This window comes from Lepisma saccharinum, chromosome 8, assembly GCF_977018435.1.
Source record: "Lepisma saccharinum chromosome 8, izLepSacc3.1, whole genome shotgun sequence".
Taxonomy (NCBI): domain Eukaryota; kingdom Metazoa; phylum Arthropoda; class Insecta; order Zygentoma; family Lepismatidae; genus Lepisma; species Lepisma saccharinum.
In genome coordinates, this window is record NC_139236.1 from 18,259,243 (window position 1) to 18,403,421 (window position 144,179).

The 144,179-nt window shown below is 38.2% G+C and overlaps 3 protein-coding genes across 3 annotated transcripts in view; 1 reads left to right on the top strand and 2 right to left on the bottom strand.

Annotated features, from left to right (window-relative positions):
* Positions 1-24,307: 24,307 nt before the first annotated feature.
* On the bottom strand, positions 24,308-28,993 carry LOC145991384 (galactoside alpha-(1,2)-fucosyltransferase 2-like). The gene is made up of 2 exons (XM_083127376.1): positions 28,937-28,993; positions 24,308-25,787 (listed from the first exon to the last, which is right to left on the bottom strand). The coding sequence occupies exon 2, from the start codon at positions 25,763-25,765 to the stop codon at positions 24,677-24,679; it is 1,089 nt and encodes a 362-aa protein (XP_082983502.1). The 5' UTR covers positions 25,766-25,787; positions 28,937-28,993; the 3' UTR covers positions 24,308-24,676.
* A 13,771-nt stretch (positions 28,994-42,764) lies between these two features.
* LOC145991385 (uncharacterized) lies at positions 42,765-119,897 on the top strand. The gene is made up of 3 exons (XM_083127377.1): positions 42,765-42,879; positions 98,085-98,374; positions 119,488-119,897. The coding sequence occupies exons 2-3, from the start codon at positions 98,111-98,113 to the stop codon at positions 119,743-119,745; spliced, it is 522 nt and encodes a 173-aa protein (XP_082983503.1). The 5' UTR covers positions 42,765-42,879; positions 98,085-98,110; the 3' UTR covers positions 119,746-119,897.
* A 20,531-nt stretch (positions 119,898-140,428) lies between these two features.
* The window catches only part of Nxt1 (NTF2-related export protein 1), a 58,672-nt gene continuing 54,921 nt past the window's right edge, over positions 140,429-144,179 (bottom strand). Inside the window, exons 4-5 of the mRNA XM_083126322.1 lie at positions 143,453-143,615; positions 140,429-140,714 (exon numbers count right to left, since the gene is read on the bottom strand). Coding sequence (XP_082982448.1) covers positions 140,708-140,714; positions 143,453-143,615 — 170 coding nt within the window. The 3' untranslated portion in view covers positions 140,429-140,707. The remainder of the gene's footprint in view (positions 140,715-143,452; positions 143,616-144,179) is intronic.

The following is a 144,179-nucleotide window of genomic DNA, read 5'->3' on the forward strand; positions in this document are numbered from 1 at the left end:
ATAAACTGTTCAGGCAGAGGGAAATATTTCACTCTGATTTTTCCACGACGGGGATAGTAATTCTATAATATTTAGTTACTTGAAATTTAGATGAATATGAATCCTAACTTACTTCAGCAGTGGTGGAAAAAGGGGGGCTATTACCCCCAACTTTTGTCCCAGCAGTAGAGGTGTGCGGGATCTCGAAAAGTTGTAATCGGGAAAAAAATGACTTCCCGATTTTTCGGGATCCCAAGCAGTCGGGAAAATGCCGAATGGTCATTTTAAAAAGTCGTCAATTCTCGATGTTTTCTGCATTGTAAATGTCTGGAACTTATCGGAAATTGTTAGTATTTGTACCAGAGAATTTTCCCCGTCCCGAATGTCTGGATTTAAAGAATTTCCCGTCCAGACTCAAAAAATTCTGTCCCGCACACCCCTACCCTGCAGTATGGTAAACCTTATCTCAAAAGGGAAATAAACTGTCCTTGCCGCCACTGTACTCATAAAAATGAGTATTTTATCTTTAACGACTTTAACTATAATTTACTGGGAAAAGGTTGACTTTATTTTGTTTAAAACATGTTTTTTAACTCATGTTTAAAACTGTTTAAAACAAAAAAAAAACATGTTTTAAACAACAAAAAAAGTTTGTTTTGTTCTTTTTTTTTTTAAAAAAAAAAAACAAATCTTGCCAACCCTGATGCACAAGGTAGCAAAACTGTTGTGCGACAAGAAAGACCCGTGCTTTACTGTAGAAATCGAAACTTCTCAGTTCTTTGTTTCGTACCGTCCTGTAAGTTTGAGACTGGTGGAAGCTGGAAACCAATATCTGAATATACAATCTCTGACAATAAAGTTCGGTGAATGATCCTGAATATCGAAAGTAGACGAATTCTTAATGAAACCTACCTTACTTTCCTTCGAAGTAGTCCCCTCCCATGGCTACCCACCGTTGAGAACGGCTGTACATGTCCTGGAAACTTTTAGAAAAGTCTTCTTTCGGGATGGTGTTCAAGACCCTCGTCACGTTCCGTTGGATGTCCGGAATATCCTCAAATCTCTGACCTTTCAAAGCGATTTTGAGGTGTGGGAAGAGATGCGCGAATTGCGCCCAGCAGCATTATGCAAGTTATAGAGGCTGCCCTCTATTCAAGAAAATCAAAGCAGAGAGGCAAACCCCATCTGACCGCAAACGCCGAGCTCCCACCCGGCCCATCAGACAGGAAGTACCAGTGACGTCACCCGCCACGGCTCCACGACCATCACCTCAGCAAAGACCGGCCAATCACCAGCCACTACCTAGCACGATAGGCCCTCGCACTCAGGCGCCTCGACCGGCTACCCGCCCAGCGGCACCATCACATTCGACCAGTCCACAAGCGACCCTCTTGGAATTAATTCAGCAACTTACGCAACCAGACATCCTTTCAAGGCTCATCACCCTACTTCAAGGAAAACAGCAGATCCTTCAGGCGCCGGACCGTTCTTCACGACAATGGGTCATTACCCATCTCGCCGACGCACTGGTGCCGTAAGGTACCCTGTATCGTTCTGTGTTGTACTTTTGTGTTTTTCATGTTTGGTTACTTTTCGGGGACACTGTCAAACTCCTCCTCTTGCGACAGTGGCAGAGGAGCCATGTAAATGTAGATGTATAAATATTAAGTATTGTTAATAAAAACTGTAAAATATGATACCTGTTAATGAAGACACACAAGGTGCAGGTTTAAAAAATGATGACGTCGTGACCGACTTAGGTCAATAAAAAAAAAGTCCGGAGCTCAGTTGGCTCCCTGATGTCAACAGGCAAACATCCAGGGTTAACTGGCCTCCCAGAAGGAAGGAAGGAGAAAGAAGAAGAAGAGCCTAGCAGCAACCTACCTACCTGGTCCGCTCGCTTCGGCTGATAGGTGCTCAGGTTCTACCTGCCATGCTTGTTTGGGAGCACCCGGACCTTCCTTCCTAACCTGCAGTCCCTGCATAGGAGATACCGGTTGGCTCGCCAATTCCCCGCTAACGCAGGGGGGTGTCGCGGCATCCTTTAATCCTTTTACCCAGCGCTCGCTATTCGGAGGTACCGATTGGTTTCGGCCAATTCCCGGCTGTGGTTGGGGGTACTACGCGCAAACTACCCTCTGTTACAGGGAACCCGTGACGTCAGCGGCAAACCAAGGCCCTAAATAAAATTAGGTCCCCATGTGCTAACGTACATCCTTGTGTCGTGATTATAATAAACATTATAGATATATACAAACCTGGTATAACCATTCTTTACACCCAGCAAGCCCTGAGATAATTCTGAGTCCTTGTTGTACGGCTGATAAGTAGTTAGCACCTATGGGTAGAGTTTTGCCACCCTCCTAATTGCAGGGTTTAGTGTGTTCAACGCAGCCAGTGCCTGTACTCCTGCGCTGTGTTGTTGTGGTTACGTTAGTGCTGTGGGCGTGGGTGAGCACCGTTGCATATTCAAGATTAACGTTCAATGTAGGAACGGTTCCAAAGGAGTTCCGACACCGTCATTTGCGACACTAAGGCAAAAACTGTTTTTTCCCGTCATAAGCGACACTGCTTGGATTTTCCCCTACGATTTCTAATTTGTTTACCAGAATTAGCGACATTTGCGTACGTGCAGCAGCAATAGCGTCTCTGAATAAAGTATTTCCCGAGGCTCAGATCAGTGGTTGTAATTATCACTTTAACCAATGTTTGTGGCGAAAGATGCAGGAGTTGGGACTGACAAACGATTACAAAACAGATCCAGACGTGCGGCTGTGTATAAGAATGTGTTCAGCTCTGGTTTACCTCCCTGTGGCTGAGGTCGATGATGGATGGCTATGTGTAATGGAAGATGCCCCAAACCACGACATATTGAGAAAATTTTTGGATTATTTCGTCAAACAGTGGATGAACAAATCTGTTTTTGACATTTCCATTGCTCCCAACAGCGGCACAGGACTAACAATGCAGTCGAGGGATGGAACCATACAGTTAATGTATTGACGGAAAGTCAAGTCCAATTAGTGAATTGTACCAATTAGTGAATTTGATTTGATTTGATTTAGTTTATTTTACTTCGCGTTTTGTGCCTCTTGGCTAATTTGCAAAGATGGGGATGAGTGATGAAATGATGAAATTGATGAATGGACATTCACAAACAACCAAGCCCGACCGGGATTCGAACCCAGGACCCTTGGCGTCGCAGCGCGATGTGCTAACCACTCGGCCACAGGGTCGGGCACCAATTAGTGAAGACTTAAAGATTAGAAGCTGTGTGCAACGACTACTTATGTGGGAGGAAGGCCTTGAATCTTAACCTTTTGGCGCCCAAGGCCATTTTCACACGTAAGGCTCTCGGTACCGAGCCGATTTTGAGCAAAATGCAGAGTTTCAATTAAATGAGTGTAGATCGGAGACTAATTGCCCTAGAGAGATGAGTGATATACCGTTGTACGCGGAATGAACCAGCGATTCAGACTATATGAAATTTATGCAAATTCGGGGTATATGTGGCCGGGGGGGAGGGGGCTAACTCTCAAAATTCCAAAATTTCGGAAAAAATATTTGGTTCCCCCACCCTCCCCCCAAGAAAAAAGTACATGACAGTGTCGACATGCACATGGAATGATCGCTGACATACACTATGTGGCCATTCGTCACCGGACACCCCATACCAGTACGTTAACCCGGTCTCAGCACCACATCAGTATCATGTAGGGCCACCTTTCGCCGCAATGACGTCCGCAACCCTTCGAGGAAGACTTTCCACCAATTTCCGATACGTGTCGACGGGAATCTTGCCCCATTCCTTCTGCAAAGCGGCAAACAGCTCAGTGGTGTTTTTTGGGCGGGATGGCCTGGCTCTCAAGCGGCGCTCCAACTCGTCCCAAAGGTGTTCAATGGGGTTGATATCTGGATTTTGGTGTGCCCAATCAAGTTTTTGCACACCCATGTCCTCGAACCACGTGTTGATAATGCCTACCGTATGACATGGAGCATTGTCGTGCTGAAACAGGTATGGGTCAATGTCGAATTGTTCCCACAATGTCGGTAGCGCAGAATTGTCCAGAACTTTTTGGTACGCATCCGCATTCATGTTTCCCAAAACTAAAACAAGAGGACCAAGACCATACCACGAAAAGAAGGAGCACACCATGATGCCACCTCCGCCGAATTGCACTGTGGGTACGATACAGTCCTGTAAACAGCGTTCACCAGGCATACGCCACACCCACACACTTCCATCGGATCGCCACATCTGGTAGCGAGATTCATCACTCCAAAGGACGGATTTCCATTGTTCGAGAGTCCAATGGCGGCGTTCCTTGCACCACCGTAACCGACGGGTCGCATTGCGGGCTGTGATATGCGGCTTGTGAACTGCTGCGCGACCATGAAAACCAAGTGCGACGATCTCCCGGCGGACAGTACGATCACTTGCAGCACTACTGGAAGCTGATTGAAACTCCTGTGCCACCATCTGTAACGACGCCTTCCGGTTTGACTTCACCACACGTTTCAAGCATCTACGGTCACAATCTGTTAATATTTTCGGTTTACTGGGTCTGGGTCGGCATGCCATGATCCCCTCTCGCTTTCACTTCACGATAACATCACTCACTATCGACCGGGGTATCTGAAATTTGTTGGAAATCTCATGGGTCGAATGCCCACATCTGTGGGCTCCAATGATTATCCCTCTTTCTGCCTCACTCAGTTCGCGTCGTCTGTCCATATTGACTGCTGTAGCTGGTATGAGTGTATTCTCAACCGGCAACGCCTTTTATAGGTTGTATGATGTGTACAGACGATCCCGAGCACTTTTTGAGAGGTGTCCGGTGACGAATGGCAACATAGTGTATAAGGAACACAAAAATATTTGCATTATTATCATATGACCAATGTAACTTGAGTTGTACCACCAAAAGGAATGGTCGGCAAGCCACTGATTCAAGCTTCAAAATGCAGCGGTACCTTGAAATGACTTTATCTCAGAGACTATTTGCCCTGGAGATATGAACGATATACCGTTGTACGCAGAATGAATCACAGATTCAGACGATATATAATTTATGCACATTCGGCGTATATATGGAGGGGAAAGGGGGGAAATCCCCTGAAAATACTTTTTCTTTTAAAAAATGGGGTTTCTCCCCCCCCCCCCGAAAAAAATGATATGAAAAGTTCAAAATGCACATAGAAATTATCGCTGGAATGTAAGAAACAGAAAAATATTTGCATCATTGTCGTATGACCAATGTAACTTGAGTTGTAACCTCCAAAAGGAATGGTGGGCACGCCACTGATTCAAGATTCAAAATGCAGCGGTACCTTGAAATGACTATAGCTCAGAAACTAAATACCCCAGAAATATGAAAGATATACCGTTGTTCGCAGAATGAATCACAGATTCAGACGATATATAATTTATGCACATTCGGCGTACATATGAAGGTGGAAAGGGAGGAAATCCCCTCAAAATACTTTTCTTTAAAAAAATGGTGTTTCCCCCCCCCCGAAAAAAGGTCAAAATGCACAAAATGCAAATTTATGCAAATTTGGCGTATATATGGAGGGGGAAGGGAGAAAACCCCCAAAAATTATTTTAAAAAATTGTCACTTCACCCAAAAAATGTCCTCGCACTTGGGCACAAAACGACACCTACGCACAACATTCACGGACGAAAAGCTAGAACGCAGTGAAAAATGAGCGGCGATTCTTGCAGCTGCTTGAAATTCTATTTTTAGACAATGCAGGGTAACCCCTGTCGCAACTTGTGGACACTTGTGCTAAAAAAAAAAAAGGTTTCCTTCAGCGTGCTTCGAAATTCCATTCTCGCAACGCAGATTCAACAACCAGTCTTCCCCCTCCCCCCATCCCGCACCCCCTGCATGCACCCTCACGGAAAACTTTCATTTTGACATCGGATACTGATAAACAAGTTTCCTTCGAATGCAGTTAACAGACGGGAGTGAAAAGCATTGCTTTAGAACAACAAAGCCGGTCTTCCTTTATCGGCAAAAATTTGACGTTGAAAAGAGCCGCAAGAGAGAAGTACCTTTTCCCGCCTTTTCCCCTCCATTTTCATGAAGACAAAAGAATGCAAAAAAACATTTCTGTTAAATACATGTGTTAGGAACAATATAAAAAAATAAAATCGAAATTCTATCCAAAAATAGAAAAGTTATAACGTAAAAACTACGACCTTGACACAGCGTCTCGATCGAGACGCTTGGGACAGTGAGGGTTACATTCGGGTATCTCGTTCGAGACGCTTGGGCGGCAAAAGGGGAAACGTAGACGACATCAGTACATTACATTATATGAGAGAATACCAAGAGCTTTTGGTGACTATGAAATGCATAGAGATCTTAAGCAATTTTTGAGAAGAATGGCGTACATTCAGAAATTAGAATGAAAATAGTAAGATGTTGGTTCAACTACAAGAGAAACTACGCATTCTACATTTCTACATTGACAAGGGATTGCAGTCTGCTCCTATACTGACAAGGAATCTAAACAATCCGTCATTGAAAAAGGATAAATAAATCCAGCTTTTAAACACCCAGCTTCCATGATGCCAGTGTGAAGGAAAACTAATAAAGGTTTTTTAAAAAAACACACAAGCTTCCATGATGCTGCCAGTCCTAAGCCTGGATAAAGTGTGACGGGAAGCTATTTACACTCTGTGTCTCAGATGACGGTGTCGCAACTGTCATGGAATATATTTTCCATACAGTGTCACATATGACGGAAGAAATGCTAGTGTCGCATACGATGGTGTCGCAAAAGCCGTGGATTCGGTTCCAAATAATGCATTTAAAGCTAGACTGTCGATCATCGAGATCCCGTGATATAGAAATCTAGTATCTAGTATTGTGCCACTTATGGCTAATTTACGAAGATTGTTGATGAGTGATGATATGACGAAATTGATGAACAGACACTCACATTACGAACATCCATGCCCAGGCAGGCCAGGATTCGAACCCGGGACCCCTGGCGTCGTAGCGCGATGTGCTAACCAACCCGCCAAGGGGCCGGAACGTAGACACTGAATGCTGTTTAACTGTATTCTGTGGTAGAGAGAAAGTAAAGTCATTCTTTAATCCTGATTGAATTAGAAGGAATTTATTCTCTAGAAAGAAGCTTCCAAGTACATTGCATTAAGGATCATGGAATTAGAGCACATGTGTTGGAAGGCCTACGTCGAACCTTAGCGTAACAAAATAATATTATAAAACCTCCATGTCTCTTAAAAAAATGTTTAATGTGTACAGATTTTATCTTCTTGTGTATCATCTTGGACTTTCATTTACTTTAAAAAAAATGTCGTATTTGGTTAAAAATTGAAATTGCTGTCAAATTTTTGTTTGATAGGAATCGAATGTGATTTTAGAATCATTTCAAGTTTACTGATGACAACGTTACTCAGTGCCTTTCGTAGACTCATTTTATTGTCTCTTAAACGTTTTTTCTTCAATGTACGAGATTGAATCCTGTTCTGAGGCTTTATTCAGACACACAATAGGGAGAGATCTATGTATGATCTAATCACAAAATAAATGGGTAGGAATGAAATGACCAGATAATCCAATCGAACGAGAAGGACACGAAACTCTACATCTTGACTAGACGAAGAACGGGATCATCCTTCACAGACACTTAATTTCATTTAAAGCGTTCTTGTTGATGCACCAGGCAATATTACTAACAATGCGGCATGCAAGTTACAATATATCTTCTGTTGAAATATTGCGTGAAAACGCAGAAAGCTTTAGATTGAGAAAAGTAAAGTTCGATTTGAGGTTTTCGCCATTTTCAAAGTGAAATAAACGATTCGATAATGCAGCGCCAGGTGACAGAACGCAGACAGACCCGTCTCCTGCGAGGTATGATCAGAAGACGACTGCTAAGCCCTGTGATGCGGGAAGCGATGAGAACAACCCCTCGACCCCTCGTACGAAGAGCAGTCGAGGTGTATGAGTCTACGTATAGCCTTCATTTGTACAGGATTCCCCTTTTGGCTATAGTAGAAGCAGCAGCAAAGTTATATCTTTCGCACGCTGGTGTAATTATCACGGAGAGCCAGAAACTTACTATCTGGACAGAGCAAAAAGTATACGACAGACTTCTTCAAATTTGTATTCACCAGCGAATACAAATTGTAAATGTCAATAAGTAGTTGGTAGTTACACAGAGAACTTTCGGACGAAACGAACTAGTGGTGAAACGTCTAAATCTTAGGGAGTTGGATCACAGATTTCACAGTTTGAGTTTTTACACATTGACACATGACAGAGATCATCTTAGGATGTGGTACGAATGAACTAAAGTGTATTGGAGTGCTGGTAATGGTATTTTCTGGGTGTTCTGAGCAAGGTTTTTAGTATGCAAAGTGAAGATAGCGTGCAGAATGGAACGATTCTTAATTTTCTTGCTAGGCAGACAGCTCCAAAGGACATACTTGATTCTAATTCGCAGAAACATGGGAAAGGAAATTGTGCAAACATCCGCAGGAACTGGACTTAAGAGTTTCGACAGAAAAACAAGGAGAAATGATATACAATGTACTAGGATCGTATTTAATATCGTTCTGGAACAGAATATATTTATGGACAATATATTTATGCCTTGAAGTTTGCCTTCAGAGAACGACAGCAGAGTGAGTTGAGTTACAATTCGAGAGAATGGCAGGGAAACGGTGACAATAAACATCGTGAAATGAAAGCGTTTGAAAATGCATGGTAAAGACCTTGATAGAGAACCGGAAGACAAAGTCAGGCAGACGATGGACTGAAACGTACAGAAATATGGGATGGAATGATGGAAGAAAAAAAAACTGTCTACAGAAGAGAAGAAGTTGTCCCCATTTCAAAGTACATGTACGAGTCTATACCCAAACGGACTTCACAAAACGAGAGAAATTTCTCTTGGAATATGAGCACTTACTTACAAAGCATGAAAGAGAAGGCGCGTAACTTAAATGGTACGGAGGAATTAGGATCGAAGGAAAGGTGGAATCTGGTGCAGAAGTTGCACACTGAACACCGAAGTAACGAGTCGAGACTGAAGAAGATAAGGGAAACGGTGGCTGAACTGATCCAGGAGTCTGACAGCATCAAAGACACGGTGACAATTTTTGTAAAGACCGTCGAAGGTCAGTATTACATGATGGGGGCAAAGATCGAACAAAGCACCGAAGATGTGAGGTGGTCAGATCTTCCAGACGACGAAGGACTCTAGACTCGAACGTCAGAGTGACATTTCTGAACGTGCGCGAAGCTTTGTAGAGGTACGCAGAGGTTTGCGGCATCGTTACCAACACATCCTGGAAGGAGAAAAGAGAGAGAAGGCAGAACAGGCTGCATATATTTCCAAAGATGATCTTTGGGATTTCTACGTCTGGACCATGGAGACCCCAGAAGTTTGGAGGACACCGTCGAGAACGTTGAGGAAGTCCCGGAGACAACGCCCGGGGAAAACCTCCGGATAATGTACGACGCGCGAGATCAGTACCGCAACGTTATGAAGAACGCGATGTCGAAATTCAAGAAGTCCGTGTCGGACAAACTAAAAGAAAAGGAAATTCTTCATGGAACAGTCAATAAGCATCTTGAGGAGGCAGAAGTGGATTATAAGTTTTTATGCAGGCTTATCAACATCAGATATAAACTAATGTTGGTATCGAAGAAGGAGTCTGAGGCTCGAAAACATTCAAAGGTGAAGCCAAAATCTTCGGATAAGAAGCAGACACTGAGGAGTGAAGACGATCAGATGGACGACATGTTTTCCGAAGTGAAGACACAGTCACTCGATAGGAAGCAAAAACTGAAGATAGAAGATGGACATAGCGCGGGAAATCAATACGCAATGAAGACAGTATTATCGATTCAGCCGCTTAAAATGAAGAATGAAGAAGCTCAGATGGACGACATGTCTTCCGAAGTGAAGACACAAACTGAAGATAGATGATGGTCACAGTGATGGAAATGATTACGCAATGAAGACATTAAAATCGAATCAGCCGCTTAAAATGAAGAATGAAGAAGCTCAGACGGACGACGTATCTTCCGAAGTGAAGACACAGACACAGACACTCGATAGGAGCAAAAACTGAAGATGGCCACAGCGATGGAAATCATTACGCAATGAAGACAGTATTATCGAATCAGACATGTGAAATGAAGAATGAAGATGTTGAAAAGGATGAGCAGCCTGGCATAAACGGAGAATCTTCCAAGGACATAGAAGTTAGAGATGACGAAGAACCAGTGGAAGACGACAAACCAAACTTTATTAGGAGAATTCGAAGACTGCTATGCATGTGCTGATTGAAACTAGAAGCGTGTATTAATATAGTTAATGTAAAATAAATTACAGTACTAAAGCAGTATTAAAATGTTAATTCTACAACTAATGAACAAAACTTTGAAATTCAGAAATATCTTTGTTAGCTGATATGATGTAAATAGTTAAAAGTGTGTGGGTGGGATTTTGTTCTTAAGGCAATTTCAGTTATCTTATACCTCTTGGCTTAATCGTCATAATGATGATGATTGATGATCTGGTGTAATAGAGGGAGCAACTTAGTGGTACATTTGTATACCACAAGGGCACAACGTTCGCCACTCACTTCTCATTTGTATGAAAGTGAAACGCATTGTCAGAATAGGTTCTCTTTTCTTACAACTTCGTTTCATTTGCGCCACCAATGAGAACATTAATAATAATAAAAAAAAATTAAAAAAAGAGTCCGAATTGTACCTCAATAAAAATGAAAATACCTATGTGAGAAAGACATAAACATTACTTTTAAATTTGGTAGGGTTAAATATTCTATGTACACAATTATGTATTAATAGCATTTACAGTTTATTTCAATCCCGTAGTAGTTTGCAAAACACTTCAATTTAAACAAATGTCGTCTCAAATTCCCCTCTTTTGATTTTTACATAAGATGGGCATGTCGAAGAAGTGAAGTGGACATTAGTTACATATATGCTATTTTAATGCCTAATTAATTTTGTGCAAAAATAATGGAAAATGATTAGGAATTTCTAAAAAAATATATTACTCCTTCTGTTTCTGTAAGTTCCATACTTGAACCATTTCACGTATTTTACCATACTTCGCCATAATTTTACTAATTTCGATGGGTGGGAACACAGTAGTTTTCATCCCACTTTAAACTGTGCATAAAAGTGTTCTTAAAACTCAATTCAAACTCAAAGTCTATTTGCCAAAACTGGCAACTTGAAAAATTTACATAGGGGCAAAACCAAAAATTCTAGTCACATCTCGCGACTTTGTTAATTTCAATCGTTGGTCCCCCCTTTTGTCCTAGGACTTTCATACTAGATTTACACAGCACAGTGAAAGCAACAAAGAAAATACTAATTAATAAATCCATCAGGTGTCTGCAATTAATAGCACTATTATACTAATTTTACACAACATATACATGTGTTGAATCAACATAAGAAATTAATTTTGCGCCGGGGTGATAGCCTTTCGTGGTTGGCGGGAAGGGGAACGGTAGAGGAGAGGACGCCATTTCATACAGTCAGTTGCAATGGAGGGTTGGAGAATGCAACAACGTGTTACCTGCAGTGATTTGAAATAAATTCAATTCCGGTCCAGGAGAGACAATCAACAAGCGTAAATGGGTTCTGGACCGTAAAGAACCTTTCTAGCTGTAAAGTATTTCAATTCGGTGCAGGCAGGTGCGTATCCAGGAATTCCTTTCGGGGGGGAAGGGGGGGCTGAACACCATTTTTTAAAGGAGTATCACAATTGTATATTTAAGGCCAGTGGTGGCAATTGGGTTCCAAAATGTGGAGGGGAGGGACAAGGAAAGTTTACTTCCTCTTGGTAGACAAGACTTTGCAATAAGAGGCCATAGTGTGGTAGTGTGGAGGCAAAATAATGGTGAGCAACTATCTCCTAAATCGTCGCCACTGTTTAAGGCTGTCATTTTAATTAGAACGTGAAAGCGGGACATTTTCTACCACTCAACACCTCTGTTTCCATGCATTAACATTGTGTGCCGGAACCATCTCAGTATGTGTGTTTGTCCATTTCTTCTCATCAGGCATCAAAACATCTATGTACCAGAAGTGTTTTTACGAAGGTGTTACCCCCTCCCCCAACAGGAATTTCCACTTCGAAAAAAAAAAAAAAAAAAAAAAAAAAAAAAAAAAATCCGAGGGCTGGTACTGGCGAAACAAGGCCTACTACAAGGAAAAAAACCTTGGACGAAAAGTCCCCGTGCAGCTTTCCCTTCTTCCGTCCATAAGGAAGCATGGTCCACTTCCCCCTCCCCTACTCGCGGGAGTACGGTGCACAGGAGTCGCGGATCTGCGCAGGTTGTTTTGCTCGTGGTTCCACTATAAAACTGTATTTAAAATATGAGGGGGGGGGGGGTTGAGAATTTTACAAGGGAAGAAAGTCGTTTGTATTTTCACTTTTCAAAATATAAGAGCCTCGCGGGTATGGATCGCACAGGGCCTCGCGTTTCCTAACGGCGGCCTTGACTTTCAGTATTTGTAGAATTGGGTGTAAGAGCTGAAGAGACACCCAAATTTCAAACTCACTTCCATGTAGTACACTCTGGACCAGTGGCGGGGATAGGGTTCCAAAACTAGGGGGGCAAGGGCAGTTTACTTTCACTTGGTTTAGCATAGTGCGGGAGCAAAAGTGGCAAAAAGTGGGGGGCAACTGCCCCCCTGGCCCCCTTATCTCTACCAGTGCCCTGCACTGTATTCTTACAAACAAACGAAGTTCTGGCGCCTGGACTCCCTCTCCGGGGCCGGTGTTGTTTGTTTGTGATAGTCCTTCGCCAATTTCATCGATCACCATTCATCCTCATCTTCGCGATTAGCCCAAGTTGGCAGAAATAAATATAACAAGTAGACCTACTTGTAGAGCTCCCTAAAGTGCAGCCCTTTCCATTACAAATAACTAGTTTGCCAAATGTTTTATCAGTCCTTTAAACTTGGATCTCTCACAAGTGAATCGGGAATAGGAACGGCGCTAGTCATTTTGCCGCCCTGGCCGGTCGCGGCAGATGAAATTAATTGATATGAGGACGATGTCGGTAGGGAGTCTGACTGTCACGCGGGAGACCCGGGTTCGATTCCCCGGGTGGGTGATCTAAGGTCGGAATTTTTCCGGCCTTCTTCCCGCATAAAGCGGCTCTGGGGCTCACCCAGCCTCAACAATGGGTAAGGCGCCCGGAGCGTTGTTCTGATCACATCTCCAAAATGGTCGAGATCTTGAATATGTGGGGTCCTGCTCCAACATCCCCTAAATGTGCCTTCATGGCATGGTGCTACATGCACGAGGAACTTTACCTTCTACCTTACATATAATATCATCTTTTGCATAAAATGGAAACAATTCTGATTGTTAATACAGTCCTTAAAATAATAAAACTTTAAAAAATTAGGTTTTAGCGTAACTAAAGCGTAACAACATATCCTATTCTACTTAGACCCCCTATACTAAAATACAGTGATAAATAATTACAGTTGTTAGACATACCTTAATTAATTGAAGTAAACTTTCTTGCCGGCGAATTCCGACGTAATCTAACGTCTTAGCCAGCTGGTGCTTTATTGTTTCAGACATGGTTGACCGAAGATTCTTTTTATTAGCTTTAGTTTCGAAAAACTTTGTTTGCCACGTGCCACGGTTACAGGCAAAGTTAATAAAATTCGACGTGCAACACTCACATTAGGTACTCACATTAGGTACTCACATTAGAGCCCTAATAATGTGCGAATTAAACTTCCTGCTTGGGGGGGGGGGGTTTGTACACTCATTGCCGTATTTCATTCAATAGGTAGGTTTCTTTGGGTATAAAGTGTGTATACATGTTACCAGTCAGTAAACTAAACTATTGCCTCCCAGTTCTAAGTACCTCACAACATTGGTTCTAACCTACCATTAAATCTTATGGCAACACTTACACATAATTTAGAAACGGTATATTTACATTCTAAGGAAACCCAAACTCATACACAAAAAGAGCTATCGAACTAGTAACACCGAAAACTTGACCAAGTTTCTATTTCCAGGTTCAAACTTAATGTCCCCCACTTACAAGCTTCTTGTGAAAACTTCAATACATGTAAATTACTAACACTATGCCATGAAGAATTAAGTGCAAAACAACATGCCGTGTCTTGCTTCGGTGAGTTGTTCAATTACAGAATAATGTCCTCCTTTCATCCACAAGGCTGGATACATTTCAGCAGGGAAATCTTTGATGGCTAGAACATTATTGAACATGCATGATATTTCAATTAGTTCGAAAATGTTTTAGCCTACTACATGTTTTCAATTACATTTTCTTTGAGGGAAATAAAAACATCATTGGCAGCCTTAAGAATAATTTTATTTTGCCGTGAATAAACGGCTACAGGCGGATTGCTCACACTTTTCCGGTTTTATCAGTGGTATCTGATAAGCCGTTCACAAGCTGTCACAATGTACAGGATTGCGCACAAAAAAATGAGACGATGTTGTCAGATGTAAAATGTTCTGAAGCCGTTCTCACTTCTGCTGGGTTTGTTTGTAAGTGTGTGTGTGTGGACTTACACGTGTTTTTGCTGGAAGGGTAAAATTAGATAGGCATAGAGGAAGAACCTGATTGGTGGGCTAGAATGTAATGGTCGGTGTATCTCCGTATTTATACCGAAGGTCACGAGCTTCGATTGACAGAAGTGTTTGTTGTGCAGTCATTACCCTAACCTAACCTAACCTAACCTAACCTGGGCTTCCCCGATGGCGCAGTGGTAGCATTGTCACCTTGTAATCAAGGGGTCCCGGGTTCGATACCCGGTGGAGGCACATAGTGGTTCGGATCCCACTTTAAACTGTAGGTCCAGTCCCGATTAACCTTACTGTGCATAAAGTGGACTTTTAACACCAACTGAACAACAACAACTAACCTAACCTAACTTTTGAGTTTGAGTAAATTGGTATGAAAATTGTATCTTGAAAACATCAATAGTGACTTACTGTATTATGTAAATTGGTATGAAAATTGTATCTTGACTTGCTACATTTACTGGTCAAATTATATTTTTTATTTAATCCTTAAGATATTTACTATTTTATTTCTAATTTCTCTCTCTTCTTGTCTACGGAAAAAAACAGTTTTGCGCACAGACTTTAAAGCTATCAAAGTGGCAACGTTCGATCAAAATCTGTGCGCAGAACAGGTCAGTGAGATTTATGCGCAATTCTGGATCTAAGGTGTGAGCAATTCGGTTGCGGTGGAATAGGCTCTTTTGTGGGGGGGAAATCCCCGGCAATCCCCCTCCCCCGTTAATTCGTACACTGCACCTAGGACCTGGTAATAAAAATCACCTGTGTACCGTGTTTGTGGATCTTCAACAGTTTCGTCCTATTCTTCACACTGAAACTGCTTCTTCTTCTTGCGATTTCGGACCTGTACAGTATTGCCTCTCTTTGCATCGTCTATATCTAAAATCCATGCCAATTCTTTCACATCAAGTAAGTAACTTTGAAATTTTTCATGACTACTGCTTTTATCAAAGTGTCCTGATATATTTGCAAGAAATCTAACAGCATCCATCACATCCAGATGTTTTGCAGACATAACTCCCTACATTCATGAACATGCGTGAACACAATTGTTTGGAAGAAAAGTAGCGCGGCACAGAGACAATTTATTTATTTATTCGTTATGGTGCCTCTATGTTTCTGCATTATATACCGCGTGAGGCACCTGAAAGTACCACCTGAAATAGCGAAGAAACCAGAAACAGTAGCGATGTGAGGTTTGCAGGAAACAATAATATCAAATGGGGCTCGTAAATCGGAGGTATGGGGTGGGTCGAAAAATATCGACAAAGGGGGCATCTGGAGCAAAGTCATATTTTTTTTAAATGGAACGATATACAATAACATGCATAATATAAAAGAGCACACGCAGAGAAACACAACGCCGTTGGTCTCATGCATCTACTGCACATAGGAACGAAGATATGGCCATGTGAAAATATGTAAACAAACTAACAAGTGGCCCACTTGACCGTCAGTACCACGGCATGTAAGACTTCTCAGGTGCCTGACAGAACTGCCTTTACCCAGAGCAAGTTTTGATAGCAGGTTCACGAGATCGTGTTAGTTCATAGCAAGCAGTCGTAGTGGTAAGAGCGAAGATTATGGTGTTCACAAACATATAAAAAGCGGACATGATCCTGATGTATGGGGAATGCCGAAAGAATGCCTCAGAAGCCCACCGTGTGTACGCAGAGAGATATCCGGACAGACGACAGCCATCTCGACGTCTGTTTGGTAAGTTATTTATTAAATTAAGAGACACCGGAAGTGTAACACCACGAGCACGTGTGCGGAACAAGCCAACTACCGGTGAGGCAGGTGCAACAAATGTTCTCGCTGCTGTTGCTGTGAATCCGCACGTTAGCTCCCGTGAAATTGCCAGGGATGCTGGGATGAGTCCGCGAAGTGTATTGCGCATTCTGCTCACACACAAGTTTCACCCATATCATATCTCCCTCCGTCAGGAACTTCACGGGAATGATTTTGTGGACCGTGTTCGGTTTTGCACATGGTTGTTACGACACGACACACCCGATTTGTCACGTATCCTCTTCACTGACGAGGCAACTTTTACCAATCATGGAAATGTCAACCTAAGGAACATGCACTATTGGTCGGTGACAAATCCACATTGGCTTCGCCAAGTGGAACGCCAGCGCCCATGGAGTGTGAACGTGTGGTGTGTGGTGTGGTATAGTGGGTGAATATCTCATTGGCCCTTTTTTTATACAAGGGACACTGAATGCTGACCGATACATAGAGTTTTTACAACATGAACTGCCTGTACTATTGGAGGACATACCACTTCAGACAAGGAGGGAAATGTGGTACCAACATGACGGGTGCCCAGCTCACAGTGCAAGACGCGCTACAGCATGTGTGGAAAATACATTTCCAAATCGTTGGATTGGACGTGGAGGGCCTGGCAAATGGCCGGCTCATTCCCCAGATTTGACACCGTTAGACTTTTTCCTGTGGGGAAAGATGAAGGACATTGTCTACCGGGATGTGCCAACAACTCCAGAGGATATGCAACACCGCATTACTGCGGCCTGTAGGGACATTCCCTACGAGATGCTACATTCTGTGCAACGATCTTTGCGTGGGCGCCTCGTTGCTTGTATCGCAGCTGACGGCCACCACTTTGAACACACACTTTGACAGGTTTTCGCTTCTTACGCAGTGGTTCTTCGACATACTGTCATGGTCATTTTCATTATGCTGTAACACTGTCACATACATGGTGCTGACGATGTCTACTGTATTTTTTCTTCCTTTAACACGTTCTGTCTTCATCTTGTCCAATGGCTTCCGACATCTCCTACTTGTACATGCCGTGGTACTGACGGTCAAGTGGGCCATTTGTTAGTTTGTTTACATATTTTCACATGGCCATATCTTCGTTCCTATGTGCAGTAGATGCATGAGACCAACGGCGTTATGTTTCTCTGCGTGTGCTCTTTTATATTATGCATGTTATTGTATATCGTTCCATTAAAAAAATATATGACTTTGCTCCAGATGCCCCCTTTGTCGATATTTTTCGACCCATCCCATACCTCCGATTTACGAGCCCCATTTGATATTATTGTTTCCCGCAAACCTCACATCGCTACTGTTTCTGGTTTCTTCGCTATTTCAGGTGGTACTTTTAGGTGCCTCACGCGGTGTATATATATATATATATATATATATATATATATATATATATATATATATATACACACACACACACACACAACAATGAAACTTAAACAGTGAGATAAAATGAGGTTTATCTTTTCCGATTGGACTTGCATCAAGGCATTTGCCCCCCTAATCAGAGAGTCTGCGCACGCCTATGATATATATATATTTGTGTGCGTGTGTGGGTGTGTGTGGGTGTGTGTGTGTGTGTGTGTGTGTGTGTGTGTGTGTACATATTCAATTTTTGGTGGACAATATGAATGGCTTGTGCGAAGACTTGGGTTTCTTTCCAGATGTAGTCGCATTAAATGCAGAAACATTGACCTTCAGATGAGTTTCAACGTGTGCCTAGTGGTGACTACCTCACTGAAAGATATTGTGTATCCAGTCAAATTTTTACTAATATCTACAGCTGAATGTGAAAGAGTGCTCAGCCTCATGAAACTAGTATTAACTGTCCAGGGAAGTCATTTTGAATTTACAAGTTACCATACTTTTAAGCTTGCCTCTCCATTCAATAAATGGACCTCCAGTATATTGCTTAACGAAAGAACAGCTATGCCCTGGTCAGGAACCGAACCTGGTGGTGAGTAGGCATAGTACCGAGCCGGCATAGACCTCCAAGGCGGAGTGGTTATCACAGCGAGTTACGATTCCAGGGGTTCGGGGTCCGAACCCCGGCCTGGGCTTGGGTGTCCCATCCTCACTTTTGCAATTAGATAAAAGTGGCAGAAAACAGAAGTAAATTAAACGAAATTTAAAAAATCTAAACTCAGGAGCCAGCATTTATCTTGCAATTTTGGGCTCATTCTAATACAGGGTGGTTCAAAAAGAATTTTTGTATTTCAAACCAGTATGCTGTCGAAACTACTGATCACTGAACAGCATGGCGCTCCCTAGCGGAAGAGAACGTCGTCTAGTTTCAATCAATTGCCGCTAAATCACTCGTACAGCGCTGTTTGTCTTCACGATCCTACTACTTCAGTCAGAGTGATTGATTGAGTTGGTATTTTAAGTCCACTGTATTCCCTCACTGGCAAGTCCGAGATTTTCTTAATGGAACTCTTCCTAACCGTTGGATTGGTCGTCAAGCAGCTAAAGACTTGGCACTTTTCAGCTGGCCTCCACGGTCACCGGATTTGTATCCCTGTGACTTTATCTTGTGGGAGTACATTAAGGAAAACGTTTATGTACTACATTGATTAACCAGACCTTTGTACGTACGTCAGAACTGTTGCTAAGAAAATAGTATTTTCAAACTCTGAAAAGGCCGAGATGATACTTATCTATGGCGAGTGTAGGAAAAATGAAGCACAAGCGTGCGGGCTGTATGTACGTACGACGGTATTTGAGCTCGGCTCTGCCGACATGCATAGTGGGGATGCACCTTCTTACACGTTACAATTACCTGAGAACCACTTGACATATTTTAATGTAACAAACGCCATTCTCAATGATTTTTTCCGTACTTTCAAATAAGCTGAAACTAAAATGGGGTTTCCATAAAAAACTAACTTTGTGTTGAAAATCGTACCTCCTTACGTAGTTGAACGTATTGTGTACATTAGTTTCATCAGACCCTCTCACTGCGAAAGCAGTTTTTCAATATTAATTATTGTTTACGAAATATTTCCTGTGGTATATATATTGTAATGTGACAATGGTTTTAACGAGGTACGAGGGGTGTCACTTGGGGCTGTAGCAGTAAAACTATGTTCAACTGGGTTTTACGGGTTGCGGATAGCACTCCTTGACTCGGTGAAGAGGAAGGAAGGCGGACGAGCAATGCACACTCACCTAATCGGTCAGCGACCGCTCTGGCGTCTCCAGCGTTGCCAGGTCATATTTTCAAAAATCGGGAGATCGTCCCCTGAAAAATCAGGAGATCTGCTTAAAAAATCAGAAGAACTAATAATAGCGTATTATCAACGTTCTGGGGGGGGGGTTGAGTGGGAAAAGCTTCCCACTATCATTATTGAACGTTAATTATTAATTTTAGATGTCAAAAGATAATACTGTTATGTTAATACAAATTTTATTATGAATTTGTACTTCAAGTGGTACGATAACCCCACCCCCTTAATTCACCTAAGGTAAAGATACAGTTTCCCCCAACCAGTGGCGATGATCGAGTGCCAAAACAGAGGGGGTGCAAGTGACAGTACTGGAAAAAATCCGACCTCGATTTTCTGTTCATCTCTCAGAAATATTCTAAAATAAATGGTTGTGACTGTGCATGGATTTATGTACTTGGCGTTTAAAAGTTTATGGAAACATTTCGTGAATTTTGTGTTAACTAAGACTAGAGCTTCAGCCATTACGCATTCGGGGATATATTTTTGAATTACTCTACCTGATAACACCTTAGCTTGATTTTATTTAAAATTAGACAAAGTTAGAGGATGTAAGAACGCCCACAGTTTTTTTTTTAACAACACATTCAAAGCATACTCGCATTAATGGTAATGGAGAAGGGCTATCATGCCTGAACCCCCGAAATATCCTTCAATTAAAATTTTACTTTCAATCAAGGAATGTAACCAACCAGTATTACACAGATTGATTGATTGATTTGGTTTATTTTACTTCGCATCTGCCACATTTGTCTAATCATAAAGATGTGAAATTGATGAAGGGACACTCACAAAGAGCACCCATGCCCAGTCCGGGATTCGAACCCGGGAACCAGTATCAGACAAGTCGCAGGTTTTTTATTCAACTTTTTTCCCAGTCACTCCAGACAATCTAAATGTTAATTAAATCGCCTTTTGCATTCGAGGATTATCTGATCTAAAATCGGGAAAGAGAATTTCTACCGCCACAGTATTGATCGAGTATAAACGTACATAAGACCAATTGTAGTAGCAGTTACGCTCAGAAATGGCTTAAATAAAAACATGAACCATTATTTCTAAGTTAAGAGACTGCGACGTACAAGCATAGGCATAAGTCTGCAACAGCAGTTTACTAAGCCGACCTCCGTGGCTGAGTAGTTAGCACAGCGCTATGACATCAGGGAATCCGTCTCGGGATCGATTGATTTAGTTTATTTTACTTTGCGTTTTGTGCTTCTTGGCAAATTCGATGGGGATGAGTGATGAAATGATGAAATTGATGAATGGACATTCACAAACAATCAAGCCCGAGCGGGATTCGAACCTGGAACCCTTGGCGTCGCAGCGCGATGTGCTAACCACTCGACCCCAGGGTCCGGCCGTGTCGGAATCGAATCTCGGGGTAAGACTGCAGAATATGGGCTGCTTAGGAGGAACGCGATTCATAATTTTTTGGTAACGTTTTGTAGTTAGTAATCGGGGAAAGTAAGTTTTAAGGTGCGGAAAAAAAAATTCTTTAAAAAAAACAGAAAAACGTGTCCAGGTTGGGCGGTATTGAAATCTTAGCAACGAAGGAAAAGGCATATTCCTGCACAAATCTAGTGAAAGTAAAAAATGCCTATGTTGTTAGGTAGCTAGGTTTAGTTCACTTAGCCTAAATAATAATTAGTCATTGTAATTATGCTAATGAAACCTAACCTAACAGGCCTAACCTTACCTTGTAGGCATTCCTCGAAGAAATAATGAAAGAAACTGTGCGTAAACAATATGGACACGAACGAATGGAGAAATGCATTGCTTTTAGTAGCAGGAAAAACATTTTTCATTGTATTTATGCTATTGGAACCCAACCTAACAGGCCTAACCTAACCTTGTAAGCATTCCTCGTCTGAAATAATGAAAGAAACTGTGCGTCTGTGGGTGGAATCCGGAGCGACAAATCAACTCGAATGCCACGAAACGAAGGGTCTCACTTATCGCACAACACTTGAGTGCGTAAACAATATGGACGCGAACAAATGGAGAAATGCATTGCTTTTAGTAGCAGGAAAAACATTTTTTACGCGCAATAATATAATAGTAATCGTAAAAGGAACACCGGAAAATGGAAGTAGAAGGTACGTACTTTCAGGGGATATAAATTTTGTTTGTCTATTTAGAGGAAAAAAGCAGCCCATGTTCTGCAGTGAGACCAATCTCGGCCTGGGCACGGTTGTCTCTTTATCAATTTCATCATATCATTCATCCTCGTCTTCGCGATTAGCCAAAAGTGGCAGAAATACGAAGTAAAATAAACCAAATCAATAAATCAACATTTTACTAAGAGCTTTTGTAACCATAACCTTTAGCTGCATTCGTTATGTGGACTCCCTTTTTATCAGAGTTGCAATAAACACTACCATAAAACGGAAAACTTGTTCCTATGTGTGGGTGGCAACATTGGTATTTAGTTGTAACCAGTTTTCAGTTACCTCCCCTTTGACAAAAACCGCACCAGATGGGACACCCGTGTTGGAGTTCCCAATGCACAATGGGCTCAAGAAACCGCGCGACTTTCCCAATGTCATCAAGCCTGGTATAACCATTTTCTATGGTATAACCCTCCTCCACCACCTACCTCTCTCTCTCTCTCTCTGCAGAATATTCATGGATCTTTGCATTCCATCAGCTGAATATGTAAATTTTAAATAAACTTTCCATTTTTTAAAAATAATTGGTCATTATAAATATTTAAGGAAGCAAAAAATCAGGAGATTTCCACATTTTCATGAAACTTGTCAGGAGATCAGTAGACCGTGCTGAAAATCAGGAAATCTCCTGCGAAATCAGTAGACCTGGCAACACTGGGCGTCTCGTACTCTGGTGACGACCACGGCACGAGCGAGGCAGTCACCCCGGACAGCGGGTGTTATAGCCTGACAAGTTAAGTCCCGATATGCGCAGATCGCTGCGGAGCACTTCCTATTAAGTCATCCTCCCCACCACTCTTCTACTCACTGGTCTGGCGTTGAGTGTACCAGTGGTGCCAATTCAGCAAAATTAAGCTAAAACAAATATGACAAACAATTTTCACTGTTTAGCGTGACGGTGCATGCAGGCTCCTATTATATCTGTGGTTCATTTTATTTAATCCGGCCTTTGAAAATGCGTGCCGTGCGCCGATCGTAAACTGTAGTATTACGCACGTGCGTTAAGGTTTATACCGAAGAGAAACTACAGGGCGAATGACTTCATTTTCTGAATGCGACATCGAACAGTGGCCAGTATTTTTTTTTTTTTTTTTTTAACCGAGTGGGGTGGTGGTTCGTTTGTTTATCGTACAACAATCACTACGAGAAAGCAATCTGATAACACGCTTGCCTGTGTTCTTTTCTAAAGCATTGAAATGTTCATGCTCTTTACTCTTGGCTGCAAGATTCTTACTTTGAAAGAGATGGACTTATGGACGAGCGTGTAGATGAACTGAATTAGACTTGGTGAAGCCGATTCAGACACGGACACAGATTCATCGTTAGACACAGACTCGGATGAGTGGGAGAGTGAAACTGAAGAAGGAGAACAGGAAAACATTTAGAAGGTGAGCTCAGTTCTATCGTTTATATATTTTTCATTTTTCTATCGTTTTATTTCATACATTTCTTATGCTGGTAAGAAATATCCCTAATACAACTTAATTCATTTAAGGTTTAAAGGGAAAATATCAAAATGTACTTAGAATTTAGCGTAATCAATAGGTAGCGTAGGTGACGGGATACTAATTCATGCCTTTCACATTCAAATTTATTTGAAAATTCTCAGACAATTCCGCTCCCTCCAGGTTGCAACCCTGCGAACGAACGTCGCCACAGACAATGGAGTGGGGAAATGTGATGTGAGGTGCGCAAACAATGGATTGCAGCGTCTTGTTTTTACACTTGTCAACTTATATCTGTCAGCACCTGAACGGTGGCGCGCGTCGACCGCGCGACCACGATAACGTTTGCATACTCCCCTCATGTTTCCCAAAAGTCCGGGATACTTATTCGACTCGCCACGTGCCGTGTTTCTGTTGAGCGTGCAAGCTAACGTGCCACTACTTCCCTCTTTCGATCAGGAAGAGCGACCTGGTAGTTGCAAGCTGCATTCTGTCTACCCAGAGGAATTTTGATTGTCGCTGCATTGATCGGGTCGGTGTGCTCGAGTTAAGCTTGGTTTTTACTTTAGGCTTTTGATGCCCGTTCGTCTTCCCATGTCAATTTTGGTAAGGGTGATGTGTTCCCTAAATATATAGAAATTCATATTATGAACGAACTAATTAAATTAAGGTGCTTTTTAAGGGCATATGTAGGCATATATACATGGCCATTTCTATGTCATAGAGCATATTTTTTATCGATTTTCGGTCACATTCAGCATATTTTCGCCTTTTCAAGGAAAACACAGCCATTTTCGAAGTGGATTCGTTCTTACCCCCATGTTCATTGAATTTTTTAACGATTATAAGTCCAAGATTATTTCCTCAAAAATGGTGAAAAGAATTTTGATTTATTCTTGCTGTTTTAGCTGCTTTGGAACAATCAGGAGTACCACTAGTGGACCAGATAAAAGTTATGAATAAAACTGTGAATAATTTTCATGGTGCTTGTGGTGAAGTGGGACAAGTGTCAACGAAAATGAGGAAATGTTTTTGAAAGAAAAAAACAAGAACAAAAACAAAGGACATCATACATTGTGCTCTATTGCAAAACATTTATTGGGAGAAAAATGTTCTCTCGATACTAAAGAACTTGAACCGAATGACATTGTTTACTTTAAATGTGCTGCTCTTGTGTTAGCCGAAGTAGAAATAAGCTTTTCTCATTACATGGCTTTGCTGGCTGACAATAGGCAATCATTTTTGTTTGAAAATTTATAGAAAGTATTAAAATACATTGCAACTCAGGGCTCATAAAGTAAACTAAAAATAGTATGAAAAATATCTCAGCATGTGCTAAATATTCATGTTCAGTTCAGTTGTAACGGCATATTTTTTTAAAATTTTAGGTCATAAGAACATTTTAAATTTGCATATCTTGGTGATTTTTAGGTCATTAAAATCTTAATGATTGTCTGAGGTATACTTGATGTTGCTCATTAGGTGCCAATCAGGTAGAAACTGAACGGCCCATTTCAGAATATAATACCCTGATCCAGAATCGAACGTAATTGTGCTTCCACCAGTCATAACCGCAGCCCACAACCCGAACGTCCCGTAATCAAATATGGAGTGATTGCAAAGGGAGAGTAGAGATAGATCATACACGGGACTCTCAGGTCCTTCAGCGCTTGCAAAGAATACATCACCACTTTTGAGGTTCTCCTCACACCAGCCCATGTCGTCGCTTGTAACCAAAAAGACAACGTTTGGAAACTTTGAACGAAACCAGTTCATCGCCTGCATGTAGAACTCTTTCAGGGCGACATAGAGTTTCAACTTCCGAATGCGTGGCAAATAATCTGTTCTCCGAACGTGAACGCCAACGAACGTCAAATCAGCGTCTGTCTTCCTAAGGTCCGTGAACACTGACTTCACGTAACGAAATTTCTCGTTGGCCGCATCAATGAATTTTTGTCGGTAAACGAACTCAGTCTTTAATTGCTTTGAAAAGTTCATGACTTCGTGGAAAAGAAGAGAGTACCTATTCAGCAGGATGTACTTGCTATTTATGTTCCTTGATAAACCACCATGTAACACGGGCGTGTGCAGTCGTTCGAGCTCCGTAGTACAATGTTTTATGCTTTCTATGCTGGGTATGCTTAGATGCCTGAACACTTTACTCAGCGTCTTGTGCATGCTATCTGGCACGTAGGGCTCCAAACGTAAGATCTTGGCCACCGCCCAAACGGATGCATACTCCCATATCTTATTTCCCAGCCTCCCCCTGTCTTCGACAGTGACCATTCCGTGATTAGGACATGAACCAAGAAGATTTATTTCAGGTTCTGTTGACATTGTAACTGGTCGCTTTTCACTTGCACCAGAACTTAGCCAGAATGCTAGTTCCGGAGACAACACTTCACTTATCTTGATTATAAAGAGCAGAATGCCAAAGAAGAATATTATGCGATAAACTATCTTCTTGGTTCTCATTGATCTTACAAGAGGCACGGAGATATCTCTGGAGCTCAGTATCTGCTGTGGCTTCATATTTACGTATTTGGATGGCGCCCTGGAAAATATTAATCAACTGTAAGTATGGCTGTCGTATAAAGGTTCCAATAAAATAAAAATAATAAATAATAACGTTATTGTTAATGCAGGTAGTGCACATTGATTACACATACATATTGAGATAGTTTAAAAGCAAATATTTTATTGATTATTTCCAAACTGTGTTTAAATTTGTAACCCGTTTACCAATAAGTAATAGTTAATATTATTATTATCAACATTTCCTGTCGTTGGTCTACTGAAAGTTGAACGCATCCCATTATATGTTTTGTTTCAATGGTTGATTTGGTGTTTTAAGTTCACTTTATACACAGTAAGGCTAATCGGGATTGGACCTACGGTTAAAAGCGGGATCTGAACCACTTGTGTCCACCGGGTATTGAACCCGGGACCCCTTGATCACAAGGCGACGACGCTACCACTGCACCATCGGGAGGCCCTATTTCTCTCTATGTAGGGCCGGCCACCAGTGTGAGAACCATCGTGGTGACAGAATTTGTAAAAAATATATACAGCTTCGCCGTACCAGAAGACGTAAGTGTGCTTGGCGTCAAATACAATTTTTTATCCCTGCCAGAACTGGCGTACGCAGAGTGGGCTGATGGGGTTACAGCTTTCTCCGAATTTTTTAGAAAATGTGCATTTTCACGCCAAAAGCAGTTAAGAACTCTGCAAAAACTTGCCTTAAAATGACCCCTGATTGCCATTTTTGGATTTTTTTTTTCTTTTTCTTTTTAAATATACGAGATATCTTATTGTGTATGCCACTCGCTAGAAAGCAACAATGCACTATCCACCTTTATAATTCCAGCCCCTTCCGAAAAAAATCCTGCGTGCGCCAGTGCCTGCCAGGGATGAATTTATTCTTCCATCGTTTGATATAATTGTAGCAATTGTAACACAAATATCATTATTAGCTTTTCAATTATAAGCTTGTTCACGAGACAAGTATTGTTTCTTGCTTTCAAACATCATCAGTGTGCGAAACTGTCAGTATGAACTGTACCCTAAGTTAAGATTTTGGAGCATTCAGATCAAGATGTTTCAGAACGAAATACTTTTGTGTGCTCTTGCCTGACCCTATTACCAACCAGATAGCTGATGTCGAGTTTAAGTTGACGTTTTAAGTCCACTTTATGCACAGTAAGGCTAATCGGGACTGGACGTACGGTTTAAAGTGGGATCCTAGTAACCACTATGTGCCTCTACCGGGTATCGAACCTGGGACTTATACATTTTTATTTTTAATATTGGCTACCCAGGGCGAGGGTGACAAACGAACATTTTTTTCCAGGGGGACAAACAACTATTCCCAGGAACAAAACAAAAGTTTCCAATTAATTAGTCTGCTAACTTTTAGCAGTATATGTTCAATTAATTATTTCAGATACTGGTTCGGTCTCCATCTTCATGGTAATGTAGTTTTGATGCGAAGTCAGATATCCCCGAACACAGAATGTGTTTGGGAAAGGCATCAATATGAGCAGTCACAGCGCAAAGCTTAAAATTATGATCGTTTTAAGATACTACAATTTACTTTAAAAGTGAAACAAAATTGGTTAATAAATCATACAACTTGTGTTACATACATGAACCTAGCTGGAGGAGGCACATATTTTAAAGTTTATTAAAATTGAAATTAAGGATTTTTTGTTAACTTCCTGGAACCTGTGGAGAAAAGTAATAAAGAGTCATTTTTAGGACTATGCAAATGTAACATTTATTTTTATTGGACGAAAAACCGGTTCTGATCCCCAAAGTTAGGCCCCAATTTACACCCTATTATATTGCCGTTTCGGTGGCATGACGCATTATTATTATTATTATTATTATTATTATCGTTATTATTATTATTATTATTATTATTTTTAGTAGTAGTAGTAGTAGTAGTAGTAGTAGTAGTAGTAGTAGTAGTAGTAGTAGTAGTAGTAGTAGTAGTAGCAGCAGCAGTAGCATCAAAGACGTTATTATCCTCGTAAATTACGCAAAAGAAGGGTAGAAGTCGGTGAAGTTTGTGTTGGAACAAACGATTTAAAATATTTTATTACAACACCTTCAATTTTACTTTAATAATGAAAAACAAGCACACAAACAGTATTTTTGAAAGACAGAAAATGCTTGATAAATGCATTCCGAAAGTATTTTTTACATAGGGTCTATATCATGTATAACTTACATGTACGATATATGTTTTACAACTAATGCAACATGGAGCGACGTAAGGATAGAAAATACACATGCAACATGCTAACACTAAATTGTGTACGGATTCCAAGTTTCTTTAATACATATATGTACTACAAGATATATTATTTAAATACATTACATAATCAATTCACCCATCTCATAATAAACCAACAGCAAAAATTACATAAATTGTCTCTCAAATGTGTACGCCCCTTCCCCTCAAAACAATTGTTGATGCATTGAAGACAAAACCAATTAAGAGATTTCACTTCTCTCTCTGGTAATTTATAATGCATTAAAGAAAAGAAACACACATTACGAGCGAAGCGAGCAAGGCATTTTTTTGATCCAATTTGGTGATTAGATTCAACTGAACACAATATTGATTTCATAGGGCGCAAATAATTTCACGGGGCGCATTGGCATTCTGTCTTTTACATTTTATCATTTAGATTGTTCGGCTACCAGGGCTGACTCCAGGCGCACCCTAGCAACGGCTCTGAACTTGATAAGACTAAGAAAAGCAGGTATTGTGAGCGAAGCGAGCAAGAAAATTTTACGAAATGTTTCTTTTATTATCATAAAATTTGAACTCGAGGAAGCAATTGCCCCTCTGTGACCCCTGGAGGCGCCCTTAGCCGTCAATGTTTGCCCCCTCTTGCCCTCCCTAGAAATTACTTTCGTCCAAGGTTAGGGGGTGCAATCCCCCCCGTGGTTGCGCTACTGATTCGTCTTAATTATCGGTATTAGCCGAAAGTGTCAGATGAAGATGTAAAATAAATATATAAAATGTGCCCTATACTTGAAAGTACTGGACTTAATATAGAAGCCAACTCCCGTAAGAGATTTATTGATTAAACTCAACAAATAATGCTTGAAAGAATCTTGCAAAATCAAACAACAGGTATTGTAGGTGGAATAGGCTGAGCAGCACGTCTATTAAAATGAAATGCAACTTACGCACGAATCTTTCTCACTTTGTACAGATAAAAGCCTTGTTAACTGAATTTACACTTCCGCTGGAAAAGAGGAAATCTTCATTGTCTTCAAGATCGTAAAGATATCCACCAACATTCAAAGAATTGTGGATGTTTATTCTTTGTTCCATATTCTGTAGCAATATTAACCATAAAACCCACCTGTTTGCACTTCCAAGTCACTCTTTATGATTTAACAACAGAACTGCTTTGTATGCATGTATTCTTCCAACAAGTTTAAACCTCTAGTAAAACCTTTCTGTTATTTACAGGTTAAATGTTTATCATGAAATGCATACATGTTCCTTTCAAGCAACGTCTCACAATACAAACTTGTAGATTGCTGGGATAAATTTCTTGATCCGGCCCTTGTAGATAAGTCAATAAAGGTTTCATGTCGGGAATACAGTAATTTCGTGAAAGCTGAATTTTGGCCAGTTGTTGGAACTCTACTAGGAGTGCAAATTCCTAAAAGTCGCCTTGCCCACCAATCTTCAGATTCGCAGACCATCAGTTCTTGATTTATATCTCTGTGCAGTAGCGTACGCAGGATTTTATCAAGGGGGGGGATTTTTCTAAAACTTTCTCCAGATTCACATTACCATTGTTTTATTATACTTTTAGAGATCTACATAAATATAGTTTTTATGAAAGCAATAGAACAAAATTACTTTCAGTCATTCGATTTTTATCAAATTCTGGGAGAATGTTTTTGTTTCTTTGTTATGAAATATAATTGTTTGGTCAAAGAGGCGAGACATTTAAAGGGTGAAGAAAATCCATAAAAACAAGAAAATATATTAAAATAAATTGAAATAATCAAAGTATGGAACTCTTCCAAGGAGCTGCGGTGGTCTGGTCGGTTGAGCGTCTGACAACCACGCCAGATATCCGGGTTCGATTCCCGGAATAGGTTGCAATATTTCCGGCTTCTTCCCGGCATAAATGGCCCCCACAATTCACATCTGGATGGTCTTGCTGTTCTTCCCAACAAAATATTTTACAATAGTTAAGCTTATTGTCGTTTGAATAATTGTCTAGTCAACAAGGTGAGACATTCAAAGACATTCAAACGTACTGCGGTAAACAATGGGAAGGCGGACTGGTGACTATTCTTGTCCGCCTAGCCTTTGTCTATACATTAGCCGCTTACAACGAACAAGAACTTTATTTAGTAAATTCTCATTGTTCACACAAAAAAATGCATGTTCATTGAACACTGGCGTACGTAGAGGGGTGGCCGATGGTGTTACAGCCCCTACCAAAATTTTGAGAAAATCAGAATTTTCAAGTAAAAATCTGTTAATAACTTTAAAATATCAAAATGTGTAAATGCAAAACCTCTTTTCAAGTGAGTCTCGATTACCATTTTTGTCTTTTAATACAATTTTAATGGACTGAAAAGCTCGAAAAATACGAAATATTTTATTATGCATCCTGCCCTCCAACACGAAGCCATGTGCTATCCACATTTACTATTCCAGCCCCTCCCGAAGAAAAAATCCTGGGTACGCCAGTGTATTGAACATTGTTGCAACTGAGATACAAAACAACCTTTTTATGTTTTAAATCATAGTTGCCCTCATATTCTATTTGCAAGAATTCGGATTTATTTTCAAGGCATTCACTCTGAAAGACGCGTGTGTTTGGAATGCTGTGCTTTTCTCCGGCTGCATGGAAATAATAATTCAAATTATTATTATTATTATTATTATTATTATTAGTAGTAGTAGTAGTAGTAGTAGTAGTAGTAGTAATAGTAATAGTATTGTCCCAGATCTTTGACTTTGATAAATTAGCCATTTAATATTTTTTCCACAGCATTTTTCAATATATTTCACAAGCTCAAGGGAGGGTTAAACCCCGTAACCCCCCTTGCGTATGCCACTGCCTCTGTGATTGGCAGATAATATCTTTTTTTAGTATTGTTCCTCATTAGATGGGTAACAAGGCAGTAGGCTGTGTTTGATTTTCGCTATTGTCAATGCTTTTGACATAATTTTAGAAATAATCTTTAATAAATGTAATTTTTCTAGTACTTTTTAAAGTTTATACCTTGTAACTTTTTAATAAATTATGTGACAGGATATTGTTTGGAATGTAAGTTGTAGCATAGTTTATAAGCTTAAAACGATACAAGTTTTAATGTACTTTTAATGAAAAATATACCATAAAATGTGGCTCCAAATGAAGGATAGTCTCAAAAAGTGTCCTTTTATCATAATCCAGCGGCCAAGTACCGAGTAATTTTTTAATAAAAGCAACAGACTTTGTAGAATTAATTATTATGCCATTTACGATATTTTCCGTCCAGTAGCCAATCTGCGTGCTAACGGCTGCCATCTTGACAAATTAGGTATTTTTGATTTTATATATCGGATACAGTTGCACGCATTCACGTCCTGTTTTCTCGGAAATGCTCCAAATAGTGAAAAATTGGAGATAGAAGGGATGATGCTTGCGTGGGTCAACATGGGGACAATGCAGTAGGTGGGGGATGCTTGTGCAAATTATCCTAGATAAGGAATGTCTTATGAAAACTTTCTTAACTGAGGGGTAATGTCTCCCTGCATCCCCGCCTCACGTACACACTTCGACCATTAACCAACTATTTAAGAAACAGGTCTTTTTCGAGAAAAAGTCTAAGGGAGAATTCACACCGAAGAGACACGCCAGGGGTTTATCCAGGATTTTTCTCTTGGGGTGGTGTTGGAAAATTTTTTGGGGGGTGGGTTGTAAGTTTGGGGAAGTTAAGTGCATATTTTGGACCATTTTAAAAATGTTCGCCCTAATTCAATTTGTTCATGGATGTTTCTAGAGATTAACCCCCCTCCCTTCCCTTCACGTAACATTTCAGAAGAAAAAATATGTCAAACACAGGAAAAGATGGAAAATAGATTAATGTTAATATTTCAGTTTAACGTTTCGAGTATTGCTTTCCTTCCGATAATGTTCAGTACTTGATTTAATCAATCGTTAGACAAAACACAAGCAAGATCTATATACTCTTTTCCATCCCTACCGATTTCCTTTAGGCCTATCTCAACCTTGTCCCTCCATCTTCGTCTTGGTCTTCCTACAGGTCTCTTACCATCAGGTTTCCCAACAAGAATACTGTAAACTCCTCTTTCCTCTCCCATTCGTGCCACATGGCCTGCCCACCTAAGTCTTCTTGATTTAATTATTCTAATAATATCTGGACGTGAATACAAATTATGTAGTTCTAAATTATGTAACCTTCTTCACTCACCTGTCTCCTCATCCCATTTAGGTCCAAATATTTTCCTAAGGATCTTATTTTCAAATACTCTCAATTTATGTTTCTCTTTCAATGTAAGGGACCAAGTTTCACACCCATATAATACTACAGGCAAAATTATTGTTTTGTATATTTTAACTTTTAGTTTCTTAGATATTAAACGAGAAGACAAAAGTTTATGAAGAGAAAAGTAACACGCATTTCCTGAATTAAGCCTACTTTTTATTTCCTATTTAATATAAATTTCACTTGTTAATATTACCACAGAATATTACTCCTAAGTATTTGAATTTGGAAACTGGTTCAAACGAGTTGTTATCAATAATTAGATTTTGATTATTACCTAACACTTTGATACGCCTTGTTTATTTTGGCCATATGTAATATTTTATTTGTTTTCTGTTAATTTCACAGAAATCTGTTTGATTTATTTGTTAGTTTCAATACTGTTGTTTGTGTTGATTTAAATTTGTAATTTTGCTGTATATTTGTTACACGCAATATCGGAAGCGGAAGTCATTTCCGGTTTATAAACATTTGTAGAACTGTCTAATCTTTTATTGATTCCGTTGCCTTGACAACAGTGCGTGAAAAAAAAGAAGTAAGTTGATTTGCGTGAGATGATGTTAATTTTGTGAAAAACACTGTTATAAAGGAAAAGCCGCAGCTTAATTGAAAGGTGATTGTGTTTGTGAATATTGTTGTTATTTTGCAGTGATTTCTTAAAGGTAAAATGTGTTATTAAATTTGTAAATGGCAAGAAGCTATTTCTTTTTCAAATCGTTACGTCCTGAGAATGCTCATTGTAGCATAACATTAAGGAGAGTCTCATAACTCCGCCGCACAAGGAGATTGGGTAGCTACCGTGACGTAGTGATCCAGTGGCGAACACCAGAAAGGAACGTCACAACTTGGTTTCGGCCTGTAAGCATATGAAGGGCTCGGTGCAAGAAGGAGCTAACCCTCAAAAAGTTGTTTTCGAGATATTAGCATTTGAAAGTTTGAAAAAATCCATAAATCTGAATATTGTTTGCATTGTCGTATAGTTGATTTCAAAAGAAAGCATGTCTGCAGTTTCAAGCTTACATAGACACATTCAAATGCGGTACAATTATTGCAAAGATGATTAAATTATTTTTTTCAGTTCATTATTTCCCATTGTTGGTTAGATCCTTATTGCATCACAATCATCGGTGTCAGTTCTGTGGAATAACAACAAACAGCAATGCATGACCATTATATTGTGAACAAAAAATATACATAAGAATGAGAAATCAAAGTTAATTTTGTTGATTTAGCATGATCCAACTTTATCTTGTTCGAGTCGCAAAAAGAACAGGTGTCTGACTTAGGTAACTTAAACCCTATACAAAATTCCTCACAAAACAGCCTTCGGAATCTGTCAGAACTAATGGGCGTTTCCTGCTGAGAAGCACACCATGGAACATACTTTGTCTCGTACAGTGAATTTATTGTGAGATCGCAGTCCAGGTACTGCTTGTTCGAATTTTGGCTCCGGCTGTAGTGACTGACATATTTCGGTATAGATGTTATGAACTTCCTTGGAGATTCCAAACTGGCTTGTGTAAAAGCGTTTGGACTGTTGTGATGCTTACCCCTTCCATCGACTTCCAGCCTTCTTGCACATACTAATATCTACACCATTAATTTTCAAATTATAGGAAAACGTGAAAGACCTCCTGGAAGATTGTCCCTTCGTGTAGGAACGTTTCGTATTCTAAATTCTAATATTTTGCATGAGGTATGTGTTCTGTGTTGCATAATCAACCAAGCCCTAGAATGTGTGAAAAATGAATTCTGCATCCCCCTTAATTTTGTTCCAGCATTTCTTTGGACAAGTACATGGCTCACCTATCTTCCTGGCTGGAACAACATCCTTTGTGTGCCCGGATGTGTACTGTTCCCCTTTATTTCTTCTTCTCTTACGTTTCACTCTCTCCCAGTTATCTTGGTCGCATCGTCTCTTTCTGGTTGGAGTATGTTTCACAGGAGATTGCTCTGTCGTCCTTGTGATGTGAAGGTCATTCTGAAATGGATCAGAGTAACAAATTTATTTGAAAATGTAAACTAGCACGAAGCAATAACAGTCCAATCCACTCGACAAACAGAAATTTCCGAAACACATAATTTTTGCAAATGACAAAACAATTCTGATTATTTATGTTTACATTATTTCTACAATACCTTTCCTCTTGATTGACTGATTGATTTGTTGTTTTAAGTCTACTTTATGCACAGTAAGGCTAATCGGGACTGGACCAACAGTTTAAAGTGGAATCCGAACCACTATGTGCTTCCGCCGGGAATTGCACCGGGGACCCCTTGATTACAAGGCGACGATGTTACCACCGCTCCATCAGCGAGGCCACCTTTCCTATTCTATACGATTTATCGCAATGTCCTTGATGGTACGTTGTCAGAATTTGTCATTATTACGGAACCATGTACGTGTATCATGTCGATTTCTTCGTGATTAATCATTTCAGCAATATGGTGCTAACCTATATTCAATAGCAGCAGTTGTCATCAGAATAAGTTCATGATTTTACTGTACCAACTTGCAAGAGGCCTGACGAATGCATAGTGAGCTGATTTGCGCATTTACATGCACATCACGACGCACACTTACCAACCGTTTTCACCGTGCCCAAGTCTGAGACAATAAGGTGTTAACCAACATTTTCAAAAACTACCAAAAATAAAAACTTCTTTCTTACCTCAGAGTCGGTGCTTTCGTTGCTCGACACTCTACACACATAGTCTGGGTCATCAAAGCTGTTGTCACCGCACAGAGGGCCATTTTCCTCATCAGAATCGCAAATATATGAGGAGGTGCTCTGCAGAGCTTCCTCGTTATCCGACATTTTCCTCTGGCTTGACACCTTGTTGCACAGAAATTTCCGTTCGTAAGTTCCTTTCGAAGAAGGGTACCACGTGATTGCGCGCGAATGTGACACAGCACCAGCAGCACATCTTGGTGAATGCAGCAGACGTTCATGCCGCACGTACTGTACGGTGTATCTCAATTTTGACAGAAGTGAGGGTAAGCTCCTTATTGCACCGAGCCCTTCATATTCAGTTTTCTCTTTGTTAACTTCCAAACATATCTCTTTAGCAGTTTTGAAAAATATTTTAGTATTATTCTTAACTGTATTTATATCATCCCCTAATAAGTCTACATCATATGCATATGCTATCAACTGAGTCACATCATTTAATTTTAGTCCTTCGTTAGTTTCTTTTACCTTCTTAACAGCATATTCTAAGGCAAAATTAAAGAGCAATGGTGATAATGCATCTCCTTGTTTTAACCCATCATGAATTGTAAATTTGTCAGGTACATTAATACCCACACGAATTTTACTTTCTGTTTCACTGGTGCATACTTTTATCATACTAACAAGCTTCTTAGGTATTCCAAACTCGACTAATATATTATATAATTTATCTCTTTTGACCGAATCATATGCTTTTTTGAAATCAATGAATAGCTGATGGGCATTTTGATTATGTTCCCACTTGTTTTCAAGTGTCTGTCTAATGTGAAAATTTTGATCTGTAGTTGATCTGTTACGTTTAAATCCACATTGAAAATCACCTATAATTTCATTAGCATATGGGGTTAGTCTTGTTAAAAGAATGTTAGATAATATTTTATACGTTGTTGAGAGTAGAGAAATTCCATGGTAATTATTGCAGTGCATTTTATCGCCTTTTTTAAACACAGGAACAATTATGGATTCTTTCCACTGTTGAGGGATTTCTTCTTTATTCCATATTAAACAAATTAATTTATGAATTTGACATATTAATGAATTTCCACCATATTTAATTAACTCAGGTGGTATTAAATCAATGCCAGGTGCTTTGTTATTCTTTAGCCTTTTAATAGCATCTTTAACTTCCGTCAAGTTAGTTTCTGGAACTAAAGGTGCTGCTGTGTGCACTTCATTTACTTCTGATTTATCTCCTACATGAACATTTACAAGGTCATTAAAGTAGTTCTTTCATCTATTTAGAATATCGCTTGGACCAGCTAGAAAATCACCATCTTTATCTTTTATCAAGTTTACTTTAGGTTGCCACCCCTTTCTAAATTCATTTACACCTTTATATAAATCTCCGATTTTTTTTGTTTTTGCTGTTTGATTCAATTTCGTTAATTTTGCTTTTCAAGTAATCTCTTTTTTCACTTCTAAACGTGCGGTTAACTTCTCGCTTTATTCTATTATAATTGCTTAGATTTGTATCATCAGAGTTATTTAACCACCTAAGTCTAGCCTGATTTCTTATTTCTATTAGATTATGATATTCATTATCAAACCATGGCTTACTTTTTCTTAGTTTATGGTATCCTATACTTTCTTTAGTTGCTGATTCTATTGCATTACGTATGTGCTCCCAATTCTTATTTACGTCTGTTTCATTTATATTTTCATCATCATTTAAATCCTGCAAAACATCAGATCTATTTGACAGTTTAATTTGGTAATCTTTCTTAATTCTTTAATCAGCAAATTTTCCTGTATTAAATTTTAGAACTTTTAGATTTTGTTGCTTATGATTTATCACTGCGAGTTTTTCTCTTAATTTAGCAATTACTAAATTATGGTCACTGGCACAGTCAGCACCTCTATGTGTACGAAGGTCAATTATACATCAATTTTATGCACAAATGTACTTATCAGGACTCGACCTACAGTTTAAATGGGACCCACGCACCGATTATCGAACCCGGGATCACTTAATTACAAGGAGACGACGTTGCCACTTTGTCTTACATATTTTTATATTTGTCAACAATTCTACACACGTAATCATAACTATTATTACTCTTCATGATTATGCTAGAACTTATTTATCAACAACCACTCCCACTTTTTGCCACTTTTGCCCCCGCACTATACTAAACCTTCTCTACCAGGGGAAAGTAAACTGTCCTTGTCCCACACTTTTGGCACCTTGCGTCCCCAGATTTGGAACCCAATCGTCGCCACTGTTCTTAATTATTATGTAACTCAAAACTTTCATAGTGACCCTCGTATGTGTCGAGAGCTCCTACACAGTCTCGGCTTTTAACCTAGGTAAGGAACTTTTAGTCATCAGAGACAGGTGTTGATTTTTATTTATGGTTCTGGCCCTATATATTGTCATGGTTGCAAATACTCCCAGTGCTGACGCACTCAAATTTTCATTTCATTCGTTCATAATGAAAGAAATAATTGTTGCTCCCTGTCCGAACATGACGCTGTACCGTGAATGCATCATTTTAGGTAACACTTTTTCTTTTGAGAGGTGTCAACGTGTATTCCAGATATTCCAACCAGATGAAGGTGATATTGGCACCACTGACACTGAGATATACAGAGTGATTCGGAATTCCTATAACACACTTCTAGGGGTTGTAGAGGAGACTTAGTAGATCAACTTTTGATAAGGAACCAATGTCCGGAAACGTACCGTTTTGTTACTGCACAAATGACAAATCACATAATTTCACATCTCCCGTTTTACCTGCGTCAGTACAAGAGCTGCTCGATGTGGTAACACTGAAGTTCGTTGCAATCTGCCGGACTCATTGTCTGTACCCACTGCGGGTGGTACGGGTGAAGCTGGTGGTTGCTCTTGGACACATTCATGTGACGTGCAATGGTGCGAGTACTCGTCAACGGGTTCTCGTCAGTTCGATGAAGGACCTCCTCTTCAACGTTGAGAGTGCGGCATGTCCGTGGAGCACTACAGTCGACCCTGTTTACTTTGAAGTTACCTGTTTCTCGCAGCCGTTGCTCTAATCGGGCAAAAATGGTATGTGATGAAGTGACACGATGCGGAAAATGCTTTGCATACAGACCTTGCGCAGCTCTACCATTACGTCCAGCTTCGCCGTAAATTAACAACATGTAGGTGTTCTCGGCAAACGTGTATTCAACCATGCTGTACTGTCTTCCGCAACGACTGAATAGCAACTAACGTGAAGGTCGAAGCACACCGGATTGTAAACAGCGAACTGTCTGCAGCCACGACCGAATAGCAACTGACGTGAAGGTCGAAGCACACCTGATTGTAAACAGCGAACTGTCTGCAGCCACAACCGAATAGCAACTGACGTGAAGGTCGAAGCACACCTGATTGTAAACAGCGAACTGTCAGCAGCCACGACCGAATAGCAACTGACGTGAAGGTCGAAGCACACCGGATTTTAAACAGAGGACGTTGGAAGCAGCACACATGACATCAGATGTCTGAAGACGTCGTCCTCCGTCAATGTGTGTTGCCTACCGTGAAGCGGGAGATGTGAAATTATGTGATCTTGTTATCTGTGTAGTACCAAAACGGTACGTTTCCGGACATGGGTTCCTTATCAAAACTTGATCTACTAAGTCCCCTCTACAACTCCTAGAAGTGTGTAATAAGAATTCTGTATCACCATGTATAAAAAAGTGGAGGAACCCCCCAAAAAAGGCCCAGCCTCCACCCGCATTCGAGGATATGCGCTTATGTCCTGGTGCCTAAGAAGACCAGGACGTCATTTACATTATTTTCTCTTTTCTTTATTGTTTAAATTTTACAAGTTGTCTTGATTCTACAGGTGTTTTGTTCAGACATTCTGCAGGAGTGTGATCAGATAGCATATGCAAAGTATTCAATAAATGTTTGAAATACTAGCCGCGGGGATACTACCGTATATGGTTATTCCTTATACGTGTGTGTGTGGGGGGGGGGGGGGGGTGAAGTCGGTTGAGCGTCTGACTGCCACGCGAGATAACCGGGGTTCAATTCCCGAGGTCGGTGATCTAAGGTCGGAATTGTTTCTCATCATAAAGCGGCTCTGGGTCTCACCCAGCCTCAATTCGATGGATATCTGGAGGCAACCCTGTGGGATAAAGGGGGCCGGAGGGTGGTGCCCTACCCCTACCTCCCCTAAATGTGCCTTCATGGCACGGTGCTATACGGGAACTTTACCTTCGCCTTTACTACGTGTCCCTGTCATTCGTGACCGATAACGACAACTAAAGTTAGAGACAAAAATCACCCAAGGTGCAGAGTTCTTGGAACGCAAAGGACAAGAACAATAACAAACAAACACCGTACTAAACCAACTTTCTAGTCATTTCTAGTGATGCTTGAGTTTGTCCTTGGTGGTAATTACAGTGACAAATTTCCACCATTATATCAAACAGAAAATTATCATTTTAATCGTTTGGCTCTATGACCATGGCTCCAAAGTGAAACTGTTCCCTGCCATGAAGGCGCGTAGAGCGGGTGTATGTTTATGGGTCCGCACACATATTGCCACAAATACCTATTTTGTTCATTTGATCAGATTTGTATGTTTACATTACAGAAATAAGTCTGAGGGTAATTCACTAATTACATGGAAATTCTACAATCGCTTGTAATGGCTACTGCGACTGCTATAATGCCGCCTCTCTGGGAACCGGTCTCCAATCACAGCGCAGGTCAGTCATTTTGTCAAAAATCCTGTTTGCCTGCTGGCTGCTTCGGAGAGGAGGATCTGGCCCCCATGGCGGAGTGGTTAGCACATCATACTACCACGCCAGGGGTCCGGGTTCGAATCCCGGCCTGGGCATGAATGTTTGTGAGTGTCCATTCATCAATTTCCTCATGTCATCACTCATCCCCATCTTCGCAAATTAGCCAAAAGTGGCAGAAAAAGCGAAGTAAAATAAATCAAATCAAATCAATCGGAGAGGAGGGCTTTGTAATGTTGTTGCTTCTTGTCCAAGCGGTAGGTCTAATTGGCTGTTTGACAGCAAGTTCCTTCGTAGGTAAACGCTGCAGAGGGTCACTGCAGTAAAAGCGGTCCCCTCGCAGGGAGTAAGCGCGATCTGCTTATTAGTGCCTGAAATGTTTGAAAAGAGAGACAAAATAACGTTTCAACTATGGAAAGTGTGTCTTTGCCCTCCTTTTGACGACTCGCGGCTGCATCAAAATAGACGATATCATCCTCCCCCGATGGGTTCGATAACAGGTGGAGGCACACAGTGGTTTGGATCCCACTTTAAGCTGTAGGTTAGCTCTTCTGTGCAATCCACCTGTAGTGTCGGAGGAAGACCTGGTTGCACGACTTCTGGCTGCAGCAGACACAATTCAGCACACACCAGGTATTTTAGAGCGTGTGTATGCAAACATCCTTCGGAGGTACACTGTTTGCAACGAACGTGTCAGGGTCGCACATCGAGCAGCTCTTGTAGTGACGCAGGTATAGCGGAATATGTGAAATTATGTGATCTTGTCATCTGTGTAGTACCAAAATGGTACGTTTCCGGACATGGGTTTCTTATCAAAACTTGATCTACTAAGTCCCCTCTACAACCCCATAGAAGTGTGTAATAGGAATTCTGAATCACCCTGTATTGTGCATGTATAAACTACAGGATTCCGGTTGCGCCTGACCAATATGCACAGGGGTGCGCACGAGGGGTGTCAGGCGTGCCGGGTACACTCTAATCGTGTCCTCAAAAAATGTAAAATGTAGAAACTACCCTTACAATAATGAAAATAACATACGTGTTAAAAAAAAATAATTTAGTTTCATTTTAGAAGACTGTCTCTCTCTCTCTCTCTCTCTCTCTCTCTCTCTCTCTCTCTCTCTGTCCAAAACAATGTGATGTTTAAATTTGTCTTGATTATTTATCTTACAGTGGATTATTAAAGTTCAAAGTGGATAATAATAAAATTTCAAAATTTATAATTTTGTAGATTTTAGCCACTCTCAGTGGTGTTACTTATTATTAGACTGATGTTAGCTAATTCCGTTTATTGTAAATTTTCAGCTGAAGAAAGTGTGTAAAGAGCAGTCTTCAATATGTTTAAAGAAAGGAATAAAAAATATTGAATACGGCCTTGAAAGTTTGTAGCATTAAAACACGATTGCGGCTGAATTGCAACTAATTTGTATCTTGAGTGGAATATGCTGTAGCCCAAGTAAAGAAAGCAACTATTCTATTACTGTAATTTCTTTTATTCCGAAATGTTTGCTCATTTATGAAAGACTATGCCACATGAAGATGTGTAATGAAAATCTGGAAATCACAAAGAAAAGCTTTGTATGAACTCCCTCCAATGGCTGAAATACAAAAATAATATCAAGTTTCAGATTTTGATTGTATCGCAAAGTTTGAATTCTGCCGTTTAAAATGATACATAACATATTCTATTAACTATCAAGTGACCAAGTACAATATTATATTTTGAAGTAATGAGAATTAGAAAATGTGCAAAAACTGAACCTACAGATTTATTTAATAAGAGCGATTCAGATGCTATTACCTGAATTGATATAGTCTTGTATTGTGTTACATTTGTTGGAGCTGATTATTCTGTACCAATATTGATTTCAAATTGTTTACTTTCATCATTTAAGTCACATAAATATCGTCACAGTGATAGGAAAACCTGTGCTAAAGTGATAACTAACACTCAGAGAATATAATGTTAAAATTTCATCTTCATTATACTTTACACATACAGTACATTATACATTACACCAAGAACATGAAGAGTTACGACAATAAGGGCTAACATTGTCCACATATTCAATTGAAACCAAATAAATTAGTCTGCACACGACTATGCCGATACGTATGCAGTAAATTTAAATGCTCGAAAGTGATGAAGTTAATTTTTCCACGGAGGTTCAAGTGACCCCAAGCCCCCTATCCTCGAGACCGCCCATAACTTCTTATTTACCATATTTGCCGGGGTATAAGAGACACTTTTTTTCCTTTAAAAATAAGTCTGAAAACAGGGTGCGTCTTGTACGCCGATACTCAGGCTTTGGTTACCTTCATTTCTGGAAATTTTCTCTCTTCTGAGTTAGACTATTTCTTCTTGCTTTCTTGCGGTGTGAGACGAGGAAGATTAGAATGTATTCTTTCATAGTTAGATTAGGTAAGTTTTTTGTTGAAAATTACAATATTCAATGATAGAGCATTTTCTCAAAAATGTGTACGAAAATGGGAGTGCGTCTTATACGCCGGCAAATGCGGTAGTAGTCAATGCTTTCATTGGCTTTACTATTCTTTTTGATGCATCCAACATCTCTTCTAGTTGTTATAACGGTTGGTTATAACGCGAACTGCTTTACAAAAATTTCAGAATAAAATCCCCTTGATAGTACATGACTTCACGTATGATGTATAAGCATTTTGCACGATATCGATAAATATAGTCCCACCAAACTTAATGTTCGACCCCCCCCCCCACCACTACAAAAATCCTTTGGCACTGCAGTGTAGCGGGGATTTACCCACCCTGCATTCGTATCAAAGCAGGAAAATGCTTCTGATCATGATGAGTGTGGACGAAGCGACTATGGAAGCCTTGAAGCTGGTAAGTGCAAAAAAGCTTGGAAGGAGAGTAGAAAAAAATTATTCAGTTGGTAAATGACGTAATTGGAAGATCCAAGAATTCGCGCGTCGGTTAAGTCCCGCACAAGCTTTGCGCTTCCTACTTGGAGACAAGTTGTATGTCATTCCATCTTCTGTTATCTTCCTGGAACGGGAGGGGAATTCACCACTATTTTTCGTTTGTTTGTATATTAGATAAAAGGAGTGCATGGATATGCTGGAAGCAAGTATTTCACGAACAGAGATTACAACGGTTGCAATTCAGAAGCTTTGGTAGGTAAGTTTTTCTTACGGCATTCCCGGCAAATTTTTGAAAATTTACTGAAATACAGTTGGTTACCTCGCGATTTATTTCAACCTCTGCTCTTATTGTTTGTTTTGTAATCAACTAATTCAACTTACCATCATCTTAACTCATGGATGAATTAAGGGGAAAGGTGGAGGAAAGGGTTGGTATTGAGAAGAGACGAAACCTAGCAGCACCCTCTATAGGTGGGTGTGGGCCCTAGGACACGTAACATGCGCGGGGTATATAAAGAAAATTGTTCAGATAATTTTAAGAAATCTGAGATCTCTTTCTCAACTTCAGTGATATATGTACAGTCATGGAAAATAGTTCTTGGGCCACGAGACCTACGATATCGTAACATCTTAAAGCCTGTTGTCTATGCAACCCAAATAACAAAATTGTCGCTTGGGTTTGCCTGGCGGACCTGGATTCTCGGGAATGATTGAGTATTGACAGCAGCGTGAGTCATACCCCCAGGCCCAGCCATAACAAATAACAGCTGGGTGCCGTGAGACCACCAGAAAAAGTTTCAGGAATTCGTTTCTTAACAACAGCTATTCGTAAGAAAATGTTCTCTTTACTGATATTAGAGTCATTGTCAAGAAAGTTCACTGAAATGGTGGTTTTCGTCGAATCATCATCGCGCAACACACATGCTGTCAACCCAGAAGTCCTTGAAAAAGATTGGAGTTAAAAACAACTACTTAACAAATGATAAGACGAATCGATATTCATTAGTCCCAGCTTAGAATTTTGTGTAAGACATGGATCATCATGTCCTATCATCCATTTCATAACTTCATTAATCATCCTCATCGCCTTTGTTGACGCCAAGTGCTAGAAAAGCAATATAAAATAAGCAAAATTAAGAAATTAATAAATGACATTTTCAGCGATTTCACGCAGCGAATCAGTTGCATGTAGACAAAGTTTCATTAATCGGGAACCAAGGGCCCCCTCGTTGTGCTTCATTGTCATTTTCCCTCCACTTTGCCTGCCGCGATTAACCTGATGTTGATTAATGCACAATCCACAAAGTGCACCAAAGCGGCGCATATTATGAATAGGTAAACTATTGTAAACTAATTTACAATTTAGTAATAAAATGTGAATTTTGGGGGCTTCAGTTAAGTGGCTGCACATCCATTACGTAATCGCGATATCATCAAATTGTACGAAGCGTGTCTACACCTACGTAAAGTGTCAGTCCCCGTCATAGGTGTGCGCAGACCCTCTGATTAGATGGGGATAGCCTTGATTATATTTCAGGCCGGAAAAGAATAACGTAATTTCATCTCACTTGTTTAAATTTTATTGCATTGATGGGTGTGTTTATATATACACACACCCCTCCCCCCGCCCCCCACACACATATAAATAAATACATACATACATATATATATATATATACAACGACACAGACACACACACCCCTGTTTGTCTACCCTACCATGCGAGGACATGAGCAGATCACATACAATACGAGGACATGGCTCAACTGCAATTAGTAGCGCTCAAGAAAGACGTTTTATTGAGATGAAACACCACGCGCGTCGGCATACTCAATGGCTAAATAATAACGAAGATATGACAACTTTTCTCCTTACAGGCATGTAACAGACATTACGAGGACGGTCCTCTAACTGTTGGTCATCTGTATAACCAAATGTACACCTGTGTTTTGTGTGCACAGGTCCTCGCATCGCACATAATTCTATCAACGATGCGAGGACATTGATGTCCTCGAACTGTAGATTCTGCAACAAACGAAGTGAGGACCTGAGTGTATGTATGTTGCCGCAGCTGGTGCACCACAGGGGGCAGGGAGAGGGTCGGATAAGGAGGGATGTGGCTATCGCGAAGGGAACTGTTCTAAATGAAAGCCATATGTTTCCTTCTTTGAAGTAAACCGTGTTGCGGTTAGCAAACTTACAACTTAAAAAGACTCCTGAGGGTCTGGGTTCCATTTTAGAAACAATGCCAGAAATGGAATTTCTGATCCAAGAAAAAAAGTTGTCCAGGTAGTTTTACTGAACCTTCTCAGAATGTATAACGTGATACTGTTTCTAATTATAGTCTAATTTAATATAATTCATCTTATGTAATAAATTGTATCTCTCTTTTAATCGTACTTGCAAGCAGCCCCCTTTCTCTAGGGATGGCCAAAAAAATCCGCATTCGGAGAATTTGAAATCCGGATTCGGAAAATATAATATCCGGATTTCGGAGAGAATCCTGATTTCAGAGCGAGAAGAATGCCGGAAGCAAGACAGGTTCTGGAATGATAACGGATTACAGAGAGAAAGCAAATTTTGGAGGGAAACTGATTTCGACCCATATTTTCAATAATTGTCTCATGAATTTAACAATATACTCTAATCTACCAACCCAATATCAGACTGTCTTCCACGTAGTACACCATGGACTGCATTTAGCAGACTAACGAAACTATGGCGTCTGGACTCACAGCCAGTACAATCCTACGTGGAGCTTTTTTGTGGTTTTGTGATCTGCCCATGTGTGTTTGTGATTGTCCTTTCGTCTGCTTCATCTTATCACAATTCATACTCAATGGAGCAATTGAAGGGCATCAGGGAAGGGACACATAAATGAGAGAAGTAGGGAGGCCATATCAAGATTCACACAGGAAAGATAGATTGATTGAGTTGGTGTTTTAAGTCCACTTTATGCACAGTAAGGCCAATTGGGACTGGACCTACAGTTTAAAGTGTGATCCGACAGGAGAGATAGGAATGATAGCCAAGAGGCTTTACAACAGGTGACGGACGACATCGGTTACTTTTGCAATCTATCAAAATATCGCCCTTGTGCAACTGCTACGACAGTTATGGAGTCATCGAGCAATGTGGGCATGTTTGGCGGAAAGAAAGAACTGTTGTACAATACTACTGCACATTGCTTTTCAGTTAGCCAACTATTCCTCTTTCTCAGTTTGGAATTAGCTGCAAACATATTCAGTAGACTTAGTTACGTACTATTTAAACATTTAAAATAAGCGTGAGCCAGGATGGATCGAATTCGAAATCTGGATTCCATTCAAAATCCGGATTCCCTCCGAAATCCGGATTCTCCGTTTTTACTATACGGATACCGGATATATTTTTTTAACAAAAAAAACGGATTTGGCCATCTGTACTTTCTACATATGTATGACTTTTCCAAAAATATTACATGGAAACTTTCTTAGAAATATTAGCGAAAGTAGAAATCTTCCTTTCTACTTGTATTCCATTCATTTGCACTGTATGGATATTTTATTTCGTACTGACGTGTATGAGACTTTACGATCAACAGAAAATACATTGTAGTGCATGCCAGAAGGAAAATATATTTATTTCTAATTTATTTTTCTTATTAAACGTCGCCATTCTACCTTTTTGTTTAATCGCGACGATGATGATGAATGATGAAATTGTTATTTGAAAGGATTTATCAAATTACCGAAATCCGATAAAGTTAAAGATAAAACAACATAAATTTCATGAATAAAATTGTCCTTCATTGACATCTGACAAAATACAATTATGCCAGATATTAGCTCATCAGGTGTTTCGAGTGGATTGATTGATTGATCGTTTGCTTTATTTTACTTCGCCTTTAGTACCACTTTTGCCTAATTTTCAAAGATGAGGATGAGTGATGATATGATGAAATTGATGAATGGACACTCACAAACATCCACGCCCAGGCCGGGATTTGAATCAGGGACGCCTAGCGTCGTAGCTCAATGTGCTAACCACTCCGCCACGGGGGCCGGCTGTTTCGAGTAGAGAAATGCACCAAGTTTATAATCATAACATTAATAATAATATATAAAAGTAATGGTTTCATTGCAAATGATGTATTTAGGGGGGGCAGGGGGTATTTTTCCCCAAAGTTCATGGTATTATTTAAAACACCATCCCAGTTGTATTATTATGACACAGAATGTCAACATGATTCTGATTCCGAAGCTTTTGGATATATTCATACAGTAGTTCCCAACCTTTTTTTACTGACCACAACCTTCACCAAACCCCTGCAATCACGACACACGTTCATTTGAATTTCTAATTATTATTTTTATTATTATTACATACAATTATATGTAGTATCAGATATTTAACTGAAATGAAGTACGCCCTGGTAGCCGAGCGCTTTGAGTATACTGATAAACAAACACTGTAAATTCGCCTTACAGGGGTGACTTTGGTTTGTAACAAATAGACGTCCACAAAAGGCAAGCTTCCTCGTTCTAAACAAAGGAGAGTTTTCCTTCATGAACTTTGGAAGCGCATTTACCCGCCCGCGAAATGAGGGGTTGTTATACTCACCCGAGCTTAGGGGGTGTATTTGCACTGTATGCAGATGAAAGGGTGTAAATACACTCCTTTAACCAGGGCAAGCATGTTCACCACATACATTTGCTAGAGGAATAATTACAAAGCCTAGACTAGTGTGAGAAAACTCACCCGTGCTTAGAAATTGGAAACTGGCTCTTTGGGGACTCCTATTTGTGACAAAACTCGCCTCAAAAGTCGTAAACTACTGACTCTTCATGCAGTTCATCAGATGATCATTCATCTTCATCGTCGCGATTAGTTAAAATTGGTAGAAAATCGGCGTAAAAAAAAATCAAGTCCAAATTGAAATTAAGCACTTTGGTAAAATAGTTGCACTGCTAGCACACGCATATGCCGAGTATAAACTGACTATTACAATCGCACGATAGCAGCAAGCAGGAAAATTAAACTCATCATTGCTACCGGTGTTGACCGTTTGGTATAGATATTCTCAAAATAAAACGACGTATTATAGGGTAGGTAGCAAATAGTAGAAAAGCAGTATGGAATATGGAACCATTCCAAATGAAATTATATGTATTTCGCCATACACTTACTGGGGTTTCTACACTTTTTTTTTAATGTCGTGTTGTCAGACCCGTAGCTAGGGATGGGCGAGGGTGGCTTAGCCTAACCTGGACCGATACCCCTTTCATCGTATTTCACATTGTCCTTCCATGCTTCTTCTTCACATGCATGTCAGAAAGAATTTATAAGTTTATTGATATCTAATAAATTTGCATCTCTTATATCGCAAACGGGAACATTTACTAGGGGCAAGTGAGACGGAACAATGCATTCCCTTCAATTTCAAAATTTTAACTAATAATTCAATTTAAATTATCGATTTCGTTTCAAAGAAAAAATAGTAATTTGTTCTTGCTCAATACGCTATCACCACGTTGATTTGTATATTAGTCATATCAACTTCATACTTATTACTATGAAAATTAGCCCTCTCACCGGTAAAATTAATATTGTTGTTCATTTTTAAAAAAATAGGAAGAAGAGTAAAAATCTTCTCACTTGCTCTCCTCGCAATGAAAGTGCTCTTGAAACCACCACAACAGCTTTTCTCAAAAGTAATACAATTCTGATAGAAGAATTTAGTTATATGTATGAATTCAAGAAGCACCGAATTCTATTCTAACTTTGAACAAAAAAGAAATAAAAAACATCTCTAGTTGCAGTTCATGTTTCATTTCTGTTTAACTATTGAAACTAAAAGTATCATGTTTTACATGTTTGAAACAAGCTCACCCCCACTCACCAATAACCCTTGAACGTCTCCTCAAGAGATCACTCCAAGCTACAGGCCTGCGTGTTGTCAGAGTTTGGGATCTACTTTACCAGAAACACGACCGAAGACACAATTTCCGTTTGCATATTCATATTGGTCTGAAAGAACTCTTTCACGATAATTTAAAAACGTCAGAAGGAAATATTCTGAACGTGCGAATTGAAAAAAAAAAAAAGACTAAATAAAAATAGCAACGAAAGCTAAGCAATTTGGAACAAGTAACATATGCACTGGAATATATAAAAACATGAATATTTTCAGTGGTGGTTGTTCAAGAGAATACTCACCCTTCAGTACGTATGATTCTTCCGTCCTCTGAACACTCCAATGTGTGAGCAAATACTGATTAGTTTAAATAAATTCAGGCAAGAACTTTAGAAACTCTAGTGCAGTTTAGAGTCATGCGATTGGTCAGTGTAGGGACACTGAAGACAGACCTTTCAGCCTTATATTGTTTTTAGTGAAAAGCGTGGAACTACGGGGGAAAAAGGGTGCGACTCAACCGAAATGCGTTAGGGGTCAATCAAGTAATTTTCGAAAACTCACTAAAGATGGGGAAAGCTGTCATAAATTACCGATCTTTCGAACCAGAATGTCGAACCCTTCTGGTAAAATTGATGAGGCTGTGATAGGGATGAAAATGTTAAAACATTTAAGAGAGAAGGGTCGGCATAGAAAGCGTGCAGAGGGATGGGGAACAACAGGGGTGTTGCACATAAACTCGCAAAAACACAATAAAAGGAGCCTGCCTTTAAGAATTGGCCTCAATGAGAGAAACATCCCTCAGATGGTTAAGGGGTTACATAACGGCACGTGTGGAGTTAGCAGGCTGGGGCGCAAGAAGAGAAAGTGAAGAGATCTCCCTTTCAGAAAGTGAAAACCGTCACTCTCTTCACATTTATTGTACTTCCCTTGTTAGTTCTAACACTTTCCCTTCTTGGAGTAAGCACTCTACGAACAAAGGCGGTACCAACTTTACCCTGTGGGTGTATCACTTCGTGGGGCTTCTTTTAAGATATTCAACAATCTTCGAAGGGCCACAAAGATTATAGATTATATTGATATTGACGGTATTTATGTGCAACGTGATTATCTTTAAGGATACAATCTAAATGTTGAATTGCATGATTTATTTATATTTCTGGCTATTTTACATCAACGTTTACAGGTTTCGCTTGACCATGAGAAAGAAAGATGTAGTAATAAATTACGGAAGTGCAATTACCGGAATTTGTTTGACGGCACAGAGAACGTCACTGGCATGAAATTTTAAGGGCCTTTGTTGGGTCACTTGCAGCAGAACATATAGTACGAGATTGCGACTATTTTAATCTACTTTATTTACTTGCTTTTCGATCGTTAGGGGTGAAATTTGAGAAGTCAATGAGGCAACGAACGAAATGATGAGTCTGAACCACTGTGCAACGTTCCTCCATCGGAATCAAACTCGATAATCCTTGATTTAAAAGTCACAATGTTAGGTTCTACATTAACATCGAGATCCATCGTGTACCTCCGTGTCAACCATAGCTTCTGAGACACTCATAAGTGAGTATCTCAGAAACTACAACAGCCAGAGAGAGAAAATTTGGGGATTGTTAAATTTAACACACAGCTAAAACACCACCACTAGACCCTGTGAAAGTTCGGCCCCCCAATCCCTGGTTTAACTCCGGCCCTCGGGATTACTTCCCTTCCCTTGCATTTTCCTTTCAATCTCTCCTTCCACCTCACCTTGCGTGCCAAGCGAGCAGATTATATTTGCGCCGGAATTACGAAAGGGGGGGGGGGGTTCACATAACATTTATATTTTTAGTCCCTGGTTCGTTACACATGTACAGAAAGTGAAAAAAATATTTTGTTAAAAATGGACAGTAACTGTAGTTCTTGGAGTTACTTCAGCAAATCATAACATTTCTAGTAGGATTATATGGATTTATTATACGTTGCTATTATTTACATATTTACAAAGCGTTTCCATACTTATGTGCATTTACATAATCAACCAATTTCCTTAATTCAAGCAAAGGTGTACCTATGGCCTAACCATTGGTACTTTCATTAACACAGAGTTAGCCTAACTATCTCTGTAGCCTACCCTCGACTTACTTGATATTCCGACTAGTCTTGCGTTTCCTTACGCAGCATCCTCATTCAGCCCGCTAGGCATTATGATGCGACTCGGCAATATCGTACAAATGCAAATCTTTTGTAATTGGGAATCTTGTGGTTTTTCAAACAGGGGTTACCTTTACCAAATGCTACATATATTTTCCATCATTAGTTTAGCCACCATAAGTGAATTAAACTTTCGAAGTAGGTTCTTTGGCCAAATGCTACATTAATTTCAGTCACCAGTCTAGCCACCATAAGTGAACTAAAACTAAGACTCTCGAAGCTGTTCATTTGCCAAGTATTACATTTTCTTCTCAATCATTCAGTCTAGCCACCCTGAGTGGACAAGGCTTTCGAAGGGTCTTCGTCGTTGTGAAGGTAGTGAAGAACTGTTTTTTTTTTTTCCTAAAGCCCAACTGGCCCTTTTTCATAGTCGGGGTAAACGTCCGTGAACGTGAACCCCGTAGCTTCCCCCAAACCGGGAAGCTAAAAAACAGTGGAATCTAATATCCAGCAAAAATCACAATTCATTAAGCACATACACTTACATGTAATAATATCATAGAAGTACACACATGGAAAACATATTACTTACCACTACACCTTGTAGCTGGCCGGCAATTAATTAATACAATAATACAAAACTAGTAATGGTCAACCCGACCATTACAACTCCTACTTCTTAATTTCTGTCTAGCCTTTTATTTGAAAGATTGAGGGGCTCCCCGATTTCGCAGTGGTAGTGTCGTCTCCTTGTAATCAAGGGGTCTCGTGTTCGATACCCGATGGAGGCTCATAGTGGTTCGGATCCCACTTTAAATTGTAGGTCCAGTCCCGATTAGCTTTACAGTGCATAAAGTGGACTTAAAACACCAAATCAATCAATCAATCTTCAAGGATATTCGAATTTCGAAGATTGCACCTGACAAGTTGGATTGTGGCACGTAATAATAATAAAATGTAACATTGACGAGTATGAAGCGGAACTCTAGAAGCTGTGAAAAACATCTGAATTTTTCAATCACATGTGATTAGAAACGCATTTCAATGAGTGTACGTAACTATTAAAGGCCGTACCAAAGATGTGAAAAATACTATACGGCCGTAGGACGGACTGGCTATTGGGACAAGCATGCATTTCTTCCCTTGCCCCAACACAATAATCGTCCCTCGTACTTGGCATCAGTCAAAAGAAGAGAAACGTAAACAAGGGGTCTCGTGTTCGATACCCGATGGAGGCACATAGTGGTTCGGATCCCACTATAAAACCAGTCCCAATTAGCCTTACTGTGCATAAAGTGGACTCAAGACACCAACTCAATCAAAACTCAAAAGAAGTGAAACGGAATTACTAAAACAAATGGGTTCTAAATCAAAATCTAATGTCCGTGTGCAAAGGCAACAGTTGTCGCCGAGGTTGTATTAACATGTTGCTAGAAAAATTCTGGATTCCTCCCTACTTACACGTTATTTTTTCTTTAAAAAAAAACTGGTCACCGCACCACAATCCAAAGAAAACGAAGCGCATCTGGAGTACGCAATTATGCTTGCAAGGTAAAGCACCCGAAAATATAAATTTTTGTCTGATATTTTTAAATTCCTTTGAAACAATGGCCATGATTATGACAAAAATAAATTGATTTTTTTGCAGGAACAATATTAAGATGATGGAAATAACCTAAACCTGCTTTTCCTAGACCTATTTGAGATTACTTGATACTAGGTTATTTGCGTCGCTATTCTGGCACTTTTGGCTAATCAAGACGGTGAGTATGAGTGATGATTTATGAAATTGATGAAGGGACACTCACAAAGAACAATCAACACCAGGCAGGGATCCGAATTCAGGACCCCTGGCATCGTAGCGTACTCTGAAAACCACTACGCAAGGAAGTCCGCTCCTATGCCTACCTGAATTGATATTGGTTTATTTTGGGAATCTCTCACACAGTATGTTGTTACAAGTACAGACTTTTACAAGAAAGTTCTGTTCTCTTTGGTATAATGATACAGCATCTTTTACAAACATACTCTCATCGCATGAATTCCAAAAAAATATATAGTGGCGTGCAAAAATGGGGGCTGGAGGAGATTATTATCCCCCTTTGGCCCAGTAAAAAGAATGTCAAAGCAGAAAAAGGTGGCGAAATGATGACTGACTATTGTATAAATGTATAAGTGCCCCCATTCCGTAAATCCTTGTTACGTCACTGTATCTAGAGTTTTGTCTTTAAACCCAGTTTATGCACAAGATGGCTAATCGGGACTGGGGATTTGCAATTTAAAGTGGAATCCGGACCACTTCTACCTCCACCCTGCATAAAACCCGGGACCCTTTAATTGCAAGGAGGTGACATTACCACTACGTTATCCATCAAATAAATAAAAGCTAAAACTATCCCACAACTTTTCAAGACATGGAGTGTTCCATTTGGAACAAAGAAATGGAGGAGAAATGGCCGTTCCACTTTCTGATAGGAGAGGAAGCGTGATAATTTACATTGACATTTCTTAACATTTTGAATTTTTTTTTCTCGAAAATGGGACGAGCCCCAATGATTTTTTATTTCCATGTGTTAGTACATGTATTCAGCTATAAGATGGCATACCACGTTTTTTGCTATCCTTCCGCTGTTTTGAGATAAGCCTAAATCTAAAGTTCCCGATTTCGCAGTTTTTGAGTGTTTAAATCTGCGTCAATATCCAAGTAATGTGCTATATCAGGTAACTTGCCCTAATAGTGAGTTTCCATGCCCAGTAAAAAAAAATGGGGTAGTGTTACTTAACCAAGATATTAAGGGCCGAAAACAGGCAAAAACTGCATTTTGAACCCTCTTTGTTGCCGCATAACAATGGAAAGCAACAATACCCCATCAAAACAATTGAATGTATACAAGCAGTCTTATACTAACATTATATCAAAACAAAAGTTCGGGGTGTTGTTGCTTTCCAAAGATACAGCACTCCAAACGTACTCATGTTTCACTTTTCATGAATAGTGGACGGTTTGACCTTGAACTTTGACATTTTCTACAGGGTAGGGAAAATTTTTCCAGCGTCTGAAAATTCCACAAAATTCATTTCTCATGACCTACTTCAACATATAAAAAAATCACGGAGAACAAAAAATACAACTATCCAAATATAACTTTTTGGTTCGAATTTCAAAGTAATGGCTCTTAAACACATTAAAAAACGTTATGTTCTTTCCTATTTCCCTTTGACAACAGACACATTGCAGACATAAAAGAACAATAGATAATGCATTTATGCATTCTCACTTTCATTCAGCTATAATTCTCTTAGGTCACCTTTCGTTACACTTTTCATTGTATTTTATCTCCCTTTTAAAAAAATAAGTTCCCTGAGTAATTTTGCAGCTGACTTGCTAATTAAGAAAGTCATATAAGTTTTCTTTACTAGTTCGCTCGCACTAGAAACGTTTATCTAAAAATCCCATCCCGACACCCTTCCTTCAAATACTCTACTGTCAAGAGGAACTAATAAATCTTGTTTATGTTCCTAGACAGAAATTGAATAGTTTATTTCAGAAACCCCCCATTTCCACAAATATCGTTTGTGAGAAAACAAAAAAAATGCTATTGTCCCATATAATATTTGAGCGCAGTAAAATAAATTGGTCAAAATTAAGTCCCATTGTCCAAAGACATTTACATGGTTTTTGAATGTTTCCGATATTAAGTAGTGGGGGAATAATTATTTTTCCAATTTCACAGTTTTTTTTTTCAGTGAACCACTTCTGTACATTTATTTTGCGCCATTATCAGCGAGATTTTATAATGCTCATTTATTATTATTTTTTGTTTATGGAGGGAGAAAATCGCAACGAATCACAATAAGACTTTATTTGATTCATGAAATAAATGAGCGTGAAGAAAAATGAAAAAGGTTGAAAACACAAATGTATTGTTTTCTTCATAATAATCATTAGCTATTCAAATTACTTGAGCTAAACTTAAGGGGAACAAAAGAAAAAAATCTTCTACGTAATCAGTTAAAAAATTCACATTTTCAGAGAACAAAATAGGTAGTAATCTAACGTACCTAATCTTTCTCCTAGACCAGTGGCGTAGCGCAGTTCTCTGCCCCCCCTGCAAGTAAAATATTGGGGCCCCCTCAGTGGAAAAGAATGAACATCGAGATGATGCCAGAGTGGGACAGACCAAGCCCGTAGCCAGGCAGGGGCCAGGGGGGCTCAGCCCCCCTAACAGGGTCGCCACCCCCCCCCCTTGGCACTGCCGCCAGTCCCTTGACATTAGGTAAAACTATTTTGTATTCTAATTTGAGGTGAAGAGCGAAAATTTAGACAGAATATATAATTTTGTTCACAACTTCGTTCGTTCATCTTGTTTATGAGCAGAAGTCTAAGCAGCGGCAAGTGTTTAGAAGATTCTCAAGACTTTAGAATGTTCCTTCATAAGGAGCCTTCTTTATCTGTACCTTCCTTGCCCCTGTTGCAGCCTCTCGTTTAACAGAAATCTGTGACTTTGATGTCATTATCCACATTCCTTCCGCATCTACGTCAAATGTCAACAGATCCCAAGTTTTATTGCTTTGGGCGGGGGTGGAATGTACGGTAGGCACTATGATTGAAGTGAATATTGTACATTTTAACATATGATAAATATATTTGTATCATGAAAAATAGTATGGAGAGTGTGTTAAGGGATGGTGTCAGTGGCAGTCATTAGCACTTCAAGAGATGTTTAGAAGATATATAGAAAAAAACTGTAGTATTCGTATGATATTTCTAAATTTTATATTTTAATTTAACTTAATGACCCCCAACACACATAATTTACCTTCATTTAATACTATTGAACTTTTGAAAAATGGACTTGGTTCACAAAGCCCCACCTGATACCCATAAGCCCCCCCTGGAGGTCAGTTCTAGCTACGGGCCTGAGACAGACGCACAATAGTTACCACCCCCCCCCCAAAGTTGTAAAATGAATTAACCCTTCCTTCCAATTTTTCGACATCAACTTAGGCTATATATCAGTTTAGTAATTTGTCGAAACTAAATCAGGGTTGTCTAAATCTGTCATAAATAACTGGATGAAGAAATTAGAAATATTTTCTCTTACTTCAACGCGGTGGCAAGGCCAAGATTCTTTTTTTTTTTAAGGAGGGTGGAGGCTTCACATAGCCAACTATTTTGTTCGTGATCCTTTGTATTTTTTGTTCGAAGCTTTTTTTCTTTAATGTAGGTTACATATAATGCACATATATTTAAAAAAATACTTTTTGGGTAAATTGTTTAAAGGATAGTAAACACTCCTTTTTTGGACTTAGAGGTGGATGCACCTTCAGCCCAAAAAGCCATCCTCTGGCTATGTCAGGCCAAGATTCAACGTAAGAGCCTTCACATTACGCTTCTAATACTAATAGTCAGTTATATACTCAAGCAAACTTATCATTTCAGTTACGGGGATTGAACTGGACCTCTACATTGTCAATGGTGACCTAATATCTTCGGGTCAATTGCAATCTGCTGCTAAGAAATAGAGGCGGACTCAAGTCTTGAGAGATAGAAAATTAAGCAGCGACTGGACTTATTCACTGAAAATTTGTCACTCAATGAAATACCTATTGGAGCGATTGGAGCACTTCGAGTACTGCATACGTTGTATACCCTGCGTGGCGGAATTGGGGCTATTGGACCTAAGGGCAAAGGGAAAATTGCCCCTGGGCTCAACATCCCGAGTTTTTGGGCCCCTTTGAAGTAAAATGTAATAGGTGTGGACAATGTGGGAAATTTATCTTATTTCAATCTCATACTGAGGCTTGGGAGGCTTGAAAATATTTGGTAGGAAGTTACATTTTAAATATCACGTAATATTACTGGTAATAAAAATGTCATAAATTATCAAGTTTGCTTGTTTAGGTATTGTGTAACAATAAGACATCAACCGGTTGAGCAACTGAATCTTTCTACTCGATTCACAACTGTACTACACTACACTACGCTACTATTACGAAAACCACGTAGGTATATAGGTATGAGATGAGATAATATTCCTACCGATTGCCATCTATGAGCAAGTAACTTAATTCTGATTTTCGGAAGAGACCCATAATGTCAAGTTGCCCGAGCCCCTCTGCTTATTATCGCAGATGTCGTCATATGATATGTTACTGGGAACCAACTTTCTGTTTCGTAAATCCATTTTTTAAATAAGCGACAGTAACTGCTGAATTTCCGGGATTATATAGTGGGACCCCTATAACTCGCCCCCCCCCCCCCCCCCAGCATTGCGGGGTTTTTGCGGGGGCGGCTGCTACTCCACTGTCCTAGACCAAGTTGAAGCATTCAGCATGTGTTGTTGGCCACAGCAGAATGTTGTAGTAGAACTTGTCATATTCTCGTGTGTAATCCAGCAACTTACGAATATCGTCCAGTTTCTTCCTGATTATGGGACCTTTCCTGTTGGCTTTTGGTGAATTTAGCTGAAGATAAACTTTGTCAAGCAACAATTCACGCAGTGGCGTGCTCAGGATTTTCTATATACATTTGTTTAGTTGCCAGCCTTCATTTTGCCATCTTTTCCTGCTTTTGATGTTCTTTTATTCTTGAATGCTGGGCATGACCTCCACCAACCCCCCCCCCCTTCCCCTTGGGCACGCCACTGAATTCACGACAATGTTAAACACACCACTCCACAGGAGAACACTTGATCTTGGATACAATGTACGTAGTATTGCCAACTGCACGGAACGTCCGATTGAATCAGTTGGTACCAACTGAGTTACATCTTTACTCTAGAAACCCTCTATGTTGCGGCGCCTGAGGGGTTTCTGCAGTAAACGGATATTTCAAGGCCACTTGCCTTCGTTACGGATGCGGTTATATGAGCGATTTCTACATCAATTGATGCATCTTGGTAAGGGCTAAATGAAACTGTAAAAATGTCGTTTTGGCCAAAAGTGGTCGATAAGCGGTTTCTTAAATAAACGATTCAATTGTGTACTGAATGAGCTTTCAAATGGTTTTTTCTTTATATAATATTATGATATATTGCAAATGCAGGAAATCAGGTTGATGATTGATGACCATGACAGCAAGCGCACGCAGGAAACAGCAAAGGTGTTGTATATAGTATTTCGGCAATGGAAACCTGGGGCTGACGCGACCCTCATAAAACTGTCATCACTAAACTTGTCCCTTTGCCAACCATTCCCCCCGAAAGACATCTCGTCTGTCCTTCCACTGCCTTTGTCGCCCGCTTCAAGCGAAAAAGGACTGGGATAATCGCAAGCTGAGGATGAATGATGAAGCGATGAAAAACATCATTAAATAGACACAAATCCAATACCTCCCCCAGGATTCCAACATGACAGAGAACCTCTGGCGTCGAAGCCTGCTACACTCATGACATCGTAACGGAGGCGGAAAAATAATCAACCTGTTCAAATTTTATATTATAATTTTCAATGTATGTTGTATATTGTTTTGATCATTTAGAAACAATGCAAATTATTTTTTAAAAAATAACACACGGACTTCAGACGTTTGTGAAGCAATGGAACTACAGTACTTTTGTCTTATTCGAAGTTTAGCATGTTGCTTGGAATATAAATTAGTAACAAACTTTGAGACGAAAATGCGTAGTTTAGAAGAGTAGAGAGGTAAACCCCCATTTTGTAACAACGAATGGTTTAAATGTACTGTAAGCACTGGCGTACGCAGGATTTTTTTTTCGGGAGGGGCTGGAAATTAATAACTGGATGCTTTCAGTGGCGCAAACTCGTAGGGATAATTTGTCGTGTTATTACTATTATATTTGTTATTATGTATTTGCGTATTGAAATCAGTAAATAACAGATTGAAAATAGCGAGTATGATGCATTAATATCATAATACATGGAAAGGAGAATTTCAGATATTTTCTTAACTTAGAACCCAATGTTATAAAGAATGGCAACTGCGGGTCATTTTATGGGGCTTGCATAGAAAGTGTGAGGCGTTACCCCCACACCCCCTATACGCCTTCATGGCATAGTGCTATGCACAGGGGAACACTTTACCTTTACCTTTTTTTTTTTTGCATTTACCACTCCGGCTTTTTCCGAGTATTTACAGGGTGTCTACCAGTCAACAATGTCAAGAAAAAGTCAAGAAATCAACAAGTAGGTCAAGAAAGTCCAGAAGAAATTATTCTTGTAGTCAAGAATTGTTGTCTATCACTAAGGACGAGAGGGCCTCACAATGGCGCAGTGGTAGCGTCCTCGCCTTTTAATCAAGGGGTCCCGGGTTAGATATCCGGTGGAGGCACGTAGTGGTTTGGATCCCACTTTAAACTGTAGGTCCAGTCCAGATTAACCTTACTTTGCAAAAAGTGGACTTAAAACACCAAATCAATCCAATCCAAGTAGCCTTATAATCAAGACGTCCCGGGTTCGATACCCACTGGAGGCACATAGTGGTTCGGATCCTACTTTAAACTGTAGGTCCAGTCCCGATTAACCTTACTGTGTATAAAGTGAACTTAAAAGACCAACCCAGTCAATCAGTCAACTAAGGTCGAGAAAGGTCTAGTACTAAAGTGTGGAAGAAAAGTTTCAGAGTGAAGAGTAATGTGCCTAATGTGTTGCTGAGAAATATGCTGTGCAGCCTGGTACGACGCTCATCGGAAATGGTGTTACCTCGGGACCGAAGTCCCTTTCTTTTATCTTGTTTCTTCCGAACCAGTGATGGATAATTTTGGATGAAATGTTCTGGTATTTTATTTACTTTTGGAGAAACGTTCCTTGTGCAATTTGTGATGTAAAATTGCACTTCTTAACTGCATTTGCTACTTTGCTGGTGCATGAACGATGCGTAATGATAGCATGTTAAGTATGTGTATTCTCGGTGAGCGATAAGTGTATTTGGGAGGGGTGGCGTAGTGTTCATATCAGTGGCAACGCCAAGGGGTGGCCAGGGTTGGCCACAAACCGCCAGACACACGTCTACCTCCTCTCCCCCCCACCCCCCCCACTTTTCCTGACTCAAAACTCGCAGCGTAGATCAAAGTAACTTTAAGAAAACCGTGGATGTAATTGCTACCATAGATTGGAAGCTCGGTATTTGATGTAGATATGATAGCAGATCAGTAATGTACTCTAAATTCAGCAAATTTGTTTGTGCTTACTCCTCTCGCAATACAAACCTTTGTAAGGGAACCTCCTACTACTTTGAAAGTATTAGTACAGCAATACATTAATATTGTTGTCTCTTTGCTCGCTGCTCTCACAATACAAATGTTTCTGACTCATATCAACTTAATATGCATTACTTGCCCTATTATTGCTGAAACAAAGAATACCGTTATTTATTTATTTGTTCGTGCACGTACAATAATAATGATGGTGATCCTTAACCGGAGTATGTTTTTATGTATTATTTGCCTTGAACTCCCTGGAAATCAAAATAGATCGGCTAATATGTCTGATTGCAACGTTTCACTCCCATGAAAAAAATATATTCAGACACCCTTCCCTCCCCTCCCGTCTATCGTTCGCATCAGTAAACTTTCGGTCCACCTAATGGATATGCAGCTCCTCCCAAATGAAGTAAAAGTAGCTAGTTTGAAGTGGATGTCATGTTGTTGTTGCACTAAAAACAGTGGAAGAATATTAAATATAATTGTGAAAATATGGAAAGATTAAATTCAAATAAATAATAAATTCTATGGAGCAAAAATGTCCACTGTGGCAATGGCCGAGAATATGTGGAGCCCTATCCTCTGTCTCATGTGCGTCTGGGGCACGTTTCAATGCACCGGGGATGTATTTACACATATCCCACAGTCCTGCATGAAGGTAGAGAAGCCAAAAAAATAGACTTTTTACTATATTTTTTGTGCCCCCTCCCCTTCACTTGCCGTTCTGGTCCTCTCTTGGCCGCTCTGGTAATTTATTCCTGACTTAGCCACTGTTTCATGTGGTTTGAAAACTGTTAGTCCTCTTTACAATTTTAATGTTTAACTACCAAAATTTAATTGAACCTTTCTCTTAGTCACTTTAATTACCTTGGTGCTTGTTACAATCCAACCATAACATTCATATCGATCACCCTTGGGAGTCTCAGATACTCAAACAGGTATCTTCTTTCCTTGTATTATTTGAATTACCCTTAATACAATAAATGGTTACATTGTCTTAGACACATTACATCATATTATCTTAATATGCTTCCGAATATTTGATTACATGACATTATACCTTCTGGCATCGATCCTGTTATTGATTTAAGAATTGGGGAGCGAGTGGGGGGGGAGGACTTCGTAAGCTCATGCAACTAGCATCACAGTGTTTGCAATAGTTACTACAACTTTGGAAAATAGAATTGACATTGTCGTATCATTGGAGATGAATAGCGGACAATCAATGTGTAGAGGCTATAGGTAATAGGAAATTACTTTCTCTTAGCGTAATCCAGTTTCAAGAAGACAGAATGAGAGTGTAAAATCTAAAATCAAGTCTTAATTTAAGATCTGTCATTGGTTCTTATACGAGGGTCCATAAGAAGGGATTTTCTTCTCATCGGACACCTTGAGGAAAAGTAAAAAATAAAAAAATAAAAAAAGTAAAGTGCTCCCCTGTGCTTTGCACCGCGCCATAAAGGCGTATAGGGTGTGTGGAGAACAGAGCTTCAAGGAGAGATCTTTCAAGGAAAAGTAATGGCAGACATTTTTATATTCGGAAAAATACAAGTTCTGAATTCAATGAATTTTCGTGCCATTACAAGTAGATCATGTAAGATATATTATTGTCCCTTATGGACAGACGATGGAAGCTACAAGTCTTTCATATCCCAACGGACTACTAATTTGTTAGTAAATCAGTTTACCGTTGCCTATTTAGTTTTCCTGCTTATGTTGATTAGAGAAACGATTCAAAATCTATACTTGTGCAAGAAGAAGAAAATAGAAAACTTCCCTCGCAACATCCTTTGTAGGTAAAAATAAAATAAAACAAAACCATATCCGCTGGAATTATATTCAGCCATGTTTTTGCCTTCTTCCGACCGTTCATTGTGCGTGGTATGACCGTTGGCATGGGTGACATACTTCTTGAATCAACATGGATGGGTGGTCCACAGACCTTGGAATACTAGGCTCGTTCGGAATACTCTTCTGGTAACCTTGAGCGCAATTGTTGTGGGAAGCCCCCATCGTAAAGCCAGGCCAATGTGTGTTGCTCTTGGGATTTCACCCTTGTCGAGGGTAACACATTGTTTGCTTCGACAGGGATGGCGAGGGTGAGGCCAGAGGCGAATCCACGAACAAAAGAGGAAAGAAACTTTCACTCACATCAACCATGTCAAATTCAGTTTGTAAGTAGGGCCGCATATCTTGGAGGTTGGCCCAGGCGGGAGGATTCTAGTGATTACTGTTCCAGCATCGGTATATTATATAAAATATATCGAGAGCCCCCACCCTCAGGTGCTAAAAATTAGCAACCGGAGGAGGACGCAACAACCAGAAGAAAAAATTCCCCCTTAACCCCTTCACAAATAACCCTGATTAGAACTGAATGACTCCATAATTACGCACGTATGTAATTGTAAAGGAAAATATTTTAATTTTAGTTCTTATATAAAAAGGAAAAAAAGTAAAGTGCTCCCCCACGCTATGAAGGCGTATAGGAGGTGTGGGGTTATATATTTTATTGAAATAAAATCAAACTGAAGTATATTTTGGCAGTTAGTGAAAGTATTTTTTATGTTTGTTTCAAGCGTACATCGGTTACAATAGCTGAAAACATCAAAAAAATAAAAAATAAAAAAAAGAGATGGACAATTCTAGTTTCATGTCCCACAGATTGGACACTTTGTTTTAGAAACCAGATTCTCAATGTCCCAATGTCCGTACTATTTTTATTTTTTTTGTGAGTGGAAAATTCTTAATGCATGCAACAAATGTGTATTAGTCATTGTTGATCGTTGGGATCTTTCATTTATCTTCATAATGGAGAACAGGTGTTCACAAAGGAAAATGCTTCCAACATCACTAAAATTCCAGCATCAAAATGACTTATTCGAGGATGCTGCTCTGGGAGATATAAGAAAAATTAGAAACGCTAACCTTGTAATGATATTTCTCTCTCAATGCGGAGTTGTGTTGTATTTAAAAAAGTTCCATTTCAAGATCGGAACTTGCACACGTACCATCAAAGGAAAAGGAATTAGCGAATAAGAAAATTCCCCTTTGAAGCCTTGAACCCTGTTTTCAAATTCATCAATGCCGATATCGGTGACAGAGTGGTTAGCACAGCGCGCTACGACGCTGAGAGTCCTGTGTTCGAATCTCGGCCTGGGCATCAATGTTTTTGTGAGAGTCCCTTTCATCATATCATCGCTCATCCATATCTTCGTGTTTAACCAAAAGCAAAAAGCGAAGTAAAATAAAGAAATCAATAAACAATCAAATTAATCAAGTTTTAAGTTACTTATAACTTGTATGTGTAAATTGTAAAATATATAGTTACTAACTTAGATAAAGGAATACTGTATCTTTGCTAAATGATCTCTACGTCAATGAAAATATTTCTGTTGTGTCACGGAGGGAAATCATGACAAGCAGTTATTCTGTCACACTGAGATGAGACTCGCATCCACGAGTAAATACAGCTAACTGAGCAAGCCCACAGACGTTCATACTTTCATCTATTTGAAGAAAAAAAACAACTTAAAATTATGATTTCAATTTTTCGTTTTGACATAGCTTGTTAAGTGACCAATCCTCTCCTCATCTGTAATTCTGATACTTTAGCCTTTGATTTTATTTCGGTTTTTGTTATCTAGCATCGCTTTTGTGTCACTTTTGTCTAACGGCGACGGCGATGATGCGTGACAATATGATGAAATGGAAGAAAGGGCACTCACAAAGAACACACACATATCCAGGCCGGGATTCGAACTTGGGAACCCTCGAGTCGAGTCGCACCGCGACACTGTGATAACATAACCACTCCACCAAGGCGGTCGACAACTTTATTTCGTAACAAAGAAATATTTTTGAGTGAATACACGTTATGAGGAAACAAAATATCAACACTTTTTACAACAAAAATATGCAATCTGCTATTTCGTTTGAAAAATTCTACATTCCTCTTCTATAGTAATTTTCTTACTACCCACAAGTATTACGCAGCGGCAAGGTTGTGTGAAACTTTTCCAGAAACTGAATTTTCTTCAAGGCAAAACCTTCGCAATTGTCTCGTTGGCGACAGAAAGTGTCCCTGCTCGTCTCCACCAGCCAGCAAGATATTTCTATACTTCAGAACCAACCTGTCAATAAACTTGCTTAATAGGCAGCCTCCTCCCCCTTTTAATGGAATGCAAGAATGTAGGGAAATAGGTTAATCTGGTGAAGTTTCGATGAGTCGACGCTTGCTTTATGAGGAAAAAAAACGGGGTAACTTCAATTGTACCGGTATATATAGTCCTCTATGCATGAAATGTAGGTAGCGCCAAGGCGAGCCTCATCAAGAGATGCTGCGGGCCGCGAGCTTGACATGGCTGACTTACATCAGTGCCCGATGCCAGAGCCGTTGTTAGGAAGCACGAGGCCCTTATATTTTGAAAAATGAATATGTATACACCTTCAATTCTTCGTAAAATTATACACTAAAACTCACATAGTTATTAATAGGGTGCGGATATGTAGGCACTAGAAATAGCTCAAATAGGCAGAAAAATAGGCGCCCAAAAGGATCAAAATACACTTAAAAAGCACTGAAATAGGCACTTAAAAGGCATCCTAAAATTAAAAATTAAAAATTGCACTAAAATTGGTTAAAAATTCTGCCATTAAAAAATTGTCACTCTTTGTGAACCGTTATTTCATATGCTTCTTATCTTACGTTGCTTTCCGCCATTTTACTGAATCGCGACGATGAGGATGGAGGATCATTAAATGAAATTGCTGAAACACCGAGTACAGGAATCGCACGCGGAACCTTGGGCCGCCTAGTCCTTTGGTATTTTGAAACCAAGTATATCTTCACAAATTTGAAGCGTAGCCACCTTATATCCTTTTACAAGCACAACAAAACAAATGAGTACTGTGACTCCTACAAGCTTCCAGTTGAAATAAAACAGGGTTTTGTCGGAGAACGAGTCAACAACCTATTTCCAGTTTGCTTACCCTGATTAAGCGACATTTGGAATTTTCAAAGATCTGACATTCCCTCAAATCTGTCGAATATCAGATTTCAGTCAGTTCAATTTAAACAAAGGCTTGCCTTCTTCAATGCAGGGTAAGTCAAAGGGGGGGGGGAAGCCGAAGTAAGCAGAAATTGCAGAATAGGCATTTCAGGCACGGTTAAGCAAAATAGGCACTAGCCCAAAAAATAGGCAATTATAGGCAGGATGAAAATGCGTTCTTGAACTAGAAACGCCATGAAACGAACTTATAACATTGAAGCCTACGTTATGCTATAGAAGAATAGAAAAGGCAAATGGGCAAAAATCTGCACACTAGTTATTAATATTGCGTAATTATTACCCCCTTTCAATTTCCCTTCAACCATCAACGAAATTTGGCTGCGTGTAGAGGATATCAAGACAACAATTTTCCGTAATAACTATTGCTACTTCAGGACCTATTTCAGATCCACCAGCCCTCGAAAAACATAATATTCTTATCTTGTGTATATGTAACCATGCACTGCAGATTCATTCATCTATGCCAACATACTAAAGACATGAAGCGGGATCATAGCCCAGTCAACAAGGGATGATTTTGGGGTCCAATAAGGAAAGAAATCAGGGAAAACTGGAACAAATTTTATTGCTTTCCTGAAAGGGTTCTTAACAACATATTAATTTTGCACGGCTCTACAACCCAAATTTGGCCGCCATCTTGGAAAAATGGCGCCCAAAATAGTTTTTTTTTTTTTGCAAATATCTCACTTGGAAAGCATTGCATAGCAAAAGAGGTTATGAGAAAAATGAATCTACATAAAATTCTCTACAAGAAGGTTCTGTGCATTTTTCTTCTAGGATGCGCCTTTTGGGTGCTAAATGAGCGAGAAATTTTACTTTTTTTTCCCTCACTCCACTTTGCAAGAGAGAAAGACAAGGAAACGTTTTTGCACTGTAACTTGCATAGGTACTAAAATACCTATTCTAAATGTTCTAAGGACTTTCTTGAAAATGTATTTTCAAGTGGTAATATATGTATATTAATCACTCGTAAACAATAATTTTATAGTATTTAATACAAAACAAATGAATATAATGTCTGTATTTCTTGCTACTGTTAGAAACCAAACCATCCCTTGTCTTTTACCAGCAAGAATTCTTGTAATAAATATGAAAAATATCATCACAGTTGTCGTGAGCTTTCAGATCGAAGCAAAAGTTACAGACCATAATCTACCCAGGGATTTCAAACCGAAGTGATGATGACATGTCCCCCTTTAGTCTATAGTAAAACATTCCCCGTGCAAGCGCGAACAACAGACGTGCTACGATGTACGGTATTGAGAACTTGGCGCAGTTGGAGCGACACGTGCAGCTTGCTTCGAAAAGTTGCATTTATCTCTTAAGATTAGCTTCCGTCTCTTCTATACTCTGTCCCGGGAATCTATGGAGCCAGCGAATGAAAACAAGTCTCTGCGCAAGTAGTAACTCGAGAGGGCTCGAGGAATGAACACGTGAGAGGAAACGGGGTTGCGTGGCGTGGGAAAATAACTGAAAGGACTAGCCGTTTACAGGAGCGTGTACTGCTTCGCTCCGCCCACTCGCTTTCTTCCCTACTCTACTGTAATACGCGACCTTGCTCCAGAGATTCCGAGGACAGAGGATAGAACAGTGTCGGATTTTGAACACATGAATATATTGCAATGTTCACAGATCATTGAACACTTTAGCCCAATTTTCCTACAGCTTCAAGGCCCCTTATGAAACTTTTAAGGCTTTTACAGAATATAATGCGAAGAAGCTCAGACTGTGCAGTTTCTTGTCTGTTGTGATACTTTCAGAGAGTGCTACACAGAGATCATAAAGATAAGACTTCTTCGTTTTCCACATCCTTACCTCATCAGCTATAAGGGGTACGGGGCAAGTTTGTACTTAAAGTTTTCTCTGAATTGATCTTGATTTTTTAGTAAAATATTATTTAAATTAAAACTGGATACAACGCATCTCTGATTTTTACTTCAGAAGTGATCGCTTCTGTGAATCTCTCTCATTTTGTTCAAACTTGACATTTGCCAAATGCTCAACATTGAAGACATTCCAACATCATGAGCATTGGAAGGATTGGTTTTCTTATTCCCTATTAATCTTGTAACTATTGGCTTTATACAATCAAAAGCAGGGATCCCCGATGGCGTAGTGGTAATGTTGTCGCCTTGTAATCAAGGGGTCCCCGGTTCGATACCCAGTGGAGGCACATACCTGTAGTTGTTCGAATCCCACTTTAATCCAGTCCCGATTAGCCATATTGTGTATAAAGTGGACTTAAAACTCAAATGCAATCAAAACAATCAATCAAAAGCAGGGAATGGTGGCTAAGATGAGAATCACTGACAAAAGAACTGAGAGTCTTGTTTATCTCTTTATGTACGAGACTTTCGTGCATCGACATGCAGCTCATCCATTTTATCTGTGAACTGGTAACTAACTAACTAACTCTCTAGCCTTCTTAAACCCGAAGGTTTATGGCTGCAGCAAAACAAGCCTTCTATCTGTCTCTATCCTGGGCAAGATCAATCTTTCCCATCCTTACCGATTTCCTTTAGGTCCATCGCAACGTTATCCCTCCATCGTCGTCTTGGCCTTCCTACTGGTCTCTTACCATCAGGTTTCCCAAACAGTTTCCCAATTGCCTATCTGTGAACTAGTAGACATGCCAAAAATCCACTTAGTTAGCATTGAGTTGATCATTCCTCTGCCATCCCCACAACTGTTCTTGGAGCGCATCACGGACGGCTCCATCGTCATATCTGACAAGATCCCAGACCAAACCTTTTCTGATCGTGTTATTGTGGTTTGAATTGTTGTTTTAAGTTTACTTTATGCACAGATAGACAATCGGGACTGGACCTACAGTTTATAGTGCGCTCCAAACCACTGAGAAATGTGCCTCCACCGGGCATTGAATACAGAACCCCTTGATTACAAGGGCGTTTTATTGTGAAATAACCTTTTCGGACCAAGTCAATATGTTCCTTTGAAGTTATCTTCTATTTTTGACAAAATATATTATCTCCTGCACTCAGGGACGCTAAACTATATCCTGTAAGTACTGCATGCAGTGATAAAAGCAATTGAACCCATAAATGACATTCTATGAGAAAGAACAAATGTAAAAAATCTAGTATTATAGAAGAGAATTACCACAAAACTTCATGTAAAACATGTTTCCACGAGCTCCGCACTTCCAAATCGGCGCGGAAAAAAATACTTAAAATTTCTAGCTCATCTAGCACCCAAACAGCGCATCCTAGAAGAAAAATGCACAGAACCTTTATATAGAGATTTGTATGTAGATTAATTTTTGTTATAACCTCTTTTGCTCTAAATGCTTTCCAAGTTAGATATTTGGAAAAAAAACTTATTTTGAGGGCCAATTTCCAAGATGGCGGCCAAATCTGGGGTGGTACAGGCGTGCAAAATTAATATATTGTTAAGAACCATTTTATGAAGATAATAAAATTTGTTCCAGCTTTCCGTTTTTTTCCTTATTGGACCCCCTTGTTGACTGTTGGTAGCAGAGAATCTGACAGAACGACATTCCTGATTTTAAATTTCGTTCAATTCACGTACGTTGCTTAACGTGTTTGATACCTTTACGTTACATATTTTATAAGTTTTATTAAGAGATATTTATATCTTGGAGGCTATCCTTCCTTGTCTGTCAGTAGCGTATTAAACATTTTGTCGTTTTACAATAGAAAAAATGTTAGTGGCATCGGCATGTGATTCATGGCTGTAAGCATACAGGATAAAAGTGGTATATTTTGAGGGCTCGTACTGTCAAAATAAGACCTCAACGAACAAAATGTTATCGAAAAATTTCGTTCACATTGATGTCGTTTACATGCTGTGGAAGGATGTCGGTGTTTCACAACGACACCCTGTGTTAGTGTATATCCATATACGTATATAAATATAAATGTGTTTGCTATTATATCTTTACCAATGCTCTAAGTGTATTCGGGGAGTTGTATTCCCCTCCTCAATAGAATATTTTATGCAAAGAATACCCCCAAGGCTAGAACAACTTCTCTCACCTAACAATTTTTCAGTACGAGCGCTGATCTTTACACATGGTATCGAACAAATATGAATATTTCAGTTAGTATGGTATAGTTGCGTATTTGTAGAACACAATGTAGCTTAGCTCTCCTATAATATTTCTCTCTCACCTTTCTCGCTCACCAAGGCCGATGACGCCCCCCCCCCCCCGAAAATCAACAACTGTTATTTTTGACGTTTGAATATCGCGGAAACTATTAGTTTTCTGATTTTGAAATTTAGAATACTGAAACACTTCCTGAACACGAACATGATGCATTATATATTCGTATATTCTCGATTGACCCTTGATAATCTTCATTAGATAACATGTCCTCGTTGGCACGCCCGATCCTTCTTTCAGGTAAATAACGGAATCAATTACAGATACAGAGATAACATTCTATGAACTAAAAATAGTATCACTTTCTACAATAGGATATAATATATCGACCTGCTCGTCTGTCTATCTAAAATGAGAGTTAAATATTGATATTTCCGATTGATAAAGGCCTGTGGAGTATCGCGTTTACCTTGTAAATGCTGCTGCAACTTGTTTAACATCTACTGTCACAGTAGGGCGTAATTTTTAGAATTACTAAAAATATATGCTTTTGGCTTCCTGATTTGTCGGCAGAATAGTAAGAACAATTAAATCCTAAACACGAAAACGATATAGAACACGAAGAAATGGAAGTGTACAGTGTACGAGTTACAGAGGCTTAACTACAAAACTTAGAGACCCCTGCCAATGTTTCAAGATAGGTCCCCAATTGATTTGTACAAATTGTTCGCAAATTGAAAGATCGTTGAATTTTCAACACTTACGTGCAAAAGAGATGTTCTGAATTGATTTCTATGCCACGCATATGAAAAATACATTACTGAAAATATAAAAAGGTAAAGGTAAAGTGTTCCCCTGTGCATAGCACCACGCCATGAAGGCGTATAGGGGGTGTGGGGGTAACGCCCCACACTTTCTTGATCCGGTCATGAGTGGGGGTGATGTGATCAGCATCACGCCCCTGACCGCCTTTACCCCCCAGGGTTTCCCCCAGGTACCCATGTTATTCGACGCTGGGTGGGCGCCGGGGCCGCTTCCACCGTTAGAAAAGTTCCCGGATTTGAACCGGCCGGGGATCGAACCCGGGACCTTGAGCATGGTAGTCAGACGCGTTACCGACTGAGCCACCGCGGCCACTGAAAATATAATATATCCAAAAATAGATTATATTAATTAATTTCAATTTTCCGGAAAACTGGATGTAGGAAAGTGATTTTCCTCTGTAAGATATTAGAACTCATGCGCTATGTATTTAATTGAATGGTAAAAATGGTTTATTGGAAGGAAGGGAGGGAAGAAAGAAACATAAATAGCGAGAGAAAAGCGGGTTGGCTCACTTCATATCACGACCCCTGACTCTTGTCATTCCATCCATCCTGCAGTTACGCCCCTAATGAGCTACGAATCAAGCGTTGAAACCACTGGTAAGTTATGAATGTTTTTGTCCTCTTTGGTGTGTCATCCAATTGAATAATTCATATGCGTCTGAGTGAAAAGCAAAGAAAAACAAAGAAGGGTATAAAAGGGAAAATGATTTTAAAAATCATGGTACAGATTACAAAGAGAAGTAAAACTGGAAAATTGTCATTCTTAGTGGTTTCGTCGACATGACCAAAAGGCAAACCTGAAAGGGCATGGACTCGGTGGAAGCTTTCTTCCCAGAAGCGAGGGGGAATTATAGTAAACACATGTCCACGGTGCACCCTGGGAGGTCTTTGTCCCCTGCGTGGAGAGGAGGTGGGGGCGGTAGAGAAGTACTGTGACGAGCACGCGACATTCAGTCCGAGGACTTCACCCCCTCTCGCCCCGGACCCTTGGCGGGCTTTCGTGACCTTGAGGAGAGCCGAGTGTGAAATCCGAGATGTGTTACTTATGCCTACAGACCGTTAATATAGGGACATTTGTGTGAGTGTGTATATCGCTACAGGCACCAGACCTACGTTCCGAGCCACGCCTGGGAAAAGGACCACAGACTGAGAAAGCATTGGGATGCTTGAATATATTGTCGAGACGATCCGAGGACGTCCTCGCATCTACGGTCGGCAAAAAATGTCCTCGGACTGCTGATGTGTTAACACATGGAAGTCCTCGTTTACACGGGTAAACCAACGCACCATCACACACACACACACACACACACACACACACACACACACACACATATATATATACCAACAGTAAAAATCATATAAATTGTCTCTCAAATCTGCGCGTTCCTTTTCCTCCAAACAATTGTTCATGCACTTAAGAGAAAACCTTTTAGCAACAGTACTTCTCTCCTCGGTAATTTAAAATTCATTACAGAAAACAAATTGCGAGCGAAGCGACCAATAAATTTTCAAATCCAAATTTTTGCAAAATGAAAACAGTATCGATTTAATATGGCGACAAAATTTCATGGAGAGCCACATTATTCTCTTTTACAATTTTTTTTTTTTTTTTCATTTAGATCGTTTGGCGTCCAGGGTTAACTCCCGCCGACCCCTAGCTACGGCTCTGAACTTGACTAGACTGCAAGAAAAGCAGACATTGCGAGCGAAGCGACCAAGAACATTTTACAAAAGGTATTTATATTTGTATAAAATTTTAAATCAAGGGGGCAATTGCAGCTCTGTCCCTCCCCCCCCCCCCCGCAGGTGCTCTTGGCAGTCAGGAAGAAATAATGCAAGAAAGACGTGAAAACAAAATCCATCTTGAGTATCCTTTTGTCCTGTTACTCTTAGATTCTGCTACTCTGGCTTTCCTTTACTTCCATGTTTGCCCCCTAAAATTGATTTCCGTTCAAGGTTGTGGGGGGCTGTGGTTTCGCCACTGCACCCCCTTCCCCCGTAGTTGCCTTTAGTGTTGCCCACGAGACGAGACTTTGGTCTGTCACGTCTCGTGGAAATGGTGTGAAATGCTGTCTCGTCTCGAAAATATTCGTTTGTCTCGGGACACATGATCAATCTCGTCTCGTCTCGAATTTTAAAAGCCTGTCCCGTCTCGTCCCGTGGGCAACACTAGTTGCCTAGAACTTTCATCGGCTTGAAAATACTTAATTTTCTTTATCACTAATATATTTCTTTAATATACAATAAAAAGTCACAACTACCTAAAAATAAATATTATTTGCATTTTCACATGCATATGTTTTTTTACGGTTAGAGTGTGAACTGGCACCTGTTTATTTAGATTGTTCTTTATGTTTCGTGTGTAGTTAAAGATAGGAAATATGCTTGAGGAACGATTAGGGCTATAAGAATTCCGTCCGTGACGGAGTGGTTAGCACAGTGCGCTACGATGTCTGATGTCCTGGGTTCGAAGCCCGTCGTGCGTATGGGTGTTCTTTGTGAGTGCCCCTTCATCAATTTCATCATATCACTCATCCTCGTCGTCGCGATTAGCAAGAGGTGAAAGAAAAACGACGCTAAATAAGAAAATAAAAAGACTTATAAGAATCAATCTTATTTCCGGACGTGTCCTACATTTTATAGTTGTGTCTGGCCTCCGGAAGGAATTTGAAAGAAATCTCAAATGTCTTATACGTATTTTGAGCATCACGTAACTTCAAATTAGATGGAGAAACAGAAAAACTGAGGGAAGTCTAAGATAACTTGGTTCCTTGGAGAAGTATGCTTAAATCAAAGAGTGTGCATGGTTGCTACTGGATGTTTGGAAAAACAATTACAATCCCAGCTCAGAAATTACTTCACGATTTTCTAGATCCGAAAAAGTCCGGATATATGTATAAAAATGCTTACTTTGTGAAGTTTTATCGATATAAGTGTCGGTAATTTGTTCGAAGTAACAAGTAATTTTTCTCGTTATTGGAGAAATAAGGCACACAATTCTGTTTTTTCCCAGTGTATAGTAGTTTTTTTTTTACATATTAATAAACAAGAACTTCCAGACTTTGTTTACGAAATTGTGAATTTTTCCTTCCCGAATTCATGGATTGTTTTCTCTTCCTGGCCCCACATCGACGAACAACGTTCTGTCTTACATACACAAGTTGAAATCACATACAGCCGTGCAATTAATTAGCAGTTGAGGAATTTTGAACTCAACCGTTCACTTCAACATTAATTTTTCAGCTGAAGATGTGTCATATTCTCGTTATATGCTAAGAGGTCCTAGTAACATATTATAGTTACTGCAAATACGATCGTGTTCAACATTTTGAGACAATTTGTCCTACTTTCCGCTGAAGAGTGATCTGATAGCCCTATTTGTGATGAGAACTGTTTTTACTCAATTTCTGATATAATTTATTCCATCATTTCCTTCAACTTCTGTTACCTTGTTATTATCTCCAATGCTTACACAACTTTTCCTTCGTGCTCGACCTTTGGGTTCAGAAATGTTTACAACACCCCCATCTCCCGCGTGTAAATAGCAGGCAACAACACTCTAGAAAACCACAATGTATACAACTTGTTTACTACATATTTTACGAAAATATTAGAATGTTAGCTTGATATAACTGTGGATTGGAACGAACGAAATAAAATACCTGTTTTATACGCACACTGGAACGAGCGCAGACCTGCTGTGAGTCACTCTGGCAGTGAAGGTCACTGATCGAAGCAGTTGGTGCTTGCTTACTACAAGCAGGCGCCTTATCTTTCCTCAAGGAAACACGGAAATCTTAGTTACTTTCTTTCGCCAGACTAATGGTGAACATTTACAGGAACGTAAGGAGTATTATCGTATTCTATTGGAATTAGATTTCGTGGTGTTTAAAAGATATCATAACAATATGTAAATCTCTTTTGTAACCTACACTGAACTTATTTTAAAGTTTCATTGACATGTGAAAGCGGAAATTAAGAGATCCTTCTTCCTTACGATTTCTAAACAACCGAAGAGTGTGGTGAACGTGAAACTACTTATTGTTCGCATCAACGATATGCATTATACAAATGGTCCTTAATCAAAAACCCTATTACATCACAGGAAGTGATATTTAAAACAATTCTACCACGTATCCAACGTAACCAATATTCAGATTGATTCCAAGCTTCTGTTTGGGTTATTTTGTGTCGCATTTTTATCTCTTGCGATAATCGCGACGACGAAGATGATGGGTAATGATACGAATGCAATGCTACATCTAAGCCTCAACAGGTTTCAAAAATGGATCCTCTGGCTTTGTAGAGAGTTACGGTGATTTTGCTTTTTATTTTCATTTGGTATTTTAAGTCCACTTTATGCACACGAAGGCTAATCGAGACTGCATCTACAGTTTAAAGTGGGATCCTAACCACTGTGTCTCCACCGGGTATCGAACAGAGGACTCCTTGATTACAATGCGACTCCTCTACTACAGCGCCATCGGGAAGGATGAGAGAGAGAGAGAGAGAGAGAGAGAGAGAGAGAGAGTGTGTGTTACGGTGACTACGATAATGAAGAATTGAAAGTAGCAGAACGCCTAAGCTATTCTTTTGTCAATATTGGAATCGTTAATGAATGTTATGAATAGGGAAAGGAACTTCAGGTAAATAAATGTTTTTTCTGCGATAAGATAGAGACCCTCATTTTTGCCAAAATTCTGATCATAGCCTTATATGTCAACACAGCAAATTTTATTTTACATAAAAACACATATTTTCCAGTTTTCCGTATGTAAATACATATTTTGCGAATTTTCATTTTAAATACATAAAATCGCTCATTGACTTCATCTACCTCGAAATCCTCGAAGGAAAAATTTTTATTCTCCGCACCTCTTTCATATCGAGAGTGTTAGGTTTGCTTTGTCTTTGAGCACCCTCGCTGGCAGACTTCTGGCACCTCGCCTACGATCCTATTGGGAGAAAATAGCTGTAAGTAGCTGGGGCTGGCTACACGTAACGATAGCAAGGCTTTTTAATGAAGCAATGGAGCTATTGTGGCCGGAAGGCATAAAATTTGACAATGTTCTTCTCTTGACAGATGCTGCAGCTTACATGCAGTAGGCCTTGCTGTTAGCTACCCCAAAATGGTGCACGTTAAATGTGTGACTCATGCGTTGCATAGAATATGTGAAAACATAAGAGCTCTTTATCCCAATGTCGATGAACTGGTTTCAAATGGGAAGAAAGTTTTTATCAAGTCGCCTAGAAGAATAGACATTTTTAAACAAAAATGTCCTGAAGTTCCCATTCCCCCTATCCCCCTACGCGATGGGGCACTTTGTTGGATGCAGATGTTATGCCCAGAACTTTGAAAAAATTGTATCTGTTGTAAATGATCTCGACAAAGAAGAATTCTGCAAGAACTATTGATGGAGCCCTCCTTAAAAGTCGAATTGGCATACATCTCAAGAAACCTGTCCATTCTCTCTAATTCCATATGAAAGCTTGAATCGTCCGCGAACACTTTGGCAGCTTCTATTGGTGAAGTCCGCATAGTAGAAACGAAACTGCAAGAATTCACTGGATCTAAATGTCTAAATGTACAGATTTGTTTGGGAAAAACCAAGGTTTTCAAACTTTGTGCCAAATTGCACGTGTTTTGGAAAGTGAAGTAGAGGAAGAGGAAGCTTTGGAAAACTTCAGCGTTAGTGACATTTCGTGCTTCAAATATGCAAGAATTGTTTCTTGTGACGTAGAGCGATCTTTCTCACAATATAAGATGCTTTTTAGAGATAATCGCCACAGATTTACAATGGAGAATTTGAAAAACACTATGGTGATCCACTGCAACTCTTCCAAAAAATAGCTCGCTAAGAGGTAATCATTTAGAAACTAATTTCAGGTGTTTAAAATGCATGTTATAGTTTGTTTTTGTTACCAAATGTTTTTATTTTTGTCACATATTTTCCTGTTTTTATCACATATTTTCAACATTTATGACACATAAAAAATAAATATTTCTGAGTTTTTTAGCACATAAAGTTCCGTTCCCTAGTTATGAATGTCAGTTCAAATTGAAAAAAATAAACTACTTGTAAAAGATTTCCAGAGTGCCGTTACAAATCGTTAATTTTTCTCTTACCACACATTACTTTGCTACTATGTAGATATTTGCATGCTAAGATGTAGAAAGTGCTGCATTTTCAGTGTTTGGAATTGCGATTTATTTCTGAGAATGGAGTGAGTAGTGGGAAAAGGATCACCTCACATGTTTGGATTATACCTCCCCGCCAAAAAAGACACAAAATATATATCGGCTGTTGTTCTTATAAGGAAATATAACATGTATGAATTGTCTCAAGAAATATTGGAGCCTATTCACATCCCTACGGAACAGGGGCGCCGACTTGTCAAAATTATTGGGGGGCTCTGATCACTGAAATAAATTAATGAGTGACTCATTCTCTCCCTTTTTTAAGTTTTGGCCTCAGAGTTCGGAATCTCATAAAAGCCCACGAATTCCTCAAAAATATCACAGATCTAATGCAGAATATTAATTGTCCACGGATGGATATGTCACAAGTTTCGTCAACCATAATAAGCAAAATATTCCCGACTTTTAATATCTGCTACCACGGAGCGCAAAACAGATCTCCATAATATATGAATGATCTCGTTCTGAATGTCATGTTAGAGCCATTTGTAGCCCAAACGTCCCATCCACTACCCTAGTTCATGCACATCTTCTCTTGAAACTCTTTTTAGTAAAAAATTTAACAATACTCATAATTACATACTTAGTATATAGTAATAAGTCATGTATTTTGCTGTCTCTGTTCATACCCCCCCCCCAAAGTTGATGGTTTAGCGGTCTCAGACCCCCAAATTGATGGTCTAGAACATTTCAAATGTGTATTTAAAGTTAAGTTCATGTTGCACAATTCAGAGTAAACTTTACAAGAGAAGCAAAATAATACATTAGGTCCTCTACAGCAAAATTATTGGGGGGCTCTGCCCCCACATCGTTAACATTGGGGGGGCTCAAGCCCCTCCAAGCCCCATGGAGTCGGCGCCTATGCTACGGAACTTGGAAGAAAGCCCACGTAGAGATTGGGAACTTTTGTTACGACAAAATTGGGATGTATAGTAAATTAAAATGCAAAGTCCTACCTTGTGCTTTGCACCAAGCCATGAAGGCGTGTAGGGGGTGTGGAGTTAGTGGAGTTAGGGCCCCACGCTTTCTTCATCATGCGGAAGGTGGGAATGATGTGATCAGCACCACGCCCCTGGTCGCCATACCCCCCCCCCCCCCTTTCCCCAGAGTTTCCTCCAGGTACCGACTTTATACGACGCTGGGTGGGCACCGAAGCAGCTTGAACAGGTGGACAAAATCCCGATTATCCCCCGTCGAGGATCGAACCCAGATCTCTCGCATGGTAATAAAACGCCCTAACGACTGTGCTACTGCGGCACATACAGTAATTAAGGCAAGAATTGTTTTAGCGTTTCGTTCAACGTTTTTAGGGGAATCATTTTCGGAGATATAACGTGTAGCTCTTGTCGGTTCTGCGACCTGGGTTGAGGAAAGGCGATTTTCTGACGAACAACATTCCACCTGACAAGTCACGTGACTTTCCTACATTTCCTGTGCCTGTTGGCTTTTACATGAAAGACGAGTTGCTCTTGAGACAGACAGAATCACCAGATCACCTAATGGTGCAATGTGTGTTGCCTACCCTTCCGGCATTATTTACTGCCATTAAAATTTATGGGGAAGAACTTTTTCCACCACTGTACCCCCCCCCCCCACACACACACACATTTTTACAAGGGAATAATATACGGTTATTTTTGGTGCAAAATTTACCATTTCAACCCCCTACAATCGTACATACACATGTCAAAATTGAAAATTTCGAAGAACTCTTGCTCATTTTCAAAATCGATTCCATTAATAATAGTCAGTTATATATTTTGTGTAACGTGAAACTAGTGTAATTTATGATAAGTGGAGTAGCAACACATCGCGAGACCTTTGGCGAGATTAGAATGCGAGTCCCAAATCCGTTCTTCAAATTTGAAATCTCAATGTGAATCGATACAAAATCTTCAGGGATTCGTCAGCAATATATCATATTTAAATAATGATAATAAATTACTGGCGAAAATGATGTTTAGTAATTTCACTCACCCTAAAAATATCTTTCACTGTTTTTTGGGAGCTGAAATCTGAAGCTGTAGCAGTGGCGCAACCACATGGGGGCAGGGAGCATTGCCCTACCAACCTTGGGCGGAAATGAGTTCTAGGGGGGGGGCAAACAATGACGGCCAAGTGTACCTGCAGGGGGCAATTACCGCCCACAACTTCAAAATTTATGCAAATAAAAACACTATTCATAAAATTTTCTTGCTCGCTTTACTCTAATTGCATTTTCTCCTGGTCTTATCGAGTTCACAACTGTAGCTAGGGGGCGACGGGAGTCGGCCCTGGGGGCCGAACGATCTAATTGAAAATAAGTTGTAAAATTGATTGATTGTTTTGTGGTTCTAAGTCCACTTTACGCACAGAAAGGCTAATCGGGACTGCACCTACAGTTTAAAGTGGGATCCAAACCACTGTTCCATGTGCCTCCACCGGGTATCGAACTTGTGACCCCTTGATCACAAGGCGACGATGTTACCAGTACACAATCGGGGAGACACAAAATGTGTAAAAAAGAGAATGCATCGGCATCCCGTGAGATTATTTGCGCCGTATTAAATCAATATTGATTTCAGCCTGGAAAAAAATTGGATCCAAAAATTTTCTTGCTCGCTTCGCTCGCAGTCTATCATTGTTCTTTGTAATGCATTGGAAATTCCCAGACAGAGAAATAAGGCTTGTCTTAATTGATTTTTGTCTTAAATGCATCACCATTGTTTTGAGGAAAGGAAGCCTGCATGCACATTTGAGAAACAATTTATGTAATTTTTGCTGTTGGTTTATTTTGAGATGGATGAATTGGATGTGTAATGTATTTAAATAATATATGTTGTATTTGTATATAATATGTATTAAAGAAACTTTGGAAACGCACATAATTTAGTGTCCATGTCGCTCCCTATTGCATATGTGTGAAACACATATCGTGCATGAAAGTTATACATGTTAATGTAAAAAATAATTATATTTGGAATGCATTTATCAAGCATTTTCTGATAGTTCGTGTGCTTGTTTTTCATTATTAATGTGAAATTGAACGTGTTGAATTCAAATCGTTTGTTCGAACACAAATGCTTTAGAACCAACTTCTACCCCCTTTTCGCATAATTTGCGAGGGTAATAACGTCTTTCATACTACTACTAATAATAATGTTATAATGATAACATTATGAATATTAGCATTATTATTATTAACATTATTATTATTATTCATACGTTTATCCTGGTACTTGCCCCCCCCTTCCCAAACAAAAATTCGTGGTTGCGCCTCTGAGCTGTAGGACAGGCCCGTGCACAACGGAGGGGCCATGCCCCTTCAAACTATGTAATGTGAAGATATAAAATCCTACGAATATATCATTGACGATTTTTCAGATTGTGCAAGAATTTCGATTTCGTCCTTGCATACCTGAATGGGTTGCTTGGGGAGAGAGGCAGGCTCCAGAAGTCTTCAGTCTGCAACATTGATTAATTTTGTTATATAACCATTGATGCAAGTCTACAAGACATCGCGATTTAGTCGGGACTGTCCATGGTTTTTAATCCCTGTCCCGACTCTTTTCAAACTGCAGTCGTGTTGTGAAAATGTTTCGTTTTTTTGGTTAACTCATATTTACACATTCTCTTCAATTTAATATACCCTGGGGGGTAAAGGCGGTCAGGGGCGTGATGCTGATCACATCACCCCCACTCACGACCGGATCAAGAAAGTGTGGAGCGTTACCCCCACACCCCCTTTACGCCTTCATGGCGTGGTGCTAAGCACAGGGGAGCACTTTACCTTTTTTTTTATTTTCTTCAATTTAATATAATCATTGCTAATACGTATAATTTAATTTATAAATATATTATTTTCTAAGTATTGAATTATTATGGTGATGGTATAAGAATTTTTTTAACAATGAAACAATGTTAATTGCAAAACACAGTACAATTCGAATACTTTTGAGAATTGAATGTGACACCATGACGCCATGTGACAACCTTTGTCTGTAAGCGACTGTGTTGCTGATTGTCGCATCGAGGGAGGGGTATCTCTGAGTCGACTTTTTTCCCGTTACTTTGGAACATAACATCGCAACTCTACAAATGTACAGCCAATAGCAAAGAAAGCAAATTGTTCATCACTATTTTCATTGTTTTTACTCTACATCTTGTGTTGTTCTAAGGAATGGAATTCAGTTGATGCAAAACAAAACTGATGTAGGCACCTACTTAGTGGTCGTCACACTGTGGGAAATAGAGTGAATGAAAATGAAATGGACATATTACTTTTGCCGTTGGGTGCATACTTAGCACTAGCTGCAATACTACCTATACATTAATGATCACATCTAATACTCAAACAGCATCTCGCCTCCACCTTGAAGGAGTGGTTATCACAGCGCGCTACGACGCCATGGGTCCCGGGTTCGAATCCCGGGCTGGGCATGGGTGTTCTTTGTGAGTGTTCCTTTATCAATTTCATTATATTATCACTCATCCTCATCGTCGCGCTTAGCCAAGTGTCAGAAAATCGACGTCAAATAACTAACTCAATCAATCCAACAGCATTTCGGATTTTCCCATTGTTCCACACTTTCGGATCTACCTCCACTAGTGTTGCCCACGAGACGAGACTTTGGCCTGTCTCGTCTCGTGGAGTCTCGTGGAAATGCTGTCTCGTCTCGAAAATATTCGTTTGTCTTATGACACATTGTCAACCTCGTCTCGTCTCGAATTTTTAAAAGCCTGTCCCGTCTCGTCCCGTGGGCAACACTAACCTCCACTCCTGAAAAAACTAGGGTGTGGGCTTGTTGGAGGAAGGAAGGAAACAACGCAAGCGTTAAATGGCAGTTGTGGCAGTCGGAGGTGATTTATCGTTATCTTATTAAAATCGGGAGTGCAAGATCAAGAGAACTAAGATAAGACAAGACAAAGTGCTTTTTATTCAAGAAAAAAATAAATGGGTAAAAATGTCCAAGCAACTTATCGTGAAATTTTACGTAAAAAATACGACGATAATTTTTACTCTCTTCGGCCCCCCTTAGGCTTAGGGCCCGCCTGCCTGTATTTTACGCCCCTGATTTGAGGTATTCATTCAAATTATAACGTTTAACGAGAAATTTAAAACTTGATAATTGCCACAAAAATTGCCTTTTACAATTTTTCTCACATTTATTTATTACATTTTTCGTATCAACCCCATGGGACGCGACATTCCCTTAGAGACGAGTTCCCGGGCGGTCGCCCACTTCGACCTCCCCTTACTATGGCAGGCCCGTAACCAGGTAGGGGCCAGGGGGGGCTCAGCCCCCCTGGCACTGAGGTCAGCCCCCGCCCTTGACATTAGGTAAATCTATTTTGTGTAATTTGTTTGCACTGAAAAGTGAAAATGTAAACAGCAGAAATTATTTTTCTCACAACTTTGGTAAAAGATAAATTCAGGGTGCATGAACAGCAACTATTACATTCGTTCATAGTAGGGAGAACGCTACGTTCTAAGCCACCCCCGAAATTTTAGTTTACTTTTATTGTGTATACCTATACAGTAATATACTCAAAATCGAACTTTGACTGTTACAAAAATTACACAATACAAGCGCAAAAAAAAAAGTCAAAGCTCAAATTCCAACTTTCATAGTGCAAAATTGCTAATTTTCGAAAATCCCTCTATAACTTTTGCTAAAATTTTATTTTTCAATAATTAAAGCGAAGTGCTAAGTTAAAAATAAGTGCTAAGTTACTTCCGGTCTACTTCCGGTCCACTTCCGGTTTACTTCCGGTCCACTTCCGGTTTACTTCCGGTCCACTTCCGGTTTACTTCCGGTTTACTTGACAGATACCTGTGGGTTACTGTGGTGTCTTCTGATTGACTTACTGTTTCAGATGCGGTTCGCGCTTAGGCTGCCTAAAGGGTTTTTGTATTACAAATTAGTTAATATTGTGAGAATAGTTGAAGAGTATAGAGGTGTTGTTCCAGTGCTCCTCAGTAGTCAGAGAAGGGGGTACGAGTAAATACCCTCCTCTCCCCAAAATCTAACAATTTCTTAGTGTAATTTAACTGAAAATCATGATTTTAGCTGATTTTACAAGTTTAAAAACTGAAAATTTGTTTTACGCAAGAATTCAAATTCTAATTTTATTGTATAAGAATTATTTTATAGTTGCAGAAGTTAAAAAAAACACAGTTTTACTACACTTGCTTGGCGCTGGGATGCACCTGCACTCCACCATATGTCTAAAAGAATATCGAACTAGACGGGTCTAATAATTTCTTAAATGCAATTATTTTTCCAAAGAAACTTCTGCAACACAGAAATGTTGGCAAGAATTCTCATCTAACTTAGTTGTTGACAAAATCAATAGTTTTGCATTCCCCGAGTGTGCGTGCGTGTGTGTAGATGTGACGTCAACTTCTTAAGAATCTCACGTCAATAATACTAGCTTGGGAAGGTCGTGACATTTTTTTTCTCTATAAAAAAGAGATAGAGGATCATGTAACTTGCTTGACGTAGACAGGATGTCAATAATGCATTCATAACTAACATGTGATTATTCAAAAATTCAAATAGTGCAGTGGAAAACAACTAACTTAGTTTAAAAGTGTTTTTTTTTCTAGTAAATAGAATCTTATTAAATTTTGACTTGATTGTGAGTTTTGTGTTTTTCCCCGAGAAAATTTGTATATAAATACCAAGAAACTTCTATTTAAATAACATCTTGTAAAAAATGACAACTTGTATAACTGACTTACCACTTGAACTGCTATACAAGATTTTTGAATACACAGTCGATGGAGGTGAGGATGTTGCGAGACTCGTTGAGTTAAGCAAAATAGTGCCTGAATTTTAACCACCGTGCGAGATGATTTTTATAGACAATCTTCGCAAAATAAGTGGTATTAAAAAGTTACAGAATCCCGAGTCTCTTTTTCGAGCTGCAAGCAAAAAATTGGCCGATAGAATGGACGAGCTTCATGAGGGGAGGGAAGGAAGGAGACGGTATACGGATGATTGGTATAAGTCAAATGCTGAAACAAACAGAATTATTACACAACTTATTGCTTTGACTGAGGCACGAACTTTTTTTCTAACCTGACATGATATATAAATAAAATACTATTACTAAAAAGGAGATAAACGGATTAACTTTTGCAGGCAACCAAATCTTATGAAATATTGATAAAAGATATGCTTAATAATATAAACAAATGAAAATTATATTAAAGAGGAAATAAAATAAAAAGTGGACTTAATTCAGGAAGTGCATGTTATTTCTCTCTAAGAAATTAAAAGTTAAAATATATAAAATAGTAATTTTACTTGTAGTATTATATGGATGTGAAACTTGGTCAAATATAAATTAAGGTGTATTTAAAATTAAAATTGTTAAGAAAATATTTGGACCTAAAAGGGATGAGAAGATAGGTTAGTGGAGAAGGTTACATAATTTAGAATTACATAATTTATATTTATGTCCAGATATTATTAGAATAATTAAATAAAAAAGAGTTAGGTGGACAGGATATGTGCTACAAAGTCTGAATGGGAGAGAAAAGAGGAGTTTATAGAATTTTTGTTGGGAAACTTGATGGTAAGAGGAGGCCTAGACGAAGATAGAAGGACAATATTGAGATGGATCTAAAGGAAATTGCTAGGGATGGTTAAGAATATATAAATGGATAGATGGAAGGCCTGTGTTGCTGCAGCTACGAATTTTTGGGTTTAAGAATACTAGAGAGTTAGTTAGTTATGAAATTACATGGCACTATAAAAAAAATACAATTCCTGGCATAGAATGATTTTTTTAAAAAAATGAAATTTATTTCTTCATAATGAACTTTAACCTATAGCATTGTACAAAAAAGAGATTACTTGAAAAGTAAAATTAATGCAATTGAAATAAAAGTATCAGAGGTGCAAATAAATTTAGAAAGGGGTGGCAACCTAAAATAAACTTGATGAAAAATGGCTGACTATTTTAAATAGATGGAAAAATTGCTTTAATGATTTTTTAAATGTTCATGTAAGAGATAAATCAGAAATAAATGAAGCAAAACTTATAGTCCCAGAAACTAACTTGATTGAATTTAAAAATGCTAAAAAGATAAATTATTCGTATTTGGAATACCTAAGAATCTTGTTAATATGTCTGACAAATGTACAATTTATGAAATGTTATAAAACAAAGATGCATTATATTTATTGCTTTTTAATTTTGTCTTAGAATATGCTGTTAGGAAGGTAAAAAAAACTAACAAAATAATGTGACTTAACTATTTAGCATATGCAGATGATGTAAATACAATTAAGAATAATGTTAAAATATTTTTCAAAGCAGCAAAGAGAAAATTACAGGCCGAAACCAAGTGATAATTATTCGGTTTTGAACCAGTTTCCAAATTCAAGTACTTAGGAGTAATACTAACAAATGAAAAGTAGGATTAATTCGGAAAAATGCATGTTATTTTTCTCTTCATAAATTTTTGTCTTCTTTTTTAATATCTAAAAAACGAAAAATTCAAGTATACAATAACAGTAATTTTGTCTGTGGATACGAAAATTTGATCTCTTGAAGATAAATTGAGGTGTATTTGAAAATAAGATTCTTAGGAAAATATTTTAGCCTAAAAGGGATCAAGAAACAAGTGAATAGTGATAGTTACATAATTTAGAAGTACATAATTTATATTTGTTTCCAAAATATTATTAGATTGATGATTAAATCACGAATACCTAGGTGGGTACGAATGAGAAAGGAACAAAGGAGAGTTTACAAGAGTTTTGTTGTGGAAAACCTGATGGTAAGAGACCAAAACGAAGATGGAGGCGGACCTAAAAAGAAATCTGTAAAGATTGGAATAGAATATATATAAATTTTGCTCAGGATAAGGACAAATTAAACAGTATCCATGAACTTTCGGATTCAAGAAAGCTAGAGAGTTAGTTAGTTAATTGATATTCAATGTAATATAATTTAACATATTTCAGAAATTAAAAGGCAGCAACATGGTATTCATATTGACAAGGGAATTCCTACATTTTTTTTCCTCGTAAGTTTACCAATAGCACTTACTTACTAATTGTAAAGATGAGGATGACAATACGTTCCATCGTTCCTATATAAACGTTTCAACGTTTCGATAAACGTTTACCGAAACGTTGAAACGTTTATATAGGAACGATGGATCGTATTGTCATCCTCATCTTTACAATTAGTAAGTAAGTACTATTGGTAAACTTACGAGGAAAAAAAAAATGTAGGAATTCTCTTGTCAATATGAATACCATGTTGCTGCCTTTTAATTTCTGAAATATGTTAAATTATATTACATTGAATATCAATTAACTAACTAACTCTCTAGCTTTCTTGAATCCGAAAGTTCATGGATACTGTTTAATTTGTCCTTATCCTGAGCAAAATTTATATATATTCTATTCCAATCTTTACAGATTTCTTTTTAGGTCCGCCTCCATCTTCGTTTTGGTCTCTTACCATCAGGTTTTCCACAACAAAACTCTTGTAAACTCTCCTTTGTTCCTTTCTCATTCGTACCCACCTAGGTATTCGTGATTTAATCATCAATCTAATAATATTTTGGAAACAAATATAAATTATGTACTTCTAAATTATGTAACTATCACTATTCACTTGTTTCTTGATCCCTTTTAGGCTAAAATATTTTCCTAAGAATCTTATTTTCAAATACACCTCAATTTATCTTCAAGAGATCAAATTTTCGTATCCACAGACAAAATTACTGTTATTGTATACTTGAATTTTTCGTTTTTTAGATATTAAAAAAGAAGACAAAAATTTATGAAGAGAAAAATAACATGCATTTTTCCGAATTAATCCTACTTTTCATTTGTTAGTATTACTCCTAAGTACTTGAATTTGGAAACTGGTTCAAAACCGAATAATTATCACTTGGTTTCGGCCTGTAATTTTCTCTTTGCTGCTTTGAAAAATATTTTAACATTATTCTTAATTGTATTTACATCATCTGCATATGCTAAATAGTTAAGTCACATTATTTTGTTAGTTTTTTTTACCTTCCTAACAGCATATTCTAAGACAAAATTAAAAAGCAATAAATATAATGCATCTTTGTTTTATAACATTTCATAAATTGTACATTTGTCAGACATATTAACAAGATTCTTAGGTATTCCAAATACGAATAATTTATCTTTTTAGCATTTTTAAATTCAATCAAGTTAGTTTCTGGGACTATAAGTTTTGCTTCATTTATTTCTGATTTATCTCTTACATGAACATTTAAAAAATCATTAAAGCAATTTTTCCATCTATTTAAAATAGTCAGCCATTTTTCATCAAGTTTATTTTAGGTTGCCACCCCTTTCTAAATTTATTTGCACCTCTGATACTTTTATTTCAATTGCATTAATTTTACTTTTCAAGTAATCTCTTTTTTGTACAATGCTATAGGTTAAAGTTCATTATGAAGAAATAAATTTCATTTTTTAAAAAAATCATTCTATGCCAGGAATTGTATTTTTTTTATAGTGCCATGTAATTTCATAACTAACTAACTCTCTAGTATTCTTAAACCCAAAAATTCGTAGCTGCAGCAACACAGGCCTTCCATCTATCCATTTATATATTCTTAACCATCCCTAGCAATTTCCTTTAGATCCATCTCAATATTGTCCTTCTATCTTCGTCTAGGCCTCCTCTTACCATCAAGTTTCCCAACAAAAATTCTATAAACTCCTCTTTTCTCTCCCATTCAGACTTTGTAGCACATATCCTGTCCACCTAACTCTTTTTTATTTAATTATTCTAATAATATCTGGACATAAATATAAATTATGTAATTCTAAATTATGTAACCTTCTCCACTAACCTATCTTCTCATCCCTTTTAGGTCCAAATATTTTCTTAACAATTTTAATTTTAAATACACCTTAATTTATATTTGACCAAGTTTCACATCCATATAATACTACAAGTAAAATTACTATTTTATATATTTTAACTTTTAATTTCTTAGAGAGAAATAACATGCACTTCCTGAATTAAGTCCACTTTTTATTTTATTTCCTCTTTAATATAATTTTCATTTGTTTATATTATTAAGCATATCTTTTATCAATATTTCATAAGATTTGGTTGCCTGCAAAAGTTAATCCGTTTATCTCCTTTTTAGTAATAGTATTTTATTTATATATCATGTCAGGTTAGAAAAAAGTTCGTGCCTCAGTCAAAGCAATAAGTTGTGTAATAATTCTGTTTGTTTCAGCATTTGACTTATACCAATCATCCGTATACCGTCTCCTTCCTTCCCTCCCCTCATGAAGCTCGTCCATTCTATCGGCCAATTTTTTGCTTGCAGCTCGAAAAAGAGACTCGGGATTCTGTAACTTTTTAATACCACTTATTTTGCGAAGATTGTCTATAAAAATCATCTCGCACGGTGGATAAAATTCAGGCACTATTTTGCTTAACTCAACGAGTCTCGCAACATCCTCACCTCCATCGACTGTGTATTCAAAAATCTTGTATAGCAGTTCAAGTGGTAAGTCAGTTATACAAGTTGTCATTTTTTACAAGATGTTATTTAAATAGAAGTTTCTTGGTATTTATATACAAATTTTCTCGGGGAAAAACACAAAACTCACAATCAAGTCAAAATTTAATAAGATTCTATTTACTAGAAAAAAAAAACACTTTTAAACTAAGTTAGTTGTTTTCCACTGCACTATTTGAATTTTTGAATAATCACATGTTAGTTATGAATGCATTGTTGACATCCTGTCTACGTCAAGCAAGTTACATGATCCTCTATCTCTTTTTTATAGAGAAAATAAATGTCACGACCTTCCCAAGCTAGTATTATTGACGTGAGATTCTTAAGAAGTTGACGTCACATCTACACACACGCACGCACACTCGGGGAATGCAAAACTATTGATTTTGTCAACAACTAAGTTAGATGAGAATTCTTGCCAACATTTCTGTGTTGCAGAAGTTTCTTTGGAAAAATAATTGCATTTAAGAAATTATTAGACCCGTCTAGTTCGATATTCTTTTAGACATATGGTGGAGTGCAGGTGCATCCCAGCGCCAAGCAAGTGTAGTAAAACTGTGTTTTTTTTAACTTCTGCAACTATAAAATAATTCTTATACAATAAAATTAGAATTTGAATTCTTGCGTAAAACAAATTTTCAGTTTTTAAACTTGTAAAATCAGCTAAAATCATGATTTTCAGTTAAATTACACTAAGAAATTGTTAGATTTTGGGGAGAGGAGGATATTTACTCGTACCCCCTTCTCTGACTACTGAGGAGCACTGGAACAACACCTCTATACTCTTCAACTATTCTCACAATATTAACTAATTTGTAGTACAAAAACCCTTTAAGTAGCCTAAGCGCGAACCGCATCTGAAACAGTAAGTCAATCAGAAGACACCACAGTAACCCACAGGTATCTGTCAAGTAAACCGGAAGTAAACCGGAAGTGGACCGGAAGTAAACCGGAAGTGGACCGGAAGTAAACCGGAAGTGGACCGGAAGTAGACCGGAAGTAACTTAGCACTTATTTTTAACTTAGCACTTCGCTTTAATTATTGAAAAATAAAATTTTAGCAAAAGTTATAGAGGGATTTTCGAAAATTAGCAATTTTGCACTATGAAAATTGGAATTTGAGCTTTGACTTTTTTTTTGCGCTTGTATTGTGTAATTTTTGTAACAGTCAAAGTTCGATTTTGAGTATATTACTGTATAGGTATACACAATAAAAGTAAACTAAATTTTCGGGGGTGGCTTAGAACGTAGCGTTCTCCCTACTGTTCATCTTATTTATAAGAAGTCTTAAGTACAGTGGCGAAGCGTCCTATGAGGCCAGGAGGCCGGGCCTACCCACGCCATTACTCTTTTATAGGTGTATTTACTTATTTCGTCAAAACACATGTAATGCAATGGAAAAGTTTGGAATTTTCATTTATGATAATTACAAAAAAATTCTAACCCTGTCCAGTATACGAACTTTCCACGTAGTGAGGGAAATTGCTGGGGCCTCTTCTCTTCACATTCCGTCGTACGGTCGTATATGCGGGAAGCCTAATCTTACGAGTACTGTACGTATGCTCCTGAGGCCGGCCTCGCGGTGTTAGACTACCCACTAGGACTAACATCAGCAACACTGCATTTTATCAGGGTTGGAAATTTGTGGTGTACCGGCATTTTTTGTAAACATTAGCTTGTGTTCGTGCAGAGATATTTCTATTTCATTGTACATTCTCCATATTTTGTACGAAACTTAGGTTTTCCTTCCTTTCATCGACAAGTGTAAGTGAAATTGAAAATTACGGAGTACTGTAGTTCTGACTTCGTTTTCTGGTCAGAGTGCTGATGGTCTTGTCGATTCACCCAACACCGTAGCGTAAACAGAAAGTCTAAAGAACATATATTATTTGTAAAGTAAGTCTTCATACCAAATTATGTAAATTAATTATTTTTTAATACATTATATTTACAAAGTAGTTTTACTTTCATTGGAAATAGAATAATTTATTTTTATCGTGAACGGGGATTCAGGACGCTACAAGGGAGCGTGGCTCAGATCGCGAGTTTCTTGGCGGTAGAGCTTTGTTAGTGATTTGTGTCGTGTGCAGCGATCAGATTTATGCAAGAAGTGCTGGACTGAAATGCAAGAACAATCGAGTGAATATGTAATCATCGGTAAGGTAGGGCCCACTTTTGGTCTTTCATGTTTCCTTCTTACCAATCATTTCTAAAATGTTTCAACTATATTTTCCTTTGCAAGTAGCAGTGGCAAGTGACAAAAAATATTAAAAAAAAAAAATAATAAAAGTTGTTGAATGAAACGTTATTTAATGCGTTAACACTGTCGTCGAATAGATATTACAAGCAGACATTTTTTTATGCAGCCGACACAAGCGAAGTGGTAGGCAGTTTCGTTTACCCTGAAGGGATAACGAGAGAAGAGGGCAGTCAATGAGAGTACAATGCAAGGGAAGACTTTTTTGGGTTTAGGACAAAGACTGTTATGGGGTTATTGCGCGGACCATGTCTGTTTCAGGTCTGGCGGAACAGGCCAGTGTTGTCAGAAAAGAGCTGAATTGCGCCTAAAAATTGGGATTCTATTCTCTCAAGCAACTACATTTATTATAACCTGTTTATATGTTACATAGTAACCTGTTGTGTTGCCGGGTCCCAAACAAGGATCCTGTGTTCTATTATCACGCAAAGGTGTATACTAACACAAGGGGTAGAACAAACAAGGATGCGAAGTATACACACTGAATGAGAGAGGTCACCTTTACTTATGTTTTTTTCTTGAAAGCCCCGTGGTGGTCCCATTGCGCAGTGGTGGCGTCATTGCCTTGTTATCGAGGGGTCCCGGGTTCGATACCCGGTGGAGGCACAAGTGGTTCGGATCCCACTTTAACCTGTAGGTCCAGTCCCTTTTAGCCTTACTGTGCATAAAGTGGACTTAAAACACCAACTCAAACAAAGCCCCGTGGTGGTCATCCTAACACGTTACGAAGCCTGGTGACCTAATTGTGGTCATGTCAATGTTTCCTGATCATCTTTAATTCATTCTCCATACATTCTCATCGTCACGATTAGCATAGAGCAGAACAAATGCGACGAAAATATTCAAAATTTAAATTATGTTTACTTGCACATACAGGTGTCAGAAATTCATTTATGTAGAAAGCCAAGACTGGAATTAACTATAACCATTCCTTTAGTTAGACAGCAGATAACAATGGTGTTTTCCTCGGTGCGAGGAAGTCGTGCTAAAAAAAACTAAGTTGGCAGCAGTAGAACGTACCAAACTGACAGTCGCTGAAAGTGCAGAATTCTGTCGTCTGCTCACGGCACAAACGTCAGACTGACCCGAAAATTATGGGGGGGGGGGGGTTCTAGCCCTTTTCACCTCAATTGCAAAATAAGTTTAGAAAAAAAGTGATGAAGAATTGACACCAGGGCTCGAGCACTATTCGTTGGATTTTCGCGATGTCCCATGATTGGTAGTTCTTTCTGGAGGTGCATAAATCAGGGGTTGAAAAAATACAAACAAATAAAAAAACCGAAATGAATAAAATCTAGATCGATGACATCTGGTATTCGGGAGGAGAACGTCGTATTGTAATTACGTATATCGTAATTATCGTATTGATGGCCGATAACAACACTTTTGAAAACGTCACGCCACTGGCAAGTAAAGAAGCGGCCTGGAGAGACATTGGGCCACTCTCCATGACATAGCCTCCCTCCCTTTCTTTTTACAGATTTAAGCAACTAATGGAAATTATCGTACTTTTGTGCCTACCCTGCTAGGAACTCTACGCTTCGCCACTGCTTAAGTAGCGGCAAGTATTTAGGAGATTCTCTTCTCTAGACTTCAGAAAGTTTCTAACTGTATCTTCGTTGCCCCTGTTGTGATGATCTCCCATTTATACAAAAATCTGTGAACTTTGATGTCATTATGCAAATTCCCTCCGCATCTGCGTCAAAGGTTAACAGCTCGCAAGTTTTGGGAGCTGTTGATTTATTGTTTCGGTCGGGGAGTGGAATGTATGGTAGGCACTATGATTGAATATTGTCCATCTTTTTTTGTGTAATATAAATATCTGTATCATCAAACGTAGTATGGAGTGTGTAGTAAGTGATGATTTCAGTAGAAGCCAATTAACACTTCAAGTGATATTTTAAAAGATATAGAAAAATGTACTAAACTTTATGTAACTAAATGACCCCCCACCACCACACACATAATTTACCTTCATTTAACACTGTTAAACTTTTGAAAAATTGACTTGATTTACAAAGCCCCCCTGATAACCCGTGAGCCCCCCCCTGGAAATCAATTCTGGCTACGGGGCTGTACTATGGCACTATTTATTTATTTATTTATTTATTTATTTATTTAATAGAAGATTCCAAATACAGCGTTAGCCATTTTACATTGGAACGATTTTAAAGAATATAAGGACAAAAAAAATAATAACATAATACAACAAAAAAATAACAGAAAAGTTACATGTGGTTAAGAGACTTACATACTTTTAGCTAACTTTCTTCTAAATTTGTCCAGATTTTCAAAAATGTCTATTTCGGTTCCTAGATTATTGTAATCACTGGGCAGTCTATGAAACAGAGAGCGCTGGATGAGGCACAATCTCGGCTTCTGAGAAGCAAAAAGTAGAGTGCTTCTTGTTGAGCGGGCAGGCACACGAAAGTGAATTTCCTGAAGAAGACGGCCACTTCTGATGTTGCCATTCACTATTTTGTGTAGAAATATATGGTCAGCCAGTCTATGTCTCTCTTGAGGAGTTTGGATATTTAACATTTGCAGGAGGAAGGACTTTTGCAAGTGTTTTGTGGACGGAATTCGGTGTCGAACAATGGCCAGGAAGAAATTTAGGACGGAATTTAGTCTATCTGAATTTGAGGGGCATGCCATAGACCAGATCGGAGAACAGTATTCAATTTTAGGTGACACAAAATATTTGTAAAAGGTGCTGAGGGCAGTCAAGTTGTTTATTTCCGTGAAACGATAGAGAAGACCCAGCATACGCATTGAACCCCTTGTGACTGTAGAGATGTGCTCAGAAAAGGAAAGTTTCTCGTCAAATATGACGCCCAGGTCCTTTTGTGCGGCAACTCTTTGAACACAATTATTTTTTATGAAATATTTAGTATTAAATGTGTTTTTCTTCAAGGAGAAGGTCATGATGGTACATTTTTGAGGGTTTAGTTTTAAGTTCCATAATTCACACCACTTTATTAGAGAATCTAAATTCTTTTGCAGAAGTGTCATGTCACTGAAATTGGAGATTTTACTATATATTTTGCAATCGTCAGCGAACAAGAGAAGGTTTTTGCATGAATCGGAAAGATATTCTGGAAGATCATCAAGGTACAGGATGAAGAGAAGAGGTCCAAGAACACTGCCTTGAGGTACACCAGAAGATACAGCTTGATAAGAAGAAGACATTCCGGAAATAACAACTTTTTGTTGTCTGTTTTGGAGGTAGTGCTTGAGCAGAGAGAGAAAGTTTCCATGAATATTGAAACGGTGGGATAATTTATGAAGCAGGAAATTGTGGTTTATAGAGTCAAAAGCTTTCGAAAAATCCAGATATATTACATCCAGTTGAGAGTTTTCAGATATAGAGTTGACAGCGTCAGATAATAAAATGCTTAAGTTGGTTAAGCAGGAGCTGCCTGGTAGGAAGCCGTGCTGTGCTGACTTCACTTTGAACTCTCTTTGTTGGCATCATTTATTTGTTTGTCTACCAAAATTCAACCTTTCCTATATTCTTCCATGAAAAGTTTTCATGAGCTCCTATAATCTACACGATGTAATTCTCTTCTCTTGACAGTGCATTGACTCTATCCTGCTACATAGAATAGAGTCCCAACTATGCTTTGATTAGTTTAAGCTTCGAAAAACTTTCCTCGGCACTTAACAGGCATTATCAGCAAAATTCTGGATGCAAAATATGTGTTTGGAAAGATTTGTGTTTTGTGGAAAAGATAATACGAAATCAATTGATAACTACAAATTGGTACAACAAATCTCTAAATTATTCGGTTACATACGTTTTTCACATTAACGTTTCGCAAATCATGTTACACGTACATTAGAAAGTGAATTACACTGATGAAAATGAAACTCTTGAAATGGCAACTTACATGAGGGTGATTTTTCACTCAGAAAAGTCCACAGGCGTGTGGCATCGTTGAAGAAATTCGGTCAAAGTTGAGTCAGAGAGGGAAACTGCTTGCACCTTACAACGGGTGAGCACCTCAGAACTTATCTCATAATATTTCGTTCAGATATCTGGCTTATCCTGGTACTTAAACACAATTGTAGGCTACTTGTAAGAAAAGAAGAAGAAAGAGAAAAAATGTCAGAAAATAATTAAATTTGCTACATGTATTTACTTCTAATAGTCAGCAAGAACCACAGGAGAATAATCATATATCAAAGAAAAAAGGAAATTTTATGACTCTAAAATCAACAAATAAAAGCGAAAGTAAAGAAATCGAGAGCACTTCATGTCGACAGAATAACTGTTTTAAGAAAGTCACTCGTCTCACTAAACTTATGTTTTGTTTTTTTTTGTTTTTTTTAGAAGATCATTGGCAAATTCTCGTCAAGCTGCTAACTCAACTTTGATGAAGCAGAGCTGAAAAAGGAAGAGACGTCGTTTCTTGTTGAAACAAAACAAGTTTTCTTCACTTCATACAATCGACCGTCTATTGTTCAAACCAAAAAAATTACCGTCCTTACAATTGGTGGATATCATTTACACCAAGAAAAATCCCACATACAGTAACTTTCGGATTATATCCGCTATAGTGTGAAAAAAACATAAATGTAGAATCAAAACTAGCTACGTTCATTAACAATATTTAATACAACTGCCTTACTTTTAAGTAAATGTAAAGTTCCATGAAGGCACAATTAGGGGATGTGGGGGGTAGGGCCCCACATATTCTCAATCTCGGCCATTTTGGAGGTAATGTTATCAGCAACACCCTCCGGCCACCTTTCCCTCCAGGTATCCATTCATTTGAGGTTGCGTGAGCCCCAGAACCACTTTATGCGGGGACAAGGCTGGAAAGATTCCGACCTTTGATCACCCAGCCGGGAATCGAACCTGGATCTCCTGCGTGGCAGTCAAACGCCCTACCGACTAGACCACCGCGGCTCAAATATTTTTTAAAAAAATGCACCCCTGTAATTTTGACTTTACTGTCAAATAATATTTGCCGACAGGTAACTTTAAGATAACATCTCCATAGTGTTGTTATAATTATTTTTTTTAGTAAAACAACATAATTCTTAAATACATGATCACCGTTAAAGACCAAGTACTTACTATGTTTTTCAGGCCATCACTTACTTCGAAGTGTCTTTTTTCAATATCGAATTTGAACTCTGCATTATAACTAGCCGAGAGGGCGATTGCCTATGCAAGACGTCAAAAAAATAATATTAAATCCGTCAATTTACATAGGAGTATGTAATAATTACCTCCTTTATTTATTATTTTTATTTTCTTCCGTCCACCCTTGGTTAAAGGGCATGTAAAACGTTAAGATACAGAAATGTTAGTATTTATTACACCATTAAAAAAAAAAGAGAAAAAATATTGTTAGTACATTGAAATTACAGTCAGGGAGGCTTTCATGAGCGTCTTTCTTTGATGAGTGCTATCTGCCTCTTTGAGTACTCAAACATAAACAATGCTATCGATTTGTGCATGTTGGCTATTGTTATGGCGCCACAAGAACTGGAAAAACATATATTTTATCCTGCGGGTATGCAACCATGCACTACAAATTCATATTTGCACTACAAATTCATATTTGCCATTTTTTCTGTCAGATTGAAGACCTTAGTACTCTACAAAGACATTGCCAAAGAGGTAAAATGTGGCAGAATTTGCAAGTGCAAGAGCCCGTTTTCTGGGAGGAGTTTCGAGAAAGTAGTATCTTCAGATCTTTATGGAGACACGTTTCTCACAAAAGGGAACATCCCGAACCTTGTATGAAGTTTCCAAGGTAGCGAGGGACGGCCCACCCTCAAATTTGATATGTCTCAGCTTCTGTACAAAGAATCATCATTACGGTACCTATACCGTAATGATACGGCAATAAGCCCAGTGAATGAAACGGGGGTGGGGGGGGCATCGAATGTCGGGAATAAGTCCGTAAAAGCTGAATTTTGGCCAGATATGATAGAAAACTACTAGGGATGACTTCTCAGAGGACCAAAAATCCAATATGCTGACCAAGGATGAATTTATTTTATTTTAAAACATAAACTGGGGGGGGAGTGACTTTTTTGTATATATATCTTCCTGTTTTGTATCTTATTTCATTTGTATTTGGTACAGAGTCTGAAGAAGGTTTAAACGTAACGTTTAGTTTATGTTTTAAAATAAAATAAATTCTGCCTTGGTCACCATATTGGATTCTTGGTTATCATGGAAACAAGGCTTAATGGTGTTATTCTCAGAGGAGACAATTTTTTTTAAAATTTTCAGGTTAAGTCAAAATATACTTACGACCCTCTGAACAGTCAAATTCTTTGTAATTATACTGAGCCAGTCAGTGTTTTGGGAGCGTGGTGGTCTAGCCGGTATAGTGAGAAAAAAACCTGCACAGTCCCACGACTCCTGTGCACCGCAATCCCACATGGAGGGGAGGGGCAGAGTGGAGCATGCATTCTTATGACCCGAGCTGAACGGAGGAAGGGAAATGTGCGCAAAGACTTTTCGTCGAAGGTTCTATTCCTGGAGGTAGCTCTTTAGAGCATCTGACTGCCACGTGGGAGACTGTACGATTCCCGGGGATGGTCATGTCATGTTGGAATACTTCTGGCCTTGTCCCTGCATAAAGCGGCTCTGGTACATCCAACCTCAAATAAATGAGTAGCTGCAGGGGTGGGGGCAAAATTATCGTAAAAGTTATGTAAAATTCGAAATCCATTGATTTTGTTCCAGTATTATGTGGAAGAACTGCATTTTGCGGTTACATAACAGGTATTTTTTTTAATATGCTGGTTTATTTTTTATAACACTATTAACAGCACAACTCTGATAAATTCATACTTATAGCCTAATTGGAATGGAATTTATTTATTCTTTGCACTTGTACAGTGGGATCCATGAGTATTATCGTGCAAATTGTCCACCACCAAGTTCGTACACTTTATTTGACCCAATAAGAGCTTCAAGAATTAAAATAAAACTCAAAACAAGCTGTTGACAACTTCTGCACCAGCATACATAAAATCAATTGCTTAAAAACACACAGGATGTAAGAGAAAAATTAATGAAAATAGTCGTGGACAATTTGCACGGTAATACTCATGGATTCCACTGTACAGAGGATTAAACCTCCAAATAGACAAAGCACAGACTGCATTTAGTTAATAGAATACTCACTCACTAACATTAATCAATATTTTGAACAACTTCAAATTGTTACAATTTTCAAGTATCGTTGGCAATCGGTATGAATATCGGTATCGTCTCATTCCTAATTAAAAAAAACAAATTTTGTTTCATTGTTGTTCATAAATAAAATGTTTAAACTTAAAAAAAAAGCAGTGAGAATAATTTGCAAGGAGTCCCCTAAATCACACTGTTGCCCTTTATTTGTTAAGTTGGGAGTACTCAGTCTACCTTCACTGTATATCTATAGGATCTTATATTTAGTACATAATAATTTACAAAAGTTTCTGACAAACAGCATAAATCACCAATACAATACAAGAAATCGAGACAATCTAAGTATAAGAAGATACCAACACAGTATATCTAAAAAAAATATGACTTATATGGTGGTAAAAATTTTTAATCAACTGCCAAAATACTTAAAATCTCTCCAAATGAAAAGTTTCAAGAAGTTTATTTTAAAAAATTTGAAAAATGAGTGTCTCTATGTCTGTAGTTAATTAATACTATTCAATAGATTTTGAGAAATATTTGTTCAAAGAAATTTGTACTGGAGATCTTCATACATAAAATTTGTTCTTACATTGCGAATCACCAATATAATACAAGAAATCTAGTAACTTTATTTATTTTTATTTATTGTATAAATTAATAATAATATAACGATGTCGATACATTCTTGTAATGTCTTATGTCTTATGGCAATAAAGATCTTAGCTTATCTTATAACGTAGATAAAGAATATAGAATACTGGTTTGGAATTATTGTTTTGAAAAATTAAATCAAAAACATGAAACCAACAGTGAAACAACTGCAAGGCTACTTTTGGCCCACTCTGATATGTATATATAAATATATATATATATATATGAGTTATATGAGTAACATGAGTTAAAATGACTCGGTAACTTGCCTATGTTATTATAAAATGAAATTATACAAGTATCTGTATCAATAGGTATGGGTCAGGGGTTATTGGCATTGGGAAATTGTGGTATCAGCTCAGCCCTAATCAATATGTATGTGTGTGGATGTATCAGGTTGTAAGGGAAGGTTTTTGCTCAATAGCTGAGGTCCGTTAAAATTCGCAAGAGCGTTTCTAAATTAATGTTCATGAAATTGTTAATTGCAGATATACAACCATCACTAGTACAAAAAATGGTACAATTGGCAAGAACAGTCTTCACTGTGATGTGCTTATGCATCATGCAAACTGCATGTTTTCCATATTATGAGCATTTCATCATTCAAAAGTCCCCATTTCAATCCAATGAGGGTATTGTGTTCCTAAATCAAGGATCATGGCAGTTGCATCCAATCGACAAGAATGCAGAATCAGTACTACAGAATTTGAACCCATTTATGTTAACAGATGATTCAACACATGAGGATGAGAATATAGTTTTCTTGAATGATCATTTGGTAAGTTTAACCTAAAAAATATATATATTTACAAAATGTAGGTAATCCCTATGAAAAATGGTTGACAGTTAAAAGAGAGAAACCTAAATTTACCATAATTTGAAAAGTCCTAGATTGGAACCAATTTTTGAAATTAGCAGCTAAAAGTCAGAATTTGTAACTAGAATCTTTGCTTTTGCAGCTGTGTGATGTCTGTACTTCTGGCAACTATAAATCCTGAGAAAGGTTAACTTTGCAGAACATTTGAGACACAGGCATACACGCAGAAAATAGTTCTGCTGAGACAAGATTTAATTCCAACACAACTGTCTTCTTGTACTGTATAGACAAAATAACGCATACAATAACAGTAACTGAACTTTGGTTAAATCACTGAGCAGGTGGACTGAGAACTTTACAGTCGCCAACTGGGCAGTCAACTATGCAAAAGGAACATGTAACACTAAGAGCAAGTCGAGCTCTGTAACAATAGTAGTTTGGATCCTATTTTAAATTGTAGGTCCAGTCCTGATTAGACTTTCTGTGCATAAAGGAACAACCAAATGTACATTTTTTAAAAATTCATTAGTAGTGGTATTTGTGGTATTATAAGGACCACTTACAAGTGTAGAAAGTATGAACCCCCCTCAAGCAGATTTGCTTACACTTAAAACAAGCTCAACATGAGCATATGAGCTTTTTGCTCAAGTGCGGAACCTGTCTAATCCAAGATTTTTGTGAAAATGCCCTCATGGATTCCATCAGAAAGTATGACCCCCCTCAGATTGATGTGCCTATACTTACAAAAGGCACTTCTGTGAGATTGTTGTCCATAAATTTGTTAAAAATATGCTCTTCTTGATATTGTATGATATAGGCAAGTTATTCAAGAAAAATAGGCAAGTTATTCAAGATCTAGAGAATGGCAAGAGATTTTTGAAAAATTATAGAGATCAAAAAGTTGCATCTTGAAATGCCCATGAGAAATCACCAAGCCCCATGTCTCTAGCATTCATGGTTCCGAAGATATTAACAACTTTGTTAATATTGCACTTTTCAAAAAATTCTATTTATAGAACAGACATAAATCAGAGATTTACAGCTTAAATATTGCATATATCAGAAAAATTATAGAGACATAAAATGTAGAGAATCGCGAATAGAATATGCCTACAAAATTTCAAGTCTCCAGCACTGATAGTTTTTGAAAAATCTCAAATTTAAAAAAATTATCGATTTTTTAACAAAACTTCTAAACAGCCTCTAGATTTCAAATATGCAACCCCCATGCTTCTATCTTGAAAAATGGGCAAGTTATTCAAGATCTAGAGAACAGCAAGATATTTTGAAAAATTTATAGACATCAAAAAGTTGCATCTTGCCGTGCTGAGTCCAAAGCAACAAACCCCATGTCTCTAGGACATATGGTTCCGAAGATATCAAAGAAACAAAATTATCGATTTTTTCCAAAATTTGAGTATGTTGTTCAGGGGGCCAAGCAGATGTTTGTATATGAGCCACAAGTCTGAAAACACAGCTTTGTTTTAGAGCTTATATTAATACCAGAGAGTCTCAATGCCCTAGTACCGGGGAGAATCAATATATTGATTCTCAAGATTGTAGGCAATACATTAGTTCCTCCAATTCCCGTGGCGCTGTGGGATGGAGCAGCGAGGCAGAATCAATACATTAGTTCCTCCAATTCCCGTGGCGCTGTGAGCATCGGATCGCTGCAAGCACCTCGGATCAATATTTGGGGCTGTAGTTCCTCCAATTCCCGTGGCGCTGTGGGATGGAGCAGAGACATAAGATCAATACTTTGGGCAATTCCTGCACCGTGCGGGCTGGAGCAGTTCCTGCGCAGTGAGGCCGGTCAATACTTTGGGCTGTTCTATTGATTTCGAGCGATTCTATTAGAAGCCCCTGCAGTTTGATGGATTAGTTCCTGAGAGTCCCGGGGGCATGGCGCTGCGTGTTGATTGCATGTACACCTAGCAGAAAAATGGGAGGTACGCACAGGAGAAAATACTCCAGCCATGCAGAATCACCCCCATAAATATAATTATCCTAGGATCAAAATTAGTGACAGAATAGAGAAACAAAAATTATAATAGGGCTTGGATATAGCTACCACCCATTATATTTTTATTTTGAACACAGCACTTAAAACTAAGCCAAGATGCACCCCCACCCACCCCCACCCACCCCCACCCACACACCCCCACCCCCACCTACCCACATCCATACATATTTACTTCCCAGTCCAGTTCTATTGCATTATGTTGTGCAATATTAATTGATTAAATGCTTATGACATAATGTGATGATGTGGTGTTTTCTGATTGGTTTAAATAAGCAGGGCTCCTATTGGCTCTGTAAATCTATATAAGCCAGGGCACAGTGCAGATTCTTCACCATTGCTGGATCGGCAATGGAACCCACAAGTGGGGGGCAGAACCTGAACAGGCTCCACCAAAGTATAGGAGACTTGAAGCATATAATTTGGCGGAATAACCCAAGTAAGGTCATAGAAACAATATATATTGATACAAAAGCCAATTTTTGGCAAAAAAAGGGGGGGGGAAGAGGGGGGGGAAAGCCCAAAGTGGTTCCTAAATACAAAATAATTAATATCTCAAGAACTAATTGACATAGAGCTATGCAGTTTTTTTTGTCTGTACTGAACCCAACTGATATTTTTTATTAAGCATAGAATTTTGATCATAGAGACAATATACACTGATGCAATAAAAGCCAATTTTTGGCAGGGGGGCCAAAGTGGTTCCTAAATACAATATCTCAAGAACTAATTGACATAGAGCTATGCAGTTTTTTTGTCTGTACTGAACCCAACTGATTAAGCATAGAGATTAGATTTAAAACCCAGGAAATTTTATATAAATACCAAAGCCAAAAATATTAACACACACATACATACACACATACACACACACACAAAGCACAGTGCTGAACCCAACTGATATTTTTTATTCAGTATAGAATTTTGATTTGAATCCCAGGAAATTGTATATAATAAACAACAACAAAAATGCCGAATCAAAAATATTGTAATCAATGCAATAAGAATATATCCAGCCCCAATTGGGCCAAGCACCAAAAGATTTGTAACCCAGACAAATGCAGAGCTCCCACAAAAATTTGCCCCAAATGCCATAGAAAATATAACATGCAATACTTCACATATACACATAAAGATACTTGTTCTGTACAGTCATCAACATTGCCCCCACAAGCATCTACATCTGGTCTCAAAAGGAAGCATGAAGCACCTGTTAATGCTGGACCTGCAAAGCAGCCACGCTATGAACCCATCCATAGCAGTTTTAATGCCCAACTTAGGGATTATCGGTTTGTATCAGAGCCAAGATGTGGTATTGAGAATTTCTTGAACAGTATAAATCCTGATCTGCAGGCAATTCTAAATGCACAAAATGGCTCTTATAAGCTCTCCCTCAAATTATTTACACAATATAAGAAACCAAATGGCACAAAATTTACACAGCCCCACATAACAGAAACTGTACCTGTATATTCAAATACAAATTTAGACAGAATAATAAGCAGTTTGATGGATCAATTGAACATTAAACACTCTGAATTTGCTGCAAAAGAGTCTGGATGGAGCCTATGCGGCTCTCCACACAGGCTCTATGTTAATATTTCTGAATTCTGCCCATTACAAGGATCTACATATCTGCCATTACCTGCTAATATTAAAAACATAAAAACCGTGGTTAATATTAAAAATAATGATGAGAAATGCTTTTTGTGGTGTATATTAGCTGCTTTGTTTCCAGTTGTAAGACATCCTGAAAGAATAAATTATTACAAACAACATGAACATTTTTTTGATGATGCAATGAGGGGTTTAGAATATCCAATGTCTGTTCAGAATATTGATAAATTTGAAAAAAGAGCCAGGGATATGAACGGCAAACAATTATCTATTAATGTTTTTATTTGCTCCACTGGCCGTGGCAATTGCTTGATAGAACCTCTCAGAATCAGTGCAATTGATGATGAATCTGCTATTCCAATTGATTTGCTCTTAATTGAAGAGGATGGCACAAATCATTACACTCTGATACATAATCTTCAAGCTTTAGTGAGAACACAACTTGACAAATCCAATACAATATTCAAGTTGTGCAGAAGATGTTTAACTGTATTTGATGGTAGAAAAACGGTGAAGAGGGTTCCTGAAGAGAATGCAGAAATTGCTAAGAACAAATTAATTGAGCATCTGAAATATTGTGGCAACCATAAACCTGTTCATATGGTGATGCCAATGCCAAGTGAAAATTGCAAATTCAAAAAATTTGAGGCCTTGTTGGAACACCCAGTATATATTGTCTTTGATTTTGAATCAAATCTCAAATCTCTTGCATTCTGCAATCCAGATCCTGAAGAATCTTCAATTACACCATACCAGCTACATGAACCTTCCAGCTTTTGTTATGTGGTTGTACAGGATGGTGTTGTTACTAAAGAATATTCATACATGGGGCCAGATGCCATCAAAATATTTGCACATAGAATAGAAAATGAGTGCCGTGACATAGCATCTAATATTTTATTAAAATCAAAACCCATGCTGCCTTTAACAGAGAAACAGATTGAAGATTTCAACAATGCAGAAAAATGCCCGGTATGTGATTCTGAATTTTCAGATACAAATATCAAGGTGAAACACCATTCTCATACAGATGGTAAATTCTTAATGGCCCTGTGTAATAGCTGTAATATTAAGATCAAGAGACCAAAATTTATCCCCATATTTTGCCATGGAGCATCCAATTATGATTTCCATCATCTAATCAGGTACGAGGGGTTTGAGAAGCAGAATTTAAATATTTTAGCTGAAAATGATGAAAAATATATATCTATTAGCAAAACAATTAAAGTTAATGGTGTTCCTATTCACATGAGATTTCTTGATTCTTACAGAATTTTATCTGCTAGCCTGGCTACACTGGCCACTCAATTATCTGATGATCAATTCAAAATCACACGTGCCTTGTTTCCAAATCAGGATCTGAAATTAATTAGGCGGAAGGGTGTATATCCATATGATTATGTTACAGATTTTTCTAAATTTGACGAGTGTTCCCTGCCACCACAACATGAGTTTTACAGCAAAATCAGAGGATCTGGAATCACTGATGATGATTATCAACATGCCCAGTTGATGTGGAACAATTTAAAATGCCAGACATTTGGTGATTATCACATGGCATATTTGAAACTTGATGTGACCCTCTTAGCAGATATAATGCAGGCATTCAGAAAATCATCGATGCAAAATTATGGACTGGACCCAGTGTATTTTTACAGTGCCCCGGGCCTAGCATGGGCTGCAATGTTTTTAAACACCAAAATGCCATTGGATCTGATCCAAGATCAAGATATGTATCTGTTTATGGAGCAAGGTATAAGAGGAGGCATGGTGCAATGTTCTCAGAGATATGCCAGAGCAAATAACAAGCATATGCCTGATTATGATCCAGCACAGCCATCAAATTATATAGTGTATGTGGATGCAAATAGTCTCTATGGTCACGCAATGATGCAAAAACTGCCATATGCAGGGCTTGAATGGGTCGATTTCAATATTGAGGATCTTCAGAACTATGATGACAGAGAACATGGCCTAATCTTAGAGGTTGATCTGATAATTCCAGATCATTTACATAACAAAGTTTCTGATCTGCCCCCAATTCCCGAGGTTCAGTGCTCACCTGGCTCTAAACAAAAGAAGCTCATGATGACACTAGAGTCAAAACAGGGCTATGTCATATATTACAAAAACCTCCAGTTCCTGATGCATCATGGTGTTCAAGTGACCAAACTTGGAAAAGTTTTGAGGTTCAGGCACTCAGAATGGTTGAAACCATATATTGATACAAACACGGAGCTTCGAACATCTGCAAAGAGCCAATTTGATAAGACCTTGTTTAAATTGATGGTCAATTCTGTATATGGCAAAACAATTGAAAATGTCAGAAAACATACCGATGTTAAAATAATTACTGACCCCAGCCTGAGCAAAAAATTGGTTGCAAAGCCTAATTTCAATTATAGAAGAATTTATGATGAGCATATGGCACTTTTCAACATGAAAAAAACAAAGATTAAGTTTGATAAACCTATTTATGTAGGGGCTGCAATATTGGAATTGTCCAAATTACATATGTTAACATTGTATTATGATGTGTTGAAGCCTTTTTATGGTGATAATGTAAAATTGATGTACATGGACACGGATAGTTTTATTCTTGATATTAAAACAGAAGATGTTTATCAAGATATGTCACAGCCTGAATTGTTTAAATATTTTGATACCAGTGAATTGCCAGACCATTTGAATATTCAACCCCACAACAAAAAGGTGCCCGGCAAGTTAAAAGATGAGACACTTGGTGATGTTATTGTGGAATTTGCTGGGTTAAGTGCCAAGATGTACAGTTTTAAAACATGTAGTGCTGTTGTCAAAAAAGCCAAGGGCATTGGCAAAGTAGCTGTGGAAAAAGAGCTTAAATTTGAGGATTATGAAAATTGCCTCAAATCCCAGAATTTAATCAAAACATCAGAATCCAGAATTCAGAGTGTGGATCACTTATTGACTAGCAATATTGTAAGAAAAGTGGCTCTGGACCCACATGATGATAAGAGATGCATTTTATCATGTGGCATACATACTCTACCATGGGGTCATTGTGATTTGAAAAATGGGAATCAATGCCCAAGCACAGAGCATGATTTGAAATAAATAAACATGCCTATGAACTTATTTGGGTTCAAAAAACGGGCTATTATGGACCTGCCAACACCACAACCCTCTCCTGATATAATGTCTAAACTGAGTGGCTTGTTAATTATTCATCTGAACAGCATACTTACAGATATTGATGATGAAACAGGCAAAATATTGTACATATTTAACAATAATTTAAATCATTACCAATTACCTGTTGGTGGGCAATTACAATTTATTACAACCCCTGAGGGTGATGTCAAGATTTCAGTAGGGAGAAATATTTACAGAATTAAGCACTCAAACATGGTTTCTGGCACTGTATATACTGTTTCTGCTGGTGACTGCTTATATATTGAGGTCCCTGGATTTTATGACAAGCTTATACCCTTTTTTATAGAATTAAGAATCAGATACTCTATAATAAATAACTACTAAATCAAAAATGCCTAATGATATTTTTGGCCATACAAGACATGAAGATCACAGTGATGAGATTCTGATGCTTGATGTCAGAGTCAAGAAATTAAGAAGTGATTTACAAGCTTTACAAACTACACTCAATGCCAGTCTTCAATTAGAAATTACAAATTTACAATCACAATGCATGGACCCTCTTCTTAAAATTGATTCTGAACTCAAATTGCTGCTTCAGAAATATACTGACCTGGCCACATTAGATAATTTTCAAAGTTTAGAAGAAGCTGTTGCAGCTCTTCAAGCCAAATTTAAGACCCAGGCTAACAACTCTGAGCAATTGAAACAGCAATTAGAAGAGCAGATAAATAATGTCCAGACACAACTCCAAACAATTGTCAAAAGCATAAAATCACAAGAAGATTTTGATCTAGTGATTTCCACTCTAAAAGAACAGATTCAGTCACTCCAAATACCTAATCTGGATCCTCTGAACAATGCCATAGCCGAGGTTAAAGAAAAAATTGAGACACTTGAAAATTTTATGAACAATTTGCCATCTTCTGATGCTTTGAATGCAATAACTCGGAGTGTTGCAAATATTAAGCTGCAACTTGAAACATATGAAGATTTTGGAAAAATTCAAAGTTCCATAACCCATCTTGAAGGTACAATAGCAGCAGTGCAAAGTGATTTGGCAAATGTACTTGAATCCAGATTGCCCGGTATTGTAGATACCCTTGTCAGTGTCCAGCAACAAATCACAAAGCTTGAAAACCTCAACACTGAATCTGAACTATCTCATTTTCATCACTTGATAGATGATATCCAAACAAAACTTGAAATTTTACAACAATCCACACCCACTCAGGCAGATATAGCCCTGCTCCAAAATGCCATGCAAAATGTGGCTGATGCTTCTGAATTACACAACGTAAAACTGGCACTTGAATTTTTGCAAAATACAGTATCAAATCTGCCCACATCACAGGAACTTAAAAATATAAAGAGGGCAGTGAATAGGATATTGAAATCAGAAGATATCAAGAATATCCAGGCAGAGATCAAACATCTCACTCAGACAGTGGCCACTCTTCCAACCAATCAACATATTAATGAACTGCATGCCCTGTTTGAGGATATCAGAAGGCAAGTCCATGATCTTACAGCTCAAAATTCAAAATTGGCAGTTGTTGAAAATTTACAACAAATTGTAGCTAATATCAAGCAACAGCTAGGGACCATGGAATCCAATCAAGCAAATGCTCTGTCTGTTTTTGCCACCCAGCTACAAGAAATTGTGCAACAATACAAGAGACTTGCTGTGGACATAAAAATAAAGCCGGGCCATGATGATGTTGTTAGAACTATCAATGAGCACCTTGAATCTGTAACAAGCAGATTGCTCACAGCAGAAAAGGAAATAACTGGCATAATCGAGAATCCAAAACATACAGTAATTCTTGAATTGTACAGCATCCCCAACAAAGAATATGATTCTCCATTTACACCAGGTGGCAAAATATATATGCTGTCCCCTGCACAATTTTATTACCAGTTTTTTGTTGGGGGCACATTGAGACCAATCAAGATCAAATATTGGCTTCAACCACAGGCACACCACTACCCCACCTTATCAATAACAAATGCTGATAACAAAGTGAAAATCACCAGTGTAGAATTAGAGGATTTTACAGATCCCAATACATTGGAAACAGCCTATACTGAAGATGATGGCTCTTTGGAATTTAAAATACAAATAGGGGACAAATTATATTTAGAAAATCCTGCAGTATCAGCTGCTGAACACCCCATAGTTGCAATATTCTTGTTTACATATTATGTCTAGAGAAATTATTGTTGATGAATTACACAGACAGGCCAGACATAATTTTAAGAGACTCCCAGTAGTCACAAAGGGCATAGATGATTTATGGCAAAGCGACTTGATTGAAATGGCAAGTGGACAGTTGAAAAACTTAGACAAAATCAACAAGGGCTACAAGTATCTACTCACTGCCATAGATACATTTTCAAAATTTGCCTGGGCTGTGCCACTCAAATCCAAGACAGGAGCATGTGTTACAGAAGCCATCAGAACAATCATCAATCAGAGTGGAAGATCACCGCGCTATTTGCAAACAGATAATGGCAAAGAATTTTATAATTCAGTGTTTCAACAATTTATTAAAAGCCAGGCAATAAAACATTATTCAAGTTACAGTGACCTCAAAGCCTCAATTGTAGAGAGATTCAACAGAACCTTAAAAAATCTTATGTATAAACAATTTACACTTCAAGGTAATTATAAATGGATTAATATTCTTCCAGAACTTCTACATAAATATAACAACTCGATCCATTCCACAATCAACATGAAACCCTCTGAAGTAACTTCATCTGATGAGCAAAAATTGATCAGGACTGTTTATTATCCTAGATACCAGCCAACAAAAAGAAAGGCCAAATACAAGGTGGGGGATCAAGTAAGAATAAGCAAATATAAGCACTTATTCAAGAGAGGCTTTACAAGAAACTGGAGCACAGAATTATTTACAGTGGTTCAAATTAAACCCGGGACCCTTAACACATATATAATAAAAGACCACCGAGGAGAAATTCTCAAAGGCAGGTTCTATGAACAAGAGCTCAGCAAAACTAAACAGCCTGACACATATCTCATAGAAAAAATCATCCGCAGAAAAGGCAACAAGTTACTTGTCAAATGGCTAGGACTTCCAGAACACAGCTGGATCGATGCAAACAAAATAATAATATGAGCACCTGGGATGTTATAAAGAGGCTGCCAGAACCTGAACAGCAGAATAAGAGAAATGGCAACTTGCTGCCTGATAATATTAGGTGTCTTATTGTTGGGCCATCTGCTTGTGGTAAAACTACACTAATGGTTGATAATTTTTTATTGGCAGCCAACTGGTTAGACTGGAAAAACAGGCACTTGTATATCTTCTCTAAGAGCTTGGAACAATTAAAATATCAGCAGCTGATGAAGCTATATGATGGATTGGATATTGCCACTTTTGAACCAGATGTTAAGCCACTTGATGAATGTCTCGATAATTCTGTTGTTGTGTTTGATGACATTATACTGGATAATCAAAACAAGGTTAGAAACTTTTTTACACAGGGCCGGCACAAAAACATTGATTGCTTCTACCTGGCACAGACTTTTTCAAAAATACCCAAGCAACTGATCCGAGACAACAGCAATTTTATATGTATATTTCATCAAGACCATACCAACCTCAAACACATACATGATGAATATGTAGGTGGGGACTTGAGCTATAATGATTTTTCCAAATTTTGCAGCAAGTGCTGGAACCAGGACAGTTATGGGTTTGTCACAATTGATATGACAAGAACACCCAATAGTGGCAAATACAGAAATAAAATCAACTATTTTCTAGACATTGAAACATAAATAAATAACCATGAAAAGGCCAATCATTGATGATCTTAAGTTAAGAGATTATCTTGTAAAAAGATTTAAGGGATGGAAATCAGAGAACCGTGGAATTTATGAAAAACACAAACAAACAGAACAGCCTGTAATTGATGCTATTAATAATTTAGGTAAAAATATCAAAACTGTTACAGAGCAAAATCAAAATTTGCTCACAGAGCTTGTACCTGTAGCTGCTAGGAACATATTAGATTATCCACTCACCCCACTTTCCAGTATTCATACACCTAGTCCTATTGCTCCTAGAAGAATTGAGGCTAGTCAGGATCCTATTGAATTGGGTCTTCTTGCTCAAAAATATTTAACCACACCTAAAGACAATAAAGATGAGGTGTTTGGCTTATATGCTGACACAGAGCTTGATGGCAGCATCATACATAGAATTGGCAATTTCAGAGTAACATTTATGGGAGATGATATAATTGTATATTCAGAATCTCGACTTGGAGAAAAAGGTGCTTTTGTTAAGTACACCGGAACACCTGGATTGTGGGAACTGATGACTAGGAAAAGGCCTGGCAGCTATACAGATCAGGATTATGAGGATTACAAAGAAATATTAATAAAATCAGATGCTCTATACCAGAACAATGATCCCACACAAAAAAGGGTTAAGTCGAGCAGTGGGGCAAAATACAACAATTTAATCAAGCCCATATGGTCACAGATCAAGACTGGCAGTGGAATCAAACAATACAACACCCTGCCCAAAGAATTTGTGTGGGTTGATGATGTCAGGAAACTTGTAGATAGGTTATTGGTGATAGCTGGGGAGGAAAATGCTGGGAACCACAATTTTTACAATGAAAAGGTTGGAATTATGGACATGATAAGCACCAAATTGTCTAATTTTATAGTGAATGACACTAAGGGGATTGGATATCTTATAAAAATTATTAATACTCTACCACCCAAATTTTGGAATATTTCTGAGGGTCGGGGCCTTGTTAATGACATTATAAACAAACTGCCATTTGAACTGCATATTCCAGGCTATCAGTATTGTGGTCCAGGCACAAAATTGGACCATAGATTAAACAGAGGTGATCCTGGTGTTAATCCTTTAGATGCTGCTTGTAGAGACCATGACATTGCATACAACACACATTCTGATCTTGACAAGAGACATGTTGCAGACAAGAAATTAGAAGAGGCTGCATTTGGCAGATTTGTAAGCAAAGATGCTTCTTTGAGTGAAAAAATAGCAGCATTGGGAACCACCATAGCCATGAGCACCAAACAAAAATTGGGGTGGGGGTTGTGAATATGTATATAATAAACCTACAATGAAGGCCAAGGGTGTTATGTATCAAATACCTTATGCAGGTCTCAAATCTCTTAAAACTATTGACAGTCTTTTAACCAAAAAGCAGCGCAAGAAAAAAAATTCTTGTATTGCAAAGGGGCATGGTATGAAATTGTTGCTTAGCACCCCCCAATTAAAAAAATTACAGCAATCAAGAAAAAAATCACATGTGGGGGGATTCATATTTACCATCCCTGCCATCTTAGCTGCTCTCGGGGCTGTGGGGAGCTTGGCTGGGGGATCAGCTGCCATAGCAAAAACAGTAATAGATGCCAAGAAAAATAGGGCAGAATTAGATGAGCAGAAGCGCCATAACCTGGCAATGGAGAAAAAAGGCAAAGGTGTTAAGAGAGCCATGAATAAGTTTAAAAAAAACAAGAGCCGCTTACAAACCAAGATATTGAAGCTTTAATCAAGCCACTGGGCATCAAACATTTTAGAGGTGTGTACATGTCTGATTCTTTGCCAGAACAACCACTCAACAAAGAGTGTGGCATTGTTAATTTGGATAAGTACAAAAATCAGGGCACTCACTGGATTTGTTATCTTAAATATTTAAAAAATGAAGCATTTGTATTTGATTCATTTGGAGGTGTTCCACCTGAAAATTTAATAAAATATCTAAATTCATCTAATCTTTATTACAATAATACCCGTGTTCAATACTTCAAAGATGTTAATTGCGGACATTTGTGTTTATCTGTTCTTAGATATATGTCTCAAATAAATAAACCATCAATTGAAGATTTTCAAAAAGCCTTGTGGTATTTAAAACATCATGGGGGTATTCCATCTCACCAGCCAAAATTCAATATTGAAACTCAAATTGCATGATGACATAGTGTATCCCAAAACAATAGCTCTCAGGGCATTTTATGGCATGTACCTGATCCCCAATATTACACACCACAACAACACAATTGCAGTAGGGGATGAAAAAATTGTCATCACTCCAGGGCAATATAATCTATCCACTCTAAATGCTCAATTACCCAGAGGTGTAGTGTTAAGTCAAAATTCTGTCACTCACAGAGTAGAAATTGTATCTGCTACAGAAACAGTGGATCTGGGTACTATAGGAGAGCTGTTAGGATTTGAGAACAACACAAAACTTGAACCAGGCATCAAACACACTGCTATGAATATACCTAAATTCTTAGCCATAGAAACTCTGAATATTCACTGTAATGTAGCAGAGGGTATGATCACCAAATCAAATGGCATAGGCACTCACAAACAAACAGGCATCATTGCAACATTCAAACCTAATTCTGAATTTATGGAGCCAATCATCTACAATCCATCCCCAACATTATATTTTCCTGTGTGTCACAACAGAATAGATTATATTGAATTGATGGTCACTAATGAAAAAGAAGAATTAGTTGATTTTGCAGGAGCCACAACAACTGCTATCATAGAGATTAACATTTAAATAAAAATACATACAATGGAAAATATTGAGAGTTATGAGCTACAATCATTCCCTCCAAACAGGAGGACATTTGCAAATTTAAATCAACCCAACACAGAGATTGAGGTTGATCTTGATGTAGGGGATGGATTTATACACCCTCACAGAGCAGATTTATACATCAAATTTGATGTTGTAAAGCTCGATGGAACAGATTATCCGGCAAATTCAAATATAAGACTTGTAGACAATTTTGTGCCACATCTATTCTCTGAAATTGAGATCAGAAAGCATGGCGTTGTTATAAACAGAGTGGATTATCCCGGTATTACCTCCACAGCTTTGGCCACACTAAAATTATCCAAAACCGAGGCTTCTTACTACAAAATAGGAGGATTCGAGGCTGGTGATAAGATATTATCTAAAAACCACACTGTACTGTTCCCTATGCGCCTATTGCCAGGATTCTTCTCGGATTACAAAGATATTATGTGGAAGGGTGGTTTAAGAATCACATTTAGAAGAGCTGCAAATGATAACAATGCCTTGATGAGGTACAGTGCAATAAACCCCACAGGAGAAGCTCTGCCTGATACCCTACCTGATGAGGGCAAATGCATTATTCAGACTATGGAGTTAAGAATCCCTGTTGTTGAATACGAGGCCAGTTATGCTCTTAAATACAAAGCAGATATTCTAAAAAATCCACAAATTCCTCTACAATTTTATACATATCAATGTGTACAGAAGCCCGCATCTGGTACTTATTATGAGTTTGATGCTACAAATTCATTCTCCAGTATACAATATGACATGCCTGATTTTGTAGTGGTACTGTTTCAGACTGGAAGAAACAATAATCAGGAAAAAAATTCAAGTAAATTTGATAGCTGCAACATCAAGAACATATATCTTAAAAATGGCAGAAATGAGGTATTTCCTAGAGAAAATTACAATTTAGACATGTCCAAGGATGATTTCCTTAAATTATATGAAGCATTTACGGCTTTCAAGAGAGTCACTACAGGCAATACTGACATGTATTACACACCAGATGAATTCAAAGCACAGAGACCCATGTTTGTAATCAATGCTTCAAAAAGAAAACAAGTTGTGGTGAATGACAGAACAAATATTAAAATTATCTGTGAATTTCATGAGGCATTACCTGTTGACACCATATGTAGTGTTATTCTCATAGGGGAAAAATCATATGTTTATGATGTAAGAAATGAGAGAGTCACGGAGCAATTCTAGAGGGTCTCTGCATATTGCATTGTTTTAATATTAGATAAACAAATTGAAGCGGGTATCCAATTGAACTTAAACCAGAAGTAAATATGTGTGTATGTGTGTGTGTGTGTGTGTGTCTTGGCTTAGTTTTAAGTGTGGGCAAAAAAAATATCAAGAGGGGCATATTTTTAACAAATTTATGGACAACAATCTCACAGAAGTGCCTTTTGTAAGTATAGGCACATCAATCTGAGGGGGGTCATACTTTCTGATGGAATCCATGAGGGCATTTTCACAAAAATCTTGGATTAGACAGGTTCCGCACTTGAGCAAAAAGCTCATATGCTCATGTTGAGCTTGTTTTAAGTGTAAGCAAATCTGCTTGAGGGGGGTTCATACTTTCTACACTTGTAAGTGGTCCTTATAATACCACAAATACCACTACTTTCATTATTCACTACCGAAGTTATATTTTGTCATTATTGAGATATAATCAAAAATTCTTGATTTTCTCTTCACATTTCTTCCTTTTCCTTGATCTTTCTCCTTTTTCTTAAGTTTATTTAATCAGGAAAACATATACAAGAATGTAATTCTTACGAAACAAAGTGAACAAATATTAACCACAATTGAATACAATTTTAGATTTCCAAATATTCAATTTTATCAAATCCAAGTACAGCTATATAAGAATGTAAATTCCCTACACTGAATAAAATAGCAAACATTCTGGACCACAAGCACAATTACTTGACTTTCTTGACCTACCTGTTAATTTCCTTACTTTCTCTTGACTGGTAGACACTCTGTAATGGCAAGGTCTAGTTGCAAATTCTGATTGCAAAATCACTGTACCAATCTAGAAGTTTCAATTCTAAATATTCACAGTTTCAGATAGGAGATAATCAGAATACTAAAAATAGCTGTCCTTTAATTGCAAAATTAATTTTTCAACATAATATTAGTGCTCTTCAGGATATCTTAGACTCTACAAAAAATGTATTGGTAGCATTATAGGAGTGATGTGAAATAACTGAATTTCAGAGTATCGGAAGTATCAGAAATATATTCAAACTGCTACTTTCTTTTTCCATCTCATGTTCACTCAAGTTATTAGATTCCTTAGAAGTGCATCTTCTCAGCTCTGCAACCTGTGAACTGAGGAAGACAGGGGTTAAAAAGTGGTTGTATGGTGGGAAAACTGTTATTACTAGGGCTCGGAAGTTGATGAAAAATCATCTAACAATGCTAATCCTGATATCAGTCTGTTTTCCTTAAGTCAGAATTGGAAAACATTGTTCTTATTTTTCATTTTTCTGCCTTTTTTGCTTTTAGGTCATTTTTCAGTGTTTTTTGCCATTATTATTGCATTTTTCTTTATTTTTAAGGTTTACTTTTTCTTCTCCCATGTTTCATGAATTTTAAATGCATTTGATAGCATAATGTATGTATTTAAATTTCCTGACATGGTGTTCTTAGCAAGTTCAACACACGGTCAATGCAAATGAACAGTATTATTTTTAACTGAAAGTTTGGCAATGGATTAAATAATTAATTGTGGTACATTTATTTTGTCCCAGCACTTATACTTTGTGTGATGCCTACTTTGAGGTTCCCTTGCTAGCCACTATAACCGCTTTAATCTTGGATTTTAGTCGCAATATAAAAACATTATGATGTAGGGGAAGGAAGGGTAAAGTGGCCACTCTAAGGTTTAATGAATTCTTATCATACCTTTTTAATCAGCAAAGTTATAGAAACATAGACCAATAATAAATATAATAACTTTACTTCCAATTTCTATTTTACTTTTTTAATTCTTGTTGTTTAGAAATGTACACATTACTTTTTTTTTAAAAAAAGTATGAAGTGGCCACTTTGTCCACCTAGATTGGGTAAAGTGGCCAGCCCCTATGCCATTTTACCTGCATAGGTAAATGAACAAATCACATTGATTCAGAGTGTGTATTTAATCAACACAAGCTGAAGTATTAATTACACATTAAGAATAAGTATTATGTTTTTTAAGTATTATCTTAAGTATGAAATCTTTACAAGATAGAGTAAATAGTAATTCGTAATCAATAGTCTATCAATAAAGGATTCGGCGTAGGCCTAATTTTCTAAAATTCACACTCAAACTCATCATCTTCTTTGTCACAACAGACACACTCTTCATGTGCCCACTTCTTACATTTTACGTGTAAACATCTAATCCATCCTTCATTGCCTTTCGAGTCTGTCTGTTTCGTGGCCACTTTGCCCGGAATGACGCCATTACAAAAACTGTGGTCTAATGTCTAACCTACATGACTTAGCGTTCTCAAACACACATCATTCAAAAGGTTATTTCACGCTGATCAAACAGCACAAGAGCATATAATTATAACACTTACTATTATTTCGCTTTAATCAACAATTTGTACCACTTAGCTAAAATCAGACTTGCGAAAAATGAGTTCACATCTACTCGTACAAAAGTGCAGCTTCCTGCTTCAAAGTCACAGACAACACTGACAGCATCCGTGGCGACTGTTTCACCTGGCTGCCGCATGGCAGAAGCGCTATACAGTGAAGAAAACTCACATGGCCACTTTGCCCGCACTGGCCACTTTACGTGAAACACAACTACATTTTCAAATGCTGACCAACTACTGTGTTGTGCAAGACCCACTCTGAAAGGAGTTGAATGACTTTCACAGAAAACCTGGAAGTAAAAATAACGAGAACTACATTAGGACTTAATTCCTTTTTTCCCTTTGCTTCAGTAGTTTAAAACACCAAACAACAGGCTTTGTCTAATTATTCAATACTCTTTTGTAATTTTTGAAAAAAATCAAGCTTTCATTTTAAGAATGAAAATTATTTTTAGGTAATTTTTAATATTTTTTAGGCCATCAACTTCAGAGGCCTAGTTATTACTCTGATGCTAGTGTGACATGGGGTGCAACCTTCCTGCCTGCCCTGCATTCCTATTGTTTCCTAGAATTCAATGAAATTAACCTAAACCACTTGAGTGCAACAGTCAAAACAGGGAAGATGCATGTTATTCTACAGGTGATTAACACTGTGCTGCAAATATGTTGTTCTTGGGCAGTTTAATTTTTATTAAGTTGTTTTGGAGCATAGTTATGGAAATTTTAGGTCATCAGGACATGTGGTGAAGGACTTATTTCATAAAAATCCTACCTCTGTTGATGATCCAGTCAGAATCTCATCCAACAGCCAGGTTTGAATTCTGTTGGCAATTTTTCTAACAATATTATCTGCATGAAGTGGTTCTAATTTCTCACAACCTTAGATGGATATCTGGGAGTACTGGTGAACAGATCTTGGGAGCTCTACCTTTATTTTTTTAATTTCAGGCTGTGATACATGTCATTATTTCAGTCCTACTTGCATATATTATACGTATTGAATAAAAGTGGCGGTGATTAGGGGGGGGCGATGGGAGGCAGTTGCGCCCACTTTTCACCACTTTTTCTGCCGCACTATACTAAATCTTATCTACAAAGGGAAATATACTGTCTTTGGCCCCCCCTCCCCCCAGTTTTGGAACCCAATCGCTGCCACTGTTGAATAATATATAATAACGATCTGATAAATGTATGCAATCAGGTGCAATTTGCAGAATTTAACTTGGAAAATGAAAATACATATTTAAACATGTACTTTATAAGACTCTTGAGTTCTCTGCCTTTACATTCTTACAATACCAATTCAATAAATTAGAAGCAATTTCATTGACACAGTGATATATACCAGTTGATATCAACAGAAAACTTATTAGTCTCTCCCACCCCCCTCATATACAGAGGGAAACTCTGATTTTATATTTTACTTTCCTGGTCTCAATGCAGCAAAATGTTAGGAATATTTTCAGCTGTAGGACCCTGAAGAATATATGGTCTGGCTAAAATAAAACAAGACTGGCAACCCTGTTGGAAGTATACGTGCAGCAATGGGTATGCAGCTGACGACAGAACCCAGCATAGCTGTCACTTGTAGTTAGTCTGTGAGCAGGTGGAGGTCCACAATTGTGTTGCGTAAAATTACAAATATGAAACTCTGGCAGCACATTAGCCTTAAATTTATGGTGATTTTTGATTGATTGAGTTGGTGTTTCAAGTACACTTTATGCACAATAAGGCTAATCGAGACTGGACCTATAGTTTCAAGTGGGATCCAAACCACTATGTGCCTCCACCGGGTATTGCCTTCATTACAAGGTGACGATGCCATAGGGGAGGCTGAAATTCCTGGCAAAATTGAAGAAATCACCGAGTGTGTGTGTGAAACTGTTTCATGAGGTGTATGGTGATGTCACGTGTGCATGTGTAAATTGTGTATGAATAGAAGAAATGCTTCGCTGGGGATGCGAGGACATTGAAAACGATGAAAGACATGGGTCGCCCTGCCACAGCAACAACAGAAGAAAATGTGGCAAACATTATTGACATTGTTCAGAACGATCATGTCAGCATTTGAGTGACAGCAGACATGGAGGGCGGACACTCTCAGTGATTTCTCCAATTTCACCAGGAATTTGAGGTTAATGTTGCTAGAGTTATCTGCCATTTTAAGGCAACACAATTGTGGATCTCCACCTTAAAACACTGCTCACAGACTAACTACGAGTGACAGCAACAACAGGTTCTGTCATCAGCTTCTTGAAGCTTCAAGGTTTATTTACCCGCACATACGCTCCCCACTGCTGCATGTATACTTCGAACAGGGTTGCCAGTCTCATTTTTTTTTTTTAGCCAGACCACGCATATAATTAAAAAAATATATCCACCCCCTCATCTCCATTGCTAACCCTACCTTCTCCCCACATTGCACCCCCTCCCCTCTTATATCTTACCATACCACTCACAGTTTTTGACAAGTGTGGCGAAAGAACCACATTTTCCTGTACCATATAGAACTTCAATCTGGATCTGGCAATTATGTAGGTCAAACATGCATTTCACTTTGCACCATCTTTCCTTTCTCTACAGTTGAAGATGCAGATTGTAGCTGCGAAAATGTAATATTTCCAGTGTCTGGTGAGTGTTTCCATTCCATTATTATACACTCCTCAAAAAAAAGTTTGGAATATTGTTATACAGAGGTTGTTCGCTTTATATCCGACCATTTTTGACAGGTACTCACCTTAAGAGATACTGTGCTGCCACCACCGATCATGTTCTATTGGACCTCCAGGATTGTGGACTATCGCCCGGCATCGCAGTTTCCATTGCAGCAAGCTCCGGCGCAGGACAGGCATGGGAATTCTGTCCCACTCCTCCCTGCAAGCTTTCCATAGACCATCCAGGGTGCACGGGCGGCAATGTTGAAGACGTCGTTCAACAGTCCAAATGCGCAAAAATCCATTGGACTGACATCTGGGCTTTTCACAGGAATGACACGAATTCCTAATTCCTCTGCCATTTCCTGATAAAAATGTAGTGATGTTCTGGTGGTATGACTCGAAGCCTTGTCCATATGGATCATCCCCTGGTTCGTGTCCATTCCATACAATTGTGGGATGTCTCTCTGATAGATAGGTGTCAGAATGGAGTCTTGGAAGTATCTGGCATTCACCTTCTCGTTTTTTATCCACCTTGCGTATCATCAACTTACCCTCATATCCGAATCCCGTTACAACCATAAAGCCACGAGGAAAACTTTCCCTGCACTGACGAACAAAGTTGCTGCGCCCCTTGCCGTCAATGTCACCGTATATGATCACCCGAATGTGACACCAGCAGTGAGATAGACATATGATTCATCCATTGTGACAACTTTCTTCCATTTGGAACCTGCCAGGTACTTTTCATACAGTTTCCTGCAGTTCGTCTCCTGTTATGTGTAACAGGCCACAATAGCTTTCGCAGTAGTCACCCTGAGTGTTAACCCATTCTCCCGACACTGTTTCACAATGCGAACGTATGAAAACTTAGCATGGAAAAGTGCCATTACGTAACACTCCCAATACCAGTTGATTTTCGGTGCAATTTGATAACATTCACAACCAACACTCACGCACCTACAAGGTCAGACACAACACTACTCCCGCCAGCAGACCCATAGTTCCAGCATGATATGCCAGGTGGCAGCACAGAATCGAAAATGGTGGGATATAAAGCAAACAACCTCCGTATTAGGCAATAGGTGATAGGCAAGATCTTGGAATTCAATAACACCTGGAATCTGTCTGGTGGACGTTCTTGTGCCTTTACTAACATATGCCACCCTGATTATCGCCTATTGCCCAATTGTCATCGCCCTGTAATCAAGGGGTCCTGGGTTTGATTCCTGATGGAAGAACATAGTGGTTCAGATCCCACTTTAAACTGCAGGTATAGTCCTGATAAGCTTTACTGTGCATCAAGTAGACTTAAAACACCAATCAATCAAAACCTATCGCATAATATAACAATATTCCAAATGTTTTGTGAGGCGTGTGTGTGTGTGTGTGTGTGTATATATATATATAAAATTTTCTTTCTCTATGTAGAAAAATGGAAAACACATCAGGGTTGCCAGAAGCCCAAAAAAGGAACCACGAACAAGCATAAGGATTGATGCTCAACGACAGAAGCGTATTGGTACATCAGTGAATATTGGAGCTGACAGAAATATCTGGAGAAGTAAGAGTGGAAAATCTAGTTTGGATGCTTACGGCCAGTGGTCCAGAGTTTATAATAGGCCTAGAGGAAGGGGAGCATCCAGACCTCAATGGGGTGCAGGAATTACTTTCAGTCGCAGATTCTGAGTGCTGACCTTTAGAAACTCTAGCCATGAACAATTTACCAGGATGGTTTTTCTCCAACTTGGAAAATTTACGGAAAGCATGCAGCAATGAACAAGCAAACACGTCACCCCCACCCATTTAATAATTTCAATTTTGGGCACAGAAGTAACCAATAATGAAATTCATTCACAGGAGTTTCAATTTAATTCAAATGTAATATAATGAAAGTGGTCATTATTTTCTTTAATTATGTTATCTGCGACCATCAGAATTCATAAATTTCATGCAAAATATATTTTATGAACGTATGCAGAGTTGAACCTTCATTTTATGTTTTTCATAGTATAGTATTTCATGTATAATGCAGAAAATGTAAAATCATGGATTTCACATTAGCAAATGTCTGCAAGACTTACATTACAAACTGTGTAAATATTTATTCTTACCATAAAGCTAATTAAAGCTTTCATGGAGTAAAATTTAAACAGCTTTCATAAGGATTGATGCTCAACGGCAGAAGCGTATTGGTACATCAGTGAATATTGGAGCTGACAGAAATATCTGGAGAACAGTGGCGTGCAGTGCTAAATCAGACAGGGGAACAGGTGACCTCTACTTGCCCCCTCCCTTCCCATACCCGTCGTAATATAATACAGTAGACCAAGTAAAATTCAACCCTTATTGAAATGAACTAAATACAGGGGTGCCCCCCCCCCAAGGCCAATGGAGCATCCCCTCCAAATCATATAATTTGTGCCCTTAAACCATATCGTAATTCCCACAATGCATTAAATTACGACAGCGTGTCTACTGAAAGTAACTTCTTTCTTAGCTTTACTGAACACTATACTTGATCTGCACCTCCTTCCTAAACAGGGGTGCCCATCACTCAAGACCACCCCTAAAATCGTTCATCATAATCGAGAATATATCTTGTCTTGTAATGCAGCTATAGTATATAAACTTCACACTCACCTCGTTCAAGCACCAAACACGCATTCTAGTAACATATCATTGCGAAAGCAAGAACATTTTTAAATCCATTCCTTTGCAGGCTTTCAAGAATATTAATTTAATGGAATGTCAATACTTTCTTAAGATCCAGAGATATTTAGTCTTTTCCAGCTTCCCCTTTGCACGTTCGGGGTCGAAAACGTGTGGATATCATATCGCCAAGTGCAGTCTCCAAAATTTAATTTTCGAACTCTCTCTCCACTAAAGAAATCTCTTGACAATCTGAGATTTGAACAAAGTTTCCATGCCAATTTTAGACTTACTGTTGATATTGAAGAGTGGATTATGCCTCATCCAAAAAATTAATTCTCAATCTCCACACCAGAATTTCCGCAATAGTCTGTCTAAGACAATAGTAATACACAATAATTGTATAAATGCCCTCAATTTAAGGCTCAATCCCCCTCTAACTAAAATACCCACAATAATCTAAGACCTAGAGTTGGATATTTCTCCCCCCCCCCCCTTTTTGATAATACCCTTAAACACTTTCTTTTTTTCATCTAATGGATTAAATATGGTGCATTTAAGGTGTAAAATTTTTACATATATTTTGGAAAAAGATATAAATGTTGAATTTTATATTATTTGAAGGGAACCACCCCAAAAAAATCTCGATAGCGCAACCTGCACCATAATCCCCCCTGTTGGCACCCCTCCTAACCAAATAAACATACCATACATATGTTACAAATTGTCAGAAGTAACATATATGAAGCAATTCAGAAGTAACATACATGAAGCAAGTTAAAATTTGGACAATAACAATGTTAAAGCAAATATGATACTATAATGTAAAAATAACATTAATAACAAAATTGTTGATGTGCAACAAAGAACATAATAATAAAAGCAATTTATGAGTGATCAGAGAGAAAAAATGCTTTGTCGAAACCTGCTTCATCTCTCTATTTGTAGATTATGTTGATTTTTTTGTAGAGTTGAGCATTCTTGTAATTCAAACGTCCTCAATGCAATAATGGCAATCAGATGGCAGAGTTTTTTCATGACATCCGCTAGATTTGTAGAAATTGTGACAAAACCAGAACTGTTCCAAACTCCCTTCTCGTGAACAAACAAGGACAACAATAATTTGCCACTGGAAGAGTATCCAGTTAATCATTTTACAGAGTTGTAGTAACTTTTTATAAAATGCCTTGTGTACCATTCGTTTTTGTTTTTAATTCGGTTAGGGTAGGTCTTGGTTTGCTGTCTTTTCTGTAAAGTTCAATGAACTAAAGGCTTTCGTCTTCAGCCGGTCGATCATACAACATTCTCAACCCTATGCTCGCAACATTCGCTTTCTTGTCCTGCCTCTGCGTGCACCTAGTCTTGGGGCTTCTGGAACAGGTGGATGCAAGCTGTTCCCTCGGAAGCTATTTCGCAGCATTTAGCCAAGGCATTTAGCAGACGATTAACTGTAGAACATTTTTCCAGTTCGTTATGAATGTCAGACGCAATTTTGCAATGAGATTAGGAAACTATAGACTTACTACACTCAAAACTATCACTACGATGCAATTAAACTTTAGCACATAGCAAAAACTCAAAGGAAAACAAATTCGCTGTCTCTCGTAGGGAACAGCTAGCGAGTTCAGCTTCCCTGGTGGGAAGTGGGACCATGAGGATCGTTTACCTTCACGCGTAGTTGGAAATACTCGGTGTCAGGCACTAGAGGGTGGAACGACGAGGGTAGGTGAAGTAAACAAACATCCAGTCACGGTGAGTTTTCTTCGGCATGTTGATTTCGGGAGAAAGAAGTGTTCTTATTATGTTAATATAGATAATTAAAATAGCTTCAATGGGCGATAAGTAGAAGGGAACAGCCTGTTCCCTCTGTTCCATGGAGAGACCGCCACTGCTGGAGAAGTAAGAGAGGAAAATCTTGTTGCTTTTTGTAGACATACATTTCAATTCTTCTAATAACGTATTAATGTAAGAAAGTCAAATTTTGCTGGCCTTACTTGTACAATAATTAAATAAATTTATAACTTTGGGAGTAGTAGTGGACTTTTTAAAATACTTTGCAGGCTAACCTGAAAATACTGTGTTTTTCCATGGAGTCTGTTTCTTTTTTTCTGAGTTCAAGAAAATCATAGGAAACATGTTGCTCAGTTTCTTATTTACCAAACCTTTCTGAAATCTACAAGATATCCTCTTTCCACACTCTTAGTGATTAGCCAAAAGTGACAGAAAAGCAAAGTAAAATCAATCCTTTTTCCACAGGTTACGAGGGGCATCTGAAAAGTAGTACACATTTTAGAATTTAAAAAAAAGACCTAACAAATATTTTTTGACAAAACTTTGTAATGTTAACAAACTTTAAACTACTACTCTACATACATTTAAGCATTTGTCATAACATGTAAAGAGTTTTTGTAACCCAGCTTCATATTCCTCTGCTGCCAGTCTATTGAGGAAAGTAGTGACTACTTTATTCAGTTCATCATCACTGTGAAATGTCTTTCCTCCCAAAAAGTCCTTTAGTTTTGTGAAGAGATGAAAATCTGAAGGAGCCAGGTCCAGGTTGTATGGTGGATGATTGAATTGTTCGTCAAACATTAGGGAACTGTTCACTGATTTCATCCAGTGTGACACACTGATCGTTCTTGATGAATTCGTCAACTGCACTCAGCTGTTTGTCCATAATGACAGACATGTACCTGGAATGTTCATCATCTTGGACATTCTCCCTCCCCGAACAAACTCATCAATAACATTGTCTCCATAAACCTCCTTTAATTGTCGGTGAATATCACATGGTCGCACATTCCAGGCGTTGAGAAATCTGATCACAGTCACTTCACAAGTGGCGCCGCTTTCAATTTTTTTGAACATTGTAAACACTCACAGAAACAATAACTACAATGATAGCACTACAAAACTTCGCACACAATGAGCAGAAGTCGTTTGACCTTGAGCGGCGCCTACTCGTGTCCCCAGTACTCCACATGTTGCAAACGGGTACTACTTTCCGGATGGGCCTCGTAATATGCTAAATTTTATATACATTTTCTCACATTTATGAATGTTTATCTGTAACAATTTTTAGAAAGAAAAAATTAACACAATAAAAGTTACTGAAAACATATTTTCAATGTGTAATATAGAAATAATTAATGATTGATTAAATTAAAAGTTTTGGGTGCATCGTCACTTAAGGTCATCTTGCACCCTTCTATGTATACGGGAAAATATCCCCTTAAGAGATAAGTATCTAAAATTCTGACTGAAAAAGTTAAAATAAGGGGTGTAGAAAGCCCCTTGGGAAAAATTAAAAGTGCAAGATTGTAAAAAGATCTGCACAAAATAAGCACAACACATTAAAAACTCAGAATGTATTAAAAGCTTCCTTACAGACGGTGGAAAAGACCAACTCTTTGCAAAAATCTAAAAACATTTGATAAAATACTGTTGTCATCACCAAACAGGGATGACAAACAGCTGGGAAGATTAAAAGTCTGTCTGAGGATAGCAAAGCTGGCACATTCAATAACAATATACCAAACACTTAAAACGACGCTACAAACACGACACATCGGAGGGTCCAACCCTTCCAACCCTTGCAGCAAGTGAGCATGCGTTAAGATGGCTGTGTCCAATACGCATCCTGGTTAAAAGAACTTCTTCTCAACGGTAGGGATGGGACGAGGAATGCCATGCACATGTGGTGGGCTTAATAGCGTGAAGCTTGTTCCCCGTTTCCGCATCCCACTCGGCTTGCCAAGTGCAAAAAAGGCAAGAATGGAACACATTCTGCAGGTCGCTATAACTGACAGCAGGTGGACAAGAAATAGAGTAGAACGTCTGCATCCGCAGACTTGGCGGTAGCATCAGGTTCTTCATTTCCCTGTATGCTCACATGGCTAGGGACCCAACAGAAGCAGCCCTCAGCATTGGCACAGAAGGACACTAGCCCTCGAAAGATACGCTGCACTACAGGATGTCTGGAATTCGATCATACCAGACTCTGGAGCACACTGGTGGAATCTGTGCATACAAGGACTTTCGTCAGAACGTGAATATCTGCAAAATCTAATGCCTTAGGACAGCGTACAGCTCTGCCGTGTAGATGGAACAGGCAGGGTATAGGATGAAACTGTGACTTCAGAGTCCACAACAAAGGTGTATAACAAGAAATGTTATAATGAACATATTTGTATGTACTTATTTTAGGGTACTTCAATAATTCACGTTTACTTTTGGTAAATTTCATCAAAGCTGCCACACTACGTTTATCATTCTGTTGGTGGACTTTCTAGTTAAAATCTTGTACATGAAAAGACAACAGTGTAAGGAACGGTTAAAAGAATGATTCATATAATCGGTTCACATACCATGCGGGATTACGGTTTCCGGGCCGATTCTGGACAGAAAAAATGTTGTGTTGATTATGTGAGTAATGTGATATTCTAATAAGTGGATTTAAGTGAAAACTCTAACTTAACGAGTGAATTTGAAGCAGCGGAGTTCGAAACATTGAACTTATTACGGCGAATCGAAGAGCGGACTCGTTTGTTGACGAACGGGTAAAAGATCGATTCAGTACGTTCGTTCGTCCGGGAAAAGGAAGATGGAAAGCACATAAGGTTTTGTTCGGACAAGAATATCAAGGAATATCCGAACATCTGGAAATTTGCCATGCAATCCATATGGCGTAAATGATCCATAAAGGTTCAGGAAACATGCAACGCAAAGAATATCGGTTCACCAAGTAAGGATACAGCCGATATTTGATGACATTGTTGTGCAAGTGATCTACGGATCGTGGTTCGGGCATTGGCTGTAAGTACCAAACTTCATTTATTAAGTGCACCCAGACGTCTGTAGGAATATCTGCATTAAAGTTTTCCACTTCGCAAAATATGCTAGCATTCGTGTGCATCGTGTATGGCCATTAATCAGTATGCATCGCACCGTTAGTTTGAGCGGGAAAGCAGCGCGTGGGGTAGCCATATTGGCATAAAAATTCAACTGATCAGCAATTGCAAACTGTAAATTGTTAAAAGTAAATATCGTTGAATATTCTGCTTAATGCACACAATTCTTATTATTACTATGCTGTTAGAGTTTTGTGAGTTGAACAAGGGTAATACATTGTGCTGCATGTAGAAAAAATTATGCCTGTTGTAAGCACGAAAATTGAACTTTTGTAGTAGTGTTTCAATATTGAATACACGAACTACTAAAGACTAAATAATTAATGTAGAGTTCAGCGAGAAATAAACAAAGTTCTGTTTTTTGAATTTCTTAATAATATCGATAAAAGTTACTGATAGATTTTGTCGAATTAATTGTGCCGGATTATCAGGTCTTGAAATGACAGCCTAAAACAGCTGATTCATTGTATTACATTTTCGTTTGTTATTTTGTCACAGGGAGTAATAATAAAATATATTAATATCTCATTTTATTGTGTTGACATATATAAAACAAAGGCTACCTTTGTATTTTATGAATATACATATGTCAATTAATGTAAATGTTGCTTTTCAGGATGGAGTTCATTTTGTGCTGGTCACTTAAGTATGAATAATGCCCAGAAATTTTGACAGTTGAGTTAGTATTTAGGTCAGGGAAAGGGTTATGTTCACTGTTACTCTCTTGGGTAACTTTTCTTAAGACCCAGTTTCAGTTCATCCGTTAATGTTTACAATATTGCAAATTTTACTTTCTTGCTTAGTATGCCTATTGTTACGTAATCCTGTACGTTAACGAACACGGCGACCAGCGCTACCGGAGTAATGGGTTACATTGAAATTGTGAGCTGAATTAAAATAATTTCAGTGTTCATCTAAATGGGACTAATCCTAGTGTATCAGTTTCATTTAGCATACCCGTTCATCAAGGCCCCGAAACTCCCATAGTGTGTACTGGCACACGTTGAGTACGTCACATGAACGATTCAATTTTGAGTTTTCGAGCCGCAGGCACGTCGCATTAAGATTACGAGACGTCAGTGTTAAAAGTTTTATAGGCATTAAGCAAATTTTTATTTTAATTTTTGGGCAAAAAAAAAAAAAAAAAAAAAAAGATGGGAACGGAAAACGAACCTGTGACGTTGGAATCGTTGTTCGCGTTCATCAAGCAGAGTGATGAAAGGAATGATCAACGGTTCCAAGCGTCAAAAGCAAGTATTGAGTTGCTGAAGTCAGAATTAAATGACAGTAACCAATTGCTGAAGTCAGAATTAAATGACAGTAACCAATTGCTGAAGTCAGAATTAGATGACAGTAACAAAGTGCTGAAGTCTGAACTTACTGCTCACACTAGTAGGTTGGTGGGAAAACTTCAGTCAGACCTCAGTGTTACCAGCAAATGTATCTTAGACTTGCAACAAGATGTGGTCAAAACAAGTGAGGGTCTTCATGATCTCACTTTGAAAGTCTCTCAATACAGATTAGAATGCATGAGTAGAGCTGAAGGGCTAGATAAGAAGTGTGAACCTCTAGTAAATAGATGGGATTCAGAAATACAGGGTGTTCATGAAACTTGTGAACATTCGAATGATGCTGTTGTTTCTCTTGCGGTTACAGATTGCTTGTGTATTTCACGTTTGGTCAAATATGACTACTGCACTGGCACTCGGACTTCCTGGTCAGAAAGGGGTGCACAGTGTACCAGCGAACTTAACCAGAACGTAGCGTTAGAACAAAAACATTACGAGGGAAATGATGGAAAACATATTGTACGCAAGGAGGGTGCTCTTGGGGCGTCAGGTAACCGGGATAAGCCTTTCTCTGTCGGCTTCCACAGGGATGTTACTTCTATCCCAAAACCGAACTTGCAAGTTTCTCCATCAGGTATTTGTTCCGAAGAATGTTGTTCTCTGGGTTCGTCTTCGTGGGGTAAGCTTGTTCGCACGGTGCAAAGTGATACAGGGCGTTCAGTAAGCAAGTTGAATCTCCGTCACACACCCACTGATACAAAAACTGCTCAGAATAACTCTGTCTTATGTGAAACTGGTAATTACTTACCTGAAACGTCCTTAGAGCAAGATCATTCGGTACTCAATGTAGTCAAACCAATATCTGATTATTCACCGCAGACTGTTGTGGGGAATTATGTAGTCGAACTCAGAAGTTGCAGTTGGTGTGGTCCAAGGCCTGTTCCCATGGGCAAAAGAAAGTCCAGTATGATATTTGTCGTTTCTTCGATGAAATTAGGAACTGGTTATTCAGTCAGGTGCAGGAAGCGCGTCAGAGTTAAAATGAAATCACCAGGGGAAACTCAGGTCAAGAAAACTTCTGGAGTCAGTCGAACAGTTGCGGGAGGGAGAGTGCCCTTACATCCTAGCCATATTAAGAAAAGAAAAACAAAGAAGAGTCCTCGGAAACATATCAGAACAAAAGTTTGGGGGGAAACTTCTAGTATTTGTCTTCTTTGGGCATTATCTCTTTTGTACAGAGTACGACTGGTTTGGCATCGTACTCATGTCAGAAGAAAATCTCATGAAATGCGATTGGGAGAGTATGATTGCTCAAAGATGAAACCTAGTGAGGTCATCGGAGCTATCATCACTCTTTAATTAGTTGTAGTAAGTTTGCTTTGTACAAATGTAAATATTGCACGTAACATATTTTAAATGGGCAAATATTATAATTTATGTATCTTTGGGGTGCTTAGAAAGATATTTTGAGCATAAATATTTTTTTTTAAATATTAATTTGGTTTTGATACGTAATTTCCTTGGGGATCTTGTGTCAAGCTAATACTCAGGATTAAGAATCTTAAGGACAATTAAGTGCAGGAATTCTGAAGATAGAAGCTTATGTGAAGTTATGGTACTTAACCATCATTTAGAAGCAAGTGACTTCTCTATAAGCCTTAGATTCGATTTCGTTTCCATGACGTAGGTAGCTTCATTTCAAATCTGTTGCTAAATATGCATACCACGTAGTATCGTCGTGAAATTTTAGTACGAACCTATTGTAGTAAAAATTGAGAATTTGGGCGTTCTAAAGGAACGTAGGGGAACATCAGGGACACTAGTTGTCGTATTTGTTCATCCTTTTAAAGATGTCTCCACGCATAGGTTATGTGAGAACGGAAGAATGTCGAGAGGACGTTTGCCGCATAATAATGGTTTGATCCTGACACGAGTCCGTCTTGGAGCTTCTGTAATAGAATGTGTCTCTCAATAACGTTTACAGGGTTATAACAAAGGTTAGCTGTAATAGTCAATATTCAATAGGTACGAACATTCTTTATATAAAATTTGGCATAGCAACGTGAAGTTATGAATCCTACGGAAACTTACTTTTGATTCGCTCATGACGAGTGTCGTCGTTTATTTGTGGCGTTAATAACTAACAATAATGATGCTGAAACATTAGGTGACAGAATTTAATCGCCGCGTACTTACGGGGCTGATGTCGTCAGCTGTTTGTTATTGCTTCTGTCTATCAGATAATTCTTCTTGCACGTATTCAGTTAAGGTTGCTGAGTTTGTCCGAACATGGATTCATATCTGTGAAAAAACATTTTCCTGGCTATTTGGCAGATCAAGCTCTCAAATTTTATAGAAACTCTTTAAACACTTATCTTGTGTAAAATTAAATTTAAACGTTATTTTCGCCTTCGGAACTCAGGTTGAATATGCCGAGGAGATTGACCGGCATACCGATTTTGGACGTGGGTAATAAAGTGACCTGGGATGGCAAATTGGTTATGTCAAATTTAACCAGTTTCGGCAAAAGACAGGAAAGGTTGAGAAAACTTAATGCCAAAAGGGCAGCTAATCCTAACGTTGAGGAGGGGAATTTGATCTTCGTAAAAAAATCAAAATCCTGGTGGCATGAAAGATAGAGTAATCAAGAAATATTGCGAGCTCTTTCTGGGGCCCTACATTTGTGTTAAAAATAACGGTGATTCAACACTTTCGTTGATTGATTGTGTCACTGGGGAAAGAGTGAACAATCAATCTATTGAACACTGCAAATTATGGAAGTGTTCAATGGATAAATTGAGGTATTGGGTGATAAAGGTGCAGGACTTGAATCTGGTTGGAATAGAGGAGTTGCTTCAGAAATTAATGGATTCCTGTGAGTCAGGAAAATTCTGTGGTCAGGGTTCAGAACGTCAATGAGAAAAATGAACATAGGTAGTTTAATTTCCTTTGTGAGTCAAGTGAGTAGTGCCTGCGGCGGGCAGATTTGTCAAGTTGGTACTATTTCGCGGCGGGCCAGAACAAAAGAATACTTCCTATTGTTTCTATCTCACTTGGCGATTCTTAAATGAAGAATATGCATGTTGGTTGTTTGCTCAAAGCAATTATTGGTTTTAGTCGATGGCGGGACTGGTATTTTAGGGAATATATGGCAAGTTTGAGACAGTTACGCTCCAACGCATATAGGGTAGTATGCTGGAAGTACTTTTCGGTAGAGTCAGGCTCAAACATTGATCTTATTTTGTGCCAAGATGACGGCAACAGGAATTTGTGTCGAGCTTGATCTTTAGTCTCGTACAAAGTAGTTGAACAGGTGATATCAGGTGTCGATGAAGGGTTGACAAGATGGCTTCTGCGGTTGTGTGGTCTAAGTGGGCTAGTGTCAGCGGCGGACTGAATGGTCAAGTGGACATAACCTTGCGGCGAGACGGCACGCAAACTGTGGAGTTCAATTTTAAGTCAATACCAGTTCAAGGGCACGTGTATGGGGTGACCAGTACGAATTCAACTTCTTTCCTTCTGTAGGAACTATTGTAATCACCACGCTTTAAAGATAGGGTGAATGTAAATAATATAAAGGAACGGTCATTATAGATATAAGGTGATTTGTGCAAATGTAAATAATCTGTGTTTTATACTTATATGTAATAGTGTGAGTAGTTATGTTGTGTGTGGGTTGTATAGGTAGTTGTATATTGTTTGGGTTCAGCCTCTTGTTGGGCGCCAATTATAACAAGAAATGTTATAATGAACATATTTGTATGTACTTATTTTAGGGTACTTCAATAATTCACGTTTACTTTTGGTAAATTTCATCAAAGCTGCCACACTACGTTTATCATTCTGTTGGTGGACTTTCTAGTTAAAATCTTGTACATGAAAAGACAACAGTGTAAGGAACGGTTAAAAGAATGATTCATATAATCGGTTCACATACCATGCGGGATTACGGTTTCCGGGCCGATTCTGGACAGAAAAAATGTTGTGTTGATTATGTGAGTAATGTGATATTCTAATAAGTGGATTTAAGTGAAAACTCTAACTTAACGAGTGAATTTGAAGCAGCGGAGTTCGAAACATTGAACTTATTACGGCGAATCGAAGAGCGGACTCGTTTGTTGACGAACGGGTAAAAGATCGATTCAGTACGTTCGTTCGTCCGGGAAAAGGAAGATGGAAAGCACATAAGGTTTTGTTCGGACAAGAATATCAAGGAATATCCGAACATCTGGAAATTTGCCATGCAATCCATATGGCGTAAATGATCCATAAAGGTTCAGGAAACATGCAACGCAAAGAATATCGGTTCACCAAGTAAGGATACAGCCGATATTTGATAACTTTGTTGTGCAAGTGATCTACGGATCGTGGTTCGGGCATTGGCTGTAAGTACCAAACTTTATATATTAAGTGCACCCAGACGTCTGTAGGAATAACTGCATTAAAGATTTCTACTTCGCAAAATATGCTAGCATTCGTGTGCGTCGTTAATGGCCATTAATCAGTATGCATCGCACCGTTAGTTTGAGCGGGAAAGCAGCGCGTGGGGTAGCCATATTGGCGTAAAAATACAGCTGATCAGCAATTGCAAACTGTAAATCGTTAAATGTAAATATTCGTTGAATATTCTACTTAATGCACACAATTCATATTATTACTATGTTGTCAGAGTTTTGTTAGCTGAACAAGGGTAAAACATTGTGCTGCATATAGAAATAACTTTGCCTGCTGTAAGCACGAAAAGTTGAAGTTTTGCAGTAGTGTTTCAATATTGAATACACGATCTATTAAGGACTAAATAATTAATATAGGTTCAAGCGAGGTATAAACAAAGTTCTGTTATTGAATTTCTTTAATTATATCCACAAAAGTAATCGATAGAACTTGTCGAATTAATTGTGCTGGATTATTAGGTCATGAGATGACAGCCTAAAACAGCTGATTCATTGTATCGCATTTTCTTTTGTTATTTTAGTCACAGAGAGTAATAATTTTCTTCAAGTTGAATGAAACAATATGTAACCTGCTATAGGGCACAGTAGGTAAATTGAATGCTATAAGTACTGAAAATTAGTTTATTGGTTTATTTTCCTCTCTAGTAATAATAAAACATATTAATATCTCATATCATTGTGTTGACATTTATCAAAACAACCTTCTGAGCATTATGAATATACATATATGAATTAATGTAAATGTTGCTTTTCAGGAAGAAGTTCATTTTGTGCTGGTCACTTAAGTATGAATAATGCCCAGTAATATTTTGACAGTTGGGTTATCAATTAGGTCAGGCTAAAGGGTTATGTTCACTGAAGTTCAGATCTTAATCTATGCACACAGCCTCCCTTGGGTAACTTTTCTTGAGACCCAGTTTTCTGTACATCAGCTGATATTAACACAAGCGAGTCAGGTCCAAGAGAGAGGGTAAAATTGTATGGTGAATCAAAATTTTATCAATTGGAATGGGAATTGTTGTTTACTATTCAGTTTTCATGAACCGTAAATAGTATGCGAGTTATTCAGTTTCACATATAGGGTGAACTGATGTAAATTGGCACTTCAATCACAGAAAATACAATTTCAGTTGGGTGTAACTTACTTGTTTCTCTACGAATTTCATGTAATTGAATGAAGTGAACATGTATGCAAATTTTTACTTTATTGCTTAGTATGCCTATTGATACGTAATCCTGTAGATTATCGGACACAGCAACCAGCGCTACCAGAGTAATGGGTTACATTGAAATTGTGGGCAGAATTAAACTAATTTCAGTGTTCATCTAAATGGGATTGTTCGTAATGTGGTAGTTTCCATTTAGCATACCTATTCATCAAGGTGACGAAACTCCCATAGTGTGTACTGACACACGTTGAGTACGTCACAGGTGCATCCAATTGATTCCACAGATTAGGACCCATCTGTGTAACACACATTAAAATTGGGGTACTGAGAGCAGAGCTCAAAGTGCTGCTGGTACTCGACCATTGGTGTTTCTGCCTTTGGGAGAGCAGTAAGGGATAAGTTAATTTGCAGGTGCAGGAAACTCCCAAAATAATTAATAACACAAAATGTAAGAAACCTTCCTCACTGTGAAATCCAAGAAGGAATCCTTCTGAAGAATTTCAACAATGTGCATATAAATTGTTCAAAGCTATTCTCAAGATCATAAGCAAAACAAATGTAATTCGACAAGAGTACAATTAAAATTCAGCAACGAAGAAAACAAAACACATGCAACAACATCTAGCAGTTGAAATTTGAAAGAGGTGGTGCACAAGAGACACTTGCCATCATTCACTCACAACATGAGTGTACAGCGAAGGTTCGGCTATGGTTGTTGCCCATCTTATTAGACAGAAATTGTAATTATGCCTGTCGCACATCAGGAATGTGTTAACTGCCTACATTGTGCCTTCACTGGAAAGTGCCAAATATAACAATAATGTATGCTTACATCCACTATATGCTATGCTGAGCTAGGCTATCAGCAGGGAACAGTAAAAATGTGCTAAATCTGTAAATACATATTTAGTTATTTTCACAAAAATATGGAGTTAAATATGGACTTAAAATTGTAAAAAACTTACCTTTTTAATAAAAGAAACTACGCGAGCTACATAAAATACAGTCTCAGCATTGTAACTGTTACCATGACTGTCTTGACAAGAAACCAGAAGAAAATTTTGTATGTGTGCTTCACTGCTGCCGGGCATTCAACTAGTAGTGAGAGTGGGGTTAGTAATGGGCTGCTCGACTTGGGACTCTCTTCCAACATTGTCAAAATAATGTGTGTAACAACCAGGAGCCGATGCTTGAACCCTCATTCTCTATTGTTGACAACAATTGCAAATAAACAGGAATTTTACAAAAGCAAAAGCAAACAGTTGGGAGGTGTAACATTAAAAATGGAGTTATTGCATGAATATGGAATATATGTTGAAAAATGTTCTGAAATATGTAAAAATAACTCAAATATGAACCACAACCTAATATATGTACAAATATGGAAAATAAAAACAACTTTTTGAGTCTACATGTTATGATGCACAAAGATAATACAAAATATAACTAATTTCAGCTTCATACATAAATATGTATTTACATATAAATCCGTTCCCTGTTAATCAGGAATTAACTTACAACCCTTTGATTACAGGTTGAGAGCAATACCCTATTCCAACGAGAAGGTACTTAAATATTTGTCAAAGCAATAAAACAAACATCCATTTTTGAACTTTTTTGTGTGATGAAATTATTGGAAAATTTAACTAGAATTATGTTACTTAGGTGAGGACAAAAAAATAAAGAATATGATTAAGCTAAACAGGCCTTTGTTCATGTTGAAACAAGGGTAAATTGAGAATATTCTTTTGAATTTTACAAAATATGTTCATCGAGAACACTTGAATTCAGTTTACTATCATTCAATCATTTTATCATTCTGCAGTTCTGATGACTCTACCATGAGCTGCATTTACAGTGTAAACACATGGGAAGTAAGCAAGAACTGGATAATTGGTATTTTGTTACTTGTAGATTCTGAAACAAACAATTCATTACTTTCTCTGTTTAACCTTTAGTGCCCAGATGGTAGGTTTTGGAAACACGCCTGTATTTCCGTTGACGACAGTTGGTCGATATTTCGACCAGCAGCGCACGTCAGCAATTAATGTGCCATTTCTTGAAAACTACACATGCCATTTCAGTTTTCTCTCCTTTAAACTTTTATGTACATATGAAGGTACGACATTATAGAACTACAAAACAATATATCCATTGTTACTATGATGAACACGCAAAAGTGGCTACAACTTCAAAACAGCTGTATCTTTCAGAAAAATTTACATTCTAAATGTAAGAATGCGTAAAAAGCACCATTTTAAGAAACACCCAACATTTAGAGGACCAAGGGGGAAGGCGGGGCAAAGGGCCAAATTTGGAAATTTTCTGTAATTACGCAAAATTTCCAAACACTATAATTTCAGGTTTTCTTTCTTCAAAGTTGTGGCACGTGCATTATTTATCCTCACAGAGTGGTCTCTTACATTGTTTCCCTCCAAATTTGGTCCATCCAGCATCCATAAGGCCGATGCAAGAAGCGAAATTTCGGACATCGTCCCAAAGCTAGCAACACTGCCACTTTATATAATGTTATATTTTTACTCACGAAGTATCAGTCTGATTTCAATGAAACTTTGCATGGTTGTAGGAATGTACCACCACTACATACTAGATTTTTTCATTCACTTTGGTCTATTGAGGGGGTCACACGGTCCAATGCCAATTTTTAAAATTTTGCTTTCTTCTTCTTCTTTTAACACTAATTATTGGGAGGTACAATGTATACATTTTATCTCCGCTAGAAGCCCAGCATTTAAGAAAGAAAAGAAAACAAATTTCATCTCTCTATGACAATTAGTTCTTAAGCTAAGATTTTTTTTTTTGTACTTTGAGGCAATTTTGAAAAATGCAAGCTTGAAAATGTGCTGGCTTCAACGGGAATAAAGGTTAAATTTATATTTGAATGTCCACATTACATGATATTTGCAGCAATCTCAAAATGCAGACAATCTCCCCCTCACTGAAAACTTTTTAAAAATGTAGGAAATTTTTGTATTCTATTTGTTATTTATTGTCACTATTGGCTAGAATGATAACACTGGTAAACAAACTTTTTATTGCCAATGAAATTTGAGTCATTTTAGGTTAACTTTGCCACCGTGATTTCGAATATGACATCAGTTTTTCTACAGTGGCTTTAGTTTGAGATATGTCTGTCCCTTTAAATACACAAAAAAGGCATGAAATCTCACCTCTAATAATGCTTAATGAAGAGAAAAACGTAGTTTCGGATATCTTCTTGTGTATAGGGTACCAGAACAATCACGTTGAAGATCCCAGGAACAGTCTGCCGCACAACTGCCAAAAATAGGGCTAGGACAGTTTACTTCCTCTTAGTAGACAAGGCTTAGCAGGATCATTCCATAGAATTTCGACAAATTTTGAACTAATTTGTCGCCTCACCATTTTTAAAATTACTAACATTTTAATCTCTTTCAAGTGTTCAAAACCAACAGTGAAAATTTTTTCAGGCATGCGTTTGGATCTGGCAGCCATTTCCAATTGGTGGTGTGCGGTGATTTTAGTGTTTTTAGACCTTTACAAAAATCGTTGTAACTTCTGTTCTATAATTCCAAATGTAATGATTCAAAAACCATTTTCTTAAAAAATAAATGCTCTTTCAATTAGTTTATTATCATTGTAGCTTCCAGATTAGTAGTTTCCATACTATACTACAATAATCCCAATAGAAATTTTACGTAATTTCTCATATTCGGGGCACAAAATAACCATCAAGGGGGCAAAACACCTTAACCATAGTTCCTATGTTTACTGTGCTGTGCTGGGTAAATCTGAAAATTGTTAAACATATGAGGTGCCTGAGCCTCCTTTTTTTCTATAGCTCCCAAAAATTCAAAATTTTGAAAAAAAAAAGGGTGGCTACAAACAAGCAGAAATGAAATTCCCTGAGTTTTCCAGGTTTTCCAGGACAAAATTTACATTTTCCCTGACAATTATAAACTAAATAAACTAAGTAAAATACATTACTACTGATATTTTGTTTTATTTATGCCTAATCGGTAGGATCTTGATTTTTCGTTATTTATTTCTAAATTGGTGCCATTCCCCCCTCCTCATTTCACATTTTCATTTTAGTGCATTTCTGGGGAATATACCTACATTTATACTTTCATGGTGTTTTTAAAGTACTGTTTCAAATTTTAGGCCTCATGGGTTATGCCTCTTTGTGAGAGTTTGATACCTAGGAAGTTATTTTGGGAAAGTTATTTTTAATACCTCCTTCTAATTTTAAGGTAAGGGTTCTATATAAGGTTTTTTTTCCGATATATACTGAAGCGTGCATAATGGCCATACTTGGTGGTGCACCCACAAATTCTAAATCAATCAATCAATCTTATATGACAGAAATCGATATATTACGGCACCAAAAATTGGCATTATCTTTTTCTTTTTTAGTGTTCTATTTTCCAAAATTCGGGTTCTTATTTTAGAACATTTTTCTGCCAAATATACCAAAACATACACTTCCACTGTACTTTTAAACTATCATTTTCAATTGTAGGTCACATTGTCTATGTATATATCTTCATGACAGTTTTATATGTTCGAACCGATATTTAAGGAAGTTATTTTCCATTATTTATCGCTCTACAAATGCCGATGTTAGGACTCCCCTATGGTGGTAGGTGAGCACTCAATCCCTGCCAAAAATCACACCACTTAGCACGGGAATTCAAAATACTTCTCGCACCATAAATACAGGGTGTCCGGCTTAGACCTTTAACAGTATAACTTTAGTTACATTCAACTTCAGATGAAACTTATTGTTTGTATGGTGCTGGCAACTATGGCCATTTGCGAGAATCACCAGTACTTCGAGTTGACGTGACGCGCTTGCGTGTGTAACGCATAAATTCCAATATGGCGGAGTGGACGGTTCAGTAGAAAGTGTTCTGCATTCTTTCACTGGCAGCAAACAAATCTGTGAAGCTTGTTCAATGTGCTTTTCAGCGTGAATTCAATCTTCAACGTCACGACAATGTCCCTTCCTATTTGAGTATTGCTAAGTGGGATAAACAACTAAGAGAAACAGAAAGTGTTGTGTCGGTGCACGGGAAGTACGCGAAGCAGAAGGTATCAGAGGAAACCATTTAAGTGATTTGCACTGCATTCACACAAAGTCCAAGAAAATCAATAAGACGAGCAAGTTTAGAGCTCAACATTCCTCGGTCTACTATCCATGACATTGTGCACAAAAGGTTACATCTACGGGCGTATAAGATCCAGTTAGATCAACAAAATTATCCTGATGATAAACCTAAAAGACAGACGTCTTCGGGCAAAATGTTAACCGAAATTGACAACAACAATGCTTTTCTGGACAAGGTGTTCTTTTCTGATGAAGCTGCATTCCACACATGTGGCAAAGTTGCCGTATGTGGAGAAGTGACAATCCTCGTGAGTTTCGTGAAATTATGAGAGACTCACCAAAAGTTAATGTGTGGTGTGGTTTAATGAAAGAGAAGATAATAGGTCCGTTCTTCTTTGCTGAAGAAACAGTGAGAGGAACGAATTATTTAGACATGTTTCAGCATTACGCTGTGCCTCAAATGCCTCCAGAAACCCTTTTCCAACAAGACGGAGCCCCGGCAAATTTTGCTAACATTGTACGAGAATTTCTCGATGAGCATTTTCCCAGAAGATGGATAGGAAGAGGATCTAAACCACTTGCTTGGCCTCAGCACTCTTTCTCTTTCCCCCTTAGACTCTTTCTTTTGGGGGTTCAGCAAGGACCAAGTCTACAGTATGCACGTCGAGAACTTGGGAAGATCTGCGTAACAGAATTCATCAGGCGATTAACAATGTGACCCCTCAAATGCTAGTGAGTACCTGGAAGGAATTGGAATATCGGTTCGACATCTGCCGTGCCACAGGGGGACTCATATCGAGGTTGTGTGAAGTGCTGGTGCTGGGGCAAAAAAAATGCATGAGTTTTTCTACCAAAATGTAAATTTTGGTAATAAAATTGGGTTTCTCTGCAAAATTATGCTCTTTTGTAATGTTAAAGGTCTAAGCCTGACACCCTGTACTAATGATGCGGCTCCCGTGACACGGTAGATACACACTCGATCTTTTGTCAGAACCCTGCCACTTTGCTCTGTGGTGCAAATTGTTCTGATAGAAGTAAAAAAATCGTGGGAAATATATGATTTAATGTGTACATTGGATACATTATAGTTTTCTTTCGGATAAAAATGTTGGAAAACTTGCACATTTTATACACACAAATATCGCACATTTGTTTCTATAAGCCAAAACAAATACAAGAATGTTACATTTCAAGGTATTTTTTCGATGTTTAAGTACAGTTTTGAAAATAGGCAAAAAATCCCAACAATTCCCATTTTATGCCATATTAGCATTATTTCACTATTTGGAACGGGTGAGAATTGTGTCCAGACATCTCTGCACATTCCTAAGCACTACTTCGCAGCAATTAACATTGTACACTGTTATCACGTTTGCAAAAAATAAAGGTCCCTGCTAATTGGAACTTACTTTCTGGATGCCCCTCGTATAAATCAGATGAAATGTGAAAATTTAGCAGCGCTGGCACAGAAACGTCAATTACTGAAGAAAGTGATATGCTTTTAGGACTGAATGATTTGTATAATTATTTGAATTTGAATTCAAAATTTTTGGTGCGTCAGCACAAAGGCTATTTTACACCCATCATACTATACGGGGTCAGGCCCCTTACCATAACTAAAGTGGCATAACTGTAATGCCGTACAACTAAAATCTTAAAATTTTCTGACTTTGGTTAAAAGCTGAGGCTGTAAAGGGACACTCAGCACATATAACGACAAAACACAGGACAACACACAGAATTATACTGACCATAGGGCCAGTCGCCAGAGCCTCGTTAGTCTGCAAAATACAGTCCAGGGTGTACTATGTGGAAGGTCACCCCTTACACACCTTGTGCAATTATAATATTAAAATATTTACATATTTATTATTAGTATTTTATTTCATAACATTGCACATTAACTTGACTCTGTGACAGATTAACCTTTTGGAGCCCAAGGCCATTTGCTAGAGCCGATTTTGAGCAAAATGCAGTGTTTCAATGAAATGAGTGTAGATCGGAGGCTAATTGCCCTAGAGCGATGAGTAGTATACCGTTGTTCGTGGAATGAATCACAGATTCAGATGATATAAAATTTATGCACATACGGTGTGTATATGGAGGGGGAATGGGGAATCCCCCAAAAATCATTTAAAAAAACATTTAATAAATATATCCAGTGCAACTGAAGAGCTCGGGTGTAAAACATGGTAAGTGACATTTTGGTCATTTCTGAGTTCATTAAGAAAAAATGTTATTAGAAGCTATACTGTAAATAAATTGTTTACCAATTTCAGAAGGCTTCACTGAATCCCATTCAAATTGTATGACATGGCAATTTCACTCGAAAATTGAAGGATGGCATATTTTACTTTGTAACTAAAAAATAACATTTTTATAGTCTAAAATAAAAAGCAAGACGTATTGCATTGTCATCATCTACAGTTCTTATTGAGATAAGCTTAAAATCAAAGGTTACCAAGTGTCTTAAGATCTAGAGCCAACTTGGCAAAACTAATGTTCATTTTAGATTCGGAACAACCAAAATATCCCAACTTCATTCAAAAATCCTTGGCAACTAAAAGAAATATTTTTTTTGTAGACCTGTGTAATTAGATGAAATTGATGAATAACACTCGTGCACATGCTGGGCCTTGAACCGAAGAACTTTGATGGCAAGATCAAAAAATGACCACTAACATGGTTGTCCACCAAGAGACCAATTTTGGCAAATTTTACAATTTTTCAGCTTTTACTGACTAATAGCTTTAAATTTATACTTACACTTCACACAAGAGTTGTTAAAAATAAATTTTATTTTTCCACATACATATACATAATCCTTTGGCAAGCGTGTAAGGTAAATTTTCCATCCATTACACTTGCAAGCAATGTTTTATAGAAAGTTCTCTGCAATCTTTAGATCACTAAATTGGCAAAACATTCAACACTAAGGTGTCGTCACTGTACATTTTTAAGTGGATATAAAATGTTCTCACTCTTCACATTTTGAGTTCAACATCCACACACTCTAACAAAATCACCATGGAACTGGTAACCAAAATATGTTGCACAATAGCATTCATTATGACCTGGAAGAACAAAAAAGAGTACAAATAGTGTCAATGATACTGAATGTAGTTTCATAATGTCACCTTATGATTAAAGTATCTAAACATATGATGAAAAGTTACTATTTTAAAAGTAGCGAGTACAAATATACTTTGGCAGAGAATGATATAACTAGGGATGGACTATATCTGAAATTAGGTATATCAAGAAAATAACATCACTAGGGGCAAGCATATTTAATTTCTGACGAAAACATGAAATGTGAAATAACACATTGTAATGTTAATTTTTCATGTTTTTGTTTTGTCCTGAAATAATGCGAATTGAACTGCAAAATGCAAAATTGACTCCTAAACATGAAACTTAAGAGTTTAATTTACTGATGAGGCACTTTCTGAAGATTGAATTATCCTGGGAGTTATGAAATTCACGGAAAATTGATAAATTCTGCTGTAAATATTTCCGAAGCAAGAATGGACCCCTTTATACAGGAATAAACTTAATACTCTAGTAACTACATAAATGTGCTATTAGAAGGGTTATTTTTATTTTGTAATAAGTGCAGTTTTTAAATAAAATTTTGGATTATGTTCACAATTTTAAAACTAAAATGTAATTTTATATACGGCTTTTGATCCATTTTTCACAGCTATAACACCGAAATTTTATTTTATTTTCCGCTCTTGAAACTGAAAATGTTTTTGTGCCAAAATTTTGCTTCTTTATTTACCAAAAATATGTGCCTCCAAACATCACAGATGATAAAATACAATATTTTTTCAGTGTTGTGATATTGGCGATATATCGTCTCCACGATATGTATCATGTCAGAGATATATATATCGTCACAATATTTTGGTGATATATATCGTGGACATTTTCCTGTCACAAACAGAAGAGTACGTATTTCATGTAGTAACAACCACGTTTGATTCGTCATGATATATGTATATCGCCAAAATGTGATGATATATATCACCGACAGGATATATATTGTCAAAATATCATGATGATATATCAGCAGCATCGTCAAAAAATATCTACTCTATTTCTTAGTGTTAACATATCCCAGTTAACATAGAGACCAGATCCCTCAAATTCCTTTCAAGTACCTCCACAATTGCCCTCACAATGCTGGGTCAACACTGGAAATTTAGAGCTTCCACCACGAATCTTACCTAGTGTTGCAAAAAAGCCTGCTTTTTTGAATGGACGTTTTTTTTGAGGAAAAAAAAGGCTGCCATTAAAAAAAAACGGAAATTTTGGCTTTTTTCAAATTACAGCTAACCTAATTCACTTCAAGTTACTGTTATGAGTTTACAGGTTTGTAGTGACATATTTTACAACTAGCTAACAAAATTTACAGATGTAGCAGCCAAGAGACAAATATTGGCCCTCCCAGTGCACACATATTGCATAGTGGTTGATATGATCCACATTTTTATGTGACGTCACCAGTTGAAAATGTGTCACTGATGTATTTATTTTTGTGAAGGAAAGCGTAATTTCTTTGTTATTATATGTAATAATGCACCCTGTTTGTAATATATATCTTTTGTTTAATGTTTATTGTATTTTATGCTCTGTTATGAGCAGTTTAATGTATCTTCATGTTTGCAAGAGTGCACTATACCAGAGAAGGGAGGGGATACCAGCTAAGGTATGTGATCAAAATGGTGGTCATCTTGAAATTCACCATGTTGGATACAACTTCAGTATTTTAAATTGTAAGGTGGGCATGCAATATATGAAAATGGGTTAGAATTTCAAGAGAAACACGTTGGTATGATTCATTTTTGTGTAAATTTAATTCTGAACCTGTTTAAGACATAACTTTGTTTCGTATAGGCTCTGAAGGGCATTTGTTTGAAAAATACTTGTCACGTTCCACGTGGCTTGCAAGATGATGAAATTATCGCCAGAAGAACGCGTCAAGATTGTTTTGATGTCTGGTGAGCGATCCTATTGTGTTATTGTAGACGATTTCAACCAACGTCACCCTGACAGGCAACCAATCCCACATAGTGCTGTGACAAAGTTGATCACTAAATTTTGGGAAACCAGCACAGTTGCTGATAAACCAAAAGTGGAACAACCAAAGACAGACAACCAGCGTTCTTGCATCGTTTGCAAAGAGTCCTCAATGTAGCACCAGTCGACTGTCACAGGAAAGGAATGTGGGATTAGCAGGACATCGATAATGAGGATTTTGACTGCCTGTAAATGGTAGCCATACAAAATCCAGTTGCAACACGACCTCACGCAGGATGACCCAGATTGTAGAGTGGAATTTGCTGAGTGGGGAACACAGCAATTATGGATGAATCCTGGTTTCACAGATCACATGCTCTCTAGTGATGAAGCGTACTTCTATGTCAGTGGGGAGGTAAACAAACAAAACTGCCGTTACTGGTCAGACAAACCAACACTGGCTAGACCCATCCAAAATGGTTGCCTTGGTGAAAGTGATGGTGTTGTGTGGTGTATGAAGTATCATCGTGGGAATCATACCAACGTGTTTCTCTTGAAATTCTAGCCCATTTTTATATATTGCATTCCCACCTTCCCATTTAAAATACTGACGTTGAATCAAAGATGGTCGCATAACATGCACAGTGTCCTCTTCTGTGCATCATGTTTGGCCCTGTTTTATTCCCGTTTCACCGTTCGTAAATGTTTTAGGTGGGTGTTTCCAAACTTATGGACCACCCTGTATAATATACTTAACATTTAAGGAAAAAGCAGCTTGTAAACTTACAAAACTATTTCCTGCAGACGAAAACAGTCACTAACAATCTTCCACTTATCTCCTTGAGCGGTGATCATGAAATTCTGCTGGAATGGACGAGATTGTTTGTCTTGGAACTTAACAAATCCACCAACTTGGATTAAGAATGTTAACTGGTTGCTTACAGCAGCATCTGTATGAAACAATAAGGACACAAATAAATGTATTTTCTTACACACGAGAGATACAATTAAATGACCAAATCTTCATTATAGAAAATATTTTTGATGCTCATGTTTTTCACTTTAATTGATGTAATCGAGAGGAACTTGTTAACTTAGAGGACTATTCATAATTGGGAAAAGAGAGACGTATATAAATACGGAGAAACTAGTACTCACTTTTATCCGCGAAGCTGTTTTTTCTTCTTTTTTGATTAATTTCAGTGGCCACTGCCACCATCCTCGTTGGAACTTGCTGTACTGTTGCTTGGCGTGCGTCTTTTGTTCGTAGTTCTCTGGCTGCCATTAGGTGCACTGTGCATCTTGGTGTGTCGTCTACAGCAGTTATCGCCCGGAAATAGCAGACGACACACCAAGATGCACAGTGCACCTAATGGCAGCCAGAGAACTACGAACAAAAGACGCACGCCAAGCAACAGTGCAGCAAGTTCCAACGAGGATGGTGGCAGGCCACTGAAATTAATCGAAAAAGAAGAAAAAACAGCTTCACGGATAAAAGTGAGTACTAGTTTCTC

Bases quoted from the DNA above. Each gene is read 5' to 3' on its own strand.
- LOC145991384 (XM_083127376.1), bottom strand. From the start codon at position 25,765: ATGAAGCCACAGCAGATACTGAGCTCCAGAGATATCTCCGTGCCTCTT.
- LOC145991385 (XM_083127377.1), top strand. From the start codon at position 98,111: ATGGTACAATTGGCAAGAACAGTCTTCACTGTGATGTGCTTATGCATC. The intron at 98,375-119,487 runs GTAAGTTTAACC...TTCTCTATGTAG, and splicing joins TTTTCTTGAATGATCATTTG to AAAAATGGAAAACACATCAG.